The following is a 121025-nucleotide window of genomic DNA, read 5'->3' as shown; positions in this document are numbered from 1 at the left end:
TTCAATAAAGCATTTTAAACTAGACACTCCATGTTGATTTCTGCTCATCCCTTACTCTGCCTCCTTCAACTTTACCAAAAGACCAAAAGTGATGGATAGCCAATGATCTATTCTAATGCTACAATCAAGATTTCCTCCAGAACTCAGATCAGAACACACCTCCTTCCCTCTGAACTCCCACAGAACTCACATTATTCACTCAGGGATGATTTAGGAGGCACCTGCCATGTGCCTGGCACTTATTACAGTTTACATAATTCTTTAAATACTCACCTTATCTCTACTATTATGCTATATACACGTTTGGAGGCAGAAGGCTGGATCTTCTTACTGTCTGTGTACTCAGAACCCAGCAATGCGACTGACATACCACAGGCCACGAGCTCTCCGTGAAAGTCAGATCTGAGTCATCACTCATCCCTGTACAAACAGCCCAGTATCTAACACGAATATAAAATGGCTAGATGGCCAGGTTCATGCTGGTAATCCTAGCTACTCATAGGGCTGAGACCTGAGGATCATGGTTTGAAAGCAGCCTGCGGAGGAAGTCTATGAGATTCTTATCTCCAACTAACCATCAAAAAGCCAGAAGTAGAAGTGTGGTTTAAGTGGTAGAGCACCAGCCTTGAGAATAAAAGCTCAGGGACAGGGTCCAGGCTCTGAGTTCAAGCAGGACTGGCAAGTATATACACACATGCTCACATGCGCGTGCGCGCGCGCGCGCACACACACACACACACACACACACACACACACACACACACACACGGTTAAATAACAAAGATGGCTTCATGACTAGCTAGGCAAAGTTTTTGAAAGGTGATGTGGAGAATAAGAAGAATGAGGGTTGGAAATCTAGATCTATATCTAAGGTATAAATCAATATTCAATAATGAGAACAAATTATAAAAATCTATATGTTGGGACCCTAAGAAACAATAAAAGGTTAAAGAATGACAACAACAAAAACACTAAACTATAAAACATTTTATTTGTTGGTAACAAGGCCATTTTATGTTAAAATTTGTAAATGTAGGTAAATTAGTACTTAGAAGACAATGTATAGTCTTAAATAATTATAGCAGAGAAGATACAGATAAAAAATAAATAAATATTTTCCTCAAGAAAAGGGAAAACAGTCTTGGAACAATGCAATAAAAATAGAAAAAATAATAAAGGTAAGAATAGAAATTAATAGAAATACAATAATTAAGACAAAGATAATCAAACAAAGGCAAAATTTGGCCCTTTAAAAAGACTACTTAGGTGGCCACCCGGTGGCTCATGCCTGTAATCCTAGTTACTCAGGAGGCTGAGTTCTGAGGATCACAGTTCAAAGCCAGCCTGGGCAGGAAAGTCCATGAGACTCTTATTTCCAATAAACCACTCAGAAAGCCTATGGCTGAATTGGCAAAGTGCTAGCCTTGAGCTGAATTGCTGAGGGACAACGTTCAGGCCCAGAGTTCAAGCCCCATGACTAGAAAAAAAAAGACTATCTAAACGGACAAACTCCTGAAGGAAATTGGCCTGGAGAAAAAGAAATGGCACAAGAAAACAATATTAGGGATAAAATGAGATATAACTACATATGTTGCCAATACTCAAAAAAAGGGGGAAATTCTGGGGGAACCCATACTTGCAATCCCTGCTATTTAAGAGGTGGAGCCTGAGAGGGTAATAGATCCAAGCCAAAAAGGGCAATAAGTTGGTGAGCACCCCATCGCAATGAAATAAGCCTAGGTTGGTGGTGCTCCTTTAATCTCAGTTATATAAGAAATACAGGTAGAAGGTCAGCCCTTGGCAAAAATCACAAGAACCTTTCTGAAAAAATAACTAAAGCATAAAACAGCTGGAAGTATGGACCAATTACTTAGCAAGCATGGGCCCTGAGCCACAAGGAGAAAGAAGAGAAAAGAAAGGGAGAGAGAGAAGGCAGATTTTGAGCAACCTTGAATCAATTAATTTGAAATGGAAAACACAATGGGAAGACGTAAAATGCCAATTTTATTTTAAGACAAACAGAAAGCTTATATCACATAGATATCTTTCAGAGAACAGAAAAAGAGTGAATAATCCCCGTCATTTTTATGAGCTAACATAAGCTTCTCACCAAATAGGACACAGAGAAAGGAGAACTACAGGCCAGTCTCACTCATAAACACAAAATGTAAATCCTTAGTGAAATACTAGCCAAATTGCTGGGCAGAGTGGCACACGCCTCTAACGCCAGTATTTGGGATGCTGAAGGGGAAGCATGCACTTCAGCCCAGCGCGGGTTACATAGTGAATTGCTGTCTCAAAAAACAAATAAGCAAACCCCAAACAAAAAAACCCAACAATAACAGTAATACAAGTTAGTCAAAAAGATCCATCAATATGTATTAAAAATACATCCAAAATGGGCTAAATCTTAGGAATACAAGGTTGATTTAACATGAGAAAATCTTTGTCATTCAGCACATAAATTGGTTAAAGGACAAAAACCATGGGAGCATATCAAGAGATGCAGAAAAAAATTTGTTAAATGTTCGTGATTTAAGAGCCATGGCTGGCAGTGTGGTTCAAATGGTAGTGCACCTGCCCAGCAAGCAGATGGCTCTGAGTTCAAACCCCAGCAACTACTAGTACTGAAAAAATTCTAAAAAAGTTATGAATGAATTTTCATAAATTTGAAATAAAGATTGTATCTGCAATTAACAAAATAAATGTGACTGCAAGCTTTTCCTTTTAAGACCAGAAACAAGTCTATTGGCTTTCCACTTGGCAAATATTATCCTATATCTTATTGGAGGTCTCACTCAGAGCAATGAGACAAGAAAAAAAAAAAAAAAGAAAAGACTAAAAACCTGAGGGAAAAAATAGAACAGTCAACTCTTAAAAGTGATGGTCAGCCAGGTGCCAATGACTCAAACCTGTAATTCCAGCTAATTGGAAGGCTGAGATCTGAGGATTATGATTTGAAGCCAGCCCAGACAGGAAAGTGCATGAGACTCTTATCTCCAATTAACCATCCAGAAACCAGAAGTGGCGCTATGGCTCAAGTGGTAGAGTGCTAGCCTTGAGCTGAAGAGCTGAGGGACAACAGCGCCCAGGCCCAGAGTTGAAGCCCCACAACAACAACAACAACAAAAAAGTAAGTTAAAATTTGTGAGTTAAAGGCTGGGAAGGTGGCTCAGTGGTACAGTGCTTGCCTTGCATGCATAAGGCCCTGGGTTCGGTTCCTCAGCACCACACAAGCAGAAAAAAACCGGAAGTGGTGCTGTGGCTCAAGTGGTAGGGCGCTAGCCTTGAGCTGAAGAGCTGAGGGACAGTGTCCAAGCCCAGAGTTCTGGCCCCATGACTGGCAAAAAAAAAAAAAAAATTGTGAGTTAAAGCTGGGTACCAGTGGCTCAAGCCTGTAAACTTAGCTACTCAGGAGGCTGAGATCTGAGAATCACAGTTCAAAGCCAGTCTGGGTAGAAAGTCTGCAAGACTCTTATTTCCAATTGTCCACAAAAGAGTTGAAGTGGAGCTGTGGCTCAAGTGATAAGCGTGCCAGCCTTGAGCAAAAGAGGCTCAGGCACAGCTCTCAGGCCCTGAGTGCAAGCCCCAGGACTGGCATGTGCATGTGCATGCACGCGTACACACACATACACACAAACCAAACCAAAAACCAAAACTGTGAGTTAAGTAACATGTGAGTTAAGCACTTTTTTTAATTTTTCGTTAGTGCTAGGGTTGAACTCAAGGCCTTCTACTTGCCCGGAAAGCACTCTACCAACTCAACCATAGCCACAGCATCAGGTCATTTTGCTTTAGTATGTTTTCAGAGAGGGTCTTGTGCTTTTGCCTGGCACAGCCTCAGCCGTGACCATCCTACCTCTGCCTCCCACATAACTTGGACTGTAGACAGGTACCACCACACCTGGCCATATCTAACATCTCTGAGAGGAGGAACTTTGTCTTGCTCAATGCTGAGTCCTTTCTTTCTCAGGAGGTCTGGCACATGGTCGGTGCTCAAAGTCTTCCTGAGTTGTTGAATGAAGGTGCAGGGGTTGGGGTGAAGGGGTGCAGAGACAGGCCAAGATCTCAGGAACACTGTGGCGACAACAATTTATAACCAGCTTGTGACTGGCAGAGTTCCAGCCAGGCCTTGGGAGACAGGCGGCCTCCCAGGCTGCTGGAGGAAGAACTTGCTCTCAGAGTGGGAGGGTGATCTGACTCCGAACATGATCCGTGCCATTAGCCCTGGGAGGTAGCCCCTTCTCCTCTTTCTTTTGGCTCTTTTCAAAGTCAACTTAATCCTTCCGGTAAGACTGGCAAATAGAGCCAGAATTTATTGCTCCGGGAACTAGTTACAACAACCCCTATCTTATCGCTGTTCACTTAAGCTCGGCTTGAAAAACCAATCAGTCTATTTCCCAATCCCTTCCCTGCCCCTTACCACCACACTTCCCTCTGTAGTCCAAGTATTCAGGCAGAGCAATGTGAGTGTGGATGTATTTGTATGTGTGTATATGGGTGTGTATGTATATGAGTGTGCATATGTATGTGAATGTGTGTGTGCTGGGTGTATATGAGCATGGATGTGTTTACATGTGTGTGAACATGTGTATGGTGTGTGTACATTAGTGTGTATGTGTGTGAGTGTGTGTGAAGGGAGATTGGGCACCTAATCACAAGCACACACAAGGAAACCTTCCAGATCCTGTTTTCCAGTGCATTGAGCATGTGCTGATTTTGTGTGCTGCGGGCTTTACTTGTTTGGTGCCTCCTTCCTGCAGCCTATGCCAGACTTGGCCCAGATCAGTCTGAGGGCAGACCACGCGTTCTGCAACATTGTGTTCCTTGATTCGCTTTGGGTTTTGTAAATGTTTTCAAGTGCAACTTCTCAGGGGCCTTTCTTTCCCTGCCCAGCTCAGAGTGTAGAGCTGTTCTCTGGGACTGGTGTGGGGTCCAGAGCTCATGGAACCTGCAGCTCTCCCATCCAATCCCCCAAAGCACCCCTCCCCAGCATGAGAGCCCCTGCCCAGAGCCTCCTGCAGTGGCATAGGCTCTCTGCCTTGCCAAGGTCGTGGTGAAGGCTCCAAACAGGGCATCCTTGCCTGCTGGTTTGGTTAGGGGAGAGACTCCCTCTGGAGTCTCACCACAGCAGACCCAGGGCCAGGAGTGAGGGCGTAAGGGCAGCCTGACCCCTGCTGGGGACAGAGGCCGGGAGGCTTTGCTGGTTCTGCTCACAGCTGGCACATCAGGAACAGATGCAGGGTGATGAGACCACTGATAAATCTGTTCATTTCCCGAATGTCACTCCCATCTCGGACAAGGTCCCCTCCTCTGACAGACTCCCCAGAGAGCTGGGGTCCAGCTGGCCACAGACCCAAATGGCAGCTGAGCCATAATGTAACTCTAATGAACTGTCCCTCAAGCCACAGCGTTGGCCTTACTGCCCCCACCTGGAAGTTCAGGCTCTTGGATTAACCCTTCCTTCCCCAGCCTCAGGAAAGCTAAGAGCCTAGAGCATGGGGCAAAGAAGGGCTGGGCTGGCTACCCATTGCTGCTGAAATAATTACCCTTCTGATGCTTTCTGCCCACGCAGTTCATCTTCCAGGAACCTTTTTCTTGTTTTCTTCACCTAACGAATCCCTCACCACCCTGTGGACCTCTGTCAGGAATCACTACCTTCCAGTTAGGTTTGAGTCACTTGTTGAAAAGTTGTTCCTGGACTGGGAAGTTGGCTCAGTGATAGAGTGCTTGCCTGGCATGTATGAGGCCCTAGGAAGCTGGAAGTGGCGCTGTGGCTCAAAGGACAGGGAGCTAGCCTTGAGCTGAAGAGCTAAGAGTGTAGAGCTGTTCTCTGGGACAGGTGTGGGGTCCAGAGCCCATCGAACTTGCAGCTCTCCCATCCAATCCCCTGAAGCACCCCTGGGCGCTGTCCCTCAGCTCTTCAGCTCAATGCTAGCACCCTACCACTGGAGCCATAGCATCACTTCCGGCCTTTTCTGCTTATGTGGTACTGAGGACTCGAACGCAAGGCCTCATGCATGCAAGGCAAGCCCTTTACCAGTGAGCCACCTTCCCAACCCCTCAAAGCACTTTTCCTAAGCACATTTAGCCACTGTGTTTCCTTCAAGACTGCTTGTGCCACGCAGGTAAGGACCAAGTTTACTTTTGCCAGCTGTACTCATAGTGCCTCTCTCCAGTGCCTGCTAAGAAACATGGTAGGGATGTGGCTGGGCATGGTGATGCATACCTGTAATCCCTGCTTTGGAGAGGTTGAAATGGGATTATCACGAGGCCAGCTTGGGTTATATAGTGAAATGCAGAAAGAAAAGGAGACTTGGGTATTTTTACTGTAAAATTACAGTCCTTATGGAGATGATAACACTATAATGGAAAAGGCAGTGGGTATCAGAATCTAGCCACCTTCTTGTTTTCAGAAGAGGAAACTGAGGTCCAGAGAAAGAGTCAGCAGGGCTCAGAGTCCACACAAACAGACAAGAAACCAGTCTGCTGATGCAATCCCTCATCCGCTCTTTTCCATCTGTCAAAACCTCCTTCAGCCCCTGACCTTCACCATGGACATTTGCTAACAGATCCCTCCCTTGGCCCTGAGGCTTCAGACAAAGACTCTGGAAGTTGTTAGCAAAGCCTTTCTTTCTGGAAAATTCTAAGGTTTGAAACCACCAAAAGATATACAGTTCTTCTTTTGAAAACTCTCCACTCTGAGGGTTCTATCCAGGTGGGTCCTGGAAGAACATTTAAGCTACCTGGGGCCTGCGATGTCCCAAAGCCAATTCCAAGAGGGGAAACTGAGGCCAGAGTAGGCCAAGAACTTCCCTCAAGTCCCCCAGGGAACCAGTGACAGGTCCGGTCATCCCTAGGCTGATGTTTCTAGCTCAAAAGCAACCTCAGGCTCTGCCCTGATCTGACCATTCCTGAGACTAGAGCTTCTCCCACAGACTGCAGACCGCAGACTGGTACAGCGATGCATGTGCCTGTCCCAGATGCTCAGCAGAGGAAGAACTCTGCAAAGGGAGCTGACACTCCAAGAATGTTCATCATAGTGGCCAACGTTTAAAAACCAGAGAGATTGTGATTCAAAATCTCTTAGAAAAATCAGATAATTTGGCAATACAGTCAGGCGTGCTGACACTTGGCTGACTTGAGCGTGGCTGTCAGGCAATCACAACACTTTCTTGTCCCCAGCTGACCAGATCCTCTCCTTTCATTGCCTTCCCAGCCTCTCTTCAACTCCCAATCCAGTGCTTACACAAGCTATAGCTGATGCCTGCAGGGACATTCATCAGTGGTCGGAAGGAGGGAGGGCGAGCCCCCCCACCGCTTATCTGAAACCACATAGAACAGGTGGTGTGACACAGTGCAATTCCAGAGCCTAATAAACCTTCATTGCCTCACAACCAGTGCTTGTTTTGGCTGAGGCTGATAAGAAAAGCCACCACTGGGAACGAGTTCACAGACTTTCAGCCATTGCAATGAGATGCAGAGGCCTCTATGTTCCAGACACATCTGGGGCCATGGCTGAATGGCCCTTGTGAGGTTTCACAGGCTACCCCAGAAATTATCAAGAGTCTGGCTGGTGTCTTTGGGATTCTTGAGCAATGACAGTACCCAGACAAATGGCCTTTCTGTGACATGCCAGGCCAGAGGATTCCTGACCCTGCCGGAGCCATTACCATGATCCTGGGGAGGAATGTAGTGTGCGTCCTACAGCAATGTCAGGGTGCTAAGCACCTCATCAGAGGGAAGCCTGGAAAATCTCAGCAGACACTCCTTAACACGTTCTTGGCCAGCTTCCAACTTTAAAGTAGCTTTGCATCTACCATGTTTAACAGGAGTCTCATCTGCAAGTCCACTGCAGGGCAGAGGCTCTGGACCATTGGATCTCAGAGGGGACATTCCATTTCAACTACTTCTCTGCCTCAGAAGAGAAGCTCCTTATAGCTGACATCCACTCAAGACTCATCGGCCACCACGGTGGGTATAAGTCATCCTGAGAACCAGCCAGAAGTCCTTCCCTGCTGGAAACTCCCAGCTCTGCCCCCTTGTCCTTTTACCATCTGGGCAAGAACCATCTTTATCCTCTGGCCACAAGTATAGCCACCAAGCACACCATGCTTGTTTTTTTCTTCTTCTTCCGGCAACACCCTTCTAGATCCTCCAGCCTTTCCTTGGAGGATGGAGTTTTGAGGCCTAGCCACCCTCCGGCAATTGGCCAGTGGTCCTCATGAGCATCTTTTGACAGCAGCTGTGACCTCAGAGGACACAGCTCTTGGCCCAGCATCTCCACAGAGGGAAGGCTGAGTCCAGCTGTGGGCCCTCACAGGCTCACTCAACCCAGAGTTTGCACAGCCAGTTCCAGAGCAGCAAACAGTTTGTGTTTCCTTAACAAATACATAGCTCAGCTTATTTGGGTACTATGAATCCAGTTCCCCACAGTCCCATGAGATAGGGCCTAGTTCTAGTGTACAGCAGAAACTTCCAGAGAGATCTGGAAACACCTAGGTGTTCACTGTAAGTCAGATCCATGCCTAGATGTGCCTGGCCCACTGTTGCCAGTGATCAAGCTGGGACTTCAACAAGATTCCACTTCGAGGGCTCTTTGCCTGGCATACTGAGTGGATTAATCTGATTTCAGGGAAGAGAAAAATCAATCTTGCAGGGAGCAATACCACTGTGATCCTATCCAGAGAAACAAATGCATTCTGACCCGGCTTTGAGACTGGACATTGCATATGCAAGAGATCACCATAATACAGCAGGTCCCTGAGCCTGCGAATGGAGAACTAGCCCACCTTAGACCCCAGATTTCAATAATGCATGTTAGGAAATACATGGACACCTCAATAACTAATATAGCCATTAAGCTATGAAGCTAAGAGACATCATGGTCTCTGCTCAAGTTTGTGTAAGCTGGGAATATGGTTTAGTGGCAGAGTGCTTCCTTAGCAAGCACGAAGCCCTGGGTTCGATTCCTCAGTACCACAGAAACAGAAAAAACCAAAGTGGTGCTGTGGCTCAAGTGGTAGAGTGCTAGCCTGGAGCAAAAGAAGCTCAAAGACAGTGCTCAGGCCCTGAGTTCTAGCCCCAGGTCTGGCAAAAAAAAAGTCCATGTGACATTAAAGCTAGAGATCTTGCTGGGCTCTGGTGGCTCATGACTGTAATCCTAACTACTCAGGAGGCTGAGATCTGAGGACTGTGGTTCAAAGCCAGCCCAGGCAGGAAAGTCCATGGCCTCATCTCCAATTAACCACCAGAAAACCAGAAGTGGCTTGGTGGCTTAAGTGGTAGAACGTTTGTCTTAAGCTAAAAAGCTCAAGGATAGTGCCCAGGCCCAGAGTTCAAGCCCCATGACTGAAAAAAAAAAAAGACTAAAGATCTTTCTTAGAAGGACCCTGGGAGAAAGACAGGCACTGTGACGACATAATAAGCCATAGACAGCCTCTGTCCCCAGAGCTCATTACTGAAGATGGTGCAATTATCTCTTCATTCCTGTGTCTCCAAGTCCTGTTTCTCCCATTTTTGGGCAACCCCAGCACTACAAACCATAAGATGGGGTGGCATCTCCTGGTAGCTGCATCTAGTGGCAGACATTATTGCCCTCTGCTACTTTCTACCATGCAGGTGGCAATGTGTGCCATGCACTTGGCAAAATACTTGAGATGCTGTGTGCCTACATAGCCTCACTCTCAACTATTCAAGTCTGCTGTTGGGTAAAAGCGGCCACAACCTTATGTACTAAATCTGGCTGAGGTCAGTCTGTTACAATAGGCACATTACCAGGCCTTCAAAAGCATACTTTCAGCTCATGCCTGTAATCCTAGCTACTCAGGAGGCTGGGATCAAAGCCAGCCAGGAAAGGAAAGTCCATGAGACTCTTATCTTCCAAAAAGCCAGAAACAGAGTGATGGCTCAAGTGCTAGAGGGCCAGCCTTGAGTGAACAAACTAAGGGGCAGCACTCAGGCCTTGAGTTCAAGCCCTAGTACTGGTGCAAAAAAGGAATAAACCATACTTTCAAATACTTTAGCCACACCCTGTGCCCACAAAGGATAAGCCACCCTTAACTATTCATTAACATACACAAAGAGCCTCTATTTCATAAATTGATTTCTACCTTTGTTCCAGTCCTTTGTTGTCAAACCACCCCAGCATCTCTAATCTTGTTCTGGGTGGTGGGAAATGCACCCACCTCTCCTGTAATCAATGAAAACACTGGGAGGTAACACTAGACATAAACCAAGCCCTAGGAAAGATTAGTAACTGCCAGTTAGACTCCATGTGGTTCAGGGGTAGAGCACTTGCCTAACATGTGTGAGTTCAATCCCCAGCACTACATAGTAACAACAAAAACAAAATTCAGCTCTCCAATTTACCTCTTCCATTTTATGGACCCAAGTGTCCTTCTGTTATTCAATATTCCTTCCCTCACAATGGTTAGCAGTGATAAAATTACTCCTTTTAGGATAGCTGGTAGTTTATGTGAACTCTATACTAGATAAACCCAGATAAGCCATTTTACTGCAGAGGTTCCCTCGTGTGCCCAAACTGAAAGCAATAAACCAGGCAGCATCAGCCAGCCATGGGAACTTGGAAGAGAATTTCCTTTCTTTGGATCTCAGTTTTCCTCTTGGCTAAAATAAGGTTTTCCATGTCTATCTTCCTCCAATAAGTAGGGTAGTGACCAAAAAAAAAAAAAAAAAAAAAGCTGGAACTGAGTGTCTGTGGTTCATGCCTGTAATCCCAGCTACTGGGGAGGTTTTACATTGGGAGGATCTGGGTTTGAGGCCATTCCCAGCTGAAAAGGATGTGGTGTTATTAGCTATACTAGGGGGCTGAACATAGGCAAATTGCACCTGCGTGCATGTCTAGGGGAGGAAGCAAGACTCTTTTTTGGGGGTGGGGGTGGGGGGTTGGTCATGGGGTCAGGGCCTCGGCACTGTCTCTGAGATTGTTTTGCTCAAGGCCAGCACTCTACCACTTGGGCCACAGAGCCACTTCCAGCTTTTTCTATTTTTGTGGTACTGAGGAATTGAATCTCGGGCTCCATGCATGCTAGGCAAGCATTCTACCAATAAGCCACATTCCTAGCCAACAAGACTCTTACCTTAAATAACAGTTAACAAAATCAGGGCTGGAGGTGTGGCTTAGCAGTAGGAGCACCTGCCTGGCAAATGTGAGGCCTTGAGTTCAAACACTAATATTGAGGAATGAAGGAAAGGAGGGAAGGAGGGTGAGAAAGGAGGGGGGAAGAAAGAAGAAAGAAGGAAAGAAAGAGGGAGGGAAAGAAGTAAAAAATACGGACTTGGATCCCAGTTCCATCACATCCTTGGGCAAGTGATGATCTCTGAGTGTTTCCTCGACTCTAAAAGGGCTCCTGTGATGTTACTGAGTTGTGAGGTAGAAAGAGGATAAAGGAGGGTCACCCACATCTTCAGCACGGTAAGCGATCTTTCTCTCATAAGGAGTTAAATGTCAGTGTTCCCACTGAACCCTTGTCACATAATTTGCTGATATTCTGGGGCGGGGGGGGGAGAGGTCTTCTCTTCAATTTCTATATATATAATTGTTCATTTTTACCTATTTTTCTTTTGTTATTTGAGGGTTGCTTTGATTTTTGGCAGTCCTGGGGATTTTTTTTTAAGTCCATGTATTATTTAGTGCCTAGATATTTGATGATTTTTCTTTTTAGTGTTGATTTCTAATTGAACTCCTCTGTGATCAGAGATATGTTACCATTGCTTGATTCTTTTCTAATTGTCTGAGATTTGTTTTGTGATCTGGAATATGGCCTATATTACCAAATGACACTTGTACATTTGAGAAGAATTTGTATTCTGGTGTTGTTGTCAATTGGATCAAATTAATAGTGCTATACGCTCTAATGCTAATACCACAAACTGGGTGGATGAAACAACAGGAATTTATTTTTTCTTAATTCTAGAGGCTGGAAGACTGAGCTCAAGATGCCAGCATGGTTGGGGTCTGGCAAGAGCTTGCTCTCTGGCTTGACAGCCACCCTCACATATGTCTCTTATAAAATCTTCCCCATGACTCAAGTACCTTCCAAAGTCTCTGTGTTCATATAGTATCTCACCAAGGATTAAGATCTTAACCTATGTGTTGAGGGGGAGGCACATATATTTAGCTCTTAGATAAGGGTTCCAGTTTTTGCTTTATGTATCTTAAAGCTCTGCTATTAAATGCATAAATATTTAAGAGGATTAGGTCCTCTTTATTACCAATAGGAAAGGAGCTTCTTTATCACTAGCAATATTCTTTTTTTGACATCTGATTTGTCTGATATTATTATCCAGTTTTCTGGATAACTATGAATTTTTGAAAAAGGATCTCACTCTGAAGCTCACTATGGATTGGCCTTGAACTCTCAATCATGTTTCTGTCTCCCAGGTGCCTGGATTATATATGTGCGTTACAACACCTGGCTGAATTTCTTGCTTTCTGTTTGAGCTTGTCATGCCTCACCCAACACTGAGACTCACAAGGTCAAGGTCAAGGTCAAGGGGACCTTGTGGAGAATTCTGTGAAGCTACATCTTCTCTGTTATTGCTCTCCACAAATTCTAGCCCGCTGAGCCTTTCTAAACCCTGATGACTGTCCCAACTCAGTGATGCAGATAAGCAGTGCCCTGAATGAGTAAGGTGGGCCAATTACAGTGTTTTTCCTTCACTCAGGGACTCAGAGGCCTTTGCTTCCTCTATTAATTATTGCCTGAAACATTTGTTTTTATGAATGTTGTTTGCTTTTCTGTTTGTGGCAGAGGGCAGGTCCCATAGTAGTTAATCCATCATGGGTGCATGGGAAAGTTTCTAACCTAGTTGTTTTCATTATTGGTTTATACTTCATTTAATAATAGGGACTCTCTGCACGCTGGTAAACTTTAAAAAAAAAAAATTGTTGATATTAAGTTCACTGGGTTTAGTTCCTGAGTTTCACCAGGAAGCCAGATTGTCTCTGTTCATATTGTCATGAAGGGTTGAACTAGAAAGATCTTCTAGATTAACTATTACTTAAATAAACTTTCTTGTGTGTGCGTGGGGCTGGGGGGGGGGGAGAGGGCGAGGTTAACTGGGCCTAGGGCTGTGCTTGACAGGCAAACTCTATGCCACTTAGGCCACACCTCCAGCTTAAATTAACTTAAACTCACATTAAAAAATTTTTGGGATTTTTGAGATGAGTGCCAAGATCGTTCAAGGGAAAAAAAGAATCTCTTCAGCAAATAAATGGTTTTGAGACCAGGAAACAAAAGCAAAAATATACAAATGGGATTATATCAAACTAAAAACCTGCATAGCAAAGGAGTCAATCATCAGAGTAAGCAGACAACTTACAGAATGAAAAACATATATTTGCACACCATTCCCTCAAAGAAGGTATTAGTATCCAAAATATGTAAGGACCTCAACAACAAAAAGCCCCCAAACTCCACAAATAATCCAATTTAAAAATGGTAAATGAAAGCCAGGAGCTCTTGGCTCACACCTGTAATTCTAGCTACTCAAGAGGCTGAGATCTGTGGACTACAGTTCAAAGCCAGCCCAGGCAGAAAAGTCTTTAAGACTCTTATCTCCAGTTAACCACAAAAAGCCAGAAGCGGAGCTGTGCTTCAAATGGTAGAGTACTAGTCTTGAGCACAAAAGATCAGAGACAGTGCCCAGTAGCAAGGCCGGGGGTGGAAGGGAAGCAAACAAAAACAAGAACAAAAACAGTAAATAAGTTGGGTAATAGTGGCTTATATCTACAATTCTAGCTATTCTAGGCCGAGATCACGGTTTGAAATCAGCCTGGGCAGAAAAGTTTGCTAAACTCTCCCTCTCTAAAATAACCAGGAAAAAAAGCAGGATGGAGAAGCATGGTTCAAGTGGTAGGAGTGCTAGCCCAGCAAGCAAACTGAGCAAATGAGAGGCCCTGAGTTCAAACTTCGGAATGGGCAAAAAAGAAAAGAAATCCTTGGCAAAATGATGTGACCAGACATTTTCCAATAGAATGGTATGGGCACAACTGGATATCCACCTGCAAAAGAATGAGGACAGATTCTTACCTCATCATACACAAAAATTAACTCAGCATATAAAGGCTAAAACTCTGAAATCTTAGAACAGAAGTTAACCTTCATGAACTTGGACTTGACAACATTCACTTAGATACGATCCCACCACAAACAGAAAAAAAAAGTAATTCATTAAAATTAAAACAAACCAACCTATTCAGAAGGCTGAGATCTGAGAATCAAGATTTGAAGCAGTAGTCAAATCTGAGAGACTGCCCCATTTGCTAGGAAATGGAAAGACTTGGAAAAAATTACATTAAGTGAAGTAAGCCAGGCCCAAAGAAACACAGGTCCCATGGTTTCCCTTATTTGCAATAACTAGTATATGTCTGAGTCAAGCAGAAAAGGTCAGATAAGTTGATGTTAGGGGAATGAACCCCAAGATAAGTATTCAAATTTTTTTTTGTTTTTTTCTCTTTCATGCAATTGTTTCTAACATATTTATGATTTTTGGTTCCGGTCGTGGGGCCTGAGCTCTGGGCCTGGGCGCTGTCCCTCAGCTCTTCAGCTCAAGGCTAGTGCTCTACCACTTGAGCCACAGCGCCACTTCGGGTTTTTTCTTTTTGCTTATGTGGTGCTGAGGAATCGAACCCAGGGCCTCATGCATGCAAGGCAAGTGCTCTACCACTGAGCCACCTTCCCAGCCCCATATTTATGATTTCTTTGTTGCTTTGTATGTCCTTCCCCCACGGTATAACCCATGTATAACCCACTGTATTTGATGTTGGTATAATTTGTGGAGGGGAAGAGAAAAAACAAATCATTTAACTAGGGATACAGGTGGACCCATTGCAACAATGAGATGTACAAGTCGTTATGTCGGAAAATGAACTTTACAACTTTGGTGGGGGTGGGGGTACGGGAAGGGATGGGAAGGGGAAACAAGGAGGAGACAACAATGCTTGATAAGAAATGTACTCGTTATCTTGCCCATGTAATTGTAACTCCTCTGTACGGTATTCTCACAATAAAAAAAAAAAAAAAAGATTTGAAGCAGTAGTCAAATCTGAGAGACTTTTATCTCCAATTAACCAATAAACAACCAGAAGTGGAACTCTGGCTTTAGCCTTACGCAAGAGCATGAGGCCCCATGGCGAGAGAATAAAAAGACAATGTATGGGGTAGGAGAAAAATATGTGAAAATCTCATACTTGGGAAGGGTCTAGTTACCAGAATACATAAAGAACTTTCACAACTACACAACAAAAAAGGAATTCACAAGTGGACATAGGACTCAAAATAGCTTTTTCTCCAAAGATAGTATTTAAATAGCCAACAAGCACCTGAAAAGATGCTCAGTGTCAGCAGTCATTAGGAAAGCCTTCACGTGGAGAAAATGGAACCCTCTTACATTGCTAGTGGTCATGTAAAATGGTATAGCTAGTATGGAAATCTATCTGCTGGTTACTTGTGGAAGTTAATCTTGACAGCTTGATTGGATTGAGAGATACTCAGATTACTAACACTCACTCACTTCAGGCTCAGGGGAGGCATATTCTCAGGCTGTGCATGAAACTCACATGGAACAAGGAAGCCAGCCACATCTGAGCTCCGTTTTTCTCAAGCAAGTACATCTGCTGCTGCGACATTGCCAGTGGACATAAACTCCACTCTCTTCAGCCTTTCACCATGGACTAAAACCAGTCACTCCAGGGGGTTTCCAGTCCTCAGTCTTGGTACTGCATCCCAGCTGCAGAGGACCGAGGTCAATGCAATGAGATGATGGGAAAATTGGACTTGCTACAGCTGCCTCCTTTTCATAAAAAGTAGAGGAACTAATTCATACTGCTAATTTTAATATGTATCAAACCAGTGGTAGGAATGAATTTTTAATGCAAAATAACTATTTCAGTCTAAAAAAAAAAAATGAACAAACTGGGCTTTCAAGTCTACATGGAGCTGTACGAACCCTGACCTACTGTGCGGGAGAATAATGGATTCTTAATTGAATTTGTGCCTCAGAGTGGAAGAAATGATTTTTAAATGGAAATCCCCACTGAGGTGGTGGTGAGAAATGAGCTTAGCAGAAGAAATTATTCTAGAAGAAAGTGAGGGCAAAAACTAGGCTAGATCCAAAATAAGCCAAAAAGATTGTATCTGGTGCAGTGCTCACCTGACTTCTGGTCTTGGCCCTGCCCCCTGGTCCTGGCTCCCTGGTCTCCAGGGTATCTTGAGAATGTGTCTGGCAAGAATAGAAATCTTATTCACTTGTCTAATATGTATCATATCTTAAGACATGATATCCTAAGTTCTCTAGGACTTCACATGCAACACAACAACCCTTAGCTGTAGTGTTTGGCTAAGAGCCTGGAAATAATTTAAACCAACACCACTGTTTCATAGATAACTAAGGCCCAGAGAGGGAAGTACCTCACCCAGAAAGGTTGCAGTGAGAGTTAATGGCTGTAATCACACAAGTTAAGCATTCTAACGGATTCATGAACTCATGGGTAACTTCATCTTCAGCTGGGAGGTCCCCAGAGCCATTCCATAGCCTGAAGTGCTAATTAAACCAGAGGAATTATGAATGTACTATTTATAGTTAGGAGTAAAGCTGGGACACAGAGATCTGGTCTCCTAAGATTCACATGTTGAAACCTAGGACACAGATATCACATATCTGTGTCACACTTTACCTCCAACCTTTGTTTAGAGCAGCGCCTGAAGATGGCCCAGTTTCAGGTTCCTAACACTGGACCTCAGCACACTCCTACAAAACTCTATGCATTGTGAGAAAAATGGGGTAATCCCACTGCTGGCAATGTTGCACATACCCACTGGAAAGATTAAAATGATCCTTCCAAATCTGTCAGTTGCTTCAAAAAAGGACCTACTTGACACTACTTTTCCATTATTTTGAGACTTAGCCAATAATCACCACTCAATTCGCTTTCATGTCAAAGGGAAAGGGAGAAAGGAAACTCACAAACATGTTTTTAAGACACAGCATTTGGGTATTTGGGTTTGCAATTATCTCCCTTTTAAAAAGAAAACATTTAGAGTGGTTGTTACCAAAAATCAAATAGTTCCCAGGAAGCCTAGTGGTAGAACACTAGCACTGGACATTTTCCTGTGTGCCACTGGGATGGAGCTACTGCGCCTGTCCCTACCAGCCCCTACTTCTTCTACACAACATGTCTGCCAAACCCCTGCAGTGTGGACTGGCTGATTACAGCTAATTAGGCCCCTGGAAAGAACCAGAAAACCCTATGCTACGTGCTGGTATTTGTATGCCTTAGGGGGCCAGATTCTATGCAGTGGGCACATCCTCCCATGGTGCCTACTAAACACCCACTGCTTATGAAGACCACACTGGCTTTCTCAGAACAGAGAGGGAAAAGAATCACCACACAATGTTGTTCAACAACACCATCTTTATTCAAAAATATATATCTATGAGACATTTCAGAATATACTGCTGCCCACCAATGGCAGCCTATACTTCTAAATAAAAGTCCTAAATTAATATACAAATTTAAGCTTTAAAAATATTCTTTAAGAAAAACAAAACAAAAACAAAAGGAAGATTGAAGACTTTCTGAGGAAAATGACCTAAAGGCAGAATCCTTTGAGGCCTATGGATGCCCTAAATAAAGAAGAAAAAACACAAAACCAAATCCAACCCACCCCACAAAGCCGCTAGATCACGTTTTACTGACAAGTATCATTTAAATTAAACAAAGAAGCTTGCTTTGGGAGGTGGAGGGGCAGAGAATTAGGATTTAAAGATAAAAAGCATTTCATTAAAACCAGCAAAACTAGCTTCCTCATAGGAAGCCTACTAGTAACAGGTGTTAAGAAGCCAACATTCATTTACATAATTGCTACAGGTTCATTTCTTGCTCTGGCTGTAATGATTATGCACCGACTGCTGTCAAAAACTCAGGTGGATAAAACATAGTAGTGGGCTAAATTCATTATATTGTCATCTTTTCACCTAGCTGGTAAAAACAAATTTCTACTGCAGTCTTTTGGCTGGTTTGTGGCTGGTAAAATTCTACTTCTTTGGAAAAGTGGGAGTTGGGTCTGTTCAGAAACAAGCTCATCTAAATGAAACAAAGCACACATAGTATGAGGAAGGGACACACAGAGTCGAGACGACAGGTCACCTTGCAGTTTCAGTGATGTCACCTACTGCCCTGGGGCTCTGGGAAAACAGTTTATAAACTCATTAATTTAACAGTGACAGAACAACAGGCAGTATCAATGAGCAAACAGCACAAAGACCGTATTCAAATCTGAACAACAGCTTCAGCACCACTAGGTCCTACAGAGAGCGAGAATGAGTGAGTACCTGCTGGTCTCTCCACTGCCCTCACTTCACAGTGGGCAGGAGAGTGTCATGAAGGGAACCGAGAGCTATGTTTTCACATGTCATAGCCCATGTAGTTTTTGGTAATTCTAAAAACAGCAACTCAAAATAATGTAGATTCTCAAGCCCTATCCACTGACTTTTTTTTTTTTTGTAGCTTTTGAATTTCAGCCTTGAGGCTCTAATTCCTATTACACTATTAGGCACTGTTTCCTGTCTATTCCAATGTCAGAGATAAGCCTGCCAAATAAGGGTGATTTACAGGTGGCAAGCCCAACCTTAACTATATGCAAGATAAAAAATTCCTCTTTCCATTATTTAGTCATAATGTCAGCTGGCATGATAATGGAATTAAAACCCGAATTAACACCCTCTACTTGCCCCTTCTCTTGCTGAGATGAGCTGTTCAGTAACATCTGATGCAAATGCATGGACACATGAGGCAGTACAAACTGACAGACATGCTCAGGTCCTATCTGTGAAGAGGTTCAAGTTTAGTCAACATACTGTGGGCGCACATCCACACAGTGGATCAAACGTTAGCATACCCTACTCCCAAAAGGATCAAAGCAACATTAGGCAGAGCCAGGACTCAGCAAGCTTGTGGGTGGGAGCCTTCATTCTGCCCATCAGTGCCATTCTCAGAAACCACCTTCACAAGTACTAGGCGTCAAAAGGTCCTCTTGTAGCGAACAAGCTCTACGATGGTGGGCAGGGCCCTTGAGAACTGCAGCCTTGAAAGGCTGGCTGTGATTTCTGTTACCCTGTCTCTGAACTATGACACTATGTCCTAGATCAGCTTTGAATCTTATTGCTAGATTCTCGTGTTTGCTCACAAATGCACTTAACTTTGACTAGTTTGCTAGTGGAAGTAATGATCAAGGAGGGTTACCACTTGGAAAACTCCTTAAGAAGGGTGACCAATGGCTGTGCCACCAACCTTTTGACACCTCTGGTAGCCATGAAAGCCAACATCAGCAGAGCAAGCCCCTCAATTGGAGCCTGTCTCAAACCGGCCTAACCTAGCTGGGAAAGGAGAAGTGACTTCCATGACACACACTGTCTCAGCTTCCAGAAGTACACATGATTTTCAGAGCTTCTTGGGTATACAAGAGCTAAGAATGGAAAGCCAACAGGGGCATGAAAACATGAGGTGGGAGAAAGTTTTTACTCTTTGCAGATAAGAATCCAATCACACTGTCCTGAATTCTGCTCAAGAGGGGAGGCCGGTAAAGAGAAGGGAAAATCAGAGTCTGTGGTTCTTTCTTGAGGCAGAAGGGCAGGTGGAAGAAGAGAGAGAACCAGGGGCTAGATGGTTATCTCGACCATGACTTGCCCTCTTTTTCTGGCACAGATGGAAATCTGGGTCTTGACACCTGTCCTAGTCAGTTGAGAAGAGGTCACCAGCAGAGGGCAGGGGGGCCAAGCCCCCGGTTACGTTGGGCAGCAGTGAGAGGTCGGGCAAGCTCTGAATGTGGGACTTCAGCTCTTTGCGAACCTGGGTTACTCGTGCAAGCTTCTGTTTATACTCCTAGGGAGACAAAAAGACAAAGCAGTTAAGCACTGTGGGTGCCTCTCACCTTCCTGTCTGCTTCCCCCACTCAACTACCCTCCCTGCTCACCTACATCACCTTGCTAGGGTTTTCCAGTTCTCAAACAGATCTTTATCCAAAAAGGCAGGCAGAATGCAATCCAGGCAACAGTGGATTAAGTGGTATTCATCTCAGCACTTGAGATTTGTTAACAAAAGGCAGTGGCATTGAGTATTTCTACTCTTTTAACTAGTCTTCAATGAAATAAAAGACAGAAATCTGAACCTTATAATTATTTTTAGGGCTCCATTTGGACATAGCTAGAAAAATCACTATGAAGCTGGGCTTTCTATGTTAAAGCTTTATGATCAATCTATATTTATATAATTTTCGCACCAACACAGAAGTTCACTGTACCCCATTGCTACCTGTGCCCAGGACTTCCTGGTTCCATGGCAGAGTAGCTGCAGGAGGTCCTGATGAGGCCTCCCAGGAGTCTCCTCTGAGTGTGCTGCTGGACTTTGCCTCCAAAGTCTGGCTTCATGAAGCCCTCCTTTTAAGTGAAGCAAAATCTCACCATCTCTATGACTGCTCAGAGCTCAAGGCAATAAAATCAGTGGTTGCCTAAACTTACTTCTCCCACCCATGGCCCTCTGTACAGCCACTGCCTGTAGTCTCTACTTCCTCAAGAATCCCCTCAAGTTTGGAGGGGTTTCCTTCTCCCAGACCTTGCAAAGCTATGCCTCCACCCCTCTGCCCACCCAGTGAGCTCCACTTGCCCAAGAAAATCCTTGCTTTTCACCAAGAAGACTATTCCCATCTCACCCTTTCCACAGCTGTCCCATGCGTGAGTGGCACCTGAGCCTCTCAGGCTCCTCTATGATCTTTCCAAACATGTTCCATGTCCTTCTGAGTGTGCTATGATGCCATATCCCATGTCCTTCTAAGTGCTATGATGCCACGTCCCAAATCCTAAGTGTGCTACAATGCCCTGATGATTGGAATGGGAACAATTCATTCCTTTCTCAGCTTCCAGCAAAGGTGCTTTTGGCAAGTCTGTATAGAGAACAACTGAGGATTCTCTTTCCCGTTCTCCTTTCTGCATGTTGTTTTTGCAATGATAAGGAGGTCCCTACGGTGTAAAGCCTTGCCTGCAGGAACATCCAAGAACCAGGCGTTAGTGCTGGCTTCCCTTTACCATGAAGTGTGACCAGGGCTGTGCTCCTTCCCTGAACACGAGGGATCTAGAGACCCCACCATAAGACTTTTCTTCAAGTTCAAAATACCTTAATGCCAAACACCTCGGCACACTGGGGAGAGAAAGGGGTCAAGGGCATTTGTAAATGACTAGTAACAACTCCATCAAATAAATACACCCCCAGTGGGCTAGGACCAGACCCACTTGCTTCACCAGCCCTGTCCATGCTCCCACTACCCAGGCAACACACCAGAACACTTGCCAAATGAATTAACATATAAAAATACCAATGTCAGGTATAAGCACCCTATATAAAGAAACCACCCTGAGTGGGTTTGATTACAGAAACTAATAAAGTATTCTCTAAATAATGAAAAAAAAAAAAAAGAAACCACCCTGAAACTAGATGTAGAATAAGTCACCTTTCACTCTTAAAGCTACCTTTAAACATGAGAGTCTAGAAGACCAAGGTCAACTACCTCTGCATAAAAGCCTTCACTTCAGATTGCTCAAAACTGTATGGATCCTGCCTAGTTCTGTCACTGGCTCACAGGATGTCTACTGTAGGAACAGCCACATCAGCCTAGGAAGAAGGCATCTATGAAAGAGCACCAAGGCTGTAGAAAAAAACAAAAAAGATCCACCTTACATATCTATAGTCCCAGCGTTCAGGAAGCAGGAGGATTCCAAGTTCAAAGGCAACTTAGGCTCTATACAGAGACTCTGTCTCAAAAGCAAGCAAACAAAAAAGACCCATTAGCCAAAGGTTTAAATACAGCAGCAAGGATGACCGTATACAGGTTAAGATCGCCTAACTGGAACAGCTGACTCACTAAGCTTAATGTCTTGAGATGAACAAGTTTAAGTCCACAGCAAATTCTGAGTCAGCCTATTGCTACATTGTATGTGTGTATGCGCGTGCACGTGCGTGCCTGTGTGCATGCCAGTACTGAGGCTTAAACTCAGAACCTGGATGCTGTGCCTTAGATTTTTCACTCAAGGCTGGCACTTTACCACATAAGCCACACCTCTATTTTCAACTTTTTGGTGGTTAACCAGAGTAAGAGTCTCACACACTTTCCTGACCTGGATGCTTCAAACTGAAATTCTAAGATCTCAGCCTCCTGAGTGGCTAGGATTGCAGAGGTCCACACTGCTAAGGAGTTTTCTAAGGCCTTAAACAGACCTGGGAGGAGGGCGACTGCTCTGTGATCTCCACCTCAACCTTTTTTTTTTTTGGTACCATTCTTGGGGCTTAAACTTGGAGCCTGGGCGCTGTCCCCGAGCTTTTTTACTCAAGGTTAGTGCTTTACTACTTTAGCTACAGCTCCACTTCTAGCTTTTCAGTAGTTACTTAAAAATAAGTCTCCGGAACTTTTCAACTTGGGCTGGCTTATCTGCAATCCTCAGATCTCAGCCTCTGAGTAGCTGAGATTATAGGTGTGAGCCTGGCCTCGACCTTTTTAAAACAGACTCAGGCTTTCCAAATTAAGTCAACTGTAATGTCAACACTGACTTCTCATTCTCCCCCTGCTTACCTTCCCTTAGTTGGCTCAGGATGTTCCTTCGCTAGCTGCCTTTCCAGGTTAATTTTCTTAGGCTCTGGACAGATAAAGGAGATAGAGCTCAGGAAAATCCAAGAAACTCTTGCCTCAGCATATCAGCCTATCTTTTGGCAAACTGTAATCCACAAGCTATGAGTACAGGGTTCCAAACTGTGCCCTTGGCAACTGTTCCTCCCAGAGGAAGTCCAGGCCTTCCATGGTGCCACTAAAACCAACTTCCTGTGGTATGGCCCACTCAGCGCCTTCTGACTCAGTGGGGTGTCTGTATCCCACTATCTCTTCAACACACCAGGAGCCACTCAGGTACAAACGAAAGAGGGTGGCCACAGGGTCCTTGTTTAGAACACTTTACAACTGTGTGTGACATGGGAATTGAGCCCTTAGTACCCTCATGCTGTCCTGTGAGGTCCTATTTGTCTGTTGCCCACATGACAGAACAGCACAGCGCAGAGCTTCAGTTGGTCTGTTTCATCTCTCCCCACCAGCCCATTTCTCACAACCACAATTCTTTCCTGCCTTTTGCCAAGAGAAGCCAAGGCAAACCCAACATCTCCAGGCCCTTCCTTCCTGCAGGTTGTATCCACCAGACAACTAGCTGCAGCCCCTACTGTAGGAAGCCCTCCTCACTCCAGAGGTGCCATGAGGAGCCTCAAAACAGGCCAAAGTCTCAGCAGACCTACTGTGCCACTCTCAGGAATCTTGGCAAGGGAGCAGCTGTTTGATAAACTCCCTGGTTTATTTGGCTGCCAAGAAATGTTTGAAATGTAGGAGGTAGGACCCAACACGTAGTTCTGAGATAATGCCTAAGATTTATGGTCTGCACAAAAATTTGGAATCTCATCTTACATACTCTGCAAACTTGAAGGAGAAAATGTGTCTAACATCCCTCAGCTTCCATGGATCCACGCTGACACTAAGAACTCAGACCATACCACCATGGGTCACCAAGACACTGTGCTGAAAGGAGCAGAGCTTACACATTCTTTGCCTTTTATGGTCAGAGCAGTAAGCCAGACTTGACATGCTAGAGATGAGCCCTGGGATAAGAGAGTTAGAAATGATAGGGCTGGCAGAACAATGACCTTTCTATAGGAATTTCATTTCCAAAGCAAACTTCTGTAAGAAATGCTGATCAAAATGTAAACCTTGTCAAACCTAGTCTCTCTCTTACTAGAAGTATTTATATAAGAAACATGTTAGCATTAACACCATGGGTAGGACCTGACTTGCTGAGACCAACTCTCCAGCATCTTTTATCAGGCCCTGTTGTGCTATTGGGCATATGGTGTAGAAAAACCACCCACTGCTCAGCTACCTCCAATTAAGAGTCATAAAGGGTTATTATGCAAGAAGCAGTTTACGAAGGCTTATTTTAAAGGTGACCTGTCATTGAATATAAGTTAATGAACTACCTTATTGCGCAGGATGTGAGATGGCTAGACAAGAGAAGCCTGTCCAAATAGGATTTAACTTAACCCCCAACTCAGTTCCTCATCCTGCCAACCCCCCTACTAAGGAACAGGGGACCTCCACCAAGAAAAAAAACAGCCACTATTTAATCACAATTCCAGCTGTTTATTCAATGGTTTTGGAAAATACAACATGTAGATACATGAGTGGAAAATCAGAAAGTTACTTTTAATTTTTTTCTAAAGATCCACATGGGAACAAAAATCCAACACTGACCTGCACCTCTCTCCCAGCCAGCTCCATGCTCCCTTATGACTTGGGTGGCAGCTGCAACATTTCAAAATGATACATTCTGGATGTCACAGCAGGCAGGAGCTGCTGAGTAAGATGCTGGGAAGATACAAGGAAAAGAAGAAATTGCGGCTCATCCTAATGCAGGGCCTCCCAGCTCTACAACCAAAACCAACGAAGATCACGAAAAGCACCTCCCCCAAAGAAAACCAGCAAGATGGCTACAAGTAGAGGGATCTTCTCAGAGCAATCTACTTTCAGCCAAAGTCAAAACTTCTTAATTTCAAACCATAACACAGAACACTTACAGGTGTTTCTTTCCCCTCAAAGAGCCCTTCACACAAAACATGCTAAGAGAACACCACTAACACCACAACGCCCTCAATTGACAGGCACTCTCAGAAGCAAGGAAGGATAAAAGTTGTATGTCCTTATAGAAGCTAATGAAAAGAACAAATAAATTACTTTTAGAGTTTGGCAATTTTGTGAACTTTACTGTAATCATAAAGCTAAATGTTTACATTAGCAGATGCCTGTCAAATGCCTTAAAGAGAGACATATTTAAATATGTACCTAGGCCCTTCAAGAATTCTTCCATTTATATAATGGGATCTGTCATTATATGAAACCAGCATATTAAATATGAACTGTGTACAGTTAGTTTGTTTCTAAAAGTTAACCATAATAAGTTGGGCATGATTACAGGTATGAGCCTGTAATCTCAGCTACTCAGGATGTTGAAATCTGAGGATCATGGTTTGAAGCCAACCCAGGTTGCAAAGTCTGTGAGACTCATATCCCCAAGTAGCCACTAAAAAGCTCTACTAAAAAACAGAGCTGTGGCTTAAGTGGTAGAGTACTAGCCTTGAACAAAAAAGCTCAGGAACAGTGCCTAGGACCTGAGTTCAAGCCCCAGGACCAGCTCAAAAAAAAAAAAAAGTGTGGGGAAAGGATGCTTATGAAAATAACAAAGGCCCACAAACTGTCTTTATTAGTGATTATGTTAATGAATGAACACTTAAGGTTACTGAAGTTGTGCAAACACCAATCATTCAATTGTTTCTCCTTGGGCCTGGGAAGGTGGCTCAGTGGTAGAGTGCTTGCCTTGCATGCATGAGGCCCTGGGTTCGATTCCTCAGTACCACATAAGCAGAAAAAGCCAGATGTGGTGCTGTGGCTCAAGTGGTAGGGCGCTAGCCTTGAGCTAAAGAGGTGAGGGACAGTACCCAGGCCCAGAGTTGAGGCCCCATTACTGGCAAAAAAAAAATTGTTTCTCTTTTAGAGCATAATACTGGCAGTCAAGTATTCCCAGACAGCTGAAAAACCAAGAAGAAACGAAAGAGACCATTTTCACACAAAATCATCTTCAGCAATACAAATTACAGTTCTGAGTGGTAGCCTGTCTGTCCAGGTTAGGCAACCTGTAGGTTACTGCTCTGCATTTGGATAAAGCTTTTTCTCCAAACAATAAAAAAACACAACTTTAATTCCTTTCCATCAGCAAACTATAACAGAAGGAAAATACGTATTTCCCACCTCTCCCCACAAGAGGCAGAATGGCTATGATAGAACAGAAAAAATGCTAGTCAGAAAATCCAAGTGTGAGGTGTGCTACATTATATGACTCCACTTGGGAACCAGGCCTGCATTGTGGGCTGCTGTGAGGCTGGATGAAACCAGTCACCTGCTAAAATGTTCAATGTGAAATGAACAGAAGGGAGAAAGGACCAGCAGACTTCCCATGTTCTATTATTTTATGAACAACTCTTAATCTTCCTGATTTAAATGTTAAGAAGAGATATGCAGAGTTGAAGAAAAAGAATTATTGATGGAATACAAAATCCTTCTTCTCAAAGGCTTTTTAAATATGCCCTTTAATATTCAGGATATTTATTACTGAACACTGCTTTGAAAAATATGGAAGGTATTTTGGCCAGGAATATTCTTTCTTCTATAAAGATCTACCTTTAAGACTAAAGTCCCCACCTCCCTCAAAAAAGACTAAAGCCCCAGGATTTTGAAACTAAGTGACATCACAGTCCATATTCAACTATCTACAGGCCCAGAGGAATGAATGTTTAGTAAGCCCAAATCTAGTGGAAACCCCCTCTAAAGAGGAATTTCCATCAGAGACAGTGTGACTTTGCCCAGCATTATACTGCACCTGCCATCCTGAAAACAGAATGCAGGAGATCCGGACAAGCAACAGTGGTGATACACATGGGTCTTGTACATAAATAATTACAATGCAAGAGTACAAACAATGAAAAATGATGTAGTGCTCTGAAGGACAAGGTCATATTGAAACCCAGTTAAAAAAAGTTATAGCTGAAGCCGGGCACTGGTAGCTCATGCCTATAATCCTAGCTACTCAGGAGGCTGAGATTTGAGGATTGGGGTTCAAAGCCAGCCCAGGCAGGAAAAGCCATGAAACTCTTATCTCCAATAAACCACCAGAAAACCCGAAGTGGTGCTGTGGCTCAAGTGGTAGAGTATTAGCCTTGAGCTGAAGAGCTGAGGGGCAGCGCCCAGGCCCAGAGTTCAAGCCCCATGACCAGCCCCCCACAAAAAAGTTACAGCTGTGTACTGGTGGCTCATACCTTTAATCGTGGCTACTCAAGAGGCAAAAGATCTATAGGAAAAACGTTTAAAGCAAGCCCAGGTAGAAAAGCACTAGAGACTCAATCTCCAATTAACAAGAAAAAGCCAGGATACAGGAATGGCTTGAGTGGTAGAGTGTCAGTTGAGCAAGTACAAGTCTTTGAGTTCACCAAAATTTTAAGAGGTGAGGGGATGAGAGAAGGGAGAAGAAATAATAAAGGGAGGTAAATATGATCCAAGCATATTATATCAACATATGAAAATACCACAAACACCTAACACTGTAAATAATATGCTCTGATAAAAATGTGGAAAAAATTCTGCATGTATGAGAATGTCACTGTAACCTATTAGTTTGTACAATTAATATATGCTAATAAAAATGTTCTTACAAGTTCAAAGAGAAAAAAAGAAAAGACAAATTGAAAAGTGGGATGGAGGGAAGGAAAAGAAGGAAGAAAGGAGGGAGAAACAGAGAAGGGAAGGAGTTAAATGAGCCAGTATGTTTGGGAAGGGGTACTTGGCTTCACAGGGGTGGGCCCTGAAGAGGGGTGTGAGATGCAGCTGATGAGCAAGGACTAATAGTAAGGGAAGAAATGGTTCAAAGCAGGCAGAGGAAACAGCATACATAAGTTCTGGGACAAAAAGTCCAGAATGAACCAATGCTTAGAACACACCTGGCAGATGAGCCCATTGGGGCCAAGCCGATGGGGGAGCAGGGTTGGGCCCATATCTGAGAGGCAACAGGAAGCCATTTAAACGTTTAGGCAGGAGAATCACATGACACACTCAGAGCTGCGTTGTGAAGGCTGTTATGTGGAGTGGATTACAGGCACAAGAGCAGATAGATAACAGTAAATGAGCTGCAGCAGGATCTAAGAGAGAGGCAATGGCACTGTGAACTAAGGTGGTAGAGGTAGAGGCAGGGGACAGACTCAAGAAAAAATGAGGGAACAAAAATCACAATGGCTGGTGACAAAGCATCTGTGCAGGTCACAGCTGGTTCTGAGAAAGAAGGGGAGATGGGAGAAATCAGTCAAGTCTAGAGTCTGGCGTTTCTTGGGGAGGTGGGTGAGAAAGGGTTATACTACATGTGGCCCAGGGTACCCTCCTGTCTCAGCCTGAGTGTTGGGATTACAAGTGTGCAAACCTGACTTAGCATCTGATTTTGATGAATGGTGCTGCCACTCTCTGCTAGGGCATGATCGAAGAAAATCGAAATTGTTTTGGCCATACAGTTTCAAGTGTCCAAACTATTTAAGCTGTGAGCATACAGGTGCTAACTGTATGTCACTTAGGGGAAAAAGTCCAAAGTAAGAAAAAAGGTTAAAGACATGCCAAGACTTCTAGGATTGAGATGAGAAAAGCATCCTGAGGGACAAAAAAGTAGAAAAGAACCAGCAGTTGTTTTCCCTCTCTTATTTTCTGTAGACCAAAAGTACATCAAGTATTCAAAACATAATAGTTAAAGCTTCAGAGGGCCTATAAGAACATGGGAGACCAGAGACAGGCCAGACCATGTGGGGGAAGCTGCACACAGATATCAGAGGAATGCAGGTCTGCATGCCAGCCTGCATGGCCTCATGGGAAAAGGGGATATGGTGGTAGATGAGCAAGGATAGCCGGGTAGGTGTGTTCATGTAAATGTGACTACTCCCAACACTGCAGAAGCAAAGCAAGCTCCATGCTGAGAGGGATACTTTCAGCCAGTCTGCAGGAGGCTTTTTCTAGACAGGAAAACAAATGGGCCCTAAAGGAACATGTGCTGGGCAAAAGGTTATTCAACATATTAGAACCTGCAGCCTGATGAGGGTAAAATTGTTATTCTATAAATGAAAAATCACAATAGAAATAGAAGGCTACAAGGAATGGTGGCCTGAGTGGAGAAGGCCAAGAAAGGCCTGGAACAGACAATGCAGCTCATCATCACTGAATCTTTTCTGGGAAACCCCTAGTAAGGCTACACCCCTGAGAACGGAAAGGAACAAAAAACAGGAACAAGGAGAACCAGCAAGGGGGTGGCTGTGCACTCACAACCATTGTCCAACTTCTGTTGAGCTGGAATCTGTCGTTACTGCTTGAAAAGTAGCTAATGATTCAATCAAGAAAAGAGGGTTGATCACAACTGAAGCATCCTAAAAATATTTAAGATAAAGAACCTACATAAAGAAGCAAACATGAGTTAGGCAAAGCAGGAAGGGCAGCTCGCTGGTGACACCTTTTTGCAGGAGGTCTGCTGCACTTCTCAGGGGCTCACAGACTTCATCTGCAGAGGTTTCATGTGGACTCAAGACAGTAACATTTCTGTTTTATTCATAGAAAAAGACTGTTCCTAATCTTACTTCATGTCCTTCACTTTAATGGGGAGAAAAGCCAAGTCAGAATGTACTTTGGATAAAATAGGTCTTCTCTCCACTGGTCCAAACAGTTACTACAGTTCAGATTTCTGTAATATGATCCTTGCTCTCAAAATTATGCTCACTCAAGTCCATGTTATAATAAGTATTGCTATCTCTTCCCACAGCTGTCTCAAATGTAAACAGGATCATTAAAAAGCCAAAAGAAAGCCTCATTTATCCACTTAAACCATCCTGTGTTTACTCCTCCAGAAAACAAAGACTAATCCTTAATTTGGAGTTGTATATGAAAGCTCAGTAAAGTCCTAGATTGCTTAAGATGCTCTGAAAAAGAGTAAGCACCACAAAACAGGAATGCATATTGGCAGCAAAACCCCTGAAATGTCTAAGACTTCCTGTGTTCATAAACACAAGCAGATATTTGCATATACACACTGAACCACTTATAGAAAGTTACAGAAAAGAAATATTCCAAAAAAGTTTGCCCAAAGGGGAAAGGTAGGATGCAAGAGGGGGCAGTGAAGATGCAGAGGGGGAAAAGAGAAAGAGAGAAGAGGGTGGACAGAGAGGGGAGAGAAAGAGGAGAAAAAAAGGAGGTAGAGAGAGAGAGGGAGGGGAGAGGGATAGAGTGCACAAAAAAGAGCAGAGGGTAATGCTAAAAAATAATGAACAAATATCCAGTCATGAGTATTCAAACAGGCATTAAAAAAAGTTTACAAGGCTAGGCATGGTTGTTCAAGCCTGTAATTCTAGCTACTTGAGGTAGAGATGGGGGGATTACAATCCCAGAACAGCCTGGGCATAGAAGATCCTGATGGTTATTCCAGCAATGAGGAAAGCACAGTGGCTAAGTGTAGTGTCATCCCCAATGACTTGGGGAATCACAAGTGGAGGATCATAGTCCAGGCTGGACCGGTTTAAAACAAGATCCTACCTCAAAAATAACCTACTCAAAAAGGAGCTGGCAGTGTGGCTCAAGTTGTAAGACACCTGCCTAGCAAGCATGAGGTCCCGAGTTCAATCCCCAGTGCTATCAAAAATAAAAAGTAAGCCACATGCCAGTGGCTCACACCTGTAATCCTTGCTACTCAGGAGGCTGAGTAGCTAGGCTGAGATCTGAGAAACATGGTTCAAAGCCAACCTTGAGCAAAGACACTCAGGGACAGCAACCAGGCCCTGGTTTCAAGCCCCAGGACTGGCACTAACAAATTTTTGTTAAGAATCATGGATTTCATGTTGAAACAAAGATGATACAATGTTACATTCTAAGTTTACACGAAAATATGGATGTGGTTGGAAAAGATGAGGGAGAATGATAGAAAGGATGACATTATCAATAAGAGACTTGTATTTCCAGTTAACTATCAAAAAGCCAGAAGTGGAGCTGTGGCTCAAGTAGTAGAGCACTATCCTTGAGCAAATAAGGGATAGTGGCCAGGCCCTGAGTTCAAGCGCCAATACTGGCCCAAAAACAAACCAAAAAATATATGTGCACCCTGATAAGAAGTTCCAGGTATAAATTTGGCTTGAATTATAAAGGTCAGCTGAGACTGGAATGAATGGAAGGGATTCAAGGACTTAACACAGAGTCTCATATCACTCTCAGGGCACCATACAGCAACTTAAAATCCTGACATATTGGGGAGAATAATGAAGGAAAAACACAACTTGTATCCAAGCAGGGATGAAAAGGGGTGAGCAAGCCAGAGCCTGCTATGGAGGGAAAGGATCTGAGTATCAACCCCCATGACCATCTGCAAAGAGTCAGGAGACTGAACTTGTTGCTGACATTCTTTGTAGCCATCGTAATAAATCCTGAGTTTAGTTTTCTTCTGTACAGATCAGGATTAGACTACCTGCTTCCATATGTGCATCTACTGTAAGGACTATGAGATAACTGGCTTTGATCAGGTTGGGATGGGGAGAACTTACTCCAGGACTGATAAGCAGGAGCTCTCTATCTCCACCTATTGCCTGTTTTACTATAGAAACAAAAGCTTCTAGCCATCTGCATCTTGTGGGGAGGTAGTGGATGCTGCCCAAAACAACAGACGGCCATTAGTTTGGTTTAGTACCTTCTACCCCAGCTGGAGCCAAAGACTTTCTCAAGTTGTTAAAACCACAATATAAACAAATACAAAGAGTCACAAGGCAATATTGAATTCTAGAGAATTTCCCCCTTCTCAGCTGTGTTGCCTAAAATCAAAAACTACTCCTGAAAATCCGTTAGCCTAAGGAGAGGTGAGCAGCAGCCATTTCTCCTCTGCTACTAGAGAGATAAGCACAGGCACAGCAAGGACAGCAAAAAGGCAGAGTGGGCTCCCTCCAATGTTGAGAGGTTACTCTGCAATGCTTTCAATCTTCCTACAAGTCATTTTACCACAGATTCTTGTTTAATAATTCACCTTGGGCTACTCTAATGTGTAAGATATCTTACCACTACTTAACTCAGAATCAAGCTTAATAATAATAATAATCATAATCATAAAGAACATTACAAGTCCAATGCCTAAGGCATGTGCTCTGTTGTCCTGGTCTGGGTTTCTTCAGAAATTCAGAAAAACTAGGCAACCTTGAAGATTGCTTCAGCTAAGTAATCCTGAAAGTCACCTGACCTAGACATACAGCGTCTATCTGTCATTTGACTGTGTAAAGCAGGCTTTCTGGACAGAACCCTGGTGACTTTGCTGATGAATGTGGGTACAGTACACCCAAGCCTTCTGGAGGTGAAGGTAACACTAGCAGCTGAGAGGCGGTTCTGCTGCCCTCTTTCTGTTATCTCTGACACCTGTGGCACCTAGACAGGCCTTTCCAATGTCAAGTGCATTGGTACTTGGTTCATTGGGGTGCTTTTTAAAATTCTACAGCAGAAATTGAGTTAGATTTAAACAACCAGAAAGACAGTTCATGTTCATGGATTGCAAGACTTAAGACTTTGAAGGCGGCAATACTTTGCAAAACATTACACGTTAAAATACCAATGACCTCCCCGCCCCCCAGCCCCTCGCAATGGAAAGGTAATAACAAGTTCCAAATTCATATGGAATCCTAAGAGGTCACCAACAACCAAAACTATACTGGATAAGAAAAAATGAAGTCTGAAGACTCATACTTCCCAACTCCAAACTTACTAACCCACAGAAGGATAGACAAATAATAGATCAATGGGATAATTTAAGAGTCCAGAAATAAAACCCACACATCTCTGGCTTTGTTTCTTTATTGAGAAGGAGTCTAGATAACTTTTTGCCCAGGCAAAAAGAGATAAGACTTTCTGATCTAGTCTCCTGAAGAGCCGAGACTACAGGGTGACCCTCAAGTGCTAACTATGGCTATTTTTTTTTTAATGCCAAGCATTCGGTTAAAGCAAAGAACAGTGTCTTCAATAAATACTGTTGGGGGAGATGGTTAGGCAAAGTATGAAGTTGGTTCACTACCTCACACCACATATAAAACTAACTCAATGGGCTGGGAAGGTGGCTCAGTGGTAGAGTGCTTGCCTTGCATGCCTGAGGCCCTGGGTTCGATTCCTCAGCACCACATAAGCAGAAAGAAAAAAGCTGGAAGTGGCACTGTGGCTTAAGTGGTAGAGCGCTAGCCTTGAGCTGAAGAGCTGAGGGACAGCGCCCAGGTCCAGAGTTCAGGCCCCACAACCGGACCCAAAAAAAACGCAACTAACTCAAATTAGATAAAATTAAATGAAGAAAATGTAGTAATACATCTTCATGACCTGAAATCTAGTAATAGATTCTGAGATGAGATACCAAAAAAACAAAAGGGGCGAAATGGAAATAATAAAAACAGAAAACCCTTTTTATGCTTTAAAGGAAGCAGGCATATAAAAAAAAAAGAGAAATGGGAGACAATATTTGCAAATCATGTATCTTAAAATGTAGTATCCAAAGCCGGGCGCTGGTGGCTCACGCCTGTAATCCTACTCAGGAGGCTGAGATTTGAGGATTGCGGTTCAAAGCCAGCCTGGGCAGGAGAGACCGTGAGACTCCTATCTCCAATAAACCACAAGAAAACGGGAAGTGGCGCTGTAGCTCAAGTGGTAGAGCGCTCACCTTGAGCTGAAGAGCTGAGGGACAGCGCCCAGGCCCAGAGTTCAAGCCCCACGGCAGACCAAAAAAAAAAAAATGTAGTATCCAGAAGACCCCTAATAACTTGATAACAAAAAACCCCAACCTAATTAAAATACAGACAAAAGGAACAGACATATCTCCAATGAAGATATACAAATGGTCAATAAGCACATGCAAAGATGCTCAACATAAGTAATAGTTAGAGAAATGCAAATTAAAACCATGAGGACAGCACAGTGGCTCATGCTTGTATTCTGGTTCAGGCTATCCCAGGCAAAAAGTTCAGAAGACTCTACCTCAACAAATAAAAGCGGGATGTGGTAGTATGCGCCTGTCAACCCCACTACCCTAAAAGTGTAAACAGGAGGATGATGGTCCGTGACAACTTGGGCACAACATGAGATCTTAGCCCCAAAGTAACAATTCAGAAGGGCGCCTGGTATGGCTCATGTGGTAGAACAACTGCCTTGCAAGTGCAAAGTCCTGAGTTCAAAACCCAGTACCTCCCCAAAACAAAACAAAAACTACCAGAAGATACAACTTCACATTCATGAGATTGCCTGGAATAAAAAGAAAAATACTAACAAATATTTACAAAGATGTGAAGAAATGGAGATATAAACTGGTTATAACTCAATCTCCTCCAATAGATAATGGATAAATTGTGGCAGATTATATAACTATTAATATATACTGATATTCAGCCATAAATATGAAAAAAGTGTTAGTACAGGCTAATAAGAAGGATGAAACTCAAAACATTATGCTAAGGGAAAGATAGACATATCCATCAAGACAGAAAGTAAACCAGCTGTTTCCAAGAGCTGGGAGAAGGGGAAAAGGGAGTTAAGGATGGAGTTTTCATTTGGGGTGAGGAGAATGTCTAGAACTTTTTAAATTTAATTAGCTACACAATACTATGAGTGCTAATGGCCACTGATATGAACACTCTTTAAAATGGATTATCTTGTGCTATATGAATTTCACCTCAACCACAAACAAATCTGCAGCCTGGAATACATTTCTTAGAGTTCTTGCCTATGTGGGAAATAATCTTTGTGTGGAAGGAACTGGTACACTGAGGAGATAAAATGGAAAGTTCTAGACCCTTTCTGATTTTTATCTTTAGTAATGGCACAAATAGGTTTTTCTTTCTCACACACACACTCTTCCTTGCCCTGGTCACTTTGATAAACATACCCTCACTGTACTTTATCCAAACTGACAAGAACTCTGTATAACCCACTCAGATTTGGGGGAAAAAAAAAAAGTGACATTTGGAGGTTTTACTTTTTTGAACAATCTTCCAAGGGCCCACGTTCCTTAACCTCACCTCTGGGTGGCTATTTGTGCTTGCTTCCGCATATCTTCTTTTCCATTTCTGTGTTTTCTTTTGTTCATGACAAAGAGATTTTCAGCAGCTTTTCCTGTAACCTTGCTAAGAGCTTACGGGAAAGGTGGTAGGCCAATGTGACCCAATGATGATAACCAATGAGAGAATGGTTTAAAAACAAGATTATAATCTCAAATAAACCATGATTCTACCTAAAGAAAAGGACAAATAGCATAAAGTAGAAAACCTTGAGGTCTACCAAATAGTTAACCTGGAAGACTAGCTGTAAGTAAATGGCATCAATCCATACACTTGTTAATTTGTTTGTATCAGATCAAATTACTGTTGAGATTTAATAATTTTCTTTAATAATTTCTTTTTGGTCTGTTTCAATTTAGACACAGTAAATTCAAATGCTTCCCTAATGTGGTTTCTCATATTCCACAGAAACTCCTTGTTTGCTGCAGTTTCTTCCCATTGGAGGAAAGGTAAGATCTTTGAGAGGAAGCTTACCTTGCTCATCTTTGCACATTTACATAACCCTTGCACATTTACATGACCCTTGTACACCTATGAACATATAAGCAGCCCCCTAAAGTAGAGACCCTAATTCCCCACTGGTGGTTCCAATACTTTCTTCCATACACTCTACCTTTTTTCACAACCTGTGAGGATCAGTTAGCCTGCTCCCCTTTTATAAATATTTTTTTCTCTTTCAATTGCTATTTCCTTTTACAAAAGGGAAGTTTGGATAGCTTAAACCACAACCAAAATTGTCAATTGTCTCCTTAATCTGTATTATGAATCATCGGTCAACTTGGTTTTATGTTTACTAACACAGTTTACCAGCATATGATTTCCCTGAAACACAATCTCTTTTCTACATCCAAGGCTCTAAACTAGCACACTCCCGACACTTCAAGATTTAGGAGTCACAAGAAACAAAACATAAAATTTTCAAGTAAAAGAAAAAATGCTTGTTACCTAAAGGAAGATAGACCCTTAAAAAAATAAAATATAAACCTAAGTGTTAACAAAGTACAACTTTCAGGAAAAAAGATTCAAAAGAGAACCGGGTTCCAGTTAATGGCTCACACCTGTAATCCTAACTACTCAGGAGTCTGAGATCTGAGGATCACAGTTTGAAGCCAGCTTAGGCAGGAAAAAGTTCATGAGACTCTCTCTCCAACTAACTACCAGAAGACTGGAAGTGGCGCTTTGGCTCAAAGAGGCAGAGCACTAGCCTTGAGTGAAAAAAGCTCAAGGGCAGAGCCCAGGCCCTGAGTTCAAGAACTAGGACTGACCAAAAAAGAAAGAGATTCAAAAGAATATAACCACATTTCCAAAGAGTCTTATGAATGGCATATATTTATATACTAAAGGCAATGACAGGATTAAAAATAAAGGTTAGCATTCTGATCCACAGTTTTAAAAAAGAAAGGATAAGACCATCTATACAGCATCTTTGCAATAAGATAAAAATTAAAAAAAAGAAGAGACGTGGAGTGCATGCAACATGCAAGTTCTATCACCACCACAGGACCATAACTGAATGAGACCCGGCATCACAAGATGTGACACTCTGTAGCAGACTCTTCACATTTGTATTAAGCATGTGTAAAGAACTAAAACCATTTCTCAACATGTCATGTTTTCGCTACTCATTTGCTTCTTTTTGGTCGGTTGTGGAGCTTGAACTCTGGGCCTGGATGCTGTCCCTGAGCTCTTCAGCTCAAGGTAAGCTCTCTACCACTTGAGCCACTGCGCTACTTCCGGTTTTCTGGTGGTTATTTGGAGATAAGAGTCTCATGGACTTTCCTGCCCCGGCTGGCTTTGAACCGTGATCCTTAGATCTCAGCCTCCTTAGTAGCTAGGATTATGAGTGTGAGCCACCAGTGCCCAGCCACTGATTTGCTTTTAAAGGGAAAAAAAAATCTGCTCTATTTTTTTTTGCGGGGGGGGGGGGGGGGTGGGGGTGGGGGTGGGGGAGTGTTGGTCATGGGGCTTGAACTCTGGGCCTGGGCACTGTCCATGCACTCTTTAGCTCAAGGCTAGCACTCTACTACTTAAACCACAGTGCCACTTCTGGTTGTCTAGTGGTTAATTGAAGATGAGTCTCACAGGGACTTTCTCGCCCAGCCTGGCTTTGAACCTCAATCCTCAGATCTCAGCCTCCTGAGTAACTAGGATTACAGGCATGAGCCACCAGTGCCTGGCCTTTCTATTTTTATAATGAATGGTTCTACCTAAGTTGCTGGGGAATGTAACTTGGGACAGGAACTCTAAGTTCAGACTGCTTTGCAGTGTCTGGGGCTTCTTGTTCTGCTTCTTAAGCACAGGATTTCAATGCCATTCCACTGAATATGCTGGTAAGGAATGTGGGCCAAAGTGGCTACCTAACAGACCCACATCTTGAATCTTGCCTGCCTCGGTGACCACTGTTTCCACAGAAACTAGAATGATTCAGTTCCAAGAAATAGACAGAAAAATGCAACTGGGGTGGATGGAATGCAAAACGAAGAGTTAACTGGCTCCACCAACAGTCTCCTTCTCAAAGACTCTGTCCTCTATGGTAGCTTGCCACGTTCCACCCAACAACAGCTGCTCATGATAATCAATGTCTGACAGATCAGAGAAAGCCCTTAATGTGTCGCCAAGGGGCAGTTCAACAGATGGCATGGTGACTTACAACCAGAATCATTAATTACACTCTCTTATTAGTCCCAGAGTACAGGACTTAAAATGCTTCCTCTGTGAAAGATGAGCATTTCAGATAAATGACCACCTGGTACTGCCTGGGAAACTCCCTGTAGGACTTCTGGTCAGTGCTGACTTCCACATCCAAGCCATGCTATTTCTACAGCCATTTCCCAGCTTCCACATTCAAGCTGGCTAGGAATATGAAGTCCCCACCGCCACTTGCCACCACAGCAGGTAAGGATATGGTAAATACATCCTAACTCACCTCTCTTCTCTTAGTCAGCTGACTGTGAAGTGATGGATTCAATAATCTCTGCCAGAGCCAGGTCAGTGAGCCAAAGAATGTGTTTGGAGGGGTTGGGGAGCGGCAGGTGGCCCTCCCACTCCACTATCTACTCAGCAGACTCATATCATTTAGCTGGCTCTCCAACTCAAACCTGTCCTCCCCTCACACAACATTGACTACCACTCTTTCCACGAACCCGTTAAACCAAGTGGAGTTGACACCCCTAATGAAGGGAGCCTAAGACTGCAGTACATGCAAAAATCCTCAACTGTTCACACTGCTAGCTTGGTTTTCCCAAGGGACTAGCCCCAAGGTTAAAACCAGTCTGCACTTACCTAAGAGGCCAATCAAGTACATGGCGAAGAAATGTTTCTGAACTCCCTTCTGAGGCCACTCAGGTAGGGATGAGTTCATTCTCAATAGTTTGAGAACTGTGACATTTTAGAACTGACAGAGACAGAGCTTGGAGGCAGATGACTTACTGTCATCTGTATATGTCAGAAATAAGCCTTAAAACAACATAAGCATTTTTTTATGTAACCAAATAAATGTTTTGGATTTCTGACCTTTCTGTGCCCTGATTTAAATTTTTTAAAAATGCAACATTAAAGCAATGTTAAGATCTTAAATATTGTGATTAAGAAATCATACTCTTCTACAATTCCATTTTTTTCTTTTCTGGATGTATCAAAACCTGACTTTGATTTTTAAGTAGGCTCAAGTAATTAGTTATCTGGTGGATATTCCCATCTGGTGACTTTTCACAAGATAAAAATGTTGTTAGTGGAGACATAATGACAAGTGCCCAATGTGGGCTATAGGAAGGGAGACCTGGACAGTCTCATGCTTGGCATTGTACTCACTTCTAGCTTTTTCTCTTTTTCTGACAAAACATCCTTCTGATTCTGGGTGTACTCCACCAACATCCGAGCCAGCTGGCGGCGGTCTTCCAGTTCTGCTGCCAGGCGCCCGTTATATTCCGCTAGTAACAGACATGCTTCATCTACTGTTTTTGAAAGACGCTCAGCTGCCTCTTTGTCTAAGTACAAATGAGACCAAAAAAAACGGAGACAACATACAAATCACATAGGTACAATTGCAAACATTTCTGGGGAGGGTTTCACAGTCTCTCAATCATACAGGGTCCAAGACAAAGCCACAATCTGCAGGCCTAAATGAATTGGCTGGCCAAGAAATCCAAAGGTTTTCACTCTAACAAGCAGAACATTTCTGAAATTACCTGAAATGAGGCAACTATACAGGGGAAAAAAATCTAGCAAAAATTTTCCAGTAGTGGAGCTTGAATTCAAGACGTAGAATAGCACTCTACCACCTGAGCCACAGCTCCACTTCCAGCTTTTTGGTGGTTAGAGATAAAGTCTGGCGGACTTTACTTCCCAGGCTAGCTTTGAATTGCGATCCTCAGATCCCCTGAACAGTTCAGCTTATAGGCATTAGCCACTGGCACCCCAGCGATTATTTTTTAACAAAATAAAAACTGCAACAAAATAAGCAGAAAGATAGTGAGGTCATCTGTGAAATAATTAGCCTTGCCTCTGAGAAATTCAAGTGCTTTTGTTTATATTAATTCAATAATTTTTTTAAACATTCTTCTGAAGTAAAAGTGCAAGCATTCATTTCTTGGGTGTGGAAACAAATGCTATGTGACAGGTTCAACATGTGGTCTCTAAAGTGCACCTGCAAGACTCTTCACCTTTGTGAGCCTGGAGCCTGGGTGTGAGCTCTCTTCTAGCACTCAACAAAATACAGATCTGATTAGAACAGAGGTTTTTCAATGTTTTTGAACATGACTCACAGTAGAAATACACTTTACATAAACACATACAAAAATAAAACCTTTCACAAAGCAGTGCCCATCTGTACTACAAGTGTTCTACCTTTTGTTCCATTTTTTTTCGTAAGTATTGGTCATTACCTACAGGACCAACTTTATATCCAATTAATGGCCTCCATCTTGTTATTTGAAAAACAACAAAATTTATTCTGAAGTACAAGAAAGGATGTTCTTGGAAAGAAGTAGTAAAAAAGGCTCTACAGGTGAAACTAAGAAACAAAAGGAAGGTCTGTATTTATAAAGAACTGCTATAATTACAAATGTGTGGGTGGTGAGATCAGAACTTTCAATGTGTATTATTTTAAAAGGCCATTAACAATCAAAACAATGGGTTGGTGCTTTGAAACAAAGAGTACCAGATTCTCTAGCAGTTACACAGAAAAACTAAAAATGAGTTACCAGCCAATGTCTGTCCCAGGCTGGCAAAAGTAAGAAACTTTGGCAACCTTTCAACTGACTAGAATTTAACAGTTCCCCACGTGTTCATGCCTGTAATCCCAGCTATTTGGGAGACACAGAAGAGATCAAAAGAATCTCAGTTAAAGGCCAGCTGGTACAAAACGTTGGTAGGATCCCATCTAAACTAATAAGCTAGGCATGGTGGCCAGGGCTTGCTAATCCATCTATGCAAAAAGTTTAAACTGGAACATTTAATACCAGGCTGGATCCAGAAGAAATTCAAGAGTCTACTTCAAAAATAACCAAAACCAAAAAGGTTGGCGGCCTGGCTTCAGAGGTAGACAAGGTACCTAGTTAGGCAAATACCTTGACAAACATACATACATATATACATACATACATACAAACAAAAATAAGTTTCTAACACAGTATCCCCATCTGGAAGTCACCTGGCTCTAATATGCTTTCTTATCATTAATACCAAGAGATGAATCTCTGAGGGTTCTAAACTGGTTCATGTACTTCTCTGTTCATTGGGATAGAGAATGAAAAATTAAAATGTTCTTGGTGAGAACACCTCCTTGGGAAGAAGAAAAAGGGAGCCCAAAGGAAAGAGACGGTCTGGGTTCTAGAGTGCTGCAAACCCTATTCTGCCAGATGGATGATGTGGTTTGTGATAAGCTGCTGCAGTACATAGACTGGTTTTAGCTTTGTCATTGCTAGACTAAATTATCTTTAGTAAACAGCTTACTCTTTATAAATGGTTAATTCATTAAGATGTTGGTATGGCTGTAGCAAAAAAAAAAAAAGGCAAGGAAAACACTGATGTTTAAGATTTGGGATCTTTAAAGAATCAATTTCAAATAAATCATTTGCCCAAATAATTGCAACCTGGAAAAAAATCATTTAATCACCTATAAAAAAAAATGTAGTCCAGGGCTGGGAAGGTGGCTCAGTGGTAGAGCGCTTGCCTTGCATGCATGAGGCCCTTGGTTTGATTCCTCAGCACCACATAAGCAAAAAGAAAAAAGCCGGAAGTGGCGCTGTGGCAAGTGGTACAGTGCTAGCCTTGAGCTGAGGGACAGGGCCCAGGCCCAGAGTTCAGGCCTCACGACTGGACACCCCCCCCCCCCCAAAAAAAATGTAGTCCAAATGTAGAAGCAAGCTTTTCAACTGGGGACTTACCTGTGGCTATGTGCAGCTCTGATCCCTACAGTAGCCTAACCCTGGGATTGGCCCAAAAACTTCAATTCTGTGCAAGTCCATTTCCCTGACTGGTTCATTTCTCTTTCCCTTCTACAACATCACCACCAGCATAAGCATACAGTTCTGTCTTCCAACAATCCAGCATCCCCAACCATTGCCTATTTCCCTCTTTCTTTCCACAGCAACCTTCAGAGCTACCTATACTGCCCATAACCACCGTGGCCTCTTCCCACATTACATTACTTCATCCAGGCTTTAAAATGCATCAATCCTCTTTGTATAACCTTCCAACAGGCCTAACAAATATCTACACTTCTTTCTCTTGAATTTGGAAGGATGATGGTATATGTGATTGCAATTACATGAAAGAATAAGGTCAAGGAGAAAGAATGGGATGTTGGGGGGGGGGAGGTAAGGACAATTTTCAATAAGGTAGTCTCAGGGAAGATTTCACTGAAGTGATAAATGAAACAAGCCTGAGGGAAAAGGAGGATTCCTCCAGAAAGAACACCAAATACAGGGTCCTGGGGCAAGGGGTTGGAAAGTGTCTGGCAAGGAACCTAGAAGACTCGGGCAGTAAGCTTTAAGAAAGCAGTGAAAAGTCCAGGACATGGTGGGGGCAGTGAAAGCCTTTGGCTTTTACTTTAGATAATAGGAGAAGTAACTGGGGTGTTCTGAGTTGGGACAGGAGTATATAATCACTCACTGTGATCACTATCTTGAGAATAATGATGGCTGGGCATGGGGGCCAAGAATGAAGTAGAAAGACCACAAAAGAGGCAATTATAATAACCCCAATGGTAACTTATACCAGGTGGCAGTAGAGGTACTGGTTTTGGCCATGATCAACAGGAATAATGAGGCCATTTATTGAGCTAAGGAAGATCAGAAGAGAAATAAGTTTCAGAGGGAAGATCAGAAGTTCAGCAAGGCATAGGTAGTTTGAAATGCCCATCAAGACTAGTATTATATCAAGCTAGTTGTACTGAGCAGAAAGAAGTTGGAGATGAAGGTGTCAAGAGATAGAGGTGTCAACACTAAATTTGTAAATTTAAGGAATCATCACCAGAAAAGGTAGTCATGAAACAGCCATCAGTGAAGTTACCTACAGAAGAGGGCTAAAATTCCACATGAAGAAAAAATAAAGAAACCACAGAGGAGGAATAGCTATGGCCAAAGAGTAGGAAAGCTGGAAGAATGTGGGGTCTTACTGTCCTACTGCTGGTCAAACAAATGCCCAGAAGTTTAGTGGCTTAAAATATAAATTCCCTATTGTAAAGATCCCTTACTCCACCTTGAAGCCTAATTCCAAGCCTCTGCTTCCATGGCAATCCCTCCATCTCTCAATGATGCCTGCCCACTTCTTTTACAAGGACTCTGTGATTGCCTTAAGCCCCAGGCTAGATAATCCAATGTCATCTTCCCACCTCTAGACCCTTACATTTAATCACATTTACAAAGTCCCTTTTGCTTGTAGGCATAGTTACAGGTTCTGAGGATTATGATTCAAGTTATCTTTTCTTTGGGGAAGAGAATTAGTGGTGGTTCTTCTGTCTATCAAACCCAGTATAGGGAAATAATGAAAAAGGTTAAGTGCTACGGTGGGCAAATTAAGTTGAGGGCACTGAATATGGCAAGGAGGAAGTCAGCAGCACCTTTGACAGGAACAAGTCCAATCAAGTGAAATGAAATAAGAATAGGTAAGCAGGACAGACAGCTTACACAATCTGCTCAATATGTTCTATTAAAAGGAACACAGATCAAGAAAAAAAAAATTCCCACATTGGAAAAAAACCTACAAAATGTGCCAGATGCTGGTGGTTCCTGCCTGTAATCCTAGTTACTCAGGAGGCTGAGATTTGAGGATCACAGTTCAAAGCCTGGCCGGGCAGGAAGGTCCATGAGATTCTTATAGCCAATTAACTAACTACCAGAAAACCAGAAGTAGAGCTGTGGCTAAAAGTGGTAGAGTGTTAGCCTTGAACAAAAAGGCTCAGGGACAAGGACCAGGCCTTGAGTTCAAGCCCCACAATCAACAAGAACAACAACAAAAAAGATACAGGGATACAGGGGTAATACCACACACCTAGAGTTCTTGGCATTGAATTACCACCAGGCTTGCCAGTACATAGCCTATGTAAATCGCACAGGCCTGTACCATAATGCCTTTCTTAGTAATACTTACTTCCTCCTCCAAGCCACTGTCACACACATATACAATTTGAACTAGGTGTTAATAAACCTTAAGAGTGCACAGGTTGTGGCATGCTAGCACTTTTGCAATGATTTTACTTATTCCAGAGCTTCTTTGTTCAGCAAGAGTAGCTTGTAAATCTCAAAATGGCAGAGCACCAACACCACATGAAAATCTACATGTGCAAATACAGGCAAGTTTGATGCTCCACCCTCCATTTGATAAGCAAGTTTGATGCTCCAGCTCTCATCTATCTCCCAAGCTCTACCTTCTTACCTGTTATTTTTTCCAACAGAGAAACATCTTGCACTTCCTGGGGCAGAGAAGCAATCTTCTGTCGAACAGTAGCATCTCCTGATGCAGCATTTTCCAGATCCTGCAAAGCTTTGATGAGTTCCTCAGTCTGTAAAATGAAGCACAAACAATACTAGCCATTAAGACATGTGGTGTTTAGTGCGACACTGGTGGCTCACACCTGTAATCCTAATTACTTAAGAGGCTGAGAACTGAAGATCCTGTTTGCAAGCCAGCTCAGATAGGAAAGTCAATGAGACTCTTATCTCCAATTACACCAAAAGCCTGGAGTGAAGCTGTAGCTCAAGTGGCAGAGTGCCAGCCTTGAGTGAAAAAGCCCAGGATCTGAGTTCAAACCCCAGTGCTAGTCCTCTCCCAAAAAGACATGGAGTTTAATTAAAGGAAACTAGCTAGATTTAAATAAGGTACAGGCAAATTTTTAAAAAATGATCATTCAAAAAAAAAACATACTAGTTACGTAGTTATATGGATGCTAGTAATATGCATTCTAAGAGAACATACAAAACAGGGATAGTACAAAAAACAAATAAAAAAGCAAACTTTGAAGTCTCCAATAAGACATATAATTCTTTTAAGAAAATTAAGAGCATGCTTTACCAACGTAAGAAAATGGAGTTTAGTTCATATAGCTTACTTTCAAAGAAGTACTATTTCTAGCATTAAATAGTCTCTACTATAGAAAAACTGTATATATCAGCTGTTTAGCAACTATATACTGGGTAGTCAAATTCAAACTGAGTTCACTTTACAAAATAAGTATAACTCCCAAAATTAAATAAGCCAAATGTATTAACTCATTAAGAAAGAAAAATTAAAAAGTAAGCCAAGAACAGACATTCTAGTTCAAGCAGCTGACACCTAGGGAAATTCATTAGATGGAAGGAAGATCATCATGAAAGTTGAGAGCCCAAGCTCTTCTCTACATGCTTTTAGAGTAAAGATGTATAACTTGGTACTGCTATCACTTAAGCTTCAGGGCTTCTCAGTTATGTAAGTTCTGAATGCACCATTACCTAATAAAGTTGTTTTAGGCAAATTAACAGGTAACTTGACCCAAAGAAAAGGACTTGGACAGCTAGGTGTGGTGTCACATATGTCATCTAGTACATGGAAGTCTGAAGCATGATTCCAAGTTTAAGGACAGCCCAGTGAGTTCCAGGGCAACCTATATTGCCCAAGACCCTGTCTCAAAACAAAGCAGAAATTAAGCTACCTGAAAAGTTAGCCTGGCTTTTTTAGTCTCATTTTCTTTAATTGTAAGTATACAAACCAAAAGTAGGTTTGAGGCTTTTTTGTTTTGTTTTGTTGTGCCTTAACTCAGGGTCTCAGTCTTTGTACTCACAGCTAGTGGCTACACTTGAACCACTCCTCAAGTTCTGTTTTTTTCCTAGTTAACTGGAGATAAGTCTTTTGGAGGGTCTTGCACATTTGCCCAGGCTGGTTCCAAACCCCTATCCTGAGACCCAGGTTCCTCAATAGTTAGAATTATAGAAGTGAGCCACCAGTGTCTGGCTAAAGGACCAAGTAATACAAACATACGGGTGAAGACTAACTCCTTATTTTAATATTTAGCTATAGTATATAAATTTGAGATGACAGTTCTTAGACAGGCTATCATAACAGTTTCTACCCATTTCACAACAATCTACTGTTTAAGAACATTGAATTTCTAAGAGAGAAAAGAACAGCTCCAAGCCCTTTACAAAACAGGATCCCACTTGGAGTCATGGCACATAAGACAAAGGCAAAGCCCTTTGTCTGAAAAGCTTTTGGTGAGATCCTACCTCATGGACCTCAAGAGCTGCCCTCTGACAACTCTATACTATTGGTCACTAGCACCACCTTGTGGTATAATCTTCAACAAAGGGTCACTTCAAACTAGCTACCCTTCACTACTTTCAAGACCAAACATACCAAGAGGGGTCCTGCAGAAGGATCTTGGGGAGAATAGCTTCCAGGGTAGTCATCATCTTCCTCTTCTTGTATCTGTTGAAAAGTTCGCTTCAAAGATTTCTTTTCTTCTGTTGCTAAGGGAAATAGAAGCAACAATTTTAGTCACATATCCTGAACTGATAGTCAAATACTCTATGTAAATACAGGGGAAAAGTGGTACTCATTTTCAGAGATGACTTAGTATTAACTTTTAAGTAGATTATTTGAGATTGGTTTTTTAAAGTCTTTACACTGCTGAAGAGTTAAAAAGGATCCTGGTCTGTCTTCTCAGATTGACCCTCCAGAAAAATATTACTAAAAACAAGCATCTACAACTGAAACACATCGAACTGTCTTATTTGGTTTAAAATCCTCATTTTTTTTGGGGGGGGGGGGGGGAGTCTGGTCTGGTCGTAGGGCCTGAACTCTGGGTCTGGGTGCTGTCCCTCAGCTCTTCAGCTCAAGGCTAGCGCTCTACCACTTGAGCCACAGCGCCACTTCCAGCTTTTTTCTTTTTGCTTATGTGGTCCTGAGGAATCGAACCCAGGGCCTCGTGCCTACAAGGCAAGCGCTCTACCACTGAGCCACCTTTCAAGCCCCAAAAATCCTCATATTTTTTAAAAGAGAGTTATAAAACCTATCAGGCAATATAATTAAGTAGACAATTCATACAAGGGTTTAGAAAAACATACTGCTAAACAAAAACAGAGATACTTTATGGGACATCTAATGATCCATTCAGATTCTAAATACAAACATCCTTTAAACTATTCTTAAAAACCCAAACCACAGGAGTGGCCCTGTGGCTCAAGTGGTATAGCACTAGCCTTGAGCTGAAGAGCTCAGGGACAGAGCCCAGGCCGAGTTCAAGCCCCATAACTGACCAAAAACAAAAATAAAAAAAAACAAACCAGGATTGGGGATGTGGCTTAGTGGCAGAGTGCTTGCCTAACATGCACAAAACCCTGGTTTCGATTCCTCAGCACTACATACACAGAAAAAGCTGGAAGTGGTGCTGTGGCTCTAGTGGTAGAGTGCTAGCCTTGAGCAAAATAAGCTTAGGGATGATCCTCAGGCTCTGAGTTCAAGCCCCAGGACTGGCAAAATATATATATACATATATATATATAAACCTAATCTTACCATAACTACTTTCCTTTGGAGAAATGTAATTGATATACTACTTGGAGAAACTACCTAAGTTACCATTTAAAAATTAACCATGTTTAAAGCTGACAGGTTACATTTTTTCTTATCTGTACCAAATGCATTGTTATGATAGATGTGTTAGTTCTAAAATATTTTCTACTGCATCAAATTGGACAATACAAAATAAATGAACAAATGACAAACAACTGTGGGAGATAAATCTAAATGATAAATTCTGGCTTAGAAAATAAAAGTATTAGGCACAGTAAACACAGGCATTATAATGGCTTCTTTACCTTTAATCTTTTCAACAATTCTGAGGTTTAGTATTTACAAGTGAGGAAAAAAGGCCCAGGGATATTAAATAACTCCATGGTGGCAATCATTGCTATAGTTACAATGCTCTGAACTTTCAATCAATTCAGACAAACACATTCAAAATAATTTAATATTTGGGAGGTGAACATAAAGGATGGGTCACAAGTTAAGGTCAGCCCAGGCAAAAAGAAGTTAATGAGAGTCCATCTTGACCAACAGTTGGATTCAATGGTACACATCTGTCATCCCCAGCAACATGGGGAAAACACAGTGGGAGGACAGATCACAGGCCAAGTGAGCCTGGGAATAAAAAAAAAATGAGACTCTGAAAATAATCATACAAAGAGGCCAGAAGTATAAGTTGAAGGGCAATAAGGCCTTGAGCTCAGTCCCAGTATCACCAAAAAGTTTTAAAAACTTTAAAAAATCTAGCCAATCCACTGGTCTCATTCTTACATCAGAAAGTAAATATGTTTCACTACATGACAGTTCCTGGTCATGAATTTTATTTACACTCCCTTTCACATTCATCTAACCTGCCTGTTTTCAGGCAGGTCTAACACTGCAGGGGTCAGTGTCCTGTCTTTGTATTATACACCTTCTCCTTCATCGTGGCAACTTGTCCTGGGGACAAGCGATCCTAGTTACTAAGCTTAAGTATACACCTTCCACAGACCTGAGTATGGTAGAATTTCAAATACCAAGGCAGACTGAAACTAACATGAAGACTAAAGCTGTCCTGAAAGTTTCCAAATCACATCAGAAACACAGCAATCTAACTGCAAATGTGGAGGATCTTCTAAAGGGTACCCCTTCTAAAGGGTACCCCTCAGTTGAGTATGATGATGCATACCTGTAATTCTGCTACTCAGCTGGCTGAGGCAGGGGGAGCAAAAGTTCAAAAACAGTCAGGGCTACAGAGCAAGACTTTATCAAAAAAAAAAAAAAGGCATATCTGAAATAAATAAGAAACTTCAGATTTTATACAACTCTTAGAAACAAAAAAGAATGAGTAAATACTGTTGGTAACAGCCTCCTTATTCCTTGTTACCTTGCTGCTAAATAAAATATTTGTTTTCTTGAAGCAAGGTCTTGCTACCTAATCCAGGTTACCTTTAAACTCAAGATCATCCTGGTTGTGGGAAGTCTTTAAAAGAACCTGCAACAAATAAAGAACTATTCCTTAAGGCACAATCTACTACCCTTATCATCTCACTGATTTGAGCAGCCAATCCAACTACAACTTGGAGTAGGCCCAGAGCTCATGCTGTTAACAACCACACTCTTCAGTCTTGTACAAAATCCAGGGAAATGAAAATATTTTAAATTTTCTCCTAGTTTTGCCACTGGCTCATATAGCAGAAACTCTGGAATATTCAATATTAGAACTGAGAGGAGCAAACAAAAATCCTATCATCAGGGGCTGGGAAGGTGGCTCAGTGGTAGAGCGCTTGCCTTGCATGCATGAGGCCCTGGGTTCAATTCCTCAGCACCACATAACCAGAAAAAAAAGCCGGAAGTGGTGCTATGGTTCAAGTTGGGGAGTGCTTGCCTTGAGCTGAAGAGCTGAGGGACAGAGCCCAGGCCCAGAGTTCAGGCCCATGACCGGACCCAAAAAAACCCAAAAAAACAATAACAAAAAAAAATCCTATCATCATCCCATTCTGTATTAATTCAATCAATTATCATCAAAACCTTAGGAGGAGTTACTATTAACAGCCATATTGGACAGTGAGGAACTCAAGTGAGGCTCAAGGAGGTCAAATGCTGGGCTCAAGGTCACACAGCTTCAGAAATAGCAGGGGAGGGACTGATTCTCTGGAAGTATCAATTTCTAAAGTATATTAAGGACCAGGAAAATTGATAATCTGTTCATAAATTCCTAAATAATTCAAGTCTAATGAGTCTATGTGCTTTAAGGAAATAAAGTATGGTAAGAAGAATATCAGTCTTGAAGTCATAGAGACCAGGCTTGAATTTCTCCACTTACCAATTACCTTTTCTTGAATAAAATTACTGTACCTTTTCAGGCTTTCGCATCATCACTTGAAATAGGAAAATGTCAAGCTCACAGAATGATTGTAAAGATGTAAAATAAAGCACACATGAAAAGCAGACAGCAAAGAAACTAGTAGGGAAATAGTTGCTGGCTCCTTTGTATTTATCTACCTTTCCTTTCTAAATTCTTTCATTACTTCAGTATACTATTTGATTCATAAATGATTCTGAAAAATAGCAACATTCTATTCAGCCAATCAAAAGTATTTTGGTTTGAGTATTTGTAAGAACAACTTAGCGATACACACACCTCATGCTTAGATCAGAAGGACTGAAGTTCATGGTCAGCCTAGGCAAGATCTCATTTCAATCAAAAAGCTAGCAGCCAGGGCTGTGGGCATGGCTCAAGTTGTAAAAAAATTTGCTTAGCAAGTCCAGGGACCTAAGTTCAAGCCCTAGTAACCAACACACAGACACAGACACAGACACACAGACACAGACACAGACACACAGACACACACACACACACACACACACACACACACACACACACACGATACAGGTACAAGAACTCAAGAAATTTAAAATTCTAAACAGGATTTTTGAGCTCATGTAAGTTACAATGTTTTAAGAACTGTCAAAGTTTACAGAAAATGTTTTCTTGCCAAGGTAAACTCTATAAAGTTGCCTGAAAACAAATAATTATCCACAAATCACAAATATACTATAAAAGAACTATTCAAATTTGGAAATGAGCATCTAAAAAAATCATCAGTATTTGAAAGAATTATGACAATCTATTCTGACAGCCCAAGTACAAAGAAGACAGTGAGAAGACAGAGTGAGTTAGCTGAGACCAATGCACATGCTGGAGCTTTTGATGTGTATTTCATTTTTAAAGAATAAGGAAAGAAATTATCTTTAGATTAACATTATCCTCCACGTAGATACTGCCAATGTTATTGTAAATGTCTATCTAGACCTTAAAAAAAATTTAAAAACCTGTTATAAATATGCTCTCCAAGAACCACTGGAGTCACAACAATAGACATGAAAATAAAAAATTGTCTCACCAAGGCAAAATTTACTTCTGCAGAAGGGTATGCCATCAACCAGAAATCTGGCAGGCAAGCAAACAAAGCAGGCAGGCTGCTCTTCTATTTATCTGTAATGCCACAGGCCTTGCCCTGCTCAGATTGGTTGAGCTCAGGTTTACAACGTACTCAAAATTGGCTAGTTGGAATAGGAGATGTATTAACATAAGGTGACTGTTAAGACTTTGAAAAGTAATTCCTCTTTTCCCCACCTGTACTTGCTGATATTGTCTTAGCAGAGTAACCAAGAGACAAGCCACCAGGCCAAAGCAGGAACCTTTTTAAGCAATCCACTCTGAGAGAAAAGACAAGTTTTTCACATAAACCCAATAAGCTATTTTCACTATCTCTGCCAGAATCCTATTTGTCTAACCATTCCCTAAGTACAGAACTATTTCTCACTTCTTTCTTGCTCTTTGTAGCAGACAGCATAGGTGTTTGCACAAAGAGAATGTCCAGCAAATGCTTGACTAGAAATTCTAACATTGGCTTTAATAAACATTCCTTTTTAAAGCTTTCCAGTTTGACAAAAGGTGCTTTAAAGTATCAGCACTGTTTACCAAATGAACTAAAAGGCAGGGTACAGGAAAGAATGCTGTGTAATTTCCCAATGCTGTACAGAATGCCTCCAAAAGATACGAGACCAGCACTACCAGAATTCAAAGCAGAAAATAGCTCACTCTTCAGAATGACCCTAGAAATCCTAACCATGCTAAGTAACTGGCAGTCTGAAAGCACTTATATCATTCTTAGAAGGCCTTTAACCTAGTTTAGCAGACACATTACTGTGAAATGTATGTAATTTTAGATATGGAGATCCATGAAGGGTATATAATAAACAGTTTCTAAAGGAACAATATTGTCACCAAGGCTAATCCCAGTAGATTCTATAGCAGAGGCAAGTACAGAGTACCAGAGTGCAAAGGCAAGAATGACTACATATGCCCACACAAGCAAAGATGATATCAGAGTGAGAGTCAAAGGGGCAGAAGGACATCTCAGGCACGGTGACAGAAAGGACAGAGGAGTGATTCTTTGCCAGCAGAGGATCCAGAGGCAAAAACTGATAAATCAGTGTGGCCATACAACAAGGTATGTTTGAGAAATTAGCCAAAAGAGAATCTAGAAAAGGTGAGCAAGCTAGTTAAGATTAGAAAGGGTCCTCAATCTTAAGTACTAGGACTTGATCCTCCAGGCAATGAACATGTACAAATCAAGATCAGATCTGAAGCTTAGAAGTATGTCATGACAATTAGAATTAAACTACATCTAAGGAGAAGTTAAAACATTAATCAAGTAACATCTGAACTGTGTGCGCGAGCACGCGTGCGTGCGTGTGTGTGTGTTGGTCCTAAGGCTTGAACTAAGAGCCTGGGCACAGTCCCTGAACTTGTCCTGAACTTGTCTGGCACAAGGCAAGGGATCCAGTCCTAGGCTAGGACTCTACCACTCCAGATCCATTTCTGGCTTTTACTGGTTAATTAGAGATTAAATCTCATGGACCTGTCCCAGATGGCTTCAGTGATTCTCAGTTTCCTAACTAGCTAGGATTACAGGCATGAGCCTGGCTTTTAATCTTTATATGGAGGAAAAAAACAATCTCTTAGAGAGAATTTATAAAATTCACATATATATTTCCTCAGATACCTTGGATTGAGTAAAGACCACAATCAATTCTAGACAGTAAGTTGACTATCCTAAGACTATATTCCAAAACCACACCTATGATTAATAAAAGCGGGTTTCCAAAGAGCTCCAGGACTTATCAAGACAAGATCCTGCAGTAGTTAGTGGCAGGGTCTTGACCAGCTCTTACTGCAAGGTACTTCCATCCCAGTTACCCATAATGCTAGAGAACTTTGCTGCTCCTCTTCCTTGGGAAGGAGAGGCAAGGAGACACACAGCAAGTGAGGGACAAGGGATGACAGCATGAGCACTAGAACCAGTCTCATGCTGCGCATACTACAGAAACTCTCACCATCATTCATGATCGTCTCTGAAGAATCATAAAGTCGCTGATGGCTCACAGCAACCCCCAATGCAGCTTTTCATATCTGATTCGAAAGTAGGCAAAGACCAAGAGCTGTAAACATGTGGTGATGTTTCTACCTTTGGGGGGAGGGCTCTTGGAGTCCTCCATAGACAGCTTCAGCTGCTGTATGAACTCGCCGCCATATACACTTCTTTCTTGCCAGATGTTCAGCAATCTTTCTAAAGGTTTTTTACAGCCTTCATCTGCCTCTCTGCCCAGAAAAGATGAAAAGATATGTATAAGCTTACGATATTTTTGTTTTTAATTAGGACAGACCTATTTTTAAGTCAACATCTAACTAAATAATATACATATTTAAAAACAGAAGAGTAAAGTACAACTTATATTACTTCTATACCCAAATTTTGATTCAGAAACTACATTCTTCTTGTGATAAGTGAGAAAGAGAGCATCATTTCATACAAGTTATCCATTTCCCCTTTAAAAAAAATGGAGAAAATAGGGGGGGAAAGCTAATTGCTGAGTTTTACAGAGAATAATAAAAAACCTGTTTGTATCAATTGTAATTGCTTGCTTTAAGACATTAATTAAAATGTAGTGCCAAACATTCTGCTGGAAATAAAAATGGTCCAAACTTTTTAAGAATTTCAAAATATCTTTAAAAACCACAAATGTTTGAAATGGGAAGGAAATTCACTACACTAACACAAATGCACAAATACAATTGTTACACATACGTAAGCCAAGACTGATCTCCACTTGTTAACCCTTTCAATTATTTTAACACTATTTTCCTGTTCACAGAGGTGTCTAAGTGATACACTCAGAACACACCAAAAATTATGTGGTCCTTTAATTCATATTCTGAAAAAAGAAGTGAGGTTAATTTTTTTCCTGTCATGTTACACTCTTGACAGAGAATCTGGGATGTAGTTCACTTTCACAGGAACCTCCTGCTACCATAAAATGCAAGACAACAAACAGACAAGTGGGAGGGACTTCTGCACAGAAATCAAATGTCCTTGGCTACCCATTGTGCTCCTGTGAGGATTCTGTTTTATCACGAGTGAGTGGAAGTCAATGATCTTATGCTGACTAACTTAAGGAGAAATACCTCTACATCTTAGGTTTTTAATTAAATATCTTTACAAAAACTCTCAAGAAGAAACCATACCAAATGCAGAATAATAAACCCCTAACCTAACTGCACTCTTGTAAACCTTATGCTAACATTCATATGAACCTAACTACACTCTTGTAAACCTTATGTTAACATTCATATGAATGTGGTTTTAGCCTGGCCTGGTTAGACTACATTACTTATGAATTGTTAGTGGCAAAATTCACTGAACTGGAACCAAAGGATGAAATTACAAACTGTACAAATTAATTCTTTGAATCAAATGTTTTATACTGCAGTCAGAGGTGATGGTTACAGGGGAAAAAAAGAGAAACACTTCTGCTTTTGATAGAGCTCAAAGATACTCACAGATTATATCACCTTTAAAATATGCCCAGCAGTGAGTCCCTCTCATCCCTTCCTGCCTCTGCTGTCAACCTGGAAAAGCCATTGCCATCACCCAAATGAGTTAGGGCAACACCTCTAACTGCTCTTCCTGTTTCTATCTTGCTCCTCCTACAACCTTCTCTCAAGTTTTGTTTTGGTTTGGTTTTGGGGGGTGTTGGTCCCGGGGCTTGAACTTGGCCTGAGCACTGTCCCTGACATTCTTTTTCTCAAGGCTTGCACTCTACCACTTGAGCCACTGTGCCACTTCTGGCTTTTTCTGGTAGTTTATTGAAGATAAACAGTCTCATGGACTTTCCTGCCCAGACTGGCTTCCAACCATGATCCCATCTCAGCCTCCTCAGTGAGCCACCAGCGTTCAGCCAGCCCCATTCAAGTCATTATTATTATTTTTTGTCAGTTATGGGGCTTGAACTCTGGGCCTAGGCAATGTCCCTGAGCTCTTCAGCTCAAGGAGAGCACTCTACCACTTGAGCCACAGCACCATTTCCAGTTTTCTGGTGGTTAATAAGATAAGAGTCTCATGGACTTTCCTGCTGGGGCTGGCTTTGAACCATGATCCTCAGATCTCAGCCTCTTGAGTAGCTAGGAATACAGGCGTGAGCCACTGGCACCCAGACCCTCTCAAGTTTTAACATGGTAATTCTAGCTGATCTGCTAAGTGGGATCAGATTTCTTCCTTCTCTCTCAGAATAAAAGTCAAAGTCCATAGAAAACTTTGAAGGCAGTTTCTACTTGGCCCTTTGATTCTGATTTCAGTCCTACCTGTTTTCTTTCTTGCCTTGGCACTTAAGTCAGTTTTTTTCCAAACAACAGGAGTGGCTCTTTCCCACTCGGCCTTCAGGTAGTTTAGTCCTTATCTACCTTTTCAGCAATCCTGCCCCAATTTCTTAATTTTCCTTCATATAAGCTAGTTTTTCATATACTATGGTTTACTTTCTGTTTGAAAGATATTCATGCCCCCCATAGACACCCTAAAATAAGCACAATAATTATTTGAATAGTAATCTTTTTTGAAAAAAAAAATATAGCCAACTTTTAACAACCCCCTTCCTGCGTTAGGATCATTCATGTCAAATCAACTTAGCATTTACCACCTCAATCAGTGAATGTCTCTAGAACTCTAAGCTTAGAATACAAAGAATAAAGCCTTCAAGCCTGGCCTTAGGGCCTGACCCAGCAGCCCTTCTGATTTCTTAGGCTTCATCTCCTCTTGTTCCCTATCTGGGTCTCCACATTCTAGCAACACTCAACCATAACATTTTCTATTTGGAATTTGTTACTTCTTATGTGCACAATCTTTGTTCATCCTAATGCTTTTCCTTTGAATGGAACACCCAAAATGGAACAAGTCAGAGCAAGAAAATATAATTCAGATTGCTAAAATATAGAGTATACAGAATGGAACTAGACTATGCAGGGCCTTGAATGCCATATAAAGCATGTGGCCTGCAGACAATGTGATAAAATGTATGATTTCAGTAATAGTTATGATAACCAAATCACAACTGATCAGAGCTTAATTAGCTGACTGGTATTTTTAATGAAAAGTATGTTTTCTGAAGATTTTCCATTCACTTAAAAGAAAAAGTAGTCATGAAAACAAATTTTTATGAAGGATTTAGAAGTGACAATAATGTCAACCACCTCCCACTTACCATTCCTGGGGCATATGGGACTCAACTAAGACTAGGACTGCTGGGTGTTGGTGGCTCTCACCTGTTAATCCTCTCTACTCAGGAGGCTAAGATCTGAGGACCACAGTTCAAAGCCAGCCAGGGCAGGAAAGTCCATGAGACTCTTTAGCTCCAAATAACCACCAAAAAAGCTGGAAGTGAAACTGTGGCTTAAGTGACACAGCGCCAGTCTTGAGCAAAAAAGGTGAGAGACAGCATCCAGGTTCGGAGTTCTAGTCCCAGTACCAGCAATTACACACAAAAAAGACCAGGACTGGTTTGGAATGGTTTCAGCCACATTTTTAGACAGTGGAAACCAATATTCACTCTTGTTATAACCATAAGACATTTTCAAAGGCTAAAGCCAAAAAGAGGACTTAAACTGAACACACTAACCATGACACATTATTTCCTGAGCACTGTAATAAATCAAGGTTTTGAAGTTTCAAAGTTACAGGTAAAATATTCAAAACAAATTTTTATTGATGAAGTTTAAAATAAGTAGTTCCAATGTGAACTGGAAGTCACTTTAACAACTGGAATCAGAAACAACTAAAACACTAAAAGAAGGAACATTATGTTTTCATTAACCACTCCAAATTGAGAAATCTTTAGTGAAAAAAGAACAAAAAGCCTTCATTATTGATCTATGAAGAAGTCGGAATGTAGTAATTACCTACATGACCACTATGCTGAATATTATATATATATTTTAATTCTTGTTAAATTACAAATCTCATCACTGTTTAATTTTCTATTACAGATGACATAACTGATTATAAAAGTGAACATACACACATACACATTTACACACATTCATATATTTGCTGCCTGAAGTGTTAGCTGGACAACAATGGGCTTACCAAGTAAGATTGCGGGCCTTCCTTTCCAAAGTTCTTTGTCACTTTCTTGATACCATTGTAATCTGTGTATCTATCTTATGCCATACATAGCAGGGTTGGCTTACTATGAGCAGGGCTCACAAGTAGGTCCACTTCTAAAAGTACCTCATGTAAAGCCAGAGTAAAAATGCTCCTTATAACTCTTCAGAAAAAGTGAAGAAAGAATGCTGGAGCCTACTACCTGCCCTTGGTGGCTGTCATGCTTTGGGTCTGAAGTACTCCCCAAAGACTCTTAGAAGACTTGATACCCAAGTGGCACTACTAGTGGCACTACTGAAAGTCAATTGGATCGTAAAGGAGCTAATTTCATCAATTACTTTATAAATCAGCTTATAGCTTTATAGCTGAATGGGCTTCTTGGAGAAATGGATCACTGAAGACATGGCTTTGAAGGGTATATATCATGTTTCTGGACCCTTCCTCTCTCTTCTGCTTCTCAGCCACCATTGACAGCTTTGTTCCACCACATATACAGTTAGGTTCCACCTCATAATACTCTAAAACAATGTAGCCAGCCAACCATGGATGGAAATAGTGTAAAGGAAATCATGAGTCAAATAAATCAAATCAATTGTTCTTCCTTTAAGTGGTTCACAGATGTTTTGTCATGGCAATGAAAAATTAACAGAGCAGTATCTAAAAGCTTGGGTCATTTCCTAATGACCAGGGTAGCTTGAGTCTAACTTGTGCAAACGGTGTGGCTCCGAATGAATATCTTCAGGAACCTAGACTTACAGCAGAGGGTGTCCTATAAGACTGATCCTAATGAGAACTCCAGGTGCTGGGTCTCTAATGAGCCTCTGTTAGTCAGCACTTTTCACATGCTGGAATAATTATATCTGTGTGACTGCTGGGTGAGCACCCTTGAAAGCTTATACCCAGAATCTTCTCATCTTTACTACATGCACCTTCCCCTTTGCTGTCTTTGCTTTAAATGTTGACAGTAAAGCTGTTGGGTTTTCCTGAAAAGTCAAATCTAAAAGTGGTCTTGAAGACTAATGTACTTCAACGCATAAATATCATGTGTACCACTCTTAATTTCCAATTTACGTCACCAGAAATTAAGTCTCTACTGAGCTTTAGAATATTTTACTTATCAGTCTACCCAGCAGCAACTCTTAAAATATCTACTAGTCATCTCAAACTCATTTTCTCCATCAAATCTTTCCTCAACCGCAAAGTGAAGAGCATCATCAGGTACCCATAGAGTAAACTTCTTTAACTTCCCTCCTCTACCCCATTACCTCCTACTTCCATCTACAATTATTGGAACTGTCTTCTCACTGCTTCTGAGTCCTAACTAATGCTACTTTAACCTTCTCTATGGCAATGCTCTCCAAACTCATGTCTTTACAAGCCATTTTTAAAGTGGGCTTCTTGAAACTAGAGTTTTGTTTTGTTTTTGTGCTAGTACTCAGGTACTAGGTGCTGTCCCTTAGTTTAATTCACTCAAGGCTAACACTTTACCACTTGAGCCACAGCTCCACTTGTGGCTTTTTGGTGATTAATTAGATATAGGATCCTCATAAAGTTTCCTGCCCAGGATGGCTTCAAATGCGATCCTCAGATTCGGCCTCCTGAGCTAGGATTACTGACTGGCCTGAGCCACCTCAAGTGTTTTACTGATGTCTCCTGAGACTTACAGGGCATTCATGACTGGTACTTGTCTAGCTCTGATCTTTATTCCCTTCTTCTTCTGCTGCTCACTGCTGTCTAATCACACTAGCTTTCATTCTGCTTCTTTTGTCACATTATTTCTATCTTGGATTCTTTTTTTTTGGGTCCAGTCGTGGGGCCTGAACTCTGGGCCTGGGTGCTATCCCTCAGCTCTTCAGCTCAAGGCTAGCATTCTACCACTTGAGCCACAGCGCCACTTCCGGCTTTTTTCTTTTTGCTTATGTGGTGCTGAGGAATCCAACCCAGGGCCTCATGCATGCAAGGCAAGCGCGCTACCACTGAGCCACCTTCCCAGCCCTATCTTGTGTTCTTAATAGCTGGTTGTTGATCACATTAAATGTGATTTCCTTAAAGAAGCCTCTCTTAACCTATACAAGGGATTCTATACTAGAGTGCCATTCTGTTTTACTATGCTTATGTTGTCACTCTCTGAAAACGTCTAATTCATTTAATCACTGCTTTCGCTTTTTCCCTGCTGTTCCCTTAGTGCCTGGATTAGAATCTAGCACATAAAAGGCACTCAAATACATACATATAATACCCTCCAACATAGAAGAAAACAAGTCACTTGCCTGGACAAGTTCATAGTCTGGCTAATTAAACTGCTACTCAAATCAAATGTATCCTATGAACGTGGCAGCTTTATCTAAACTGAGATTTTTGTTGGGACTTGGGGTAAGGAATTATCATAAAGATATTGTTAATAAACTTGGTCAATATTCATGGGTTAATTACCTTTGCTCATCAATTGGCCACAGAAAAGGCATATACACATCACCATATACTTAGATACTCTTAGTTGATAAGGTATGTCAGGATTAAAGCAGTTTTTGGACTTTCTGTTCTAGTAATGGAGTGGGAGAAAGGAGTATGGAAACAAACATTCTGAATATGACACCCAACAGGACCTTAAAAGAAGAATGCAACAGAAAGAAATTAGGGATACTTTTATTTTACTGAAAAAGACCAGACTAGATAGCCCAAGATGTTTCCATAATGCCTTCTGCAGAGGTTTTCTTAGTTTAGTTTTGCTCTGAGTTTTTAGTGATCAAATCTTGCTCCATAATCCAGCCTCAAATTCATAATTGTCCTGCATCAGCCTTCTGAGTCGTGGGATTACAGACATGTAATGTGTAAGCTTCAAGATAGGGGAAGGTTTTACCCCCTTTTGCCGTGCTAGGAATTTAACCCAAGGCCTTGTACATGCTAGGCAAGTGTTTTGACTCTTGGTATTGGCTACCCTTTCTTTTCAACCACTTCTTATCCTTTTCTGGTTTCACAGCAACTAAAAAGATTATTGCTCAGTTTTTAAACAAATACTGCTATTGATATAGGAAACAATTCTTTTTTTTTTTTTTTTTGGGGTCCGGTCGTGGGGCCTGAACTCTGGGCCTGGGCGCTGTCCCTCAGCTCTTCAGCTCAAGGCTAGCGCTCTACCACTTGAGCCACAACGCCACTTCCGGCTTTTTTCTTTTTGCTTATGTGGTGCTGAGGAATCGAACACAGGGCCTCAGGCATGCAAGGCAAGCGCTCTACCACTGAGCCATCTTCCCAGCCCAGGAAACAATTCTTGCCAATTCCCTAGGCCAAATATTTTCCCCAATCAGTCAATACAAAAAAATTAATAATAATTTGCTAGGCTCATGTCTATAATCTTAGCTACTAAACAGGCTGAGGATCTTAGAATCTTGATTTGAAGCCAGACTTACCAGACAAAAACACAAGATTTTTATCTCCTATTATTCAGCAACGAGCTAGAAGATGTGGCTGAAATGGTACAGGGGCATCCATGAGCAAAGAAGCCAAGTGAAAGTACATAACCCAGAATTCAAGCCCTAGTACCAGCAAAAAATAAATAAAATACCTATCTTAACAAATACCTACTGAAACCTACTCTGTGCAAGGGCAGATCAGAATGTTGCCCAACTCCTATAACATCACATACATCAAGGCTATATAAATGGTACTTTCCTAAGTTAGTAACTTAGCAGCTCTGTGCCAGATACTTTACTGGGTATTTGTCATATAGCAAAGAAGAAAAAAGAAGAAAATGGTGCCTCTCTTCATGGGTGAACAAAGCATGTGGGCAAAGCATTATATTTGACTTTTAACATATTTAGCTTCAAAATAACTCTAATGAGAGGTGGTATCAACCCCTTTAAACTAATTAGGAAACTGAGCCCATAGTTAATACATCCAGGCAACTCAGTGTTTCAGATAGAGCCAATACCTAAGAAATTATTAATTAAATTTCATCAAAACAACAATTCCCTGTCTCTATTTTCAGAGAGCTACCCTAATAATCTGCTAAAAACTTACTCTGTGTTGAGAATTCGGTAATTTTTAAGTTAACAACACATTCTATTTCAAAGCCCATGCTCATCCAAAGAAGAGATATCTGCATAGGCAACAAACAAACCCTTTTTCCATCTCAAGGAGCTAACCATCATTTCTTTTCCTTTTTATCTCTAATTTTCTTTTTTTCTAATTTTATTCCTTTAAACTTTTCAAGTACATCAGACTTAATTTCACATTTATGGTCTTTTATGACCTTAGACCTCAGAATATGCTAGTCTCCTTTTCACCCTTTCCACTTTCCTTTGCAAAGATCTGTTTACTATCTTAGTGAAAAGTAGTTTTTCCTTGCCTTACTAGGACCCTATCTGGTACCTACAGAATGCTGTTGTTTTACAATAAACAGTGATTCCTAAGATTGATAAAATACATTTTTTCTATATCAGCTGTGCGTGTGGCCTCTCTGCCACAACACACAATTGTAGCAGAATGTCTACTTGTCCACACTACTAATTACAGTTTTGCCGTTACAGATGTGACACTATTTTTAGTAAACCAGACAAGTACATATTCAGGAGGAAGTAAACAAGAAGCATAAGTAACTAATTTCCCCTACATACTACTTAGCTTTTTGATCATAAGCTAATGAGACAACTCAGCCAAGCCAAACAAAAAAACTACACTCAAAAAATACATAGCTGAATCTCTTTAATGCACCATAACATTTATATGCCTGAGATTTTCTTAAGGGCCCAACAAAACTTAAAACCATGGTTTGGATTTCACAACACTCTCTTAAGTACAAAGTTGCCAATTTATAAAGATTACCAGGAAAAAGGGAAAGTGAATGAGAAACAAAACAAAAAGATACAACATACCTGGCAACATGAGAAAATGCATCCACAAGAACAGATTCAAATTCTCTAGTGAACTCAGGTCCTTTCCTTTTACTGTTTTGGATGACATCATTTGCTAAGTACAGAAAAGTAAGCTTCCTGTTTGATTTGGCTAGAAAAAAAGAGAAAAGATAATTTAACTTATACCACAGAAATTCTTTTTTTTTTTTTTGGGTCCGGTCATGGGTCTGAACTCTGGGCCTGGGCGCTGTCCTTCAGCTCTTCAGCTCAAGGCTAGCGTTCTACCATTTGAGCCATAGCGCCACTTCCGGCTTTTTTCTTTTTGCTTATGTGGTGCTGGGGAATCGAACCCAGGGCCTCAGGTATGCAAGGCAAGCGTTCTACCACTGAGCCACCTTCCCAGCCCCTACCACAGAAATTCTTAATTCACAATTCTTATGTGTTAGAGTATTCTTAAAGAACATTAAGATAAACATTATCTACTTGTGACCAAGTAGAAATGTTTAAACAAAACCATGTATGGAACTCCTGAAGATCTCTGACAGGGCAAGTTTAGGAATACAATTTCAAGAGAGAAAAGGGGAAAAAAACAGGTTAATGTCTTTCCATTGTTTTAACCTATAAAATTGACAAATACAAAAATAAGGAAGAAGGAAGAAGGAAAAAAGAAGGAAGAGGAGGAGGAGAAGAAGGGGAGGAGGAGGAGGAGGAGGAAATTTCACATCAGGTAAGGCAGCTCATGATTGCAATCTTAGTTACTCAAGAGGTTGATTTAAATCATTATAGTTCAGAGAACTCTAGACCCCATCTCAACTAATAAAAGCTGGTGGAGAGGGTGTTGTACTCCTGTCATTCAGCTACACAGGAAATATAAGACAGAAGTCCATAAGCTTGAGATTCTATTTGAAATGTAACTAGACTGGGGGCATAGCTCAAGTTGGTACAGTGCTTGTCTATTGAATGGTATAGGGCCTGCCCAGTGAGCTCAAGGCTGGGATTCAAATACCAGCACCAATGGTGGGGAAGAAAAGGCAAAAAGGCATAGAACATGGCTCAAATAGTAGAGTGCCAAGCGCAGTGTGTCAGTGCCAACTGTCAGTGCAAGACCCCCAAATTCAAACCACAGTTCTGGAAAAAAAAAATCCTAAATGAAAATAACTATAAGAGAGTCAATATTAATGTTAAATCCAAGACTTTCATGCCTCATGTTGCAACAGTGAATATTTCTAATGCATTCTTAATTATCAAATATTCCAGATAAGAGTTACATTTCAAATTTTCTTAAGATTCTTATAATTTATAGTCTAAACTGACAATTCCTCTTTAGTACTCCAATAACCACAGTCAGTCAACAATACCAATACAGCAGAAATCTCTGAATGTACCAACAGATACTCATCTCAAATACAAATATGCATCAATGCTATATTATTATTGAAAATTTACACACACCTGAGCCTGGATATGCAAAATTATGGCTCCCACAAAAACCATAATTCTTCTTTATTATACATACAAAATGTAGTATTTCCTATTACTCTGCATGGTATCATATTTTAAACCATCAAAACTTCAGGCAGTAAGTCTGAGTTACAGTTGCTGGGGGAACATCACTAATTCCCTGACTTTCATGCATAGTACTTCTCAACTGTAAAGTTACACCACTACCATTTTAGTTATAGTTTTCTTCTTAAATAAGTAAAAACGTAATTAGATATTTCAAGACACTAAGTTTTCTCCAATCCTAAATTATCTGAAAAACTCGAATAGGCTCTATGCCAACTTTCACAAGCCTGAATAACTAGACCTTGTTCTATTGCTCTTAGAAACCATTTGCTTTTCTTTTTAAATTCACATAGCATACACAAATTCTTACAGGCAAGCATAAGATCTGACATTTTAAAATACAGCCACAAGAGAAGAATCCAAGTTAAAAACAAGATTTTTTTTAAAGTATATGATAAAGTATGTCTTTAAATGTTCACAAAATTAAATATGGTTATCTTAAATTATATTAACTTCTAGTAATAACCTAGTTTTTATGACAAACTAATAATAATGGAAAACTGGAGCCACCTTTACTATTCCAATTATTATTCAAAGGCAGGACAGAGGTATCATTCTGGCAAAGACTTCCTTTTTTTTTTTTTTTTTAGTCAGAATTCAGGGCCTGGCTGCTGTCCCTGAGCTCTTTTTTTGCTCAAGGCTAGCACTCTACCACTTTGAACCACAGTGCCACTTCTGGTTTTCTGGTGGTTAACTGCAGATAAGTGTCTCACAGATTTCCCTACCTAGGCTGGCTTTGAACTATGATTCACAGATCTCAGCCTCTTGAGTATCTAGGATTACAGGCATGAACCACCAGTACCCAGCTAAGACTTTTTTTTTAAAGTAAATGTTGCTTGAAATCACAGTAAATGAAGTGACCAATTCCATCATATCATAAAAACAAATTCAAAAATAACAACATTTGCCAGGCGCTGGTGACTCATACCTATAATTCTAGCTACTCAGGAGGCTGAGATCTGAGGATCACGGTTCAAAGCTGGGCAGAAAAGCCAGTGAGACTCTTATCTCCAATTAACCACCATAAAACTGGAAGTGGCACTGTGGCTCAAGTGGTAAGAGTGCTCACCTTGAGCTGAAGGACAGCGCCCAGGCCCAGAGTTCAAGACAAAAAATAAATAAATAAATAACAACACTTAAGACACCATACATTTGCTAGACTAGTGGGGCTCACATACTACTTGGGTGAGATCAAGAGGATCAAAATTCAAGGCAAGCTTGTTCATAAAACTAGAGATACCCCTATCTCATCCAAAAAGCCAGCTGTGACGGCACCTCCCTGGCTTTGGTCCCAGCTTCAAAGGAGGCCACAGGTAGGAGGATGGCAGTCTAAGACCTACCCTGGACAAAAAGTGAGACTCTATCTACAAAAATAACCGAAAACAAAAAAGAAACCCAGGGGCTGGGAAAGTGGCTCAGTGGTAGAGTGCTTGCCTTGCATACACTAGGCCCTGGGTTCGATTCCTCAGCACCACATAAGCAGAAAAAGCCAGAAATGGCACTGTGGCTCACATGGTAGAGCACTAGCCTTGAGCTGAAGAGCTGAGGGACAGTGCCCAGGCCCAGAGTTCAGGCCCCATGACTGACCAAAAAAAAAAGGCCCAATACATTTTCAGTATCATATGATATATCTAAGAGATTGGACAGTCATGGTTTTCATGCCAATTATCAACATTTCCAAGCTCAATTGGTTTTATTTAAAATAAAAACCACCTCCTTTCACTCTCACCATCTGCAACATAAGCACCCTGTGGGTAAAGAGGATAGGCCAAAGCCCTGAAGCACTGAAGTGCACAATCAACAGACACACACACAACCTGTGTAATCAATACTGGCTGACTATATGACAAAACAGAACCTTCTAGGCCCTACTTACGCCCATGCCAAACTGGTAGAACTAGTTGTTGAGCAAAATTAAATCAACTAGCTAATCAAAAGTTTTCACTTATTTGGCTGGTTTTGATGTCCTGAAAAAGATCTAAAGAGGGGAAAAGTCCTATTTACTTAAATTTAGGCTACAATACAAAACTCCATTAAAAATTAGTCATCTAAGATAAGAGAACTGAACACCAAAGTTTCTATAAAGGGGAGAAGTTCTTTGGTGCCTAAACAGATAAATTAAGAATAATTCCTAGAAAATGACACATCAGGAACAGAAGAAAGTACTAATTGAAGTGAGAAAAAGTAATTTTTGTAAATCTCCTATTTTGTTGGTATCTCAGCAAGTCTGTGAACACCAAGGATAAGAAAAATGATTTCATCCACTTTTAAAGACTCGGGGTGGTTGAGAATCTAAAGGGTTGGCCAGTTCCCATTTTAATATGGGAGCACCGTCAATCCATGAGAAAATGAAGTATGTATATTAGAGGAAGACGCCTCAATGTTTGGCAAAGAATTTCCCAGCTCTGCAGTGCCCAGTATGGAAGCCACCAGCATTTGTGGATATTGAACACTTGACTTGGAGCAAGTAATATTTGTGAGCTGAATTTTCAACTGAGTTCATTTAAAACTTTAGTTCCTTAATCGCACATTCTAAGTATTCAATAGCCACAGGTAGCAAGTGGCAACCTTGCTGGAAAGCACAAATTAACACTGGGATTGTCAATCATAATAGAGTGCTATTTAGATCTTTTACTCGCACATGAAAATGGTTTCAGAAACCACAATTTAACTCCTAACCTATACTTTAACTGTGTAATAGGCACTGTGCTAAATACTGTTGCATTACAGAGAAATCAAAACCAACTGTCTCCCTCAAAACATAAGAAAGATTAAGGAAGAAGTAAATATTTAGCTAGTATGACAGGGTTAGAGACAGTAACTTATTCGAATAAAAATGATGGGTTTAGCTGGGTGCCAGTGGCTCATGCCTGTAATCCTAGCTACTCAGGAGGCTGAGATCTGAGAATCGAGGTTCAAAGCCAGCCTGGGCAGGAAAGTCTGTGAGACTCTAATCTCCAATAAACTACTAGAAAACCGAAGTGGCGCTGTGGCTCAAGTGGTAGAGCGCTCACCTTGAGCTGAAGAGCACAGGGACAGCACTCAAGCCACCAAAAAAATGATGGGTTTGAAGACCATCTTAACTTATAAAATGCAGAGAGGCACTAGGTCCTTTAAAAAACCCACATCCACTGGGTGCCGGTGGCTCACGCCTGTAATCCTAGCTACTCAGGAGGCTGAGATCTGAGGATCACAGTTCAAAACCAGCCCAGGCACAAAAGTCTGTGAGACTCTTATCTCCAATAAATCACTCAGAAAATTGGAAGTGTCACTGTGGCTCAAGTGGTAGAGCTCTAGCCTTGAGCAGAAGAGCTGAGGAACAGTGCCCAGGCCCAGAGTTCAAGCCCCATGACTAACAAAAAAAAAAAAAATTAGGGGCTGGGAAGGTGTCTCAGTGGCAAGTGCTTGCCTTGAATGCTTGAGGCCCTGGGTTCGATTCCTCAGCACCACATAAGCAAAAAGAAAAAGGCCGGAAGTGGCGCTGTGGCTCAAGTGGTAGAGCGCTAGCCTTAAGCTGAAGAGCTGAGGGACAGCGCCCAGGCCCAGAGTTCAGACCCCATAACCGGACCAAAAAAAAAAAAAAATTAAAACAAACAAAAAACAAAAAAATTAAAACAAACAAAAACCCACATCTGCCAGACACTGGTGGCCTAGCTTCCCAGGAGGTTGAGATCTGAGGGTCAAGGTAAAAAGCCAGTCCAGGCAGGAAAGTCTATGAGAATCTTACCTCCAATTAACCACCAGAAAACTAGAAGTGGCACTGTGGCTCAGAGTGACAGAGTGCTAGCCTTGAACAAAAGAGCTCAGGCACAACAACCCAGGCTCTGAGTTCAAGGCCCAAACTGATAAAAAAAAAAAAAAAAAAGGTCCACAGTTTGCACCAGTTTGGACTCAAGTCCAAGCTATCTAAGCCACTTAATCTTGCTGTATCTTTATCTTGTCATCTATAAAATGAAGTTAATAATACTAGCCTATTTACAACATACAACTCTACTGCTTCACAAAAGCTTCACAAGAGAACTGACATTTGAGATGGACCTTGACAATGCCAAGACGCTCAGTGCTACCAGAGAGGATTTTGCCGAGCATCAACTCCTCTATTTTATTGTTTTACATACATTTCAACATATATTACAAATATTTACTTGAATGGTATAAAGGAGTAAATAGCACCTGGAGGTGACTCTGGAAGTCCCGCGCTCTACTTCTTTTTTTTTTTTGGGGGGGGGGGGGGGGGGTCCGGTCGTGGGGCCTGAACTCTGGGCCTGTGTGCAGTCCCTCAGCTCTTCAGCTCAAGGCTAGCGCTCTACTACTTGAGCCACAGAGCCACTTCCGGCTTTTTTCTTTTTGCTTATGTGGTGCTGAGGAATCGAACCCAGGGCCTCATGCATGCAAGGCAAGTGCTCTACCACTGAGCCACTTTCCCAGCCCCCAGGCTCTACTTCTTAACATCCTATAGAACTGAGGGGATCTCTATCTCCCTACAGAGTTAACATAGTGGGAGGGGAAGGAGGCTCTGCTACAGGCCCAAACATGGGTTTTCTAAAATAATTCTGGAGTTTGGTGTCTGCTAGCCTAATGTAGCATGAGCCTCAGTAGTTCAGAGGCCTTGAAAAATCCCAATTATCCACTTCAGTTTCCTCATCTATAAAACAGGGTAAGGCCACAGATCATGTGAAGTCACCTCCCATTGTACACAAGGTGTGTAGAACAGCTCTGCCCTTCATTTTTTCAGACTTCTGCTATGGATGGAACCCATCAGGACGGTAGGTGCCCATCTTTCCCTACCAGGCTGTAAGCAACTTGAAGACAAAGACTGCACCTCACACTGAGCAATCAACAGCCCCACCTCAAAATGATTTAAGGCATGTCTGGGCCACCTAGTGTGACTGTGCCAGCTATATGATAAAAATGTTCATTTTCATTATCCTGTTTACTTCTCACCACAATCTGTTTTATTTGAGACTCAAGTTTTCCCCACCTGTAAAGTTCTTACTTGGAAAGACTGAGCATTTAAGAAATTAAACCCAAGTGTGTAAAATTCTTGGGCGCCTGGAACATAGCAAAGGCACAGTAAATATCAGTTACCACCATTTCCATTTTGGACAGAAAGAAACTAAGGGACAGCCAGCTTAAGTTGCTGAGATAAATGGCAAAGTCAGCATAATTTTCAAGAGACAAGGTGCTCTTAAGGGTCCAACACTGAGCTTGGCACTAATAGGCTGAGCTCAATGAATGTCAGATCCTGAGTACAGCTTGTAAGCAAAGCAGGTATATGAGGCTACTGTCCTGAGGGCTAAGTGTAAAGACCTACACAAAGGTCTAAGCACACTGATGGGCAAGAAGCAAAGTCTTTGTTGGCAGCTTTTCTGGTCTCCGTTTTACAGATGAGAAAACAGAGGCACGGGGCAATGCGAAACTTGGTTATCACACAGCTAGTAAGTAGTTGAGCCAGGACTGGACCCAGCGGTCTGACTAGAGCCTACAAGGCTCTTACTCCAAAATGCCCAGGACAGGGCCTAGCACACAACAGTCTAAGACACTGAATGCAGCCGAGATCGCAAAAGCAGCAAAAGTCAAAAAAAGCCCGAGGGGAAGGTAACTTGACAAAAGAAAAGTCTGAGCCCTGAGTCGCTAGATCAAATACCTTAACACCTTCCTTCTCAGGAATATTGGGGGAGGGGGAGGGGGAGGGGGAGGGGGAAGGGGGGTAGAGGTTGTAACATCGTCTCGAATCTCAGAAACTCGACCCAAAGAGACCTACACCTACCAAGCAAGGCTCCATTACAAAGCCGGGGAACTGAGGAGAGGGTGGGTGCACTAACCCAAGGGGAGGGGGCGGAGGAGGGGCGGAGGACGGGGGGACGTACCTTTGCGCAGCTCGCGGTGCCACACGGACACGATGGGTCCCGCGTGCTTGCGGTGGTGGATGAGCCACAGGGACAGGGTCTGCACGCTCTGCTGCGAGTTGCTCAGCTCCGAGAGCTTCTTCTCCAGCGCCGACTCGGAGAAGGAGGACATAGTGGCGGAGCGGTGGGTGCAGCCCGGCAGGGAGCGGCCTGGGGGCCACCCGGTGCGACGGGAAGAACGAGCGCACCAGGCCCAGGCCTCACCTGACGGACGGCGGGACGCTCGGCTGACTGACTGACAGACAGCGGGGGGCGGGGGGTGAGCGGAGGGGGCAGGGATGGATCTCCGCGGTAACAGCCGCCCGCGCCGCCGCCACAAGATGGCCACCCGACCTCTCACCCCGCCGCGAGCGCGGGGTCAAAGGACAAGAGCCAGAGTTTCTAGGTTCCCCCCTGTGAGGCCTCAAAACTGTAGGAAAAACGTTCCTATGGAGGCAGCAGCCTCTCGGAATCACGCGCAAGCGTATTCCACCCAGACAAACCTCGGGAATCGGACCAGTCCTCCAAAGCCCTGGAAGGCGCTTTGAGCGCCCGTATCCGCGCGCCTGCGCAGTGAGCCTCCTCGCGACCCTTTCTCCCGCTCCCGCGGAACTTTTCTCGCGCGAGGTACGGCGCGCCGCTTAGTGCGTCACTTCCGGCGGGGCCCAGGAGGCGGGAGAGTGAGGGGAATAAACGGGAAAACGAGGTAAGGGAAGCGTGGCGGGAGCCAGAGGGAGTCCAGCTGCTGAAAGCGCTCAGAGGGAAACCCCGAGGGGTCCCCGAGACTAAGAGGTCCTAATCTGGGCATGGGAGGGGGGCTTCCTCCCTCAGCTGGTTGGCCCGAGCCCGCAGTCAGCCTCCATTTGTGACCTGCTCTCTGGTCGCCCCTCCTGAAAGCTGAGTTTTGGTTCTTTCAAGACACTCACGTGTCCTTTTCGCGCATCCACCCAGAATGACCCCTTTTACCTCACCTGGTGACCTCCTAATCAGCCGCGGGACCACAGTGGGCAGATCTGATTTTTAGTCTGTGACAACGCCGTCTTCATGAAGCACGTCTTTAGGCCCTTGGCTCCTAATTTTGTTTTCCACTCAGGGATTAACACCCTTCTTTCCCTTCCCAAAGCGCCTGTTATTTGAGACTCTTAAGCCCTTATACTTAAAAAATAATAATAATAAAGTTTTAGCCGGGCACCATTGGCTCACGCTTGTAATCCTAGCAACTCAGGAGGCTGAAATCTGAGATCAGGGTTCAAAGCCAGCCCGGGTGGGAATGTCCAAGAGACTCATCTCCAATAAACCACTAGAAAACTGGAAGTGGCGCTGTGGCTCAAGTGGTAGAGTGCTAGCCTTGAGCTGAAGAGCTGAGGGACAGCGCCCAGGCCCAGAGTTCAAGCCCCACAGCCGACAAAAAAAGAAGTCTTAAATTCAGGTTATCAAGTAAGCAGAAATAATTTCCATTTGTTACAGGACTAGTGGTAGGGAGTTGAGTGTTTGTAGACCTAGCAGGATTTTAGAATTTCTTTTTTTTTTTTTTTTTTTTGGGTCCAGTCGTGGGGCCTGAACTCTGGGCCTGGGTGCTGTCCCTCAGCTCTTCAGCTCTAGGCTAGCGCTCTACCACTTGAGCCACAGCGCCACTTCCGGCTTTTTTTTTTCTTATGTGGTGCTGAGGAATCGAACCCAGGGCCTCAGGCATGCAAGGCAAGCGCTCTACCACTGAGCCACCTTCCCAGCCCCAGGATTTTAGAATTTCTTGGTCAGTGTTGAAATTACAAATTGCAGCCACTCATTTGAGACTACGTTCTGCTAATTGTTCTTACTGCACAGTATTGGAGTTGTTTGCTTACATGTCTCTGCTCTTCCTGCAGAGTAAATGCTCATAATCACAGCTAATGTGAGGAGTTGCTCTGTGCTACACAGTTTTCACATAGTGACTCATTTGAGCCTCACAACAAAGCTGTGAAATGTGTACTACATATGTGATTACATAATACTATCAAGAACATACAGCTAACATATAATGGAAGAGGCTACATTTAGCCACCTTTTTCACTCTAGAGCCTGACACTGAGCTGATTGAGAGAATTAATGGAAGACAGGTGAATACCTCAGAGCAGTCGATATCTAGTCAAAATTGTAAGCTGGGCCTTCAAAGTCCATATTTAGACCATCTTTCAATATTAATTAACACTGCGAGATATTTGAGCAATTCATACCAAATCATTGTATACTTTTTAAAAATCTTTATATAGCCTTGAAAGAACCCATAAGCTACCCTTCCAGGTGATGGGAAACACAACTTCAGAGCATTGATGAGGACCAGAAAGAAAGATAGTGAGACTAGAATGTACGAACCAAAAGGATAGCTACAATGTGCTTTAAAAAAAAAAAAATAGTAAGAGACTGCATCACATGGACAACCATAGATAACAATGATGACTAGAATGTTACTCTACATAAAATGTAAGTCCATTGGACAGTTGGGAGTGAAGACAGAAAGTCATGGCTGTTATATAGAAAATAGTCATAATAAAAGGTAGGCAGGAATATTTAATTTGTCAGCTATTGTAATAACCAGGTGAAAAAAATAACAGACCAGAGTTGTATCAGTGGAGGTGGTATGAACAGGAAAGCTTCTGGGGATATAGAGGTAGAGGTAACAGATTTGCTGACAGATTGGAAACTAGGTGTGCAAGAGAGACAAGAGTTTAGTTAGCCCCAAGGGTGTTAACCTAAACAACCATTATTCATTTACTAAATTGCAGAAAGAGCAGAAGTTTAGATTTGGATGTTTCCAATTGAAAATGTGGATTTAAGAAGAGTCACAACTCGGTATCCTGGGGGACTGGTTCTAGGACACTACCACCTGCTCCATACATATACACCACAAATGCCAAACTTCTACTGATGAACAAGGATCATAAAATGTCATCATATTTGTATGTGTCCTGCTCAGATCCTCTTATATACTTTAAATCATCTGTAGGTTGATAATACCCAATAAGTATATTTATATAAATACTAGGTATTTATGTTGTATTTTATTGCTTAAGAATAATAGAAAAAAAACCTGCATGAATGTTCAGTATAGTTTCAGGTTGTTATTTTTTAGTTTTCAGAATATTTGTTATCTACGATTGGTTGAATCTGCATTAGGACCCATGGATACAGAGGGTCACTTGTATAGATAGCTAGTCTTAATAGGCAATTGGTTTTATCAGTGTGGAGGTAAGGAGAGACCTGGCCTGCAGATTCAAAATATGGGAGTCATAAAGGCAGAGGGAGTAGGTTCAGAAAGACACTGAGTTCCAGGACACACCACCATCTAAAAGATGAAGATGCTATAATTATATTACTTGGCTTCTTAAACCTTTTACTAATCATTACAGTTGATTTTCAAATATTGAGCTGGACTTGAATCCCCAGAATAACTTTGCTTTGTCATAATATATAATTCCTTTTTCTGTGCTGCTGTATTATATTTCCTAATATTTTGTTTAGGACTTTTTTGTCCCAGAGTGGGACTTGAATTCAGTAACTGACTGTTTTACTTATTGACTGGCATTCTACCATCTAAGCTATACCTCCAGGATTTTTGTTGGTCTGTAGTTGATATTTTTGTGTTTGTTTTTCAATTTTTTGATTGTCATTTGTTTGGGTACCAGGGTAGTATTAGATGTATTAAATGGATTGGGAAGTATTCCCCTTCTTCACCCATGCCTAGCTCTCTACCACTTGAGCCATGTTTCCGACCCTGCTTTTTGCTTGTTAGTTGGAAATAGAATCTCTTAGACGTTTCTGTCTATGCTGGCTTCAAAACTTGATTCCATATCTCAACCTCCTTAAGTAGTATTTCTTTCTTTTTGGGGGGGAGGGAGTGAGGGGGGGGCAGTCATGGGTCTTGAACCTGTGCATTGACCCTGAGCTCTTCTTGCTCAAAGCTAGCATTCTACTACTTTGAGCCACAATGCCACTTCTGGTTTTCTGTCTGGTTGGTTCATTAGAAATAAGAGTCTCAGGGGCTGGGAAGGTGGTTTAGTGGTAGAGTGCTTGCCTTGCATGCATGAGGCCCTGGGTTCGATTCCTCAGCACCACATAAATAAAAAAGGCCGGAAGTGGCACTGTAGCTCAAGTGGTAGAATGCTAGCCTTGAGTTGAAGAGTTGAGTGAGTGACATGTCTAGACCTAGAGTTAAGGCCCCACGACCCGGGGGGGGGGGGGGGGGGGGGGGCGGAGAGAAATAAGTCTCAGGACTTCCTTTCTCTAGTCTGGCTTTGAACTGTGATCCTCAGATCTCAGCCTCCTGAATAGCTAGGATTACATGTATGAGCCACCAGCATCTGGCTTTCTCTTCTTTTTGTAAAAGAGATTGTGCAGAATTGGTGTTAATTCTTTAAATCTTTTGGAAGAATTTGCCAAGAAAACCACCTGAACTGGAGAATTTTTTTTTTCTGAAGGATTTTTTTTTGGCCAGTCCTGGGGCTTGAACTTAGGGCCTGGGCTCTGTCCCTGAGCCTCTCTGTGCTCAAGGCTAGCACTCTGCCACTTGAGCCACAGCACCACTTCTGGCTTTTTCTGAGTAGTTTATTGGATATAAGAGTCTCATGGACTTTCCTGCCCCAGCTGGCTTCGAACCGTGATCCTCAACCTCCTGAATAGCTAGGATGACAGGTGTGAGCCACTTCACCTGGCTCCTATATAGCTTTTTGTTTTCTTGAGACCAGGTCTCACTATGAAATCCAGGCTGGCTTTAAACTCTTGATCTTCCTCAGCCTCCTGCACACTAGGACAATAGGTAAGAGCCATCACACACAGACAACTACTCACTTAGTTGAAATGGGGTTGTAGTACCCTGCCATTGGTATTTCAGTACCTTAAGCTTTGCTACATTTTTTTCCTATGCTGGTCCTGGGGCTTGAACTCAGTACCCCACACTCTTACTCAGCTTTTTCACTTACATGGCTGGTGCTCTACCACTTGAGTCACATCTTCAGTCCAGCATTTTGCTGGTTAGTTGGAATTGGAGTCTTACAAACTGTCTGCCTAGGGCTGGCTTCAAACTTTTTTTTTTTTGGGGGGGGGGGTCTGGTCGTGGGGCCTGAACTCTGGGCCTGGGTGCTCTCCCTCAGCTCTTCAGCTCAAGGCTAGCATTCTACCACTTGAGCCACAGTGCCACTTCCGGCTTTTTTCTTATGTAGTGCTGAGGAATCGAACCCAGGGCATTGAGCATGCAAGGCAAGTGCTCTACCACTGAGCCACCTTCCCAGCCCCTGGCTTCAAACTTTGATCCCCAGAGTAGTTAGGATTACAGGTGTGAGCTGTGGTGCCCAGCTAAGATTTTTTTGTCTGTGCCTATTCAAGCAACTATATTCATATTTACTCTCTCATCCACTCATTTTTTTCATATTTACTCTCTCATCCACTCATTTTTTTCTAAAACAAAAAGGGTGGTCTTCTGAAGGATTTTTAAATGAAAAACTCACTTTCCTTAGAGTTACAAGGCTACTTAAGTAATCTTTCCTATAGTATTAAGTTGCAGTCTTTTGTGTTTTAGCCATTTGGTCTGTGCCAAGGTTTGGATACCGTCTGAGTGTCTTCCACATCTTCCTGTATTGCAATTTAACCCTAATTGTGAAGATTGGGAGGGTAGATTATGAGCTTTGGGGAACTGATTAAGATTAGATAAGGTAATTAAGATGGTGTCCCCATATTTGAAGTAGCCTTATAAAGTGATAGAACCTAGACAGATACACAAATAAGGAGGTTGACATATGGGAGTGGACTGTGAGTCCTGTGTGACAGAACCTTGTAAGGGATAGATGGGAGCAGGGGTCACCAGTAGAGCTGAGCTGGTGGGGGATGGAATTCCTACTTGATCTACTTAACTGTGGGTTAGAGGCGCTCATACAACAGTTTGTGAGAGGGGAAGTCTAGGCTTCTTGGTCAGTCTATGCTGATATGGATGGGACTTTTCTTGAGCGTTTGGCTAGAGCAGAACAGTTGTCCAATGGTGAGGTCTAGCTCACATGCAGTGATGATATCTTTCAATAAGTGCTGTGTCTTTGCTCCCTTCTGGCCTGTGCTTGTGACAGACCTTTAAAGCAAACATCCCACACAGCCTCAGGTTTGTGGTCCTCCCATCCCAACACGTCCTTCTCCCTCCATGAGAGGTTTTTGTTGTTGTTGGTGGTGGTGGTGGTGGTGGTGGGCCTTGAACTCTGGGCCTGGGCACTGTCTCTCAGCTCTTCAGCTCAAGGCTAGCTCTCGACCACTTGAGTCACAGCACCACTTCTGGTTTTCTGGTCTTTTGTTGGAGATGAGTGTCATGGAGGGCTGGGAAGGTGGCTCAGTGGTAGAGTGCTTGCCTTGCATGCATGAGGCCCTGGGTTCAATTCCTCAGCACCACATAAGCAGAAAAAGCCAGAAGTGGAGCTGTGGCTCAAGTGGTAGAGCGCTAGCCTTGAGCTGAAGAGCTGAGGGACAGTGCCCAGGCCCAGAGTTCAGGCCCCATGACTGGCAAAAAAAAAAAAAAAAGTCTCATGGACTTTCCTGCCTGGGCTAAAGTCTGATCCTCAGACCTCAGCCTCCTGAGGAGCTAGGATTACAGGTGTGAGCCACTGGCATTCAGCTTAAAGAATTTTTGTTTTGTTCTTTTTTTCTTTTTTTGTCAGTTGTAGGGTCTGAATCAGGATCTGGGCACTGACCCTAAGCTTTTGGCTCAAGGCTAGTCCTCTTCTACTTTAAGCCACTTCCCATGAGAGCTTTTTTGTTGATGTTCAATTTCCAAATTCCTTCTGCTCTTTCCCCCACCCCACCCCCTCTTTTTTTCTTCTTTTTTTGTCAGTTGTGGGGCTTAAACTTAGAGCTTGGTTGCTGTCCCTGAGCTCTTTTTCTCATAGCTAGTGCTCTACCACTTTGAGCGCCACTTCTAGTTTTCTGTGGTTAATTGGAGATAAGAGTCTCATGGACTTTCCTGCCCTGGCTGGCTTTGAACCATGATCCTTAGATCTCAGCCCCCTGAACAACTAGGATTACAGGCATGAGCCACCAGCACCTGTCTTTTCCCTCCTTTTTAAAAAATTTCATGTTTGTGTGATACAGTAAGTACCTTGTGATTAACCATCGTATCCTTCAAGTGTGTGTAAGCTGCAATACTATATCCATATGTCTTCACCACCTGATGCCAGAGTGTCACATAGTCCATCCATGTGATATGGCAGGAAGAGGCAGGGTATAACTTGTCTGGTGGAGTGAGTTTGTTCATACTGCCCAATGGTAGGTCTCTTCTGTCACCTCTGCCATGGCTGCTTCTCAAGACCACATAGAGATAGGTACACTGAACTTGGAAGGTTTAGATGGCTGGCCATTAGCAGACAAGAGCTGTTTATTCATCCTTATGTTTATTCAGTTACTAGCTGAACTCCTAATCATTTATTTGTTCTACATGCCTCATCCCCACACCACTTTCTGAGCCAGAACACCACACCCCTCCCTCCACATTAGTTATATAAACATCAAACTTGGCAGCAGTACCACTTTAAATAATCAGGGTTGCACTTTTCAGGAGTAGAATCTATGACTCCGAAGGCTCTAAATCTCAAAACAATTCCTTCTATAATTGACATATTGTCACACAAGTGCGATTTCATGGCCATCCCATAAAGCTGTATGATTGCCTTTTATAGTCATATCAAAGTAGCAATGTGTTATACTGTCTCCCGGACAGAAATCTGGTTTATATATTTCTAAGCCTTAACCCATTTTTTAGAAAATCACTGATTGTAATACATCTCCATCTGGACAGACAACCTTCCATTGAAAGAATGTACCACACTCTCTTCACATTACTGTAGCATGGAGTAGCTTCCATTTTAGGGCAATTGTGGATGCCGTTTTCTAGAACACATCACATTTTTTGAGTAGTATGCATTTCTGCTGGGTGAGATGGCTAGATCATAGAACATGTGTGTGATCACCTTTATGGTAATAGACACTGCCAAAATGTTTTCCAAAAGTAATTGTACTGACATGCCCACCAGCATTGCATTGGAGTTATAGTGGCCTTAGATCTCTGCCAATACTAATATTTTCCTTTCCTATTTTTCTTTTCTAATTTAACCCTTTTATTGGGTGTGTAATGGTATTTCTCTGTGGATTTTAATCGATTTTTCTGACTAATAATGTTGAATGTCCTTTCCTATGTTTGTTGGTGTGTAAACGTCCTTCATGATGTATTTATTCAAGTCCCCCATCTGCCTGTTGTTTGTCTTCATGATATATTTTTAAGCTGTTTTAAACACTTAGGATGTGAATGTTTTATCAAATATATAGCAAATAGCTCCTTTCAATTTGTGGGTCACTTTTTTACTCTCTTAGTAGGTATTTTAATAAACACTTATTTCCTTCTTCCTTTTTCACTCCCTGTCCTTCCTTTAATAGGATTTTGTACTGTGGTTCAGACTAGCCTTGAATTCATGATCTTCCTGCCTTAGCACCCCAAATTCTGGGATAAAAAGTATGTACTACCATACCTAGCTAACAGTTCACTCTGTGTGTGTGTGTGTGTGTGTGTGTGTGTGTGTGTGTGTGTGTGTGTGTGTGTGTGTGTGTGTACTGGGGTACCGAACTCAGGGCTTTGCATATGTATACACACTCACACATACACACAGAGCAATTCCCCACTTACTCATACTTTTGCTTTCTGTGGTGTCAGTCAACCATGGTCCAAAAATATTGTCATGACTCTTTCAAGAGAGAGCCATCATTGAGATGGTACATGCCTGTAATCCCAGCTACTCAGGAGGAGGAGGTCAGGAAGATCATAGTTCAAGACCAGCCAGGGTCAAAAGTTAGCAAGACCAAATCTCAATCAACAAATCAGGTGTGGTATGTGTCCATGGTCCCCATCACATGTGTAGATATAGGTAGGAAATTACAGTCTGAGCCAAAAACATGAGACCTATTCAAAACATAACTAAAGCAAAATGAATTGAGGACTTGGCTCAAGTTGTATAACACCTACCTAGGAAGAAGAAATCACTGCAAAAGTCCTGCTGGGATTTTGATTGGGATTATGATTCTTGTCCAGGGGTGATTTTTGGCTTTTGACAATGACTGGCAACATTTTTGAGTTGTCACACCTAGGGGAGTGCTGTGGCCACTAATGGAGAGATGGATGACTAAGATCTAAAGTCCATGTGTGGTAGGACAGCCCTCTATCAGCAGATGATTATCCAGCCCAAGATGTCAGTAGCACTACCATTAAGAAACTAAATACTGGGTGCTGGTGGTTCATGCCTGTAACCTTAGCTACTGAAGAGGCTGAGATCTGAGGATCACGGTTCAAAGCAACCCAGGCAGGAAAGTCTGTGATACTCTTAGCTTCAATTAACCACCTGAAAACCAGAAGTGGTGCCATGGCTCAAAGAGATAGAGCACTTGCCTTGAGTGAAAAAGCTTAGGGATGGTACCTAGGCAACTGAGTTCAAGACCCACAACTGACCAAAAGAAACAAACTCTGGATTAATGCAGTCAGTTTTAGTCAGATTTCTGCCTGCCATCTTCCTATTAGTTTTCTGTTAGGCTCATTCCTTTTGCTTTTTTACTCTCTTTTGGATTAAAATACACCTATCCCTATAAATTTGTTCAGTAGATATTTCTTTATTTAGGATTTATCCTCAGATTTCAACATACATTCAACAATTTTGAAATGTTATGGTCTAATATAAATTATTTTACCACTCCTTGGTAGGATTAGGCACTTAGAACACTTAGCTTCTTCCTCTTCTGCCTTTTTTCCATCCTTACATTCTTGCATTTTAGCTTTCTATGTACTTAAACTCCAAAAAGCTATGTTGCTGTTTTTGTCATAAATTCTGAAGACATAGTTTGGGAACCATCACCCTGGAAGACCCCAGGACAGGTTGTCTTCATGAAACTATTTAGGTAGGAGCTGGGAAGTTGGCTTAGTGGTAGAGTGCTTGCCTCACATGTATGAGGCCCTGGGTTTGATTCCTCAGCACCACATAAGCAGAAGTGGTGCTGTGGCTCAAGGAGGGCACTAGCCTTGAGCTGAAGAGCTGAGGAATAGCACCCAGACCCAGAGTTCAGCACCCACAGCTGACAAAAAGAAAGAAAGAAAGAGAGAGAAACTATTATTTAGGTGAAGAAGAGAGATGTAGAGCCCCAGGCTCTTTCCTCATCCCTTTAGTGAGAGACCTTCTGGTTTTGTGTGTGTGTGTGTGTGTGTGTGTGTGTGTGTGTGTGTGTGTGTGTGTGTGTGTGTATTTTTTTTTTTATTTTTTTGTTTTGGTCCGGTCATGGGGCCTGAACTCTGGGCCTGGGCGCTGTCCCTCAGCTCTTCAGCTCAAGGCTAGCGCTCTACCACTTGAGCCACAGCGCCACTTCCGGCTTCTTTCTTTTTGCTTTTGTGGTGCTGAGGAATCAAACCCAGGGCCTCATGCATGCAAGGCAAGTGCTCTACCACTGAGCCACCTTCCCAGCCCCTGATTTTGTGTATTTTTAATATTGGATTTCCACTTAAACATTTTATTTGAAAACTTTTCCATGCTAAGAGGAAAAAGTATGCCATTATTTCTTTTTTGTTGTTTCATCTATTTGTTTTAGTCCTCTATTTTGTAGTATGAGCAGTCTTTCCCCAAGTATCATGGGTGGTACCTTCTCTAAATCCTACTTAACAGGTGAAGGAAGGTCTTAGTGTATGTATAGGGCTTGGGGGCTACAGTCAGTAGTTGCTAGTCTACTGTCTTCTAGGCTCTACTACTGCAAATGAGGAGTTCAAAGCCTCTCTCTTTTTCTTTTGATAAGTCATTTCTCCCTGAAAGCATGCAAGATTTTCCTCTTTATCTTTATTGTTCAAGAATTTTACCAGAATGTGGCTAGGTCTGAATCCTTTAGGCTCTTCAATATACAGATAAATCTTTTGGCAGCTAATGGAAGTGTTTCAAATATTTGTTTGCTTTATCTCCTCCATCTGTTCCCTTTTCCCTTCCAAATTCCCAGTTATTTACATGTTGTCTCTCCTGGATCTGTCCTCAAGTCTCACAGTTTCAATCTCTTTGTGTTCTCTTTTTTTTTTTTTTTTTTTGAAGAGACTCTGAATGCTATCTTTATTGCTCTATTTTCATTTTTTTAATTGTGAAAATACCGTACAAAGGGGTTATAATTACATGGGTAAGGTAATGAGTACATTTCTGATCAAGCATTGTTGTCTCCTCCTTTGTTTTGTGTTCTTGTTTTAAGAGAATTCTGCGTAATCTTCCAGTTCATTCAGTGGGTTTCAGAATTAGCCATCTCCTATCATTATTATTATTATTATTTCATCAATTTAATTTTTGGTATAGAAAATCGTGTTTGTTTTTCTAAAAAAATCCTTTTTTATTCTGTAGATGACCTCTCCCTTAAGTGGTCTTTTTATTCAAATTCTTACCTGCCTCGTTAAATAGTTCCGTTAATCTGAAATTTATCACCTCAAGGAGTGCTGAAATGCTTTTCTTCCCTCTGACTGCTGGGTCACATTTCCTACTCAATAATTCAATGACCATTTTCAGGCAGAGGAGAGCACAGCAGCCTCTGGATCAGCAGTGTGAACCAGTGCCCATGGGGTATTACTAGTTCTTGACCAAGCTTAGTGGCACCCACATCTGGCATTTTCTTAGTCTGGGAGAAAAAGGATTTAAGCTTCTTCCTTCACTTCTTGGGGCCATAGACACTCAGAGATTCCTTGCCAAGAAGTCTCTCAAAGATCAGCAGTTCCTTCCTGGTAGAGTCTGTGGAGCTCAGTGAGCCAGGCTCTCTCCAGGGTATCAGAGTTCTGATCAGGCCCTGTAGCCATCAATGAACCCAAGGGGACAATCCAGCCCAGTTCTGGAGTGAGAAAGTCTTGGCCCACACCCAACAGGAACTACTTGCCACTAGATCCAGATATGCTCATTGAATTGTGGGTAAAGATGGGAGGCAGAGACTTTTATCATCTTTCCAGAAACCCCTAGCAAGTGGCAGGGGGAGCAGGGGGAGAGAGAGAAAGAGTGAACAAGATGATCCCTAAGCCTCCCTCCAATGGCAGCATTTTACAGTTATATATGTTTATTATCTCCAGCTTCAGCTCATTCCTCAGTACCCTTGGGCCATACTTTTATGTCTTCCCAGTATGCTCTGCTTCCCTGAAGGGAATATTTGAGACTTTTATATCTTTCCTCAAACCCCATGTTTATCCCTCTTCTTGTTCACTGTCAGCCCATGACTTTGAATTTCTCCTCCTAGAGAAAAGAAAGACTCTCAGTATGAAGTTGCTTGGGAAGTTGCTTGGCTTCTTCATTTACCTCTTAACCTGCCTCCTGTGCCTGCCTGCCTGCCTGCCTGCCATCTTTCCATCCTATGGAATCTCTTCGTGTGTGACAGTGTGTGCTCTTAGCTTTCCAGTCTCTCCAGGTACTTCCCTCCCTTTTGTGATGCTTTCAGACTCACATGATTCTTCTTCCACATTACTGGCTGCCAGGGGATCTTTTCAATGCATAAAGTCAGTCATATTGACACCTGCTGCCCACTTAAAGCTCCTCAGTCACAACATCAAGCAAAAGGAATCTAATGATAGAAGTCAGATTTGCAGAGGGAATAAAAATTGATTACACAAGGCATGAGAGCCTTCTTGAGTACTAGAGATAATCTCTGCCTTGTGTTGAGCAGTGCTTACCTGGCCTATCCATACATAAAATGAGCTATACATCAAGAAAGTACATTTTTCTTTATGTATACCTCAACTTTTAAAAGACAGCCTGCAGCAGCTCTCTGTCACTGCTACAAGTTCAACCCCAAACTCCTGAGAATAGCTCACAGATTCCTATTCACCCGCCCCACCCCCAGTCATGGTTCAAGCATCTTCTTGTGAAATCCATCTGACTTTCCCAGGGATGTAACTCTTCCACACTCACTCAGAATCCTAAGCTTTGTCTACCCTACTAGTTAAACAACTGTAGCTCACATGTACACTTAACTGTCCCTCTAGATGGGGGCTCAGAAAACGGCTGACACAGAGGCCCCTTAGACATCTGTTGAATGAAAGCATAAAAGTTAACTTTGTATTTACTTTGAGCTTGACTGTCTTTACTGAAAAACTTTCTTCCTCCAGCCTGCAGGATGTGTCCCCAGTGAGAGGAAGGCTCTTACATAATGGCAGTTTTTGACACTCCTGAGGAGGCCTTTGGCGTCTTACGCCCAGTCTGTGTTCAGCTTACAAAGACCCAGACAGTGGAGAATGTGGAGCACCTGCAGACACAGTTGCAAGCTGTGAGTGACACTGCCCTCCAGGAACTTCAGCAGTACATCCTCTTCCCCTTGCGGTTTACCCTGAAGACCCCAGGCCCCAAAAGAGAGCGCTTGATCCAGAGTGTGGTGGAGTGCCTCACTTTCGTCCTCTCTTCAACATGTGTGAAAGAGCAGGAACTCCTCCTAGAACTCTTCTCAGAACTTTCTACCTGTCTGTATTCGCCCAAGTCCCAAAAACCCGCAGTTGTGTCCGAGGAATTGAAATTGGCTGTGATCCGGAGCCTTAGCACCTTGATGCATTCAGCTTATGGGGACATCATTCTAACTTTCTATGAGCCCGCCATCCTGCCTCGTTTAGGATTCGCTGTATCGTTACTGCTAGGCTTGGCAGAACAGGAGAAGTCAAAACAAATTAAAATGGCTGCCTTACAGTGTTTACAGGTTCTACTCCTTCAGTGTGAGTGTCAGGACCATCCGAGGTCCTTGGATGAGCTTGAGCAACAAGAGCTGGGGGATTTGTTTGCTTCTTTCTTACCAGGAATCTCAACTGCCCTGTCAAGGGTGATCACAGGAGACTTTAAACAAGGTCACAGCATTGTTGTCTCTTCTCTGAAAATCTTTTCCAAGACTGTGGGCTTGGTCATGGCTGACGAACAGCTCAGAAGAATCTCAAAGGTCCAAGCAAAGCCTGCAGTTGAGCACAGAGTTGCAGAACTGATGGTTCACAGGGAAGAAGTTTGGGTAAAAAATACCAGCGATAAGTTGGGAATCCTTATTAAGAAGATAATTGAGAGTGTGTCAGTTCACCCACATTGGAAAGTGAGGCTGGAACTGGTAGACCTCGTGGAGAACCTTCTTTTGAAGTGCAGTCAGTCCCTGGTTGAATCTGCTGGTCCCCTCCTGAAGGCTTTAGTGGGCCTAGTAAATGATGAGAGTCCTGAAGTCCAGGCCCAGTGCAGTAAAGTCCTGAGACATTTTGCAGATCAGAAAGTTGTGGTGGGCAACAGAGCCTTTGCTGACATCTTGTCGGAGAGCCTGCACTCCCTGGCCACGTCTCTTCCCCGCTTAATGAACTCCCAAGATGATCAGGGCACATTTTCTACTCTCTCCTTATTACTCGGGTATCTGAAACTCTTGGGCCCCAAAATAAACTTTGTTCTCAACTCTGCAGCCCATCTCCAGCGCTTTTCCAGAGCACTCATCCAAGTTCTAGAACTAGATGTGGCTGATGTCAAAATCGTGGAAGAGCGGTGCTGGAACTCCAGTGAGCTAAGTGCTACTCCGGAGGCCCCTGCTGCACGACCATGGAACCAGGTCCAGAGAAGATATTTCCGCTTCTTCACTGATGAAAGAGTTTTCCTGCTCCTGCGACAGGTTTGTCAGCTCCTTGGCTATTATGGGAATCTCTATTTGCTCGTGGATCACTTTATGGAACTATATCATGAATCGATGGTTTACCGGAAGCAAGCTGCCATGATTCTTAATGAGCTGGTTATAGGTGCTGCTGGGTTGCAGATGGAAGATCTTCATGAAAAACATACTGGAACAAACCTAGAGGAACTGCGAGAGATTGTGACATCTATACTTGAAGAATACACAAGCCAAGAAAACTGGTATTTGGTTACCTGTATTGAAGCTGAGGAGGAAGAAGAGCTGACAATGAGGCAGTCAGGCCTGCAGGCCGTCGCATCTGCTGCCCACACCTGCCAAGTTACTTCTTTTCCAGCCTTCTCAAAGCCAAGTCCCACTATTTGTTCAATGAACAGCAACATCTGGCAAATATGCATCCAGTTAGAAGGGATTGGCCAGTTTGCTTACGCACTAGGAAAAGACTTCAATTTACTCTTGATGTCAGCCCTCTATCCAGTACTGGAAAAGGCTGGAGACCAAACCCTGCTCATTAGTCAGGTGGCCACCAGCACCATGGTGAACATTTGCCATGCCTGTGGTTACAACTCCCTGCAGCAGCTCATCAACCAAAATTCCGACTATCTCGTGAATGGCATCTCTTTAAATCTGCGTCATTTGGCACTACATCCTCATACCCCAAAGGTCTTAGAAGTTATGCTGCGGAACTCAGATGCTAGCCTACTTCCTTTGGTAGCAGATGTAGTTCAAGATGTCTTGGCCAGCCTGGACCAATTTTATGATAAGAGATCTGCTTCCTTTGTCAGCGTTCTGCATGCCCTGTTGGCAGCATTAGGTACATTGAAAGTCCTTTTTAATGCTGATTTGGGGACAGGACTCAGTATCCTAGTTTACCTTGTCTTGTTTTTTTCAGTGTTTTGGAAGACATTTGAAGGGTTGCCCCTCTAGTCCACGGGGTCTAGACAAGTTCCATTGTTTTATTTGTATTTCATTGATTATTTTTCATGGAATCTTAGTCATTTATTGAGCTCCTGCTTTATGCCAAGAATAAAAACCCTGTAGACTAAAGCATTTTATTTTACAAATAAGTAAAATTAAGGCTTAGTGAGATCCTGCTTAGCTAGAGGTACATAATAAGTGTAAAGTCAGGCTTTATGACAATTTTGTTCTTCCAGTGTACTGAGTAGCTTCTGAAGGTACTTAGAGTTAGCAGTGTCTATGCTAATGGAGGACAGGAAGAACATGAATTATTAAGCCCATAGATGACTAGAACATTACTAGGAAAAGAAAATCCAATCAAGCTTCCTTCTTTTTGTGATGGTGGGGCTAATGTTGGAGATTGAAGTCAGGGCCCTCACATGCTGAACAGACAGACATTCTGAGCTACACTCCAGAACTATGTCTGCTCTGTCCAAAAAAATGGTCTTTAGCCAGGTACATGTGGCTAGCACTCCTGGAGAACTGAAGTTTTAATTCTATTTAATTTTGCTAAGGTAAAGGCTTTTTTTTTTTTGTCGGTTGTGGGGCTTGACCTCTAGGCCTGGGCGCTGTCCCTCAGCTCTTCAGGTCAAGGCGAGTGCTCTACCACTTGAGCCACAGTGCCACTTCCTTAATTTTGATAATCACATGAAAAACACAACCCCATATGCCATACTGGACAGGACAGATCTGACTTCTAGTTGTACAAGTTGGTGTGAGTACATGTATGTACATATGTGTCCTGGGACTTGAACTCCCTTGAGCTCAAGCTTGGCTTTTTCACTCACAGTTGGTAGAAATATTACCACTTGAGCCATGCGTCTAATTCCAGCTATTTGATGGTTTGAAGATAAGACTCTTCAGAGACATTCCTGCCAGGGCTAGCTCTGAACCTTGATCCTCAGATCTCAGTTTCCTGAGGCATGTGCCACTGGCACCTTACTTTTCTTCTTCCTTTTGACCCTTTTTGATGCCTACAGGAGATGCTAGGCACCATAAGAATGGCAACGTTTTTGGAGTATAAGAAAAAGTGACAGATGAAAAGGTCATTGACCTCATTTTGTCAGGTTAAAAACCTAAGACCAGATAACAAGCTTTGTCTGGAAAGGTATCTGGGGTAGAGGCTGTGTTCTGCCTTGTAGCGGATGCATTTCCAATGGTTATTCATTAACATTCACATTCAGCACGAATGTTCTTGTATTCATTCAGTAAAGAATGCCTTCCATATGTCAGGCACTGTGCTAAGTAATGAGGATGCAACAGTGAACAAGATAAATAAACTCACAGAGCTTTCCAGTTACTGTGAAAGAGATGATAAACAAGTAAACAAATCATTAAACACGCTTACTGCAGATTCTGATAAGTGCCTTGAAGAAAATTAACACCCTGATGCAAGAGAATAATAGGGACAAGCTACTTTTAAGTTGAGTGGTCAGGTTAGACCTTTCTGAAGAAGCAGCCTGAAAGCTGAGACCTAAAAGAGGAAAAGGGCCCATCATTACAATTGACACATTGTTTTATGATTTGTAAGTACATTTAGGCAGAGGAAATGGCAGATGCATAGGCTCGGAGGAAAGGGCTTGAAATGTTTGGAGAATGGAAGCAAGGTCTTTGTGGACAGAGTAGTGAAGGATGAAATTGGAAAATAGGACCTTATAGGCCAAAGGAAGGAGGTTGGTCTTCACTTTGCAATCATTCACAAGCCTGTTGTGAGCTAGCTGTGTATTGCTGTGACAAAAATCACTCAAAAACGAAACAAAATCCTGCTGGGTACTGATGGCTCACACCTTGTGATCCTGGCTACTTAGGAGACTGAGATCTAGGATCGTGGTTCAAAACTAGCCTAGGCAGGAAACTCCATGAGACTCTTATTTCCAATTAACTACCAGAAAACTGGAAGTGGGGCTGTGGCTCAAAGTGGTAGAGTGCTAGCCTTGAGTGAAAGAGCTCAGGGACAGTGCCCAGGCCCTGAGTTCAAGCCTCATGCCTGGCCAAAAAAAAAAAAAAAGCTAAATGAGGAAAGGTTTATTTTGGCTCACATTTCAAAGGTTTCCAGTCCTTGGCCAGCTGGCTCTGTTGCTGTTAGGCCTGTGGCAAAGTAGAAACATGATCGAAGAGCGTAGTAGAGGAAGGCTACTCAGGAAACAAGGAGAAAGAGGTCCCAATAGGATCACCAGCTTTGGTCTAAGCTTTTCGCATATGGTCTTTGGAAGCCATTTCAGCTCCAAACCATAATCCATGTATAGTAACTGGGGATAATACCCACCTGGGCCTGCCTTTGTGAAACACTCTGTAAGCCTGACTTCTTAGACACTTAACTTGGCCTCACCTCCAACCTTTCTTTACTGTTCTGAGGAAGTATGCTATATTTCAGTTTGAGCTTTACACAAATACGTTACCAAAAGCCTAGGAAATGTATCCTCTGGGAAGATATCTTAATTTGAGATGAAAATTGAATGGCCCTTAGATTGCTGATGACTTTGATCATCCCCGAAGGAAGAAAGTCAGGAAATCCTGTTGAGTCCCTTTTGTCAGTTTAATTGAGCTGATAGAGGAAGGTCACCATTGCAGAAAGGAAGATGAGAAAGATTAAGATTGACTGTGGAGCATCCTAGGAAGGAAAGCCACATGGGAGATAACTTTTTTCCTAGATTTAAGATAGCCCCAAATACCCGTGCATTTTGAATAGCAAATAGTGGGAGTTGGAGCAGTCACTCACCGATCAAAGCTGCACTTTATGTTAGCATTCTGTTTGTCATCAAATTGTCTAGCTGATAGTCTCTTTCAAGATAAGTGTAAGTCTGCTGTCAGAACTTCTGAAAGGTCTTTCAAGAGCCCAGTACATGGTTGAGAAAATTGGGCTATCATACATGGTCACACATGCATCAACTGAAAAGCAATCAGTGCCTCTGTGAGGACAAAACCATTCAGGTAAATCACTGCTCAGCACCAGCTGCTGCTGATTAGCTGATTATCCACAACAAGGAAAAATAGGATAGCTCAGAAAATAAAGTATCCATGTCACATTTTCCAGAGCCTATAGATTGTACCCTGCCTCTATTTCATAGAGGACTGCTGTGTTCTTATGGCAGCATCATCCCATTGTCAGGCTAGTTTATTTAACCAGCCCTTTCTTGGTAGAGGTTTTTGGTTGTTTTTTTATTTTCTGCCATCACAGAAAAAATGCTGTACTGAATCTTTAGAGATCATTTTGAACATGCCTCAATATATCAGTAGGATAAATTCCTGAAAGAAATGCTGATTTAAAGGATATTACATTTAAACTTTTGATTGAGAGTATCAAATTGCTTTCCTAAGAAGCTGTACCAATTTAAACTCCATCACCAATATAAAAGAGTGCCAGTTTGCCACGCCCTCACCCACACTGTATATTACCAAGCTTTTGATCTTTACTAACCCAATAGGAGAAAAAGAACCCCTTATTATTTCATTTTAATTTGCATGGAGAGTGAGGTTGAACTTCTTTTCATATGTTTAAAAGCCACTTGTGAGCAAAGACATTTTAATATCTGGCAGTAGCCTTGAATCTAGAAATAATCTTTGCAGTGTGTCAAGTCCTCAAAATGTAAATACTGGATCTGGGCTTTAACCAGTCCCTTAAAGTGCACGAAGGATATGACTTACACCTGGGAAAATGGCCTGCCTGATTCCAGCATATGGGAATCTCTAGGTACTGGGTGGAAGGCTGCCTTCTTAAGTACTTGCTCCCTGCTCCTCCCAGGAGGAAGTCTACCATCTCCCATTTGCTGTTACTCTGGCTTTGTGCAGATTCTCCTTGATGAAAGATTAGCAGGTAGGAAGAGTGATCAGTCTTGTTCCTTGATATCTGCAAAAGGCAGGCACTAGGTCAAAGCCACAATATTTAGGCTGTAGGATTTGGTAGTGTTGGTCTTTTGTTCTTTGCATGTTAAGACCTTCTTTTGAACTGAAGCCTTTAAGGAGGCTCCAACACACAGAAACAGTTCTCAGAGCTTTCCTAGTTGAAGAAGGAAGAGATCCTGGAGTCTACCCCACCCCATCTTCCATCCCAAGCCCGGTGCTGCTTAGTGCCCTCCTTGTTGATGATCTCTGGGACATCTCTGCAGAGTCCTAAAGCCCCACAAGGCACAGTTGAAAAACCACTGGAGTGGATTAAGTTTTATTCTGGCAACACATCAGAGGTATTGGAGCATCACCAATGGAAAGCTTTAGAGAGAAAAATAGCCAGCCTTCTGAAGCATTTTGTGTCAGTAGACAGCACAACTGTTCATTCTCAAGGTTCTACAGAGCCTGTCTTCTAGTAAGAAGCATATCCTTTACTCAGAATTTTGTACATGTTCTCCAACTTCATTGTTTTTGTTATTGTTTTTGTTTTGTGCCAGTTCTGGGGCCTGAACTCGTGGCCTGCACACTGTCTCTTAGCTTTTTCACTCAAGGCTAGTGCTCTACCCCTGGAGCCACAGCTCCACCCCCAGCTTTTTGGTAGTTAATTGGAGAAGAGTCTCATAGACTGTCTTAACCAGGCTGGCTGGCTTTGAATCTCCATCCTCAGATCTCAACCTTCTGAGTTGTTAGGATTACAGGCATGAGCTACTGGCACCCAGGTCTCATTGTTTATTAATTCAGCATACATTTTGAGCACCCACCCTATGCTGGACATATTGGGGAGTCTTATAGGAGAGAGTCAAATAGTAAGCAAAATAAATTTACAGTTATAAAATATAGTTACAAACTGATGATATGGAGGGAAAGAACATCATGTATGTAAGACGTAAGAGGAATGATCTGAGTTAGACCCAGGACTTAAAGGAAGGTATACTGAGCAAGTTCTATTTGTACTGAGACAAGAAAAGTGGTTTGGAATTAGCCACATGTAAAGCAGAGGGACAGTTCTAGACAGGCAAAACAGTATGTTAGGCCAGGAACTGGTAGTTCACACCTGTAATCCTAGCTTCTCAGGAGGTTGAGATCTGAGGGTCATTGTTCAAAGCCAACCCAGGCAGGGAAGTCTGTGAGATTCTTATCTCAAGTTAACCACCAAAAAGCCAGAAGTGGAGCTGTGGCAGAAGTGTAGAATGTCAGCCTTGAGCAGGAAACCTGACCCTGACCCTGACCCTGAGTTCATCCCCTAGCACCAGCACAAAAACAAAAAACAACACCAAACAACATGCTAGAAACTCTAAGTAAGGAAAACACAGCACACTGGAGGAATAGGAAGATGGTAAGGTATCAAGAGATTGGAGCTGTAGAAGATAAGATGAAAAGGCAAGCTGGGTCTAGATGGTACAGAGTGGGTCATATAGGCCATGGCAAAGAGCTCTATTCCATGTACAGGGTAATAATACCCTTCACAATGACCAGCATGATCAATGTAACCCTTTATCTACAGCCCAGTGGTTCCCAGACACAAGTTGTATCGGGCAACTCCAAGAACAAAGGTTAAAGGAGGGAAATCATATGCACCAAATACCAGCAACTCTTGAGGCAAGCACTACAGCCGAAGACATTGAACAGTTTGTACTGAAATACCTCAAAGAAAAGGACGTGGCTGAGGGAAACATCTCAGATTTTGACAGTGAAGAAGGTACCTATTATTTCTTTTGGCTAGCTGGTTTTTCCTTTTTCTTTCTTTTTTTAATCAGAGATGGAGACTCAAACTTGGTACCTGCTGCTCTAGCAGGTACCTTTTTGAAACACACACACACACACACACACACACACATACCCCACACCATATCATATTCCAGAAAGTTTGGGATTAAGAAAAGTTGCTCAAGCTCACATAGCCATTTTCATTTTGGGTGTAATTTTTCTCCCATTACTTTTTGTTACAGTTTATTTTTCCATGGTTGCAAGCATAGTTTGGTTTTTGTGCTGATAGAATAGAACCCAGGACTTAGAATCTGCCGAGCTGTACTCTGAACACCCTGCATCATACCCTTTTTGTGTTTAGTTATAAGCAGTCTTCCATATTGCTGTATAGTTTTCATAACTAATGTCACAATAAGCTGCTAGTAAATATCCATTCCCCTGTGGGAAGTTGCAGTTGCTTCTGGCTTTGCCATAATGAACAGTGTGCTACATTGGATAATGCCTACATCTTTTCCTCCTTGCTTCTGGGTCAAGGATATGCCCATTATTTAATGCTTGCCAAAACTGCCTTCCAAAAATGGTTCTTTCCATTTATTGGCCAGTGCAAGATTAACACTGGCTTCACCACAGCCTTGCCAATATTGCCAATACCAATTCTACTTTTCCCTAAGTTAACAGGTTAAAAAATAGTTCTTATTCTTTTACTTTGTATTTCTTTCATTACTGGTGAAATTGAACATATTACTAATCCTTCTTTCCTCCTAACCTTTTCTTCTTGTACTCATTGCCTATTCATGTGCCTTGTCTATTGGTTTACTGGAGGGAGGAGATCCCAGCATTTTTCTGGCCTATTTGTATGATAAAAGCATAAGAGAGTTCAGGCTAGTAGCAGCACTGGCCTCTTGTTTTATTCACAAATTCAATCTGGAGCTTCAGGTCATGGAAGGATTAATAAATTATTAGAATCTCCTCTGCAAATATAAAATGCCAAGTCATAATGAGCTTGGTGGTCTCAGAACTATCCTAAATCGAACTGAGTCCCAAATTAGTTTGTTAGCTTGGAACTGAGCAGATTTTTTTTTTCTTTTTTTCCATTCTGGTGAACTGAAGCCAGTACTTCTAAGGTAACAGGACAGAGCAGCTGTATGCACCTAATGCACTACCAGGGAAGCATTGTGGGGCCCAAATAACAATTTGATGCTTTTTCTTCTCAGATTTGTATCCTAAGTCAACACAACCAAAACCTGGCAGCCCTGGAGAAAGGAAAGAATCTTATTCATTCATAATCAAGCTTGCCATTCTGGTTTAAAATTGAAGCACTGTCAGTGAATCTGTTCTTCCCTGACTAGAATCTTTTGGTTCTAGTGGATGTTTGCTGGGAGCAGACTGAATGCATCAAGCCTTATTCTAAAACCTGAAAATCCACATATCTCAAATTACATTCTGCAGTAGGTGAATTTCCAAAGTCCTCATCATCCTATCATTCATCATTCATAGAATGCATACCATGTTTTTGGCTTTACAAAGAATGTTTGGAGACTAGAATTATAGCTCTGTGATGGAACGTTTGCCTAACATATACAAGGCTGGGAGTTCAATCCCCAGCATCACCAAAAAAATAAAAAATAAAAAGTTTGACTTATTATGGGTTTGACATGTATTTTAAACACCATTCTCGAATGCATTTTCACGTAGCTTTTTATCATGTTAAAGAGACAAGTGCAGCCTCTTTTGTAAGATTCTGTTTTTCTAGCAGAGGAAACTGAAATGGGAAAGAGTTAGGGAAACAGTAGAAATGAGCACAACTTGTAATGGGGATATAGGGACAGAGGGGAGGCCTGTGAGCAGACAGGAAATTTTTTTTAAAGATAGGGATTTGGGCCTGGCTTTCAGACAATTCTCAAGTCTTACAGGTGGTGTTTTACATTGTGATCTTCTGCCTTTATAGCCCTGTCTCCACAGTTCCTCCTTCAGGGTAACAGGGGGCACCATCTCTGAATCCCATCACATTGACTATTGGCTACCTTTTGGAGGGGACACATTTAAACCATAGAAGGGGCTTTTTCCAGCTTTGAGTTGGTACAGTTCATGTTATTTTGAACATCTTGATCTGTTCGGCTTGACTGACTTTTCTGATGGTTTCCTTAAGATGGGTCCCTGGGCATTTTCCTGTAAGTCCTGTGCCTGAATCTGAAGACAGGGATCAAGCTGGACTGGACCACCTCTCATAAAACCCTGACACTAATTACACTCTTCTTCCAGAGGCGCCATCAGTCCCTCCCGAAGCAGACAAGAATGATACCCGTCCTGATGTGGAAGAACCACTGCCTGTACAGATCCAAATAGCCAAGGACGTGATGGAGCGTTGTGTCCACTTGCTCTCAGATAAAAACCTGAAAATCCGCTTGAAGGTCAGTGTAGGGCCTCTTCTCCATACTCACAGGGCTATAGGACCAAGTTGTGCTCTGGTAGGCAGTGGATGGATGCTGTCTGAATAAGCCAGAGGTTTCCTTATCTCTTGGATCCTGTGTGGTAGTCAAGAGGCAGCATCAAGAAATTTATCTGGTGCTGGGAAGTTGGCTCAGTGGTAGAGCGCTTGCCTTGCATGCCTGAGGCCTTGGGTTTGATTCCTCAGCACCACATAAGCAAAAAGAAAAAAGCCGGAAGTGGCGCTGTGGCTCAAGTGGTAGAGCGCTAGCCTTGAGCTGAAGAGCTGAGGGACAGCGCCCAGGCCCAGAGTTCAGGCCCCGCAACCGGACCCCCCCCCCCCAAAAAAAAAGAAATTTATCTGTAGGATGACAGTTTTGCATCTTCCAGCATTGGTTGAGATGACAAAAGGGAACTGAGTCCCTTCCATTAAAAGCCAGAGTTGTGGGGATTCCCCGACTCTCCAGAGAAAAGAAAACCATGTGCTTTGAAGGGATATCATTTTCTGAGCTGACTTAATTTCAAAATTTTAAAGTGGTCATTCTTCCATGCCTGACCTTTAATCTCTGTTTCTGTTTCTATTTCCATCCAAGGAAAAACCCCAATGCTTTCCATATCACATCCTTGTTTTCTGGCAGCTTCCCATCTGCTAGGACTTACATACACAGTAGTGACTCAGTAAGATGACAGTGGGTGAGGTGGTGGTGGGGCCAGGGCTCTTAGAATCAACTCCACAGAAGATCTTATGCCTGTTCCATCCCCTATCAAGAGGGAGAGGACTGCCTTAATGACTCACAACTAATGATGGAACTCTGCCTTATTCAGGACATGGGGCAAAAGCAGGTTTTCAGATTATCTCAGATCTCAAAATCTGTGTCTTATGTAATTTTTTGTGTTTGATCTTCCTGAGATATCTGCTCCATTCAGCAGGTACTTTGTGAATTTGTATTCCATGCCAGGCTTCTTTGTAGGTGCCTGGTTGGTATATTTGGCAAATTCCTGAATATCCTTCAAGGCCTTTCCTTTTATGGAGTCTGTGTCGCAGCTGTAACACACACCAGAGTTGTTACAAGCATTGAGATCAGACCTACATACCTGAGTTGAGATCTTGACTCTTCCCTTTATGAGCCATGTGACTTGAAGTAAGTTAATTCACAGTTTCAATCCTTTGTACCTTTGTGTGTACTATAGAGATAGGATGCCCTCCTCAGAACATTGTTGGTTACAAAGTCAGAACAGCTTGCCTGGGGTATGCAATGCACACAGTGCTCATGAAGCACTTGAGAAGGTACTTCGGGGATTTGTTTTTGTTTTTGTTTGTTGGTTGTAGGGCATGAACTCTGGGCCTGGGTGCTGTCCCTCAGCTCTTCAACTCAAGGCGAGCACTCTACCACTTGAGCCACAGCACCTCTTCTGGTTTTCTGAGTGGTTTATTGGAAATAAGAATCTCATGGACTTTTGTGCCTGGGCTGGCTTTGAACTGTGATCCTCAGATCTCAGCTTCCTGAGTAGCTAGGATTACAGGCATGAGCCACTGGCACCCAGCTTGCTTCAGGGATTTGTAGGTCATGACACAAGTACGATCCCTGCTTTTAGGAGACTTCCTGTCTGTTGTAGGGAAAGCACCAAGATACAAGCACACATCAAGTTGTAAAAATGTCAAGACAACAAGCAGCTTCTCCCCTAGAGAACTGTAACCCACCCATGAAACAAACATCTCTATATCGAGCAAGCACTGTGAGTGAGACCTCCAGGCGCTCACATTCCGGTTCAGACCAGGGAAGCCAGTAGGCACTCTCTGAGGCAGCAGTATTTCTTTTTTTCTTTTTTGTTTTTGTAGTACTGGGGATTGAACCCATGGCCTCAAAGTGGTAGACAAGCATCCTGCCACTTGAGCTTTGCCACAGACTTTTTGTCTTCATATTTTGTTTTTGAGATAGAGTCTGGATGTCATTTGCTTGGGCTGACCTTAAACTTACAATCTTTCTGCCTCCGAGTAGCTGAGATTACACCTGGCTTTTGCTTGGGTTTTTTTTTTTTTTCATTCTGGGAGTGGCGTTATATGGATGGAGTTTAAACTTAGGACTTGGTACTTGCTAGGTACATGCTCTTCCCCTTCTACCATACCCCAGCCCTTTTTTGCTTTTAGTTTTTCTTTTCTTGTTTTTTTTTTTTTTTTAGCTAGGGTCTCTGTTTTTGCACAGGACAAGCCTTAGAGCACAATTCTTCTACCTCAATTGCTGGCATTGCAGGTGCGAGTCACTACACCCAACCTACTGATTGAGATAGGGGGTCTTACTGTCTTTGCCCAGGCTAGCCTTGAATTGTGGTCCTCTCTAGCCAGTAGTTTTTCTCAAGGTTGAAGCCAGGAGAACATTCCAAGCAAAGGAATGTGTGTGTTTGAATCAGTGAAATATAACATACTTTGTCCAGTTACTGATAGAACTCCAATCAAAGCCACTACCACGGTACCCCTTTGCTCTCTGCTGCACTGCTGAGCTTTCTCTCACACGTCTGCCTACCCAGTCCCCACCAGGGGCAGGGCCTCTTCTGTTTTGCATTTCTGTCAGTCTCCTTGTGGACCTGCGTGAAGGAGGCTCCCAGTAAGGCTTCATGATAGTAGACTTTAATCTGCCTTTCTGGCTCGAAGATCTACCTCACCTGCACTATGAAGGCTGGCCCATTTGTGCGAAGATCATGGTCCAGCTCCTCTGCCATGCTCCATACATTTTCCAAGCAAGACAAGCTCCAGGTCTTCCTTGTTGGTTTGGTTTGGCTTTTTTTGTTGGTTGATTGGTTTGGTTTTTTGTTTTGGTGCTGGGAGTAGACCCCAGGGTCTTGTGCATATGAGCCAAGTGCTATACCATTGAGCCACACTCCAGTTGCAGGAATGGTCACCCTGCATAGAATATCTGCTTATTATTTATGCCTTGGTTTATTTGTTTGTTTGTTGTCAGTTGTGGGACCTGAACTCTGGGCCTGGGCGCTGTCCCTCAGCTCTTCAGTTCAAGGCTAGTGCTTTACCACTTGAGCCATTGTACCACTTCTGACTTTTTCTGCTTATGTGGTGCTGAGGAATTGAACCCAGGGCCTCATGTATGCAAGGCAAGCACTGTACCACTGAGACACCTTCCTAGCCACTATGCTTTGTTTTAGAATCTGTTCCTCAGAAACAATTTCCCGGCAATCTGTAGGCTTTAGATGTTTCCCTTAACTCTTTGCATTTTACCCTTTTCTCAACACAGTTGATAGTCTCTTTATTAGATGTTAAGTAATTCAGTTCTTCCATGTATTTTGTCATTAAATGTCCCCTCTAGTTTCTGGCCTGGCCTGCCTTAGTCAACATTCACTAAATAGTCATTCAACTAATGGTGTTTCTCAGTCTTATTGCTCTAAAATGGTAACTTGATCATAGGTATCTCTTTTCCAACTTTTACCATCTTCTGAAATTGTCTTTCTTCTTTTAGGTCCTGGATGTGCTGGGTTTGTGTGTGGTAGTTCTGCAATCCCACAAGAACCAGCTCCTGCCCTTGGCTCATCGGGCCTGGCCCTCGCTTGTGCAGCGACTCACAAATGATGACCCACTGGCAGTGCTCAGAGCCTTCAAGGTACAGCTGGCACTTCAATTCTCCGTCACGAGCACAGAACTAACCAAGGTCTTTTGTATTTCTTCTATCTGATTGCAACGTCACAGACCTTCAAGAAAGAGTAGGAAAATGAGACAAGCACAAAGAACCAAATAAGTCACTTTCCTGTTGAATGTGAAGCAGAGAAAAGTAGTAAAGCAAAGGGCTACCAGTATTGATTGAGCATTTCCAATGTGCCAGACAGCGAGTGTGGCTCTTCCCTGCATGGAGCCCATCTCATACAACCATGCCAAGTAGCTATAGTCTTTCCATTTCTTTTTTTTTTTTTTTGGCAAAAGACAAGGCAAGCTCAAAGAAGTGAAGGAAGTGTTCCAAGATCATACAACCATAGAACCCAGAGTCCATGTTCATATTTAGTTCAGTGCTCAAGAGTCATGGTGAAGGAATTTGGGTCCTAGCAATCAGCACCCTCTGCCCAGCCAAACAACTTTGGGCAAAGCCCATGGCCACCCATTTTGAGGAACGCCACCATCCTACCTTCCTCATAATGTTGTCAAGGATGAAATTGGAATGGTGAGATGCTCTGAGAAGGTAAAAGCCCCATGTAGATGCAAGGGATTATTTTCTCTGATTTTGTTTGGCTTAGATTAGCACATGTATTTTCACTTATTTATTTATACCCTTCCTTGTTCTAAAAAGCACTTAACAGCATTCTGCAGAGATACATTTACCATGGCAAGCCAACATAAATTAGAAGTAGACGAGCAAGATGAGGCAAAAAAAAGATGTATAGGGACATAAAATGCAGCTGAAGATGCAATTCATATATTTGGCAAAAGGAAGTTAGGATCTCTCTAAGACTCTGCCATATATACTGAACCCAAAGACTTGTATGCACAAATTGCTACTGGTTTTTTTTTCAAAGGAAAATGCATAAAATACCTTGGTGTGTGTGTGTGTGTGTGTGTGTGTGTGTGTGTGTGTGTGTGTGTGTGTGTGTGTGTGTGTGTGTGTGTGTGTGTGTGTGTGTGTGTGTGTGTGTGTGTGCGCGCGCGCGCGCGCGCATGCGTGTGTACGTATAGAACAGGGAAGGAGGTAGGCTGGAGGGAGGTGGGGAGAAAAGGAGGTCTTGCTAAATTGCATTCAGATGTGCTGTTTTCTGCATTAAAATTAATAGGTTATCTGAAATGACAGCAAGTATAGAGAAATAAGAAAATATAAAGACGCATGTGGTGTAACCCAGGCTGCTTTTCCCACATGCAGACACATCAGTGATGCCCGAGGTCTGCAGAGCCTCACGCAGCCCAGCAGAGGGACATGAAGTGGCTGCAAAGTGCACATTCACTCTCCGAGCCATCTCTGCCTTGCTTGCCGATTTTTAAAGAAATTCGACTGCTGCTGTATACTCAGTCTTGTGCAGCAGGGCAAAACGTTTCAATATGTTCTGCTAGAGAAAGTTTAAAACGAGACATGCAAGGAGAACGGCCTGTTGTGGGAGATAGAACGAGGGTGATGTACATAGGAGATTGGGCCGTGGAACAGAAGAACATGGAGTTAGCTCCAGCCTCAGGGACCGCAGTCCAGTCACTGCCCTGATGCCCACACGGGCAGCCATTGAGCCTTAGTCTGTGCTTGCTTAGTTAGCGACAGTAAAAAGCCCAAGTCTTTTCTCAAGGGATCTTAGGAAGATTCTAGAGATGATCTATGTGAACTGCTTTTTGTTCTTTTTTTTTTTCCTTTTAACCAAAAAGAGGAAAATCAAGATATTAATCATATTATTCATTTAACCCATGCTTTCTCTGAATTACTCTCCATGTAATCTGTATTTATGGATAGAAGCAGCCATGCCTGGGGAGCAGCGTCCGCCAGATTCATAACTGTCAGAATCACAAACTGTGGGCAAGGAATTAACAGCTGTAATTCTATTATTTTTTTTTTTTTCCGAGTAGAGACCTAGATAGAATTGAATTGCCAAGCCTCCTTCCGTCTTCTTGCTGCCTTGGCAGCGTGCAGTCACTGGGTTGGGGTCTGTTTCTGCAGGTTTTGCAGACGCTGGGAGGCACGTGTGGTGATTTCCTACGCAGCCGGTTCTGCAAAGATGTCCTACCAAAGCTGGCTGGCTCCTTAGCCACCCAGGCGCCTATCAGTGCCAGGGCTGGACCAGTTTACTCACACACGCTGGCCTTCAAGCTGCAACTGGCCGTTTTGTGGGGCTTGGGACCCCTCTGTGAGAGCCTGGATCTAGGTAGGTACCTAGCTTAGCTCACCTCACCTGGACACACTTCCATTGCACTCTGCCTAGTTTAGTTTGTGTCCCTTACCTCCCTTCACATACACCTCCTTCAGTTTGCCCTGGCCCCTTTCATCCATTTACCCTGTGCCCTGCCTCACAGAATGGAGGAAAGAGCTCAGAGAACATTCAAGAAACAGCTCACTCGGCTGTTCCTGTTCTCCCAGACAGTGATTGGTTATTCCTTGTCCCAAATGCGTTCTGAGGGCCGTTGCTTATTTTGTTTTTCCTCTCTGTAGGTGAGGGTGACCTGAATAAAGTGGCTGATGCCTGCTTGATTTACCTCAGCACCAAACAGCCCGTGAAATTACAAGAGGCTGCCAGGAGGTACGTCTGCTTGATCACCCACATCTCTTTACGTTTGTTCTAAATTATAGATGATTTGCTAATGGCGAGCAGAGTTGAGGCAATCTCTGCTCTCTTTCCCCTCTCCTTGCCAGGTTAAGATGATTTCTTCAGCTGTGCCAGCCCAAAGATGGTCTTTTTTACTAGATGTGTGTCTTTTTGCAAGTAACCTTTTCTTCTGCTGCAGTGTCAGCAACAATTCCAAAGGGGCACAAAGCAGAAAGACCATGTGCTAGAGGGGACTCGGCCCCCTCCTGTCTGCAGTTTTATTCCTGATGACCCAGTGACCTGGCACTTCTCCATGCCTCAGCTTCCTCCTCAGGAAGGCAAAAGCACTGGATTACTGATGTGCCATAACTCGACTCCACAGAGGGTCAGAGATGGTGCAAAAATTGTTTGCAAGATTGGATGTGTATGCAAAGAGTGCCTTTTTCTAGAGTTCACACCATTCAGCCAGGTCTAGCAGGATGTCGGTGACCTAAAGGATGCTAAGAACCACTGGACAGGCCTTTTTTGGTTATGAAATTATATGCTTCTAATTTCCAGGAGTTTTTGCCCATGCTTACCACCTCTAAGCAAAAAAGCTAATTTCCATTCTTTTAAGTCGTAAGCAAATTTTCTCACGAGCACAGCAGCATCCCCAGATTTGAGACCTAAAGTGCACTCTGGCCCCCTCTTCAAGCCCTCCTTCCTGTTGGGAACAGCCTGTCCTCTGGAACTGCCTGCCTCCGGCTTCCTGCCAGCCATGCTGTCTGACCTGCCAGCTCTGTGAGAGCAGAGCTCCTTGTCCCAGTGTCTAGGGATAGGGCCCTGGTTATCCTGGGTGGGGTGGGAGTTCAGAGTCACCCCATTCTCCAAGGAGCTCCACGGCTGCTCTGCCTGCTCCCTTTCGTAAACCTTGCCTTTTCTGCGAGTGTGGGGAATATCTTTGAATTGATTTATTGTCTTCACAATTTTTTTGCTCTTGATTTCCCCAGTAGCCTTTTTTCTTTCTGTCCCTTTCCCTTCACATTGCTTAGGCCCTGAATCAGTCATGGTTCCTGGAGCATGGGGTGCATCCCAATGAGCTTCTGGTTCCCAGTCATTCATATTCCTTAAAGAGCCAACTTAGGGTAGAAATAGCCCTCCCTGGGCTGGGCAGTACCCAGCAGCTGATTGTGCTGTGATTTAAAGCACAACCCAAGAACATAATGACTTCATCTTAAAGTAAATTCTTTTGGGTGCCTGTTACAACCAAGAGTTATGGAGATTTGGTTTTCACACTCTCTGTCTCATTGTATTTTTCCTGCACCCACCGCATCCCATCCTTCAAGTTTAGAGCCATCAAACTAGCTAATATTCACAATTCATTATCTTTTCATTTCTAATTCTCCTTTTTGCTGCTGAAAGCAATTAAGCCCGGAATTGGACCTTGCTGAATCTTGAGTTAGTATTCAAGGTGTCTCAAGAGGAGGGATATGCAGGCAGGCCACTTGGCTAACACCTCTCCCTTTGTTTGCTCTAGCTCATTTTTGTTCAGGGTTGGCTCAGCTGACCTCTCTTTGCCCTGTGGGAGGGGGAGGAAGTACAAGGTTGATTGCTTCACGAACACATCATCTGCAAACTTATTTTGAAGTCAGGGAAAAAAAATCAGTGTTGTCCTTGATCAAGAGCTGATTTGGCAACTTGATTCAGAAATTAATAAGAGTGGGAGGAGAAACTCAAAACAGTAGGAAACCTGGCTTTGTGAACCACATCACATGGAGAGAGGGAGATGGAGGCTGGTGCGGATGCAGTCAGACCCACAGGTACTGATGAGCCCCAGGGCTGAGGGGGGTCTCCACTGTATACATTAGAGCTGGCTAGTTTTCCTCAGTTCTTCTCTTTTCTTCACCCCTACATCCATTTCCAAGAGAAAGCCTGTCTGCCTCTCCTTTGACTGTCTGCTTCCCTGCCACCCCCAAGCACCAGTGTAGGCTAGACTACCATATCATGACCTGAACAACCACAGAAGCCTCCACACTAGCCCCTGCCACCACTCCTGCCCAACAGTACGCTCTGCCATCTTCAGACTGACATGCACACAGCTGTTCTCACCAGAGAAGGGAAAGTTGGTGGTCAGGGGTGGCACGGGGCTAGAGGCTGACCAAAAGCTAAGCCTCTGCATAGGGTTCACAAGAGCCAGTGAAAGGCAGAGCTCTCCAGAGATGACCAGCTTCCTGCAGAGATTGTGAGTTCCTTCCTACTACTCTGTCTGCCAGAGAGCTAGAAAGGGAACCAGCCGGATGGGGCTACTCTGAGTCCCCTGCAAGGAGATGGGAGCAGAGCAGCACTGGGACTAGGGATCGGGAATCTCCATGCTCCCCCCCTGCAGGTGGAGACTTTCATTGTGTGCGATTGTGGGATTGAGGTAGACTTGTCCTCTTCATGAACATTCCTCTTCACGTGCAGTACAGCTGCTTCATCCTGCGTGCTTTTCCTAGCTCCAAAGAATGACCAAGCCTCTGTTTGCTTTTTTAATTTGTCATATTAAATATAGCCTTCGTGGCAGGCTTTTACATCCAGGCTGTAAACTCTGGAAATGGAAATTGATCAGGGGGTGGCTGATATAACTGAGGCTGTAAATGCTAAGAACAGAGATGCCATTCTGGTTTAATGCTTTTATCTAGCCAATGTGCCTTGTATGGAGGGGGCATAAATCTTGCAACTTGGGGTTGGTGGGGGTTGGATATGACCTTGCTGCTTGTTACCACCAGGTGTCACTGTTAACTGGCAGTGCCAAAAAACAAAACAAAACAAAAAAAAACTTCCCCCAAAGTGTTCATCTAATTAAATAATTTCCACGGACAACAAATGAGCAACTTACATTAGGTATGGGAGCAGGGGTTAGCATATAGGAGCTGTAAATAAGGCAGCGTCTGTAAAGGTAGGCACTAGATAATAAATAACAGATCAGATCAGACACACTCCATCTCAGCCCAATATAAAGACAAACTGAACTGACTTCAATTCCCAAGTAGTCCCAAAAGCTTCCAGCATGCAGTTCTGTGCCTTTCTGACCAAGAGGCTTCTCTTTTCATTCTTGAAAGAAATTTGAGATGAATACATACACTTCAGATTTCTTTGAGATGAATACATACACCTCAGATTTCTTGGACCAGTCTTTAAGTCTCCCCAACTTGTACTGAGGTTCAGTATCATCCACTCAGCCTTCACTGTGGGCTGAAAGGAAAGGAAACTAACTAGGCAATATCTTGTTTTAAAAAGATGAAGTTCATGCCCAACAAGTCTCATGATAGAGAAAGAATGCTTTTAGGTTGCTGAGTCTCTCTACCAAATCCCCCACTCCAGGGCCCAGCTCAAGATACAGGATGCCAACAGTAGCTACCCTACCTTTCTGGCCGTGCAGGTACTGGATGTCACTATGCTTAGTCCTCAGTGTGTGTTTGAGTGATAGCTGTCTAGTTCTTTCTGCCTGACCCCAGTATATAAGAGTAAGCCACTCTAGTCTAGGAGTTGGGCAAACCTAGGTTCAGATCTTATTGGCTGTGTGACCTTGAATAAGTGACTTAGTGTCCTTTGCCTCATTGTCTCTCAATAAATAGGGTCTTAATAACAGGTAGGTACAGGTGTTTAGAAAGTCCACACTGTGTCCAGTCTGCAGATTATTGTTGAGCTTCTGTATGCCAGGTCCTGTTCTAGGCACTGAAAATAGAGGAAACAAGACAGGAGGTCTCTTCCCTCAGGCATTTCTGTTCCAAAGGCCTGCCCATGTGTAACACACACACACACACACACACACACACACACAGAGGCACTCAGGCTTGCAAGTCTGCTTGTCTTTACTGAAATATGAACTGGAGTTTTTCATCTCAGAAGGGTCTTTTTCATGTTAATTGTGCTGTCTCTCCCTACCCCCATTTGTGTGGGAAGTCAGGATCAGGTTTGAAGGTTCATTTGCTGACTGACTTCCCTGCGTTCTTTCTAACAGTAGGATCCCAGCCCATCAAAGAGCCAGCCGGTGCCTTCAAACCCTGGACAAACACAGACTGGTGCGGGCTTTTTTATTTCATCCCCACCAGAGCCCAGCTCCTCTCTCTACCACACACAGGCCTGTTCTGTTTGAACAGATCAGGAGCCACAGAGGTGATCCTCTAGTTCAGCTGAGCTTGAAATGAGGAGCTCATTCCCTTAAATGGTACGAGCAGCTTGTTTGAGGCTGGGCTGCAAAGCTGTTTCCCCTCAAATTGTACCCAGCATGGAAATGAGAGCACTCCTCGTATTTTTCCCTTTGACACTTGATTAATAGTTGACAAATCCAGACCAAGTAGTTAGCTTTCCTATTATCCATCTTTTGACAGGCATTGCTGCATTTCTTTTCAAGGCCCATTGTTCTAAAAATACATTCAGATCTAAAGCTGTTCGCTATGCACATATAGGCATGATTTTATGGCATCAAAGATAAGAGACATCTGCCGTGCAGATTACAAACAGAGTGGGTTGCCGGGTTTCAGATCTAAAGGCAAGGACCTCTGTGCTACTTAAACCAAATGCTCCCAGCCCTTTCTTTCCCTGCTTCCTCAATGGTGTCATGTAACAGACAACCTGGTTTCATCCTCAGGGACAGATGGGGACCAGGATGCTCTTGATGGCAGCTCCAGCCCAGTGGCTACACTGCCTGTTCAAAGTGCTTTCACTTATCCAAAACCTTGCATACCATAGGGCAGCCATTTGCAGGATCTGTCTTCTGTCTCAAACACCTAAGAGGCTGGAATAAATGACAGAACTTAGAACCAAGTATAGTGGCCAAGGAAATGGCCTAACTGTCTTATTTTATGTATATTTCATTGAAAAGATAGGGAAGGTGGGTGCTGGGAGTCCAGCTAGGGTCTTGCCCATGCTAGACATGCACTGTCCCAACGAGCTATACCCACATCCCTATTTAAAAGATATTTACTGAGGGGCTGGGAAGGTGGCTTAGTGGTAGAGCGCTTGCCTTGCATGCCTGAGGCCCTGGGTTCGATTCCTCAGCCCCACATAAGCAAAAAAAGAAAAAAGCTGGAAGTGGCACTGTGGCTCAAGTGGTAGAGCGCTCACCTTGAGCTGAAGAGCTGAGGGACAGCGCCCAGGCCCAGAGTTCAGGCCCCACGACTGACCAAAAAAAAAAAAAGATATTTACTGTATTGAGAGTTGTGAAGATTTTACAGATGAATACTGAGTTAATGTAATTATCATGTGACCACTATTCAGCAGTGGTGTTGCCTTGAGCAAGTTAGCTTATTCTACAACACTTAAGTAAACATGATACAATTATCACAAGGCTTGGTAAAGTCGTTTATATTCATTTTGTTGTTGTTGTTGTCGTCGTCGGTTGTGGGACTTGAACTCTGGGCTTGGGCGCTGTCCCTCAGCTCTTAAACTACTGCTTGAGCCACAGAACCACATCTGGTTTCTAGTGGTTTCTTCTGGTTTCTTATTGGAGATAAGAGTCTCACGGACTTTCCTGCCCAGGCTGGCTTTGAACTGTGATCCTCAGATTTCAGACTCCTGAGTAGCTAGGATTACAGGCATGAGCCACCAGCACCTGGCTGTTTATATTCATTTTTAACAGAAAATAACACAGTTTAAAATCAGCAAGTAATAGTACTTAGTCATTAAACTTCCTCCTTGATTCCAAAAAACAACTTGGAGCATCTTAAATTAAGTGTATATAACAAGGAAAGAAGAAAATAAGTGAAGGAATACTTCAATGAGAAAAAGAATGGGTGAGGAACCAACGTGAGGCCAGAATTGAGGGTAGTGAGTGCTGGGGAACAGAGAGTAGAAGCCCTGTGCCCTGTGCCCTGCACCCAGCTGGAGCCAACTTTGGAAATGGCTCTGTGCTTCTTTACACACCAAGCAAAGAGGAAGTGGAATCTGTTTGCAGCTTCCACTGACTATTGGAATGAAGCTTCGAAAAGAAAGAAGGCTTCTCAGAAAGCACAGCTTTGCCTTATGAAAAGGTCTCTGCAGTTCATCTTAGAGGAGCAAGGAGCTGCTGTGAGTAAAGCCTTCAACATCCTTGCAGTAGATACAGAAGTATACTTCTGCAAACCGCTTCTTCTGGCTCCAGTTGCTGGGGGCTGTTGGCATAGTGCCAAGGCACAGGTTATAGGGAAATCATCCAGTGAGGCAGGGGCAAAATGTACCTTCCAGGAGGACGGGCCACACTGTGTGCAGCTGAGCGTGCTGTCACCAGGGCCAAGGCCCTAGCCATACAGAAGGCCACTTTGAAATCAGTGCCCAGCACTGTCATGGCATCTAGGCCTTGGGGACCTGGAGATGAGAGACCTGGCCAGATGGAAGGGTTTGCTTTTAAATCCTGCCCAGTGGGATTTCCACCCTTCAGGGTTCTGGATTCTTTCTGAAGTGTCTGCAGCAGATCGGGCCTCTCAGTGACCTAGCCATTTAAATACACACACATCAATAGAGTCACTCCACTGCACTTACCATACTTTATCTTGTGGTACTTCAGGGCCACGGTTAGCATCGTACATTTCTACTGGTGTTTATGGTTTTAAATCCTGCCCTCATTACATTTGAATATGTTTTAAGGCAGGTCTCTGTGAGTATGTATGTAGAGTTCGATCGATAGATGGATGGTTTAGAACAGGTAAATATAGTTAGGTCTAACGGATACATATGGCTACAAAGGTAATTGGTAGTATTTATTTGGATAGTAAATGGTTGCTTCCAGTCATAATCCTCCATTTCCAACATTTAGAAACAAAAAAACGACTTCCGTGCAGGGAAAGATAGCTAAATTGAATAGCAAGAAAGGACAGGCTTGAAATACTGGTTAACCAATGAACCGAGACCCATTAGAGTAAATTACCGAGTATGGAAACATAGCCCCACTGCTTGCTAGCTGGGACGCATCGACACCCTGAGCATCCATTTATTTAAAAGACAGCACACAGCCTCATTTGCAGCTTGGGCATGCACGGAGTAATGGGGGAAGAGATGGCCAGAGAAAAGAAGGGTGTGGAGGCTGTTCTGCCAGAAAGGATGCAACTAGCAAGCTAAAATAGCTTTGTGGGTTTGCCTGCCTTCCAGCGAGTGATTTTATTTTATTTTCTGATCACATTTAATCGTGCCCAAATAGAGATAGCCTGTATCATGTTCCTAAGGAGACATCCGGAATAACTTCTTTAGAAACCCCAAATAAATAAATAAATAAGCAGATCACAATGCCACAAGTCCTTTTCCACTGGCATTTACCCCGACAGCTCATGAGAGCATTTTATAAATCCAGAAAGAGACAAGGAACAGCAGATCCCTCAAGCAAGTAATTGACAGAGAAAGAATAGCCTGTCACAGGGGAGAGCCGAGAGCCCTGCCTTTCAGTTACAGTTTACTTAGTTTTGCTGGGCCTCGATTGGCTGGAGGTTTTCTAGAGCTCACTTGGAACAGATGTTGTCTAGACATTGATGGCCGGGACACCCTTTAGAAGGAGTGCTGCTGTAGCACATGGGCACCATCCTGGAGAGAAGGTGGGATCCGCCCTCCTGCTGGAGAACTCTGCCTCGGACTGAGACTGGAAGGGTTCTTAGAATTGTTCTTGTCCCGCCCTAGCTCCACTCACACAGGATTTCCAGGGATGGCCCTCACCTTCCTGATCTTGGGCCTCTCTGCTGGATCCACCTTTCCCATTGCATAGGACCCTAAAACCACCTTTGTCAACCCACCTTCATATCCCAAGATCTTGCCCAGTGGCTGGACTGGGTACTAGGAAATGTTTGATGAACTACAAATAGGAGAGCAGTCCTAGTTGACCAGCTTCCCCCTCCCACTACCTCCCCAGAGGGTCCCCCCCAGCCTGTTCCCCCAGACCTGATTGTGAGGAATGAGTGCCTGCCTTTGTTGGTTTGGCATCTGGAGTTGATTAGGTACTCACTGATACCTGCCAATCATAGATGGGGCTGAAATGCAGGGAAATGGCTGCCTGCATGAAGTGAAATTCAATAAAACCGCATTTTAAGTGAAAAATCAGTATAAACACCAGGCTTCTTTGCCATGGAAACAGAGGTTGCTTAGAAACTGCCTAACAGCAAGTTCTAAATTTTTTAAAGTCAAGTTATCATTTAAGCTACACGGCCCTACAGGTTATTGAGAGATAATCACTGGCCTCAGGACACGCAGAAGCACAGGGCACAGCCGAGTGCCTCCCTCTCTCTGAGGACCAGGTAATCTCTTGATAACTGTGCTCCCAAGAGCCACTGATTCAGGCCTGGGGGAAGGAGAAAGAAATTTTTGTTTGGGAGTTAAGTAGTGTACACACACACACACACACACACACACACACACACACATATTTTAAGTGTTTCTCTATGGATTTGAAAAAGATAGAACTGGCCATTTGGCTTGCTCAACAGCCATCTCTGCCATGTGTGAAGATGTATTAGGGACATTTTCCAGGCGGTTACTCCAGTCACTCCAAAGCAGAGGCCTTGCCTTTGTCTTCGAGCCTCTGATTATGCAGAATGGGCCTGTGAGGACTTGGCCTTTTGCTTTGGGCTCCTGGCTTTCTGGAGAGATCGGCTTCAGCCCAGGCTGGATAAGAACAAAGCCTAGCTGCAGTGCGCCCAGACCTGACCTCCTGGGCCTCAGTCTCAGCCCCCAGGGGCTGAAACCAACAAGCATCCAGGTTCAGAATCTGTCCACGTTTAGTGTTTGGCGGGCTTCATGCCTTTCACCCAGCGAGAGCACAACCGTCCCCTCGAGCCATCTGCCTGCATGGCACAGGGACTGTGCCCCACATCAGGTGTGCAGCGGGCCAAGTGGGCCACATTTCCTTTTCTTCCTGAAAACAAACAGAATTAGGACCTGTTGGCTGAGAATCCGGTCCCCAACCAAGGCAGAGTGGAGGCATTAAGAGTGAGACAAAAGACAAATGTTTTGCCCTTTTCAGAGCATCTAAAGACTGTCCAAGGTGGGTGGCGCAGCTGGAGTTGGTAGCGAGAATCATTCCTTAGACAACAGGCAGTCTCTCCCTCTTTCCCTGTCTCTTTCTGGAACAGTTTTTTTATTATATACCCCAAAGTGTTTTCCTGTACCTCCTCTCTGCAGAGCCTTGGTACAAACTTATAAGGAGGATGGGCTGCTATGATGGTTCTCTCTGGAGAAAAAAAATGGAAAAAGGTTCACAAGACAAAATAATTTGTTTTACACTAGAGGTGGGAGAATGAACTCGTTATGGCTGTCAGCCATGCCAAGGCATTTCCGCCTTTTACAGCACAGAAATTAGACCCCAAAATAATTCTTCCTAGAGTTTAGCCCTTACTTAATAAAAGAAGGTGAACTTTGCTTCTCTGTTTGCATTTTATTTGGAGACCTCCCCAGGCAAAGAGAAGAGCTGCTTTCCTTTTCCTGTGCTGCCAGCTTGTACAACGTCCACATTTTGCATGCTAAAAAGGGCTCAGAAAATGAATGGTGCCACGTTTTCATGCCACGTCTCAAGTCACAGCACAGCTGTGACTGAACTGGGCCGTAGCACCACTTTGCTGCGTGTTGCCCAGATAAAAATATTCCTTGAAGCGAGAGCACCATGCTGTAGCATGAGAAATTGTTCCAGTTCTTGAAAGGGGGGGAAAAAAATCAAATGAAACCATTTGCATTCTAACAGTTTCTGGCACCAAGGGAAAACTGTCAACTGTGTCACGTGTAAATAGAAATCTACTTCCCATTTTTGGTGCGTTTCTTTATCATTTCCCTTGCCACTCTAATTATCAAAGATATTTTTGTTTTTAAACAAAAATTGTCTCCCACGCAGGCCCCATCTCCTTTCTGCAGTGAAGTGGAAACGATGCATTAGAATATTCTAATCACTTCTCCAGTAACTGCTGCACAGGTTAGAAACACAAGATTATTCTAAGCAAACAGAACTTCAAATTGTTTAGGCATACAACAGGCCCAGAACATTTTCAAAATGTCCCTCTCCTCCCACCCCGCTCCCCTGACCTCCTTAGCCTGAGTCTATTAAACCCAAGAAAGAAAACAATGTTGGCTCTTCAGAGGTGAGATCAGGTCCCTGAGGACCCAGGCTTTTCAGATTAAAGAAATTAGAAACCTGAAAACTAGATTTTACTTAGCAATCATTTAATTCCTACTTGGTGCTCAAAAGTATGCCAGAGGATCCTAGGAATAATTGGGAAGAATAAGATTTAATTCATTAAATGGATACTATATCCAGCTGTCCCTGGGTATCCAGTGTGGGATGGGTTGAGGGGCCCTCACAGATACCACATCTGGGGATATTCAGGTCTCTTCTATAACATAGCCCTCGATTTTGTAACAATGCAAATGCTATGTAAATAATAGCTATATTGTATTGTTTCAGGAATGTACAAGGAAAGAAGTCTATATATGTTCAGTACAGATGTGGGTTTTTTCACAGTATTTTCAGTCCATGCCTGGTTGAATCCATGGATACAGAGGCTGGCTTGTCTGTTGGTTAATAGAGATCATGCATGCTAGACTCCGTAGGTCTGATCTGCCTTTTAAACCTCAGCAAGACCTTTAGTGAAGTGTACCTCCTATCTCTGGCAAACAAGAAGCCTAAACTAAACAAGTTGTATAATCCCCATGGCCAGTGATTCCATTGGTGATGCAGGGTCTGCTCATCTGTTCCTCTTCTACCCTGGTGATAAGCGCTTGGCCTCCCTCTCTCTACTCATAGAATGTAAACATCCTGGGAGGAATGTCATCCTAGGCCAACCTAGTAAGTCTGAGACCCTGTTTAATCAGCAAGTATTTACTGAATGCTTACCATGGACCACTGTCCAGGAATAGGAGCAAACATGGTTCCTACCCTAAGAAAGCTTCTCTATCTCAAGAGGGCAGGCAGTTGATATGTGCAGGAAAGGGGTTCTGAGAAATGGAGCAGCCTACCTGAGTAGAGGGGGCAGGTGATGCTGGGCTGGGGGAAGCATGGCCTCCTGCCATTGACCAGCCGCTCTCAGCCTATCATGAGATGTATGTGGAGACCGGCCAGGATGGTGCCCCTGGACATATGGTGGATGGTTCAGAAACAGGAGCTGAGCTGAGAAGAAACAAGATTGTGACTCAAAGTTCAGGTCAAGGCAGTGAGCCCCATCCTTGGTGGGCATCTGATGAACTCAGTGTTGTGCCAGAGATCACCGAGGGGGGCTGCTCCAGGAGAGGAAAGGAGCCCCTCCCTGAGCCTGGGGAGAGCATGTAGTCTTTTAGACCTGACCCCTGGGCAAATGGCTCCACCTGCCTATGGCTCTCGGTGGTCAGGAAGGGTCCAGGGTCCCCATGGGGATCTGGGCACAAGGAAGCCGGGAGGCCTGTCCAGGGCCCCCAACAGGTCACAGAGCCCTGCTCCTGAGCTGTAGTGAAGGGTAGGTCCTGTCATCTTTTTCCTTTTCAAAAACTCCATCTTAACACTCCACAGTTCATCCTGGAGCTTTGCCAAGAGCTTGTTTAATATCAATATTGTTCTCCTCGGACTAATTACTGTTTTACTCTATGTCAATGGATATGAAACTGTTTACCTCTATTTCTGTTGGGCTCTGGGACCATCCTAATGGTACTGTCTTAGGAACTGGTCTGTTCTGTTATCTGAAGTGATTTGCTATGGGGATCAATTTCCTCTTGAGAGTTCAGTAAACAGCCCCTGGGGTGTCCCTCCCTTCTCCACTCCTGCTCCCCACCCTGACCACTCATGTCTGACCTCTCTCCACAGCGTCTTCCTCCACCTGATGAAAGTGGACCCTGACTCCACATGGCTCCTCCTGAACCAGCTTTACTGCCCCCTGCAGTTCACACCTCCCCACCCCCGCCTCCACCCCGTGCGGCTACAGGGGGCCCCCACACAACAGAACCCCTACACTGCCAATGTGTTCTACCTGCTCCAGAAGCTGGGGTGCCCATCACAGGTAGACGCTGCGGCCTCCCCTCCCTGCCAGCCAGAAGCTCGGCCAAGCCACCCTGCTGACTCCGGGGCAGCAGCGCTGAGAAGACGGTGAAGGTGGATCGATGTGTAAATTGATCGATCACACAACTGCTTAGAAATTGGACTGAAGGAAAGTAGCTGACTGTTATTTATATTTCATACCTCATGTTTTCAAATGACATTGTCTGGTGGCTCTAAGGGTTTTTAACTCCTTAGTCTGCTATCTCCCCAGCCTCATCTGCCTCACTGGCCACGCACGCGCGCACACACACACACATACCTGAGTGCTCAAGGCCAGTGGGCTGAACATCACATCTAAGACCCTTGGGAACTCAGCCCTGCCCAAGCACCACCCCCCTCCCCCCAGTAATGAGGTGGAACGAATTTGTTGTATCTAACTTGTTCTTTTGAAGGAAAGGAAGTAAAGGCGCTTCTTGGATGAAAAGTATGATCAAGAGCCCACTTTGAAGTTTGTTACTTAAATGGGGTGATTTTTTTAAATGAGTTTTTTTTTTTTAAATGGGTAACACAGAGCCACAGTATAAAATCCAAGTCCTGCAAAACAGCCATTCCCAAGCCATCTGTGTTTCCTCCCCAGAGGCAACCAACTCATAAAGATTGTTTTGGATACCTTTTTAACTAGGAGATTGATTTCTTAATTTTTTTTTTTAACTATGGGTAATAGTGTAAAGAAGCCAAGGTGATAGCCTTTGAGTATAGCTTAGTGGTACAGCACTTGCCTAGCATGGTCAAGGCCCTGGGTTCAATACCTACCCACCCCCCTAAAAAGTCCCTGTGCTGCTGGGTGCCGGTGGCTCACACCTGTAATCCTAGCTACTCAGGAGGCTGAGATCTGAGGATCGAGGTTCAAAGCCAGCCCGGGTAAGAAAGGCCATAAAACTCTTATCTCCAATAAACCACCAGAAAACTGGAAATGGTGCTGTAGCTCAAGTGGTAGAGCGCTCGCCTTGAGCTGAAGAGCTGAGGGACAGCGCCCAGGCCCAGAGTTCAAGCCCCATGACCGACAAAAAGAAAAAAGAAATCCCTGTGCTCACATTTCAGATAATCACTGTCAGCATGTGGCCAGCCTTGCTTTGTGCCTACTCCTGCCCCACCAACCCTCATTATTTTCAGGCAAATACAAACTGTATTAACCAAGCATTTTTCTTTCTTTCATTGTTTATAGTCCTAGGGGTTGAACTCAGGGCCTTGTGGCTTGGTAAGCAGCTACTCTACCAATTGGGGCAATGACCACAGTCCCTTTGATGTTACTTAGTCATTTTTCAAATAGGATTTCATGCTAATTTTACCCAAGCTGACCTCAGGCTCTAATCCTAACTCTTGATTCCAAGTAGTATGGGTTACAGGTATGTGCCACCTGTAACAAGCTGGACTTGTTTTGGTTTGGTCTTTTTGCCAGTCTTGATTTCAAGTAGTATGGGTTACAGGTATGTGCCACCTGTAACAAGCTGGACTTGTTTGGGTTTGGTCTTTTTGCCAGTCCTGAGGCTTGAACCCAGGATCTGGGCGCTGTCCCTGAGCTGTTTTTGCTCAAGGCCAGCACTCTACCACTTAAGCCACAGCACCACTTCTAGCTTTTTCTGTTTATGTGGTACTGGGGAATCAAACATAGGGCTTCATGCATGCTGGGCAAGCACTCTACCACTAAGCCACATTCCCAGCCTCTGAACTTGTTTTGTGAGATAAAGTCTTGCTAAATTTTGCCTGAGCTGGCTTTAGAACAGCAGTCCTCTAGACTGTCTGTCTCCCAAATAGCTAGGATTTTAGGTGTATTCTACCACACTTGGCCCACCCAAAATTTTTTAAAGGTATGGCCACAATACTATTAACATATCTTTTAAAAATAAGATTTATCTCTTAATATCATCAAATATTCAGTCATGGTCTTATTTTCTCAGTGTATTTAGATCAGGATCAAAATAGATATATTACAGATATCAATAAATAAATCTCTTAATCCTTTTTAATTTCTAGATTCCCCCTTTTTAATTTCTAGATTCTCTCTTTCCTTCCTTTGTGTGTTTTGGTGAGGAAAAGAAACTCATTTATCCTGCAGCATTTCCTACAGTCAGGTTTACTGATTGCATCCCTGTGGGGGTCATTTCACAGCCTCTTCCTGTCACCTGTATTTCTTGTAAATTGGGAGGAAGACAGAGCAAGAGTCTTGAGTTTGATTTTTTCCCCCTTGGTCTTGTGTCTTGGTTGTCCATAGGTAGCATTATTTACTTTGGCCAGCAGAGCCTTTAGTGTCTGCACTCATCAGGGATTGCCAAATGTGCCTAATTCTACCATGCCTGCTTGCTCTTAGTTGGGGTAGTTGTGTGAAATGAGGTTTCCCTTTCTCAAAAAGGCAGAACGGACACCTGGCTTTCTCCTAGCTGAGGAATTGAACACAGTGTATGTAAGTTTAGGCATGCAAGGTTACGGTTACCCATGCATGCGCTGTAACTGTAAGAGCTCCCTCACTAGATGCATGGCAGAGCACCAGCTGGACAACTCTTGCAGCAACATAGGTGCCCCAAGCTTGGGACACATGGGAGGAAGGCTCCCCAGCCTGTCCCTGTCTCTCCAGGGCCTGCCCTGCTAGGGCAGGATGTCTGGCTGGGGTGCAGGTAGCAGCCCTGGCTCTGGTCTAACTCTGCCAGTTAGATTCCAGGGACCCCTCATCCAGGGGCCTCAGTGCTCCATCTGGAAAGATAGAGGGAGAGGACACATCTGCTTGATCTGTGATGTGGGTCCCTCAGGCCTCTGATGAAATCTGAGGACCCTCTCCCACTCCCTCTCTGCCACCCTGGAAGGCACTTCACCCTCTCTGCCTGCAGGGCCCATGTGGTTGACCTCACAGAATTCTGTGCAGTTCCAGAGGCCCCTGTGACCCTGAGGGAACCCCAGCCAAGAGCCCATGAGAGCGCACCATGCCATTTCGCTCTCCTCCACTTCTAGAGCTCTGGGATGATTTCCTTCGGGAAGGGAAGAGAAATGCCCTCTAATTGAGGGGCTGGTGAAAGGAGCTGTGTTCCCAGCTCCATTAGGGGCACGGAGCCATGGCTAATTCAATCTCTCAGGCCTGACAAATGAGAAAACAAGTCAGAAAGGTGGCGTGACTTGTCGAGCATTACACAGCTGCTTCCCTAGACATTAAAATGGCCTTCCTTCCCCTAGTGGCTGGGGATGACAGGCAGTGGCGTGGGAGTGGCAGAAGAGCACTGGGGAGCTGTCCAGGTGATGATGAGGGTCAGAGGGCTTGCCACAGTTCCCCAAACCCCAACCTCTTCCTCAGAGTGAAGGTGTCCTGACCTCTTGTTCCTGCACTTGATTTAAAAAAAAAAAGTGCTAGTGACTCACACCCATAATCCTAGTATTCAGGAGGCTGAAGAGGATCATGGTTCAAAGCCAGCTGGGTCAGGAAAGTCCATGAGACTCTTATCTCCAATTAAGTACCAAAAAAAGAGAAAAAAAAAAAAAAAAAGCCAGAAGTAGAGCTGTGGCTCCAAGTGGTAGAGTACTAGCCTTGAGCGAAAAAGCTAAGGGAAAGCATCCAAGCCTTGAGTTCAAGCCCCAGGACCAGCACACACACACACACACACACACACACACACACACACACACACGCACACACGCACACACGCACACACATACAACCAATTATAGTGCCTCTCTGTTATTATTCCTGCAGCTTTACTTTTGAACCTGTAGGGCTGACTCAGAGTAGGCCTTGTTGATATGCTCATCACACAGTGATTCTCTCCCACTGCCCTTTTGAGGCATTCTAGCACCAGCACCAGTACATCTGTGACTGCACTTAGAGGGTGAGTAAGAGCATACGCAGAAGGCGGTAGACTCTGAGTTTTGGACACCTCTGTTTGAGGTGTGGCTGCAGAAAGAGGTTCTAAAAGTTTCATGCGCATCGGGCTGGGGATCCTCAACCGTGTCCTCTGGAGGTACCATCGTGTGGAAAAAAACACAGGGATTCAGGAGGTCATCCGAGCTGAGGTGAACTCTTAGCTTCCCCTGAATGGCTATGTGACCTTGCGCAGGCCATCTGACCTCTGAGCTTCATTTCCCACCACCGAAATGGCATTGCTGCTCCTGCCTTTCCTGCAGGTGCTCCGGGTATCAGTGCTGTAATGTCTATAAAGCACCTCCCACAGTGTCCAGGCTTCGTCTTTCCTGCCTATTTGCCAGCCTGCTGCCCATAGCTTTATTAAAGATGAGCCACATTCTTCTCAGACTAGCTTAATTAAGGATGTTTATGATTAATTCCCAGCATGACCCACCCTGGAACTTAAGGGAACTGCATGAGGGAGAAAAAAAACCATGGAAAGCTTCTCAGAGGAAGGGAAATCCTGTAGGACAGGTAGATGCAGCAGGCCGAGAGGTGAAAGTACACCCAAAGGCACAGGCACACCTGGCAGTGACTACATGCACTCTAATTCCTGTTGGAGTAACAGGAGACCACCCCAGATACCACAGGGCACACCCAGCATCCTGACTCCACCCTCTGATGCTGCTCTCCCTGCCTTACCTGTGTGCTCCAGCAGCCTTTCTCCTTGAAGTGTCCACATGCCACCAGCAGCAGTCCTAGGCCTGTGTTCTTTCTGCTTAGCACATCTGGGAGAGTCATGCCTCCTCTGAGCAGCTCCAGCTGAAGCCCAAGGATTCATGCTCATCAGATCAGACCTGTGTCAAAATCAGAGCAGGTGTTATCATCCCCCTGCAACAGGTGCCAGGTGACAGTCATGGCAGAGGCCAGCTGTGAGGCTGGGCAGGCCAGAGGTCTCTGTGTCATCTTTGATTTCTTTTTACATTCTTTTAAAAATACAAAAATCACCCAGGCAGATGGCTGATGGGTGGCTCATGTCTGTCATCCTAACTATTCAGGAGGCTGAGATCTAAGGATCACAGTTCAAAGCCAGCTTGGATAGGAAAGTGCATAAAACATCTCCAACTAACTGCCAAAAAGCTGCCCTGGGTTCAAGCTCCAGGACCAGTACACACACGTGAAAATAATTTTTTAGCTCAAAGGCCTCAAAAAAAAATAGGCCAGTGGTTTGATTTCTTCTCTGCTTATTCTTTCCTGCACTCTTGGACCTCAGAGTTCCCCAATGCTGATTTTCAGTATTTTCATGAACAGGTCTAGGGTCAGAGGTCAGGATAGCTCACCATCAATGTGAATAGAGAACAAATCTGGTTATATAGATTCCCCCAAATGGAAGGGCTGTCCCAGGGAAGGAGATGCCAGCAAGAGGAAGAGGAAATGGCAGGCAGTCACCACCTGCATCTGTTACCTGTGATGTATGGCGTGGGGTGAAGGTTGTTTGGAGGTTTCAGAACTGAGGCCATATTCACAGGAGTCCTTGAATGCCGATCTGAGGATCCCAGCTATAAGAAACAGGTAGGGGGGCCTTGGAAGGGTCTCAAATAAGTGAGAAAATGTAGGAAGATTTGTCCTGTGGCAGCATACAGGAGAAACTGGAAAGGAGAGAGACTGGCAGTGAAACTGTATTTCTGAAAGTCCCAGTACGAGAAAATGGACCTCTTCCATCAACCCCCAAACTGTTTGACAAGCCCTGGTTCATGAGCAACTTGAGGCACATAAATATGTGCTTTAAAGTTTAAAAGTAAGACACGAGATGAATAGGGCCTCTGATGAGGCTTCCTGGGCTCTATTCTGAGAGTGGAGAAGCCCTGGAAACAGATTTTCCTGCACCTCCAGCCGTGATGCACAATGCAGGGCCCCTCTGCCTTTGTGTGGCTCCCCCTCAGTGCTCTGCTTTGGGCTTGATTGGAAGCCAAGTGCCCCGATTGCCTTTCTGCCAGAGTAAGGAAGAGAGGCCAGATTTCAGAAAATAATTCTGAGTGATGGTGGACTCTGACCAAGCGCTGATTGCTTTATAAATGGCATTCTCTCCACCCCATCCCAACCCCCACCCCACCACCACCACCACTGGAGTTTGGATGCAGCAGCTTTTCGAATTACGTTTCCAAAGCAGCCTGATTTCCCACAGGAATCATCTCCTAGATTAGGAGCTGGTCTACCTTTGCCGACAGTTTTACCCAGAGTACAAAGCCTGTCTTGCAAAGGATGAGGAAGGAGCCATGCCTTCCTCGCTTCAAGGCATTCGATGCCCAACCATTGATGAAAATGTCTGAGCCCAGCCTCTGGGGCTGCCTGCTTTGGGGACAAGTAAGGGTTAATAAGCCCTGATGGATGGCTGCCTCCGTCTCCCCCTCCCGTTTTCCCTCCTTATGTAATTTGCCAGCTCCCGGGTCTCAGCCTACTCTCTCCACGAGTGTCCTCTTGTCCTCTGCTTCCTCCCACACAGGCAGGATCTGAAGTCAGGAATGAGGAAAGCGCCTTTCAGACTCTTCCCGTTTCCAAGGGAAAAGATGAGCACCAAGGGCTGAGGAGGAGGGGCTGGAGAAGTGGTGGGAAAGACGTAGCACTGCCCGCAGCACAGGGGTGCACCCCATCTTCAGGGGCCCATCATGCCCCTTCTTGCCATACGGACCCCGCCCCAGGTTCTCATCTTGCCCTGAACACCGAGGCCAGAACTAGGAATCCAATGGTGCTGCATCTCACAAGGGACTTTGGTGTTTCCTTCCCCCCCCCAGGCCTTAATTTGTCCTGTCCACTACCTGAAGGGTTTGGATCGATCTCCAGAGATGGTGTGATTTGGTAATACAGTGTTGTAAGTATGAGAGATGGTGTGTGCATGGGTACAAGCTTGTTGAGGTCAGCGGAGCAGTGTGTGCCTGTACAGCAAGATACACCTGCAGAAGCTGTTCCCTGCAGGATTGTGCCAAACTGACAAAACCTCACCTTTCTTTTTTTTTTTTTTTTTGCCAGTCCTGCGGCTTGAACTCAGGGCCTGGGCACTGTCCCTGAGCTTCTTTTGCTCAGGCTAGCACTCTGCCACTTGAGCCATACCGCCACTTCTGGCTTTTTCTGTTTATATGGTACTGAGGAATCAAACCCAGGGCTTCATGTGTACCAGGCAAGCACTCTTCCACGAAGCCATATTCCCAGCCCAAAACCTCACAGATATTGAGTGTCCACACAGTGAAACCAAAGGAGGATACTCTAAAGAGAAGGACACAAAGGCCCAATACCAATGTGCCTCTGCTCATGTAAAATACTTAGTGAAAGGAACTTCATGAAATGGAAACAAGGTTTTTTTTTCTTTGTTGCTGTTTTTGTTTTGTTTTTGTCTTGTTTGTTCATTTGTCTGTCTTTGGGAGGGTGGGACACAGGGTGAACCAATACAGCAGTGGTACTCAATAAGCATACAACTTACAGGTGGGGAGAGGAGGGAAGAATTGGGAGAGAGCAAGGGAAGAGGTGACATTGTCCAAAAAGAAATGTGGTCTTTACCTAACTGAAGTAACTATAACCCCTCTGTAGATCACCTTTATAATCCCAATAAATTATTAAAAATTGAGTGTCCTGTACATGCCAGGCATTTAGGCCTAAAGCTTCACAGTAATATCTCAAAGACCAGAAGCAAAAGATTGGAACTAACCCAATGATGGCACTTAACCACCCATCCATAAAGGACCAAAACATGCCCACATCCCCTGCCCTACATGTGAATTCTACTAAAGCAAACATAAGAAGGAAAAGGCTAGGCACCAGGGGCTCATACCTCTAATCCTAGTTACTCAAGAGGCTGAGATGTGAGGGTTATCATTTGAAGTCAGCTGGGGGCAGAAAATCTGAGAGACTCTTATCTCCACACAACTAGCAAAAAGCTGGAAGTGTTGGTGTGGCTTAAGTGGTAGAGCACCAGCTTTGAACGAAAATGCTCTAAGCAAGAATATGAAGTCCTGAGTTCAAGCTTCAATACCAGCACAAAAAGGAGGAGTGAAGAGGAGGAGGAAAGAAGAGGAAGAAAGAAGAGAAGGAGAGAGAAGGGGCTAAAGGAAGGAGGGCGATTGGCTACCTAAGTGGACAGTGGTACAGCAAACAACAAAATGCTGTCTGGATTTTTTTTATCTTTTTATGAGTCTCACTATGGAGCTCAAGTTGGCCTCAGACTCTTGATCCTCCTGCTTCGGCCTCTCAAATGCTGGAATTAAGAAATTTACCACCATACCTGGCTCTGTACATCATTTTTGAAAGAATTAACAGGTAGCCAGACATGGTGGCTAACAACTGCCATCCTAGCTACTCAGGAGGCTGAGATCTGAGGATCACCATTCAAAGCCAGCCCAGGCAGGGAACACCCGTGAGACTCTTCTCTCCTATAAACCACTCAGAAAACCGGAAGTAGTGCTGAGGCTCAAGTGGTAGAGCGCTAGCCTTGAGCTGAAGAGCTGAGGGACAGGCCCAGAGTTCAAGCCCCACGACTGACGAAAGAAAGAATTAGCAGTCAAGCACTCATGGCTCACAACCTTCCCAGGTCATGAGATTAACAACTTGGGAAACTGAGATGGAGAGGAGTAAGGTTTAAGGCCAGCCTGAGCATACATTCAGAGCCTCTTCAGACTTAATAGCTGGGTATGGTGGTATGTACCTCTCCTCCAAGCTGAGTTGAAGGCTGAGATTGGAAGGCTTTCTCTTCTTGGCAGAAAAATTCAGGAGAGTCCATCTCAACAGAAAGAAACAGAAAGGGAATAGTGGCACCTGTGTATAATCCCAGCAATTGCAGGAAGCTTCAAATCAGCTGACTGTGGTCCAGATAATAGCTGGACATGATGCAATACCATATCCTAAAAATATCCAGTGCCGTAAAGGGCTGCCTGCCTAGCAAGCGTGAAGTCCTGAGTTCAAACCCCAGTACTACCTCCACAAAATGGGGAGGAGGGAGAGAACAGAACACCAGCAGCTGTCAGAGTCGTAAATGCACACATCATTTGACTCAGCAGTCCTTCTTTTAGGAATTTACTTGTCCTATGTGCAAAGAAGGTGAAGAAAGTGTTTGTTGATGCATTGTTTGCATGAATAAAAGATTGGAAAGAACCTAAACATCCGCCCAGAGAGCTCTGCCTAAGTGCGTGCCTCACAAATGCGTGTCTTTCAAAGAATGAGGTCAGTGGCTGTGTAGCCCAAGACACAGGATTGAAGAAAGCCAAGCCAGCAACATGCTGTTGGGGGAGGGGGAGCTGTATTGGAATCTCCAAGAATCCTGACACTCAAGAGTAATAGCAGGATGTTCATTCAAAAGGAAACCAGGAGACTCAGGGAGGAGAGACCCCAAATTCAAGCAGAGCAGCTTGCACTATTTGCCTTCCAGGCCCAAAAGGAGGGGCCCCTATGGGCTGAAGGAGAGAGATGAGGCTTCTACAGCATTAGGGTGTTGATTTGCAGTGCAATCAATGGGCCAGGAGACAAAGACCAGCTGAGGCCTCAGGGAGGGAGGCTGGAGTGCCCCAAGGTGGGCCTGGGCTACAGCTAGTGCTACTCAGCGTGCACCCAAGCGTGGCAGGCAGCATGGCCATAGATAGAGATGTGTCTGGGGCTTTTCTTCAGGACTCTGCTTGGATCTGGGTTGAAGCCCTAACCTTACCACTTACCACATGTAGAAGCCAGGTGACCTTGCCTAGCCAGCTTTCTCTTCTGTAGGGTGGGGGTGGTAAACTGGGATAAAGAGCAGCTCTCCCCATAGAGGGTAACATGGGCTTAATTCATGCCAAACCCTGAGACGGATATTTCTGAGATGGGAGGGCACCAGGTCCCTGTGTGCAAGAAGGTAAGAAGGAGCCACTAGGGGAAGCCACCATTTCCCACTGGAGGGTGAGAGAGAAGGGGGGGGAGGGAGGGGGGGGAGCTTCCTGGAGGCACCTCAGTGAAGAGAGGACAGAAGAGGAGCGAAGGCCTTGGGCAGATGCCTCAGTTTCCATAAATGGCTACCTGGCTGGCCTGGAGCTCTGCGGATGACAGGACAGAGCTCGGGGCAGCAAAGGACTATGGGAATTCCAGCAGCGGTGTTCTCACATTGGACCATGCCAAGGTCTGAGCTAGGTCTGATTGCAGGTCCCTGTGGCCTTCACAACCAGCCACAAGGTTGACATTGCATCCATTTTCCAGGGGCAGAAAGAGCTCAAAGAAACCAGGAGACAGGTTCCTAAGGGCCAGCCAAGGAGGGCCAGGGCGGCAGGCCAGGGTGTTCCCAGCTGTGGGCCCTGCTCAGCGGATGCCAAAGAAGCTGACTCCAACGGAGGGGTGCAGTCCTTGAGATCATACTCCAGGGTGGGAGGCCAGACTTCCCCAGAAACATTTTCATTTACTAATGGATTTAATGAGCACAGAACTTCCCATCTTAAACAAACAAGTGATTAGCATTGACTATAGACTTGAAAATGGATCCTAATGAATTGCTAATTAGCCTCCTCCTCTTCCTGGGATCTTTAGCTGGTAAATTCTCCTCTCCTTCTCTTCTCCTTTCTCTCTTCTCCCTCCCTCCCTCCCTCCCTCTCTCTCTCTCTCTGTCTTTCTCTTTCCTTCTCTCTCTTCTTTAGTCAATCACATTGAAATTCATTCATTCATTCACCAATCCATTCAGTACACATTTCTAGAACACCTACTGTGTATTACTGAACTAAACAAGCAAAATCTCCTTCATAAGAAAGACAGCATTAATCAACTAAGCTCAAAAATAGAACCACACACTGAAGGACAGGAGC

General features: G+C 43.4%; 2 protein-coding genes across 6 annotated transcripts; one reads left to right on the top strand and one right to left on the bottom strand.

Moving 5' to 3' along the window:
- Positions 1-9550: 9550 nt before the first annotated feature.
- Positions 9551-69161, bottom strand: Rprd1b (regulation of nuclear pre-mRNA domain containing 1B). 4 transcript variants are annotated; one of them, XR_006149678.1, is made up of 9 exons: positions 68558-69161; positions 61143-61272; positions 52306-52439; positions 45620-45732; positions 43667-43793; positions 38600-38775; positions 24360-24473; positions 22647-22710; positions 19825-19909 (listed from the first exon to the last, which is right to left on the bottom strand). XR_006149678.1 is itself a non-coding variant. In XM_042694373.1 (8 exons), exons 1-7 carry the CDS (start codon positions 68706-68708, stop codon positions 24393-24395), a joined length of 912 nt encoding a protein of 303 aa, XP_042550307.1. In that variant the 5' UTR covers positions 68709-69160; the 3' UTR covers positions 19822-19909; positions 24360-24392. The 4 variants fall into 4 exon arrangements, 2 of the variants coding, with proteins under 2 accessions (XP_042550306.1, XP_042550307.1); XR_006149677.1 differs by lacking the exons at positions 22647-22710; positions 24360-24473 and adding an exon at positions 9551-9561 and having other exon boundaries at positions 18828-19909; positions 68558-69159; XM_042694373.1 differs by lacking the exon at positions 22647-22710 and having other exon boundaries at positions 19822-19909; positions 68558-69160.
- Positions 69162-69233: 72 nt separating this feature from the next.
- On the top strand, positions 69234-110826 carry Tti1 (TELO2 interacting protein 1). 2 transcript variants are annotated; one of them, XM_042694370.1, is made up of 8 exons: positions 69234-69281; positions 81720-84059; positions 89592-89786; positions 92057-92205; positions 95689-95829; positions 97849-98053; positions 98338-98425; positions 110169-110826. In XM_042694370.1, the coding sequence occupies exons 2-8, from the start codon at positions 81761-81763 to the stop codon at positions 110449-110451; spliced, it is 3360 nt and encodes a 1119-aa protein (XP_042550304.1). In that variant the 5' UTR covers positions 69234-69281; positions 81720-81760; the 3' UTR covers positions 110452-110826. The 2 variants fall into 2 exon arrangements, with proteins under 2 accessions (XP_042550304.1, XP_042550305.1); XM_042694371.1 differs by lacking the exon at positions 69234-69281 and adding an exon at positions 80952-81022.
- Positions 110827-121025: the final 10199 nt, after the last annotated feature.

Source organism: Dipodomys spectabilis, unplaced genomic scaffold (genome assembly GCF_019054845.1).
Source record: "Dipodomys spectabilis isolate Male_0828 unplaced genomic scaffold, ASM1905484v1 ptg000175l, whole genome shotgun sequence".
NCBI lineage: Eukaryota > Metazoa > Chordata > Mammalia > Rodentia > Heteromyidae > Dipodomys > Dipodomys spectabilis.
The sequence above is the reverse complement of the archived record's forward strand: the minus strand, read 5'-3'. Positions and strand labels throughout refer to the sequence as shown.

What these genes read in the sequence shown, in the direction of transcription:
- Tti1 (XM_042694370.1), top strand. Translation starts at nt 81,761, where the DNA reads ATGGCAGTTTTTGACACTCCTGAGGAGGCCTTTGGCGTCTTACGCCCA. An exon ending in TGCCCTGTTGGCAGCATTAG is followed by an intron (nt 84,060 to 89,591) that starts GTACATTGAAAG and finishes CTTTATCTACAG; the next exon opens with CCCAGTGGTTCCCAGACACA. An exon ending in TTACAAGAGGCTGCCAGGAG is followed by an intron (nt 98,426 to 110,168) that starts GTACGTCTGCTT and finishes CTCTCTCCACAG; the next exon opens with CGTCTTCCTCCACCTGATGA.
- Rprd1b (XM_042694372.1), bottom strand. Translation starts at nt 68,708, where the DNA reads ATGTCCTCCTTCTCCGAGTCGGCGCTGGAGAAGAAGCTCTCGGAGCTG. An exon ending in GCATTTTCTCATGTTGCCAG is followed by an intron (nt 52,440 to 61,142) that starts GTATGTTGTATC and finishes TTTTCTGGGCAG; the next exon opens with AGAGGCAGATGAAGGCTGTA. An exon ending in CTTCTGCAGGACCCCTCTTG is followed by an intron (nt 43,794 to 45,619) that starts GTATGTTTGGTC and finishes TTCATTTTACAG; the next exon opens with ACTGAGGAACTCATCAAAGC.